This window comes from Pongo pygmaeus, chromosome 18 (genome assembly GCF_028885625.2).
Source record: "Pongo pygmaeus isolate AG05252 chromosome 18, NHGRI_mPonPyg2-v2.0_pri, whole genome shotgun sequence".
NCBI classification, from domain to species: Eukaryota; Metazoa; Chordata; class Mammalia; order Primates; family Hominidae; genus Pongo; species Pongo pygmaeus.
Window position 1 is genome coordinate 52967707 of NC_072391.2, and position 144179 is coordinate 53111885.

Sequence of the window (144179 nt, forward strand, 5' to 3'; positions counted from 1 at the left end):
TTATGCAAATCTGGATGCCATAAATAATATTTAAAAGTAAAAATACTGGGGTGGAGGTTGCAGTGAGCAGATATCGCACCACTACACTCCAGCCTGGGCAAAATAGTGAGACTCTGTCTCTAAACAAAAAAAAAAAAAAAGAAGAAGAAGTCATTCCCAATGTTGCTCATCAAATTATGACCATAAATATCCAGGATCAGACTAATGGCTAAAGAAACTGTGACACATCAACACCAGGCACAGAATAAAGCAGATTTTTTTGTTGTTGTTTTGGAGAGCCTCTAGGAACTTGAAAACTACATATGCCACACTCTTAAGACCCAGTGGTTCTTAATCGGGGTGTTCATTAAAATGCCAGAAAACTGAAAATACTTCTAGGTCCCATCCAAGGAGATTTTGCTTCTGATTGACTGGCTAGTGGCCTGGCCATTGGTATTTTGGAAAAGCCCTCCAAGTGATTATTTTACTTATACTCCAGATAGAAAACTCTAAATTAAAGGGGAAAAAAACAGACACCAAGTGGCATTTAAATAAATGTCAACTTTAACTTCACAAAGCATCTGATTGCATGTGGACAGAAAGAGAAGGAAAGAGGGCCCTATATCTGGATAACTTAGAAATGTGCTCCCCCTAGCAAGATATCTACCAAAATTAGAACCACATTTGAGGATGCTGGCACTGCGAGCAATATATAAATGATGCGTGTAATGTCATTTAATATGATCGTATTTTTAAAAATGAGTTGAGTGGTGTTTTCTAGCTGTTAGTTTTTCCAAATATCAATATAGAAATTAGTCTTCTGCAGCTGCAGAGGCAATTCAGTTTCCAGCTTGCTTTCATGGCCTAGAGCCATAAAGTGGCCCAGAGCATCTCTGATCCACCCCTCCCACAACCACCTAATCCAGAGACAACTGAATGCTTTGGACCATCTGATGAGAGAGGTAGCTGCATGGCAGTAAGAGTCCTGCTCTGAAGTGACAAGAGCCTTAAGGCCTAGTTTTGACTTACTGCTAACTTGCTGACACTGCATACTTGCTGAGTGATCTTGGGTGAATCCTTCCACCTCTCTGAGGTTCACTATGAAATGAGAGGTCAAGGGTCCAAACTTAAACACCTTCAGAGGTTGGGTAATATCAGTAAGTAAAATAGACCAGGCACAGCACAAAGTGGAATGGTGTGGACTGTGGCACATTGAGAACTTATGCTTCTGTAAAGGGGGCAGCCACCACTCAGTTCCTGCAGATTACTCTATCTTTGCTGAGGACAGTTGCACAGGTAGTGCACTGCAGAAGGGTAACACTTTAGAGAAGGTGTCAGTTGCATCATAGATGCAGATATTTATCCATGGCAGTTTCCCGGAAGATGTCTGTAGAAGGTTTTAAGGAAGGGGCACCTTGTAATTCGCATAAAAGGTGTTGTATGGACCGCCAGAAGTGCTGGTTATCATGTGGGAATGCAGCTCTGTAATAGTATCTTCTGGGTTTTCTTGTTATTGTTGTTTCCTGAAGAAGCTGGAAATATGGCATTTAATGAGAAATTTTCCTAATTTAAAATTTGCTGGCAACAAATTCCAAAACATGTTTAACGTTGTGTGGGCCAAACAAAACACTTCAGGAGGTCAGATTCAGGCATTGAGTTGGAGATCTCTCACCCAGATGAGTTACTGGCGTCTCAGAAACCCTCCTATTGTATGCATCTTATGTAATCTTGAAGCAATCATGAAGAAAAACTAATTACCCTGGTGAATTATATGGATATAATATGGATTATGTGGCTATATAAAGTAAGAGTGCATCCTTTGAATGATGGTATTTAACATTCTCCCTGCCCTGTGACCAACTTTGATTTGTCCTTTCTTAATATAAATGCTATTTCTCCAGAGAGGGCCTCCTAAGACTTTAATCTAACTTAGGTTCCCTCTGTTACACTTTCCTGAAAACACCTTATTTTCCTGAGTAACACCTATCAAAGTTACAGTATGAGATATCCACTGGCGTGAATGTTCGCTTAATGTCTGTTTGCTCACTCTTTGGTAACAGCCATGTTTTGTTCACTGCTATATCCCTAGTGGGGATACGCCTGGTATATATCAGACTCAGTGTAGATTTATTTTTTATGTTTTTATTATTATTATCTTATCTTTTTTTTTTTTTTTTCGAGAAGGATTCTCACTCTGTCACCCAGTCTGGAGTGCAGTGGTGCGGCCTCTGCTCCCTGCAACCTCCGCCTCCCAGGTTCAAGTGATTCTCCCACCTCAGCCTCCCGAGTAGCTGGGACTACAGGCACACGCCACCACGGCCGGCTAATTTTTGTATTTTTTTAGTAGTGACGGGGTTTCACCATGTTGGCCAAGCTGGTCTTGAACTCCTGACCTTAAGTGATCCACCCGCCTCAGCCTCTCAAAGTGCTGGGATTATAGCCATGAGCCACCCCGCCCAGCCAGTGTAGATTTATTGAATGATAGATTCATCTCGACCTCACCAGGGAAGCTTCATTTCTTCTTGGCATTGCCAATCTGACCCTTGATGCCTAGAATTTGACTTCTAGGTTTTTTATTCTGGATGATATCAGCTTTCCATGGCTGAGGATACCCCATCACCCACACACCTCTCTGAGCCAGAGAAGAGACCCAGCTCAAACCCATGACATCCAAGACATCCATACTTGGCTTGTGGCTGAAGCCCCAGTGGGTTGGGGTTGGGGGACTTACATTTTGGGTAACATACACAGACACGTTCTCTGATAGAAAGTGGGTACTGGGAGCATGGGGAGTGTTATCAGCACAGAATTAAATTCTGCCCCCTTATACCTATTTTACATTCTGATTTTATTTCATATGAGTTACAACTAATAGGCCAGCCCTCTTCCAAATTTATTGAAGAATCTTGTTGCCTTCCAAGACAAATTGCACTTTTTGATGTTGAAAAGAATTCCGTAAGGATCATTCCTAAGTACATAAAATATCAGCAAAAGCAGCTTGTTCTGCAAAGATCCCCATAGAAAGCAGCTGAGCTTGGAAAGAAGCTAATGATTGCAGGAAAAATTGTAGGAGGAGAAGGGAAACCAAAATCACAGAAAGATAACTTCTCAAGGAGCACAAGAGAAAAAGAAAGGCTGGAGGAGAGAGAGGAAAGTTAAGGAAGAAAGAGGACTGTGAAGCATGTCGGAGGCAGACAGAATCAGGGGGATGGTGCTGGTCCAAAACTCCACCCACGGTTCTTTGAGCCTCTGTCCAAGGCTCATGTTCAAGTCCAGCTGCAGATACTGCTCAGTCAGATTATAGGCTGGCCACAGAGACAGGTGGTCCCCATTAGGATTCCTGGAAGGGAGAGCAGAAACAGGGGTGAGATTTTCCTCCTCATACCCCAGGCCTTGGCATGGGGGAGACCGGGAGGTTTACTTACCTGGTTCGAGCAAAGGTAGCCCAGTATTTCATCATCTTCTGGCTCAGTAACTTCTCCTCCGTGGCTCCTTCTGAAGGAGACAATCACAAAACGCTGCTGCTCTGGGTGAGGCTCGGGAAGCCCCGGGTGCCTTGTATTTGATGAATCCCTTTCACACCCCTCCTCCCACTGGAAACTTACACTGTACCCATTTTATACATGCAGATACTGAGGCTCAGAGCAACGAGGACCTGTCCAAGGAACTGTGGCTTCTGAATGGTGGAAGCTGAACACACATCTTCCCTGTCCACCCTGTGTTCCTGCAGCCAGTCCCATGAGGCTGTAGGTTCCCTGGAGACACAGACCAGCTTGCTCCCTCTCTCTGTCTCTTTCTGTTTTCTCCTCTGTCTCTCTTCCTTCTCTCCATCCTGTCTTCCTTCTCTCTCCCTATCTCTCTCTTCCATCTCTCTTCCCTCTTCTTCTTCTCTCTCTCCCTCTCTCTCCCCTCTCTCTTCCTTCCCTCTCTCTCTTCCTTCTCTCTCCCTCTCTGTCTCCCTTCTCTCTTTCTTCCCTCTCTCTGTTCCTTCTCTCCCTGTCCTCCCTCTCTCTTCCTTCTCTCTCTCTTTCCTCTCTCTTTTCCTTCTCTCTCTCCCTCTGCCTCTCTCCTCCCACACACACATTTTTACAATTAATTTTTGTATTTCTTTATTTAAAAAGTCGAAAATCCAAAATGCAGAAAGAGATCTAATATCCAGTGAAAATGTTTCCCTTTCATCTCTTCCCTGCAGACACCCAGTGATGAGCCTCAGAGGCACTTTCCCAAAGACAGGCTCTGCAGGTACCAGCGTGTAAGCGGACACCTTTCTACACATCTGACAGGAGACTGGACACGTATTCTACATATTGCTCTTTTTATTAAAATTGATCTCATATATAGGACTTGTCACTTATCAAACTGCCATTTGTTGTTCTATGAGCATGTAATATATAAAAACATATTTATATGCAATTATATATAAATATATAATGTATATGTCATATTTCCGATCTTTTGCTGGTAAAAGCAATATTTTAGTGTGCATATATACTTTTGCACATGTGGAAGTATAATTACACAAAAACTCTAGAAGTAGAATTGCCAGGCTAAAAACTACATGCATTTTAATCTATGTTATTTATTTTTATAAAGATGGGGTCTCACTCTGTCATCCAGGCTGGAGTGTAGTGGCATGATCATAGCTCACTGCAGCTTCCAACTCCTGGGCTCAAGCAATTCTTCCTGCCTCAGCCTCCCAAAGTGATGGCATTATAGGCATGAGCCGCAACACCTGGCTAAGACTACACGCATTTTTTTTTTGTTTTATAAAACTAAAAACAATTTTTGAGACAGGAGTCTCACTCTGTTGCCCAGACTGGAGTTCAGGGCCATGATCACAACTCACTGCAGCCTCGAACTCGGGCTCAAGTGATCCTCCCACCTCAGCCTCCTGAGTAGCTGGGACTACAGGTGTGTGCCACCATGCTTGGCTATTTTTGTTTATTATTATTATTATTATTTTTTGTAGAGAAGGGGTCTTACTATGTTGCTCAAACTGGTCTGGAACTCCTGGACTCAAGCAATTCTCCCGCCTCAGACTCCCAAAGTGCTGGGATTATAGGTGTGAGCCACCATGCCCGGCCTTACATGCATTTTAAATGTTGATAGACTTCTCTATGAATGTATAAAATTGTTTCTCACACCTGCTTGAATACATTATTTCAAGTGTTTCATTTTTTTCAACCTTGATTGATGAAAAATAATTCCTTGCTAAGGATGGTCTGTAGTTCTCTTGTTATGAGGGAGGTTGAGTGGATGTTCGTATGTTTGGAAGCCACTTGTATTTTCTTTTCCATGAACTGTCTGTTTCTGTCTGTTACCCAGTTTTCAATTAGGTTATTCTTTTCTTATTAATTTTAGGAGCTCTTTAGACATCAAGGAATTTAACCTTTTGATACATATGTTGTTGACTTTTTCCAGTTTAGGGACTCCATGTACCATTACATAGTATGGGCTCAGGAATGGTTGCTGAGAAATAACAGTGACATTTATTAGGTATTCACTCTTACTTTATGGGGCTTATTTTATTTAATCCTTATGACAACCTAGGAGGAAGTTCTTTATTATCTGTGTTGTGAGGATGAAAAACTGAAATAATGAATAAACCACAGTGCACAAATACACTATATGGAACGTTCTGTCCTCTTTGTCAAGGGGCCAGTGTGAATAAGTTAAGAGCCTGCATTGTATAATGTTTCTAACTCAATATTTTAGTGATGACTCCTGTGTATAATTTTCCCTGTAATTTTTTTCTACTGATAACCTCATCTGATTGGTTTATTTTAGGCACCAAATATGTCATAAACTTAAGAATAAATGAGCTAACATCACAAGTAACAGTTCACAAGCATTTACATGAGCTCATCTGGGTGCAGACCACTTTGAGCTGGAATTATGAAAAACATGGTCCTTGCCTCTTAAAGCTTCAGGTTGTGGCCTCATGGGATTTCTGGGAAGGGGAGGGAGGGTAAGACCAGTGGTCAAAGAAAAGGAAGAAAATGTTTCTAGTATATTTTTTTAAAAAAATAGTTAGATTGCTTGAGTGCCCTGAAGTGGCCACACCTGTAGGTTTCAGTACAAAGAGAAGCCCTCAGCAAGCAACTGTCACAGCACTTTTTCATCTTGGCTTCTAAAAATGGAAGAGAGGGCATTTTCCAGAGAAAGGCTGTGTCCGCCTGTAAACCACAGAGGTGATTAAATGCCAACCCTGAAGTCCTGCAGGCACTTGCATAGTGGTGGGGTAAGCAAGGGGCTTCATGTGAACTGTGGGGGATGGCCAGTCCCTTACCGAACATAACAATGTCACCCTTCAGGAAGGCACCACCGAACACAAAGCGGACTTCATCAGCATGGTCGGCTTTGACAAAAGCTGGCTTCGTGTCTTCAAAGCACTGAGGCCGGTGCCGAAACTCATAGAAGTAGACAGGTGCACCAGCATCTGACAAAAGGTCAGGGAAGTCAGGCATGCATGCAGCACGGAGCAGGGGGCTGGCTCTGTGTCCCCACCTATCAAGTCTTGGATGTATAGACCCAGGGGTGGGACAGCTCAGAGACAGCTCACTTCCCCCTTCCTCATTTGAGGCTGGAATTTCCTGCTACAGCAGTGCTCATATCCCTAGTGATGAAGAGCTCATGTCTGAGAAGGCAGTAGTTCTGCTTCTCAAAAAAAGTCCTCTATATTTAGCCAAGATCTACTTTGTTGGGACTTTCTCTCAAAGTTCAAGTCTTTTGCCCACTATTGGAAAATACTTTCTTTTCATTACTGAACTGTAAGAGTTCTTCTATTCTGGATATGATTATTTTGTCAAATAATTGTACTATGAATTATTTTCTTCCAGTCTGTGGTCTGCCTTCTCATTTTCTTAACAATATTTTTAAGGCAAAATGTACATAAGTGAAATCTGCCATTTTAACCATTTTAAAGTATATAATTCAGTGGTTTTTAGTACATTTAGGATGTTGTGCAACTATCACCACTATTTAGGTCCAGAACATTTTCATCACCCCAAACAGAAACCTCAGACCCACTTAGCAGCCACTTCCCATTGGCCCCACTTCTCAGCTTCTGGAAAACACAATTCTACTTTCTGTGTCTATGGCTTTGCCTAATCTGAACATTTTGTATAAATGGGATCATACAACATGTGGCCCTTTGTGCCTGACTTCTTTCACTTAGCAAAATGTTTACAAGGCTCATCTGTGTTGTAGCATCCATCCGTATTTCATTTCTTTTTATGGCAAAATGATAATCCATTCTTACAATGGATATACTGAATTTTGTTTATCGATTCATCAGTTGATGAACATTTGGGTTTTAACCATTTTGGCCTATAATGAACAAGGGTGCTATGAACATTCATATACAATTTTTGTTTGAACATCAGTTTTCAATTATCTTGAGTATATCCCTAGGACTGGATTTGCTAGGTTATATGGAAACTCTATGTTTAACTTTTTGAGGAACAGCCACAACTTTTTTCCACAGTGGCTGCACTGTTTTATGGCTCCAACAGCAGTGTATGAGAGTTTTGGTTTCTCTATATCCTTCACACTTCTTACTCCTTTTCTGTTTTTTTTTCTTTTATTATTATTATTATTATTATTATTATTATACTTTAGGTTTTATGGTACATGTGCGCAATGTGCAGGTAAGTTACATATGTATACATGTGCCATGCTGGTGCGCTGCACCCACCAACTCGTCATCTAGCATTAGGTATATCTCCCAATGCTATCCCTCCCCCCTCCCCCCACCCCACAACAGTCCCCAGAGTGTGATGTTCCCCTTCCTGTGTCCATGTGTTCTCATTGTTCAATTCCCACCTATGAGTGAGAATATGCGGTGTTTGGTTTTTTGTTCTTGCGATAGTTTACTGAGAATGATGATTTCCAATTTCATCCATGTCCCTACAAAGGACGTGAACTCATCATTTTTTATGGCTGCATAGTATTCCATGGTGTATATGTGCCACATTTTCTTAATCCAGTCTATCATTGTTGGACATTTGGGTTGGTTCCAAGTCTTTGCTATTGTGAATAATGCCGCAATAAACATACGTGTGCATGTGTCTTTATAGCAGCATGATTTATAGTCCTTTGGGTATATACCCAGTAATGGGATGGCTGGGTCGAATGGAATTTCTAGTTCTAGATCCCTGAGGAATCGCCACACTGACTTCCACAAGGGTTGAACTAGTTTACAGTCCCACCAACAGTGTAAAAGTGTTCCTATTTCTCCACATCCTCTCCAGCACCTGTTGTTTCCTGACTTTTTAATGATTAAAAAAAATTATAGCCGCCCTAGTATATGACACATGCAAAAGAATAAAGGTAGATTCTTCCCTCATAGTATATAGAAAAACTAACTCAAAATGGATCAAAGACCTAAATGTAAAACTAAAACTGTAAACCTCTTATAAGAAAATATAGTGGTAAATTTCCATACCCTTGAATTTGGCAGTGGATTCTTATATATGACACCAAAAGCACAATCAACAAAAAAGTGGATGAATTCTATTTCATCAAAATTAAAAACTACTGTGCAACTTTTGTACATTATCAACAGAGTAAGAAGGCAACCCGGCAACCCACAGAATGGGAGAAAATATCTGCAAGTCATATATCTCATAAGGGATTAATTTCCACAATATATAAGGAACTCTTAAAACTCAACAACAAAAAACAACTCAATTCAAAAATGGGCAAGAGTCTTAAATAAACATTTCTCCAAAAACATATATACGAATGTCCAATAAGCACATGAAAAGATGCTCAACATCTCTAATAATTAGGAAAATGGAAATGAAAACCATAATGAGATACTACTTCAAACCCATTAGGATAGTCATTATTACAAAACAACAACAACAGAAAATAACAAGTGTTGGTCAAGGTGTCGAGAAATTGCAACCCTTGTGCATTGCTGGTAGTAATGTAAAATGGTGCAGACACAGTGGAGAACAACATGACAGTTCTTCAAAAAAATTAAACATAGAATTACATATGATCCAGAAATTCTACCTCTGGCATATACCCCAAATAACTGAAAACTGGGACTTGAACAGATATATCTACAACTATGTTCATTGCAGCATTATAGCCAATATGCAATTGTAGCCAATAGCCAATTGTTCCTTGCACAATAGCTGAATGGTGGAAACAACAGAAATGTCCATTAATGAATAAATGGATAAACAAAATGTGATATATACATACAACGGAACTTTATTCAGCCTTAAAAAAGGAGGAAATTCTGATGTATAGTACAGCATATAGGAATCCTGAGACCTTATGCTACGTGAAATAAGCCAGACAAAAGGACAAATATTGAATGATTCAACTTATATTGAGTAACTAAAGTCACTAAAGTAAAAGTCAGTCATAGAGACAGAAAGTAGAATGGTGGTTATTGGGGTCTGGGGGAAGGAGGGGTGGGTAGTTATTTTTAATAGGTACTGATTTTCAGTTTGGGATAATAAAAACGTTCTGAAGATGTATAGCGGTGATGGTTGTACAACAATATGAATGTACTTGATACCATTGAACTATACATTTGAAATGGTTAAAATGGTAAAATTTTTATTAAGCATATTTAACTACAATTTTTAAAATGTAAAAAAGAGTATGCCATTTCATTTATAAATATTTGTGAATTTTCCAGATTTCCTTTTGTTATTGATTTCTAATTTCATTCCCTTGTGGTTGAAGAAGATACTCTGCATGATTTCCATCCTTTTACATTTATTGGGATTTGTTTGGTGACCTAACATATGGTTTATTCTGGAGGATGTTGCATGTGCACTTGAGAAGAATGTGGAATCTAAGGTTACGGGGTGGAGTATTTGGCTGCATTTAAAATAGTTGATTTAAAGTCTATTACTTTAGGAGTTCCATTACTCCTTAAAGCTATAATGTTTGTTCCATTACTACATATGGCTAAGATGTTGGGGAAGACATTTCTAGAAAGAAAAAATCCTTGGGGATGGCGCCCAGAAAATTATAGGGAGATGAGAATTTTCTACATGGTCCTGAAGAAGGGGAAGAAACAGAAACAACTGATCAACATTCCCAAACTCTGAAAGGCAGGTGAATGATGCAGGTCCCCATGGCATGTTTCCATCCAGACACACCTGGGAATGCCCTCTCCATGAGGGAACAGAGGCAGAGAAGGCAGCCGGTCAGTAGACAACGTGGATTTCCGTGGCCACCAGCCTCACTGGGCTGTGGTCCTGGAGCGGGGTGCTCAGATACTTACCTCTGTGATATCGAGCTGTGATCAGTGCAGGGACCACAAAGAACACATCTCCAAGCAAGTCCAGAAGACTGTCTCGGATTTCAGTCAGGGAGTGCTTGTTATGGAAGTATTCATTAGCCACAAGGTGCAAATACTGAGGCGGGATGTGCTATAAAAAAAAATCGTAGTCCTAGGAGATCCAGGTCAACCACAATGGCCAACACGTTAAACACTCACCTGTGCAGGTATGATTCTGAATGCTTTACCCACATGGCTTCATTTAACCCACACAGCAACCCTATGATGCAAGTATCAAAACTAGCCCCGTTTCACAGATTAAGAAACTGAGGCTTAGAGAGGTGAAGTGGTTGGGTCCAACTGGAAGAACCATGATTCTTTCACAAGTCTATTTGCATCCAAATCCCATGCTCCTGACCACAGGCTTCTCTCTCGTGTCTCAGAATGAGTCACTCCTGGGCAGAACTGGCTGCATCATTGTGGAGCTCAGTGCAAAGTAAAAACATAAACTGCTTGTTCAAAAAATCATTAAGAATTTCAAGATGGCAACAGAGGAGCATTAAACCAAATGTAGGACCCTTCTGAGCAACAAGGTCCTCTGTGACTACACAGGCAGAACATCCATGAAACCAGCCCTGCTCCTGGTACCAGTGCTGCCTCCAGCCCTTAGCTATTATCTTACCTAAGCTAGTTGGTCTCTTGGAGCCTCAGTTTCCTCCTCTGTAGAGATGTGGAGGATTATATGAGATGTGAAGAGAAAAGTATGCTGCTTGGCCCAGAGCAGTTCTTTAGTCCTGTTGTTTCCCCCAGGCCCCATTGCTCAGTGCCTTAACAGGACATTCGATGCTTCTCTGACCTGGCACCAGCCTGCCTCCCAGGCTTCTCCCTCTCAACTTTCCCTAGGCACTAATGGCAGAGAGTGCATGGTAAATTCCATGGAGATTCAGGGATCTGGTACTCTAGGAAATGCTGGAAAAGTGTTGCAGCTCAAACCCCTACCACTAAGACAGCAGCCCTTGATGGGTTTCTTTGGAATTTGGAGGCGAGGAAGTGTACACCACATTGGGGAATGCTGCTCAGACTCGTTTATTGGGTCCTCAGGAGGCTGGTGGTTTTTAATCAGGCCAGAGCAAGGGAGGCCTCTGCAGTAGGTCCAGTCTATGGTATAAGGGCCTGGCCTCTTTGGCCATATAGCCAGCAGACTCCATGGTGCTGGAGATGTCCAAGGTGGGTATAGATGCTGTGTGGAGTCTCAGGTGAGTCCCCATAGGACAGTCAGCATGCAAAATCCTAGGGTTCTGGGGTAAGACTATGACTTCTGCATCAGAGAACTACTTACTGTTTAAAAAGCAGCCCCTAGCATGCCACCGTGCCTAGGAGAAACACATGCCCTTCCATTCCTCTTGCACCTTCCCGCACAACCTACTTCCCACTCTACTTGAAATGTCCTTCTGCTCAGTTGTTCCCCTCCCCTAAGACTCAGATCAATGAGCATCTTCTCCATGAGGTCATCTCCAATCCACCTGAGAATTCCACTGTATAACTTATATCATCAATATCTCTCAAACCTTAGTCCCAATTCATCATCAGATAGCTGCAACTCATCAAACACCCCTCCACCAAGGGGGCCTGAGGGATATCTGCCTGTAGTGTTTTCTTTCTGTTTTCTTTCTTTTTTTTTTTTTTTTTTTTTTGAGACAGAGTCTCTCGCTCTGTTGCCCAGGCTAGAGTACAGTGGCGAGATCCTGCAGCTTCAAATTCCCGGGCTCGACAATCCTCCTGCTTGGCCTCCCAAGTAGCTGGCACCACAAATGCACACCACCAGGCCTGGCTAATTTTTTTTATTTTTTGTAGAGACAAGGTCTTCCTGTGTTGCCCAGGCTGTTCTTGAACTTCTGGGCTCAAGCAATCCTGCTGCCTTGGCCTCCCAAAGTGCTGGGATTGCAGATGTGAGCCACCGTGCCCAGTTTCAGAGGGCTTTTTCTAAAATAGAAATCAAATAATGTCCTTCTTCCTTCTGTTCTCAGTCTTTAGGATGAAGCCTATGCTCATTACATAGCTTACAACAGCTGAAAGCATTCTCTCCTGCTGCAGCCAACCCTCAGCTGATCTCTTCACATCCCTCTGCTCCCAGTTGGTCCTCTTGGTTCTTCCCAGTTTCTCCACCCACCCCTTCCATCACCAGACAAGCTCCATTAATCCTCCAAACCCTTCTCCCCAAGACAGCCGCCTGTCCCCTCCTGTGGGCACCACAGGGCCTTGGACATTCCTATGCTTCCTGTGTACTCTTTTGAAGTGTCTTGTCATCTCTGTCCACCCCACATTGCACCCCAGTGCCCAGGGAAGTGCAGGGGCATGTGGACACTCACTAAACATGTGTTCCATGGACAAGTGAACGAAATGAACATCGGCACTCAGTCCACACTGAGTAAACGTTTATGGAAAAAGAGGAAGATGGAAAAAGGAGAAAAGGAAGGAAGGAAAACAATCCATCTCTATATCCTAGTGTCTAGAGTAAGACCAGATACTGCTAAGTTTGTGCAGTGAATGAATGAATTAGTGATGGAACAATAAATGAGTGAATGAACGAGTAAATGACTGGTCTTGCAGAACCTGGCCTGATGCCTGGCTGGTGTGTAGTGAATACAGATCCCCAGTCCCATGTGTGTTTCAGCATTCAGAGCTTTTCAGTCTGTAGGTAGATAATGTAGCACCTATGCTGCATGTTATGACACAGGCTCAGGGTGGGGGAAACACCCCAATACCCACATTAATGCATCCACAGAGAAACATCTGAATAGTGGGATAAATAAAATGAATAAATGTGTGGGATCAAAAATGACTGATAGCCACAAATCAGTCGAGGTCTGGTTCGGCTGCTGGGTGAGTTACAAAAAGCCTCTGGGTTTTTGGAGCTCTTTCAGGTCGGGGATTGTGGATTGGGTTGGTGGGCCTATTGATATAGTTTCGACCTGTGTCCCCCACCAAATCTCATGTTGAATTGTAATCCCTAATGTTGGAGGCGGGGCCTGATGGGAGGTGATTGGATCGTAGGGGCGGTTTCTCATGAATGGTTAGCACCATCCCTTTGGTGCTGTTCTCATGATAGAGTTCTCACGAGATTTGGTTGTTTAAAAGTGGGTGGCACCTCCTCCCTCTCTCTCTTCCTCCTGCTCTGGCCATGTAAGACGTGTCTTCTTCCCCTTCACCTTCCACCATGATTGTAAGTTTCCTGAGGCCTCCCGAGAAGGTAAGCAGGTGCCAGCATCATGCTTCCTGTACAGCCTGCAGCATCATGAGCCAGTTAAGCCTCTTTTCTTTATAAATTACCGAGTCTCAGTTATTTCTTAATAGCAGTGCAAAAGTGGACTAATACAATTATGCTTAGTAAAGTTCTACTGAATGGCTGAGTGAGTGAGGAGTGTCTGTGCCCTTGGCTCCTCCTGCTGAGTGTGACCCAGGGCTATCTGTTAAGTGCATGTGTCTCTGGAGTACTGCAGCCTCCCAAGCTACTCACCAGGATGTTTTGTATCAGATGGAGGGCAAGGGACTTGTTGGAGCCACTGAGGATCTCAGGAGCCTCCTTCTGTGGAGAGAAGCAGTGCCCTCTGTAAGCCATCTGGTCATCAGAAGGTAAATCCATCTCCCCAAGGGCCTGAGTAGCCGACTTTCACAGGGGAAGATGGATAAGGAGCCCTCAAGCCCAAGCAGCCACGTGTGGAAGTGGCCTCAGTGTGCTTGTCAGATAGTTAATTTCTTCTCATTTTTGATAAAAGGCAGAGGTTGCTTGTCATTCCACCTGCAACCTTGTGGGGCACAAGCGGCCACCTTGTGGGAAGGCTCCCATTATGGGCTTAATTGTGGCCCCCTTAAAATTTACACATTGAAGCCTTAACCCCCTGCAATTCAGAATGAGACTGTTTGGAGATAGTACCTTTAAAGGGGTGATTATGTTAAAATGCGGCTGTTAGAGTGGGTCCTAATCCAATCTGGCTGACGTCCTTATGAGAAAAGAAGGTTTAGACACACAAAGCAATATCAGCACCTTGATCTCAGACTTCCAGCCCCTAGAACTGTAAGAACATGAATGTCTGTGGTGTAAGCCTCCCAGTCTATGGTATTTTACTATGGCAGCACTGACTGCCTAAGAGGCCCCAACTTGGCTTTGACACCAAGTTCAAACAGAAGCCAGAAAATTTCCAAACTGGTGTTTGTTGTTCTCCTTCTAAGAGAAGCCACAGTGGGAGGTCAGGCAGTGGTGGTGAGGCTGGTGACTGAAAACACAGGCTCCCTGCGCTGCCCTCACCAGCTGAGAACTTGGCAAGGGACTCTACTCTTCCTGCCTCAGGCTCCTCATCTGTAAGATGGAGTTTGCAATAAGTACCTCCTGTGAGGGTGGTGATGAGAACTGAGCGAGTTGATATTTGTAAAGCTCTTACAATGGTACTTGGTATGTAGTAAGTGCTTCATGTGATTATTTGTTAAATTACCACTTTCTGGCAAAATTACAGCTTTAAAACGTGAGGCAGCAGAAATGCTATCCACTTGACAAATGATTTTTCTTGGTATGTTTTCTGCTGAAAATCTTGGGGTAATGAATACTAGGGCTGCACCTGTCTCCTGGAATCTCAGGGAATCCTCAGAGTCATTTAAATTATCCACAAGCGTATTTTAACTACTAAAAACCTTCTCTGTACATTAAGGAGCTGGGATTTGTTTCTTGGGGATTTCCTGTGGTCTCTAACAGCTAGCAATGGGTTTAACTGCAAATTCACATGGAATTTCAGCACCCACTCAGGCTTTTGAGCTCTGCAAATTCTGTCACTTGAATAACTCCAATATCTAGCATTTACTGAGCACTGACTATACGCCAGGCTGTTTGATGTATACCTGTGAGGCAGGTGCTAAGATTAGCCCTATTTCACAGATGAAGGAATGGAAGTTTAGAGAGGGTGGGCAACTCCCCTAATATCACACAGCAGGTAAGCAGAGAACTTGATATTTAAAGGGAGAACCTAGGCTGGGTCCCAGCCCATGCCTGTAATCCCAGCACTTTGGGAGGCTGAATCAGGTGGATCACTTGAGGTCAGGAGTTGGAAACCAGCCTGGCCAACATGGTGAAACCCTGTCTCCACTAAAAATACAAAAAAAAATTAGCTGGGCATGGTGGTAGGCACCCGTAATCCCAGCTACTCGATAGGCTGAGCCAGGAGAATCACTTGAACCCAGGAGGTGGAGGTTGCAGTGAGCCAAGATCACACCACTGCACTCCAGCCTCGGCAACAGAGAGAGACTCTGACTCAAAAATTAAATTAAATTAAATTAAATTAAATTAAATTAAATTAAATTAAAAAGGCAGAGTCTAAATGCATAAAAATCATACACCCCTGTCTCCTTACTAGCCAGGAGATGTTAGAAAGCCACTTTAGCTGCTCTGAGCCTCAGTGTCTTTAAAATAGGGAAAATCATGCCTGTTTTCAAGTTGTTGCTTTGATGGCCTGTGCTTGGCACTGGGAGGCACTGGGGAACTGGTCATAGTAGTTACAGTGGTGATTGTCATCACTAGCACCTGCCTTCTTCTTTCTAACGCACACCCAGAAATCACTGAAAGGCCTTACTTAAGCCATGAACTAGTGATTCAGTGGGCTTGTCTGCAACATGAGGACAAAAATCCCTAGTCCCACTTCAAAACATTGCCCTAGAGGTCAAATTAATAATGGCAGAACATGCTTTCACAACTCAGTGAACTCGGGACTCTGGTTCTAGACAGCCAACAACTAGCTTTGTAATTTGACAAACTTCTTTATTTCTTAACCCTATTTCCTCCAGCTTAAAATAAGGAGGTCAATCTATATAAATGAGCTTCAACAGTATTAGGAATTTGAAGTCTCCACTCTTCTGAGGACAGATGAAAAGTTTATTTCCAATGAAGAAAGTCTTCCTATGCCACAGAATCAAAAAATCATGGGTCTTTCCCAGCACCTGGGCCTCAGCTCAACACTCTCTCCCTAGAAGTGCCTTTCCTGACCACCTGTTATCCTCCCTAAAGATACCTTCTCTCCCCACTTGTGTCCTTCATAGCGTCTATCACTCTCTGAAATCATCTTCTCAACCTCGTGTCTTATCTGTCCCTCCCCACCAGAGTGTAAGCTCCCAGAAAGCTCGTATGCTCAGTTTTTATAAGCCTCTAATAAATGCTCAGTATATACTTGTTGAAAAAATAAAATGATTTAACAATTTTGCAGCTTATACAACCATCGCATTCTCAGATTTCAAAATGCCAGAACCAAGGCTGGATGTAAAAAATTTAAAGGACTGAAGTTTTTCAAACCTATCTGAATGTCAGCTCTGAAGTGGTAACTGCATTTTTTGGAAACGATAATTTATAATATTGTTTGAACAAAGACCAAATGGACCCATCACCTCTTTCCTTTTTATATAGTTGTTTCTTCCACCCTAAACCTCATCACATGAGAAGCAAGGCAGACACTTGCTGTGACTGGCCCGGTCCTCACTTGCCCTCTTTCAGAGAGAGGAAAGGTGATCACTGTGTGCTTGGCTGGTGGGCTCCAGCACTTACAACACCTGTTGTCTTCTGTGGAAATGCCCAGCTGTTGAAGCCGAGAGCTGCATCGCTGTTTGAGGGAGTGGCAGTATGGACAGCCAGAATTCTTACCATAGGCAGCAGGAAGCCACACTCGTGGTTATTGACTCCGATGATGGAAGGAATTGCTTTAAATGCTTTCTGAGACAATAGATCTAGAGGCTCATTAGGAAAGAAATCACCATCAACCACTCGAGTGAAAGACTGTTTTCTGTAATAAGGAAGAAAAAAAAATCATCAGCTATCATCAGCTATTTCTGTTCACAAAATCTGCTGTCCCAAATCCTGGCCAAGCAAAGCCAATCCAGTCTAGCACTGGCTTAGATGCACTTAAAAAGTAAAAACAAACACTATGGGCCCAGCTCAGTATATCAGTCCCTGGCAGCTATGCCATGTACTTGGGTGAGGGGTAGCTAAACTCGTCTGTGCTTTATTTTCTCATCTGCTAAATGGGAATAATAATAATATCTACCAAGAAAAACAGTGGTCTGTTATATGGTTTGGCTGTGTCCCCACCCAAATCTCAAATTGTAGCTCCCATAATTCCTACATGTTGTGGGAGGGACCTGGTGAGAGGTAATTGAATCATGGGGGCAGGTCTTTCCCAAGCTATTTGCATGATAGTGAATAAATCTCATGAGATCTGATGGTTTTATAAAGGGGAACTCCCCTGCACAAGCTTTTTTTTTTGCCCACCGCCATGTAAGATGTGCCTTTGCTCTTCCTTCACCCTCTACCATGATTGTGAGGCCTCCCCAGCCATGTGGAACTGTGAGTTTATTAAACCTCTTTCCTTTATAAATTACCCAGTCTCAGGTATGTCTTTATTAGCAGCATGAGAAGAGACTCATACAGCCTAGCCCAGAGATTCTCAAAGTGTGGTTCCTAGACCAGCAGCATCAGCATCATCTGGGAACTTGTTAGAAATGCACACCCTCAGGCCCACTTCAGGCTCCTCAGTAAGAAACTCTGGGGTTGGGGTGTAGCCCAGGAACCTTCTTGTAGCCAGTCCTCCAGGTGATCCTGATGCATGTTCAAGTTTGAGAACCACTGGCCAAATGCAGAGGGAAAAATGGTGGTAGATGGAGTGGTCAGGACTATAGAGGTTGTAGGAGACTGCAGGTGTCCCCCTGAGACACAGTGCCTTGGACATGTCTGGATATTTTTTGGGTCTCAGAAAGCAACACTCAGCCCTAATCATGGTTTCTTTAGGTTTCTGTTTTGAGATTTGGGTAGAAAGGAGCACATGAGAGAGTTCGACACATCAGGTCCAGGACTTATTATCCATTTCACTGAGTCTAGCATGGCTCCGAGTGGACATTCAGTACAAACCACATAACTAGCAAATGTTGAAATCTGAAAGATAATGATCTTGTCTGTTCAAAGACTGTCATCAAAGGCTCTCAAGATTGGAAAGGACATAAAAGATCACCCAGTCCAATTAACTGTCACTGATTGAAAGTTTTTCAGCAGTCAGCTAGATTTTGCTTGAATACCTGGAGAGGTGGGCATCTCACCACCTTGTAAAGGAGCCCAGTCCTTTTCCAGACAACTGAGGTCTTGAAAAGTTTTCAGTTACACAAAACTAAAATGACTTCCTAATATAACTTCCAGATCCTGATTTTGACTTCAGCTTCTGGAAGCAAGCATAACAAGTGTGGTCCCTCTCTCCAGTGAGATGCTTTCGGGGACTTAGAGACAAGCCTTGTACTTTGCTGAATCTTCTCCAGGGTAAGTTGCATCCCTGCCCCAACAATTTTCTTAAATTACCTACAGGGGTTCTATACCCCTACTTTTTTTTTTTTTTTTTACAGCTGTTACCAAGTACCCCAATCCTCCTCTTTTCTATGTTCCAAATTCAAATAAATAACAGAGGGGTAGGATTTGTTCATCTCTCCATTCAAAGGGCAAGCCTGCCCCAAAAACTGCCCCCTCTGTCCTCACCTGGCTGAGGGTCAGCAGCTCCTTGGAGGATTTTGTCCTCAGGCACCTCAGCAGGGCCTCAGAGTCTGATGCATTGTTACCACAGAAATGTGCAACCACTTGCAGCTATTTTGTAGAGAAGGACCGGGTTAAAGCATGATATTGAAAGCATCTAGGAGAATGAAAGCTTGAAAATGCCCTCCAATCAGCCACAGGCTGGCCCTCCATATATGAGTCCATCCTGCTACCACTGCCTAGACCCACGCCCCTATAATGGAAGGTGAACATGGTGGACAAGTTTCCCACTGCATCACCCTCAGTCTCTTGCCTGGCTCTTCTTGTCATCTTTAGTAAACACCACAGCTGGAGATGGGAGTTTGTCAGTCTGTGGCTGTAGAATGGAATCAAGATTTCTGGTTACAAAGAGATCAGTCCTGTGAGCTTGGCTGCATTGGTATTTTGCCCCTCCGGAGTCTAGAAGCCCAACCTTGAGGTGCTGAATGAAGGCAAACACCAAGAACGAGGAGCAGCTTTGGAAGCTCCTTCATTGTCAGTAGAGGCAGGACTCCAGATCGGATTCTCAGCTTGTCAGCCCTGCCCAAGCCCCAGGCCCACTCACAGCCTGGAATGTCCTACCTGTCTTTTTCCCTGCCTCTATACCAATCCTTTTCATTCTTTAAGGCCCAACTCCTTCCCTCCACGATGTCCTTTCAGGGCATTGCAGCCCCCAGAAACCCCTTCCTCATCCAATCTCCTATAAGCTCGATGTTCCCCACCTTCCATGCCTGGCCCATTGCTGAACATCTGCTTTCCTTGTCACCGAACCTCCATATGTGTAGAACTCACTCGCTGAAAGTAGTGGTTCTTAATCTTCTGGGAGTCATGGATACTCTGAGAATCCAGTCAAAGTTACAGACCCTCTCCCTGGGAAAACGTGCAAGCATGTGGAGTCTCGTGCAATTGTGGAACACTTCCCAAACCTATCCATGGATTCCAGGATTTAATCCTATCCATGGATAGGTGATAAAAAGATTATATTGCCCTCAAATTAGGATGTGCTTTCTCCACTGATAAATCCCAAAGTTCTAACAGAGCAGGGAAAACAGTGGGCACTCAATGATGTGTGTCAAATGAATAAATATATGCCCAAATTGAAAATAGCTTTATGGAGAATGTTACTAAAATCAATATTTCTGTGTATTGAGGGAAATTTTTTTTTAATTGTATAACTCTATGTTTCTGCTCTTGGTATATACTGTTATTTTCTGTAAGATGTTTAAGAAAATTTACCACAAAAATGATTGATACTCAAGAGATGGCTCCACAGCTCAGTGCTTAATTAATATGCATTGAATGAAACAGCTCATTCATTAACTCATTCATCCAGAACATTTATGGCTGCTTGATATATACCAGGTATTATGCTGGGGGCCTGAAGGACAGAGAGATCCTGGTCTCTAGGGCATCACTATCTAGTAGATAATTAAGACAAGAGACAGATGACAAATATCGTGGGATAGATCCCCCTTATAATCCCATGCCAAACAACATTAATCAGTCACAGCATTATTTCCCACTGAGCTGGAAACAGCCTCTGAATCTTTCTTAACATAGTGCCCTGGGTATTCATTCCCAGTAGAGTAGCGTAGGCACGGAAGAACTGTATAGGATACAAGAGACTGAGTTATCTATCACAAGCAAAGAATAACGGGTAAGACATAAGAACCATAACGCACATACACACACACTTGTGCACACCAGTGTGTGGCATTGTGTAGCTAGACCCATTTCCTGTTGAACCAGACCTTTCATGGAGGAACAAGGTTCACCTTGGGCCAGCATGAGGTTCCTTGGGCATGGTCACTAAGGAAAGCCAAACACATGGTGAGAAGGTGCCTGACCACATTCTCTGCTAACTGAGGAGAGGAAGCTGGCAAGGTGTTAACAGTATACGTACATCCTCACTCTTCTCATAATCATGGGCCTTCAGGTAAGGGATGATGGCCACCCCAGTCTCCATGATGGCTTTGTGGAATAAGCCTTTGGCCATGGGAGACAGTACCTGGAGAGAGAACACAGAAGACCCAGGAAAGGTTACTCCCCACCGACACACATACCATTCATCCCTCTTCAAAGAAACCTTCCCAGGAAGCCTCCTTAAAAGCTCTAAGCTTAGAGGGGAAGAAAGCCCTGGTTTGGGGGTTAAAGGACTAGCTTTGAAGGTTTGGGCAAGTTACTTAACCTCTCTGAGCCCCTGGTTCTTCACAGACTTTGACTTCAAATGTTCAGGCATGTGATTTTTAGCTCCTTCACTTTCTACCTAGGTAACCTCAGACAAGTTGTTTAATATTTCTTTATTTCTTTTTTCTCTCTCTTTTTTTTTTTTTTTTTTTTTTTTTTTGAGATGGAATCTCGCTCTGTGGCCAGGCTGGAGTGCAGTGGCGCGATCTCAGCTCACTGCAACCTCCAACTCCCAGGTTCAAATGATTCTCCTGCCTCAGCCTCCAGAGTAGCTGAGATTACAGGTGCACACCACCATGCCCAGCTAATTTTTGTATTTTTAGTAGAGACGGGGTTTCACCATGCTGGCCAGGATAGTCTCAATCTCCTGACCACTCACCTCGGCCTCCCAAAGTGCTGGGATAACAGGCATGAACCACCGCACCCAGCCAAGTTGCTTAATATTTCTGAGTATCCGTTCACTCCCCTGTAAAACTGGAGTAAAAATTGAGCCCGTATCACAAAACTGTTGTAAGGAGCAGGGGAGGGGGAAGTAATAAACATAGAACTCTTTACAGAGGGTCTGGTCAAATTTTGCTCATGAAATAATGGTTGTTATAATATATGAAAAGTTAGGTTAATATAATCCACCTTAGAAGGTAATTTTGAAGACGTAAAAAGACCACATATATTGTCAAGCGCTATTCAGCAGAAGCTCTCTTAACTCACCACTATGTTACTGATTTCTGCAATTAACCTGCCAACTGATGCCAAGGAAATGCTGACCACTCTGAGCCAGTGGACCATTTTCTAACACCTCTGTACATTTCTCTTCTCACCAGTTTCTTGCCAAGAATCAGGTGTGTTTGCTTCCAAACCTGTTTTGTCAGTTTCACTTGTTATTGTAATTACATAATCAATGAAATATCATGAGAACAAATGAACTGTATGTGTATAAAGAAAATCAAATTATGTCTGGAAAAAAAATTCTTGATAAAGGATGGCTAAAAAATATTGCTGTCAGGCCAGGCATAGTGGCTCATGCCTGTAATCCCAGCAATTTGGGAAGCCAAAGCAAGAGGATCACTTGAGCCCAGAAGTTCAAGACCATCCTGGGCAATATAGCTAGACCCCATCTCTAAAAAAAAAAAAAAAGAATTAGCTGGGCATGGTGGCGCATGCCTGTAGTCCTAGCTCCTTGGGAGGCTGAGGCAGGATGATTGCTTATGACCAGGAGTTTGGGCTGCAATGAACTATGATCACCCCACTGCTTGCCAGCCTGGGCAACAGAGTGAGACCTTGTCTCAAAAAAATATATTGCTGTCACTGGGCACGGTGGCTCATGCCTGTAATCCCAGCACTTTGGGAACCCATGGTGGGCAGATCACCTGAAGTTGGGAGTTTGAGACCAGCTTGACCAACATGGAGAAACCCCATCTCTACTAAAAACACAAAATTAGCTGGGCATGGTGGCACACACCTGTAATCCCAGCTACTCAGGAGGCTGAGGCAGGAGAATTGGTTGAACCCGGGAGGCGGAGGTTCTGGTGAGCCTAGATTGCGCCATTGCACTCCAGCCTGGGCAACAAGAGCGAAACTCCATCTCAAAACAAAACAAAACAAAAAAACCATATATGTGTGTGTATGTATATATATACTATACAGATATATAGATATAGATATAGATATATAGATATACATCTCTCTATATATATTGCTGTCAAATTGTGTGTGGACAAGAAAGAAGTAAAATATTTGCAGGAAAAGTATAAAAATCCCAAATGCGCTAAAGTCAGACTGCTTTGCAGGCATCTTTAAGTTTGTGCCCACTGTAAAGAAACTGAAACTGCGATTTGAGGACAGTGAATTTTGCAGGTGGTTTATGCAAGACAGTCCATGTTGGAACTCCAGTCAGCAGACCAACTCTGCAAACATAAGGCCCTGTATCAAACTGTTGGTGAGGAAATATACATTTTATGGTTTAAATTAAAATAAAATATTTATATGCATCTTTTGGCATTTCATGCCTTAGCTGAGTTTCCTATTAAACAAGTAATAGCCACTCTGGTAATTGAATACTAGGGTTTCTCCTCTACAAATATAAGGGATTTTTCCTCAAATTATTATTCACTATGTGACCTTAGGTGATTTATTTAAACTTTCTCAGTGACAGCTGTCTTGTCCATGAATTGAGACTGAGCCCCTAACTCATAATGTGTTGTCAGGCTTGAAAAAGACAATGTGTATTAAAGTGTTTGTTCAACATGAAGGCACCAATCAAATGTTAGTGACTCATCATCATTTTTGGAACCTCCCGCACTGAGATTCATTCAAATCACAAAGCAGAGAACTCACAAGACTAGAAACACTTATGGCTCCTGCAGACTCGCCAAAGATGGTCACAGAGCTGGGGTCCCCACCGAAGAACTCGATGTTCTTCTGGACCCAGGACAGAGCAGCTACCTGGTCCTTGAAGGCCCAGTTCCCCAGAGCGTGCTGATCCCATGTGCTGAAGACACGAGGCAGGGTGAGAATTCTCAGTCAGCCATGATGTGTTTCCCACAGCCCTGGAAGTTCTCAGCAGAGGCTGTGGGCAGGTGTCAGTGGGGAGGGGACTGAGAGTCAGAGCCCTGGAGGAGCTGGGGAAACCAGACTCAGTTCTCACACTTTGCTGAGATTTGGATTTCTTTGAGGATTTGATGAAAGCTATGCACCCAAGAAAAATGCACATTCAATATTGTAGGTGCAATTTCAAGTATTCACAGGTTCCTCAGAATCCATGAATCCCAATCCATGAATCCTGTGTTGCCCAGGTTTGTCTGGAATCCGTGAATCCATTCCTGAGAGTTGATCTGTACTAGAAAGCAATGGTTTCCTGAGCACAGAATTTTCCATGAAACTAAATTAATAGTAGTCATAAGAACAGTAACAAGCTGGGCACGGTGGCTCATGCCTGTAATCCCAGCACTTTGGGAGGCTGAGGCGGGCAGATCACGAGGTCAGGAGATCGAGACCATCCTGACTAATATGGTGAAGCTCCGTCTCTACTAAAAAAAAAAATACAAAAAAATTAGCTGGACATGGTGGCAGGCACCTGTAGTCCCAGTTATTTGGGAGACTGAGGCAAGAGAATGGAGTGACCCCGGGAGGCGGAGCTTGCAGTGAGCCGAGATCGTGTCACTGCACTCCAGCCTGGGCAACAGAGCAAGACTCTGTCTCAAAAAAAAATAAAAATAAAAAAAATAAACAAACAAACAAAAAACAATAACAGCAGCTGCAGCATGTACCAGACACTGTTTTAAGGGCTTTAAGGCTAATACTCCTACAGCCCTCATGCCTATGAGGTAAGTGGTGCTGGTTTTTCTCTCTTTGCTTCTTTGGGTCTTCCCCACCCTTCTCTGCCGTGCCCCCCAAAAGCTGACCTCTAGGAATGGCATCACCCAGGCCTCAGCTGTGTGCCATGAGGGTGGGCTAGAGAGACTGCAATGTTTATCTCCCCACCCCGTGCTCCTTCTCTGCTGGGAAGTGTTTGCGCAGAGTCTGCTTTTCTCCACAGCAGCACCTCATGCCAACGCCCTTCCACTAAATCTGTGAGCCTGCTGTCAGGAGACCAACAGATACATCAACTCTTTAATTCAGGCAAAGAGAAGTTAAACCCCCTTGCCCAAGAGCTAGAAAGCTGCAGTTTTGGGATCCCACGCCCCCATGCTGCTGCTCCTGCACAATTGCATGTTTCCCGGGATGGAATTAATGGGAGAACAAATGAAACAAGTGGAAATGCCATAGAACCAAAGAAATGTCTAGACCAAAAGCATGCATGCAGTGCACACTATATATGCACGTCATCCTAGGGCACATTCTACTCCCCTCCATTTTCCAGTTCCCCAGACTGCTCCTTCCCCTGGGTCGCCTCCACTGTCTATGACCACTGAGCCGGCTCTGACTCCACCTTCTCTCTCCCAGGCCCCTGCTCAAGGGTCAAGCCCTGCCCATTTTACCTCCATTCTACGGTGGCTCCCACCCTGGTCCCCGTTTCTCCAGCTCTGTTTATCCTGAGAAGCGTATTATACCTCAGTGGTTACTATCTCAGCCTCGAGCACAGGATTCACAGCCTGGCCACTTCTTATCTGGGGGACCTTGGGCAAGTCACTTAACCTGCTTTGCCTCAATGGTTCTCATGTCTAAAATGGGGATAATGATAGTGCCCACTCCACATGGTTGTGAAGATGGACAGTGCCAGGCAGACAATAAGCATGTCATATTCACACGTTATATACATGTTAGCTACTGCTTTTGTGGTTGAATGACCCCATGGCCTGCATCAAGACAGTGCCTCCCCAGTGGGGCTCCCTATCTGCAGCTGGGCACCCCTGGCTCAGCATCTACTCTGCTCCAGAGTGAGGTTCCTGGTACGCTACTCTGAGAAAGGTACTCCTGGTCCCTCAATCTGTATTGGGTAAAGCCCAAACTCCACGTATGGCCTGGCATTCAAGGCCTTTCCCTATCAGGCCTGTCCTTGCCTTCCCTTATCCATCTCCTGCTGTAGCTTCATCTACCTATGATGAAAACCAGATACGATAAGCAATTATTGAAAGCTCTTCTACCAAAGGAATCTTATGCAGAATCCTTATATAGAGAGCAACTAGAAGTGTAATTACTCTGGTCAGAGCACCCCGTCAGCCTCTTCTGCCTGCAAAGCACTCCCAGAGCCACATTCCAGGGCTACAGGCCCAGGGCAGTTTGCAAAAGTATTACTTCATCCCCATGTGTTGCTACCTCCCTCCCAACTTCCTAGTCTTTGCACAGGTAGCACCATTTGCCAAACACATGTTCTCTGAACCCCTTCTCCTCAAACCCATCCACATCCTTCTGGTGCAACTCCAATGCCACCCCTCTCTGAAGCCTCCCTGATCCCTTGCAACTCCTTCCTCTGTTTCCACAGCCCCATGGCCTCTCACTCTTGGAGAATTAACCATGTCCTTCTTGGTAATGTGGATATTTTTGTCCCTGCATTATCTCCCCCATAGTCAGGAGCCTCTGTAAGGCAGGATTCATATTTGAAACATTACTGCCTTTCCCATAGTATGTGACAGTGACCCGCAAGCATAATCCTGGCCCCACCTCTCACTTCTCCTCTTTGTTTACATTGGACCCTCATCAGGACTTCTCCTGCCATGTCTTAGGCAGGATAGTAGAAACGGTCAAGAGACCTAGCTCTGTTTTGTGACCCCTGGGAAGTTGTTTGGCCTCTCTGGGCCTGCATTTTCCAGCTGTGAAAAGAGAATAACAACAGAGAACCTTCCTTGAAGGATTATTTTGATGGTAAGTTGAAATAATGCATGGCAAGTGCACAGCCCCATGGCTGGCTCAGTGAAAGCCCAGTACATGTTAGTCGTGACTGGAGGAGGGAAGCCACTGTGATGGAGTGATGATTCTCAGGTGAGCATTTGAGAAGCCCTGGGGTGAGGCTCAGGTAGACACTACCGACTGCTCACACAAACAGTGTCCTGTTCTTCCAGGGCACACAGTGGGGCTACGTGGCCCCAGCTCACTTACAGCTGGATGTGGCCATGTGACTGAGTTCTGCCAATGGTGAGTGAACAGAAGTGACAAGTGCCACCTGCAGGCTGGTCCAGGAGACCCTCCATTGCATGATCCTCCATGCTCTCTCGGTCCACCCACCAAATGCAGAAGATCGGGGCCCTAGAGAATCCACATCAGAGCTCAAGATGTAAGGAGCCAGATCCCTGGTTGACCGTGGGGAAGAATGTCTGCCAATCAGGGATGCTCAATTAAACTTTACCCAAGTGAGAAAGAGATTTTTATTGTTTTAAGCCACCAAAATTTTGGGATTTATCTGCTACAGCTGCAAAAATTACCTAAGTAATTAGGGCCAGTTTTGTTCAATGTCCCGGAAGGCTCGCTCCTTCTTAGTTTGCTGGGCACTGTCTATGGCTACTGCACTGCTGCCCCTTGGGGATCTGGGATGTGCATCATTTGGAAAGACTCACGTGAAGAAACCAAATATTCCCAGCCAGTACTGGACGACCACAACCAGCACGTCCTCATAGGCAGCCAGGGTGGACCCATCAAAGGTGGAGGCTGAGCCAGTCTTGAAGGCACCCCCTGGGAACCACACCAAGACCTGAGGAGGGGAGAGGAGCGTCCAGTCAGCCCACCAGCCACCACCTCCCCTCCCCATGCAGTTTGAGGCACACGTTCTTAAGGTGAAATATAAATGTCCCATTTGCTAAGCAGGGTACAAGGTTTTGTCTTTTGAAGAAGGCCCAGGGTTAAGCATGTGGCCTCTGGCACCTGAGTGCCTTGGTTTGACTCCCAGCTCTGCCGCTGACTAGCTGTGCGACCTTGGGAAGATTACTTAGCCTAAGGCTCATTTTTCTCATCTGTAAAATGTGAAGAAGGAAAGTATCTCACTTATGAAGTTATCATGAGGTTTAAACAAAATTCTGCATCTAAAGCTCATAGAAAAATGAGCAATAGCACATTTCAAGTTTCAAGTGCTCAGAAATTGTTCACTAAATACCTGTGAACCTGTGACCCACAGGAAGATGGAAACCATTGTAAGCCATGTATAAGAGCAAAAGCAGCCCAAGGTGTTTCAGAGAAAAGCTCTCTACCTTCAGAGAGAGGAGAGGAGGGGAGGGGAGAAAAGAGGAATGGAGGAGGTGAGAGGAGGAGAGGGGGAGAAAAAGAGGAGAAGGAGAAGAAGAAAGAGGAAGAGGAAAGAAGAAGGAGGGAGGAGGAAGAGGAGGAGGAGAAAGGATGAAAAATGAAGAAAGAAACAAGGAAGAGAAAGAAGAAGGGTCAGGTACAGTGGCTCACGCCTGTAATCCCAACACTTTGGGAGGTTGACACGGGTGGATTGCCTGAGCTCAGGAGTTCAACACCACCCTGGGCAATATGGTGAAACCCAGTCTCCACTAAACAAAAAATTAGCCAGGTATGGTGGCAGGCACCTGTAATCCCAGCTACTTGGGAGGCTGAGGTACAAGAATCCCTTGATCCCGGGTGGCTAAGGTTGCAGTGAGCCGAGTTTACACAACTGCACTCCAGCCTGGGCAACGGAGCAAGACTCTGTCCCAAAAAAAAAAAAAAAAAGGAGGGAAGGGTAAAATTTTTATTGATTAGAAAAATTGGGATCAGGGAACATAAAACATTATTCAAATGGCATTATCTCTATTTATATATTTAATAACAAATCCCTTCCGTTCTCTTTCTTAAGGTCATATTAGAGATTACAGCCTTTGGGGCAGGTAAAGAGAAGAAAACCACTCAGGAAAGGGGAGGTGGACAAACCTCTAGCTTTGGTGCCAGAATCTAGCACCTACTGTGTATACAACATGGAGCAAGTCATTTATGCCCTTCCTGTGCCTCATCTTCTCCATCTGTGGAATGGGTCCAAATCGTCCTTACCCACTGGGTTAGCGTGGGAGTTAAATCAGATGATGTACTGTGTCTGGCACACAGCAAGCATTTAATAGACGTTACTGTTATGATACAAGACAGCCAGTTTCCCCTGGCAGAGGCATGGGGAAGAGAAGAGGATGCGAGGGTGTGGCTAAAAAATAGAACATGCCTTTCCCCCACTTACTGACACAGGGATATTTTATATTCTTAAATGAAACACTTAACATGATTACCTGACTGTCTTCATTATAAACAGAAAAGTTGGAGGATAAAATTATTCTTTTTGAAAAAAGATACCTCAAATTTAAGAAAAAAGTCAGATTCCTTTTAAGCAGTCTTTTCTGAAAGCTTACAGGTCACTAAATACGCAACAGAGGGGAAAAACAAAACAAAATAAAAATTAAAAGTTAAGGCACTGCCAATAAAGAATCAATCAGAAAAACTGATCACGTGAATCTATCATTCAAATGATTTTTAAAAATTGTTGATGTGATTACATTTCCCTTTTACCCAACAGGGGGTAGTTCCAGTTCCAGACATGTAGCTGCACTGCCTGGATCCCAGGCCAAGGTCCTGCTAGCTGGAGCCCGAAGCACACAGCAGGCAGCCTTACGGGGAGCTTGGAGCCTGCATTGGCGTGGGCAGGGGCATAGATGTTCAGGTAGAGGCAGTCTTCTGACACTCCGAATTTGGGGTAATGCACCTTGAGCATGTGTTGATCTAAAAGCAGCCACTCTGAGTTCTGGAGGCACCTTGGAGAAGGAGAGGAGAAAACCCTCAGGAAAAGTTATCAGCAAACTTGCCTGGGAAGGGCCAGTTCTTCTGACAGTGGGGAGGCCTGGCCGTCTCCTCTGCCTGAGCAGAAGAGGCAGCTACCAGTACAAAGTCCAATCATGCCCAAACCCCCATGGTTTCCAAAAGAAACAAGCAAGCAAATTATAATTCTCATTGATCTGGTTGCTGGGTAGGAAAGCACATGGTGTAGAATAATTGCACCGTTACCCCCACCACCCTGCCATGCCTACACCACCCTCCTATGCCACCACCATAATATAGACACACATAACGACCCAAGCTGGCCCAACAATTCCCCAAACTTTAGAGGGCAGGATACAGTCGAATAACAAGGGCTTTGCCCCTGCGGCTCCCTATTCTGTCCCCAGACGAGCAAAGGAACATTTCCAGGCCTCTCTACCTGGAACCACCCAGGACAGACTGGCAGAGAGACTCCTGCACCCAGGCTTTGCTCAAGCCGGGCCCTTGCCTCGACTGCTCTCTCCCCATATCTGCGTGCTCACATTCTTCCCTTTGTTTCAGATTCACTCCAAATTGCCACCTCCTCCCAGAAGCCTTCTGAGATTTCTCCAGTTCTACCATACCTCTTCTTCAGAAACACCCACCTACTTTGCGTACTTTTTCAGAATTTGTCCTAAGCTTGGGCATGTGCATTATCATCATCCCCAGCTCAACTGTGAGCAGCTAAAAGCCTAAGACTGTTTTAGTCACCTCTGTACCTCAGAGCACCAGCACAGAGCATGATACACCGTAAGATTAAGCAAGGATGTAAATGTGAACGCTTCTACCATACTGCGTACACAATCAATTCTTAATAGAATAGTGTGCAATATTGCTGAACGTCTTCTCCTGCAGGTGTTTATGCCTCCTTGCCCCTTTGTATGTTGTTGATCAGGTCTCAGCACTTTCAGCAAAGCCGTCTCTGACCTCCCATCAAAGCTAGGCCAGGTGGGTCTTTGTTTCCCCTCAGTACCCTTCCCTGACACCCTAATGGTTGCTCTTCCCATCTTATATTTTAGCTGTCGATTACTCTTTACGTTGCTGCCACCATCACCCCTCTGCATGCTCCCTGACGACAGCTGTGACTCAACCCCTGCGGTGTCCCCAAGCCTAATGGAGAGCCAGTTATCAAGTTGGTTCGCAATGAATATTAGTTGGATGAATGAATGAACGCACAAACAAATGAGTTTCAGCTTGATGTCCTCAGTCCTTGGACCACATGGGGTCATCTTCTGTGGCACCAGAATTTCTTCTGCCAGGAACCCATGTGGCCCAACCTGAGAGCTTGACAGAATCTAAAGAGTTGGAAGATTCTAGGGGATTTTCAAGTCTCACTGCCCACCCAGTAAGTCTCACCTCACCCCTCCACAATTAACCTGGTAACTGGTTACCTACCCGAGCTTGAAAATCTGCAGTGACCAGGAGCTCCTTACCTCCCGGAGTCCCTGTGTCACAGAGATTCATCCACATGTTCATTCCATGGGTATTTATGGAGTTCACCATGGACCAGGTATTGCATCAGGCACCATTTTGACAGCTGGAGCTAACACCCTTCTAGTGTGGTTCTTCTCAATAAAACCCTCACCCAGTCTGACCATAGAGGCCAGGCTTGGGTGAGAGGTCACAAGAAGATACCTAGACAGTCCCTTTTGACCAAAGGACTCAGTACGCCCATTTCAGCACTTCTAAAAAACCTGGCTGGTGATCAGAGTCTCTAAAGAGCGTTCAGACAACAGTTTCCTGGGCTCAGCTTGGGATATTCTGATTCAGAAAGTTCAGAAAGGAGCTTGGAGAATCTGCATATTTTTAAAGATGCCTCCAGCGACCTGGCCATCAGCCAGTTTAGGAGTCAGGGGATTACCAAACCACTCGCCCGAGTCTCAAGCCCTCTCTCCCTCCTCCCCCATCCACGCCAATCCCTCTTCTTTCCCACTGGGCTGCATGACCTGAATTCCTGCCACTCCCAGAGTCACAAACCACCCGTGGGCCCGAACCTGGTCTTACAAATTAGGGTAGGAGGTGGCTTCTCGCAAGTTATCCCAGGGCGATGCAGGCTGCGGGTTCGTAAATCGCAGGGATCCCAGCGGGGGAGCAGCAAAGGGGACTCCGAGGAACACATTCACAGGCACAGGGCTTCCCAGCACCGTGACTTGCTTGCCCTGAATCCATCCCAGACTGGTGTTCCTCTGTGGCCCTTCAGCAGAAGGCCCTGTGGGAACACATGGGAGGAATCAGGAGCAGGCTGGGGACAGGCAGGGCAATGGCCCACCCAGTCTGGAGCTCCCCAGTGGGGACGTGATTCCTTCACCCAGAGGCTGTGCAGCTGGCGGTATCCAGGTTCCCCCTCCGTGAATCCAGGTCCATGGCTTCTTCCAAGATTGCTGTAGAAGTCACCCCCATGAGACCACTGAATTAGTTTCTCCTAGGAGCCCACCAGTACCTAGCCACAAAATTTTCCCCCATTCACTCAGGAACTCATCTCCCTTCTGCTGAGAGCTCTTTCTTTCTACAGGATTGACACATACTGAACTCTGTAGATCTGGGATGCCACAAACGCATCTTCCCAGGGGTTCCTACACTTCTGTCACTCCACACCCTCCAGCACCACTGCTGGCACATCTGTGCGGCACCTGCATGATTGCTGGCTTTTCTTTTTTTTTTTCTTAAAATTTAATTCCAATGAACTCCTTTTAAAAATTTTACCTAGAAGAATTCCAAGTAATGACATTTATGGAATTGTGGTTTTGGTGAGTTAGGTATATGCTTTTGAATACACATGAATATTCATGGGTGAAAATTTAAAATTCATGTAGATACTTCCTGAAATCAACCCATCTACTTCCAGGAGCATAAAGATGGCACTTTGGGAGACTGGGCATGCAGGGGTCTCAGTCACCACACAGAACGTGGAGCCTTGGGAAGGAAACTGCCCAGCTACTTACTTAGCAAGACCCGGGTGTCTTAGCACTGTTTCTAAGGTCATTTCATTACTGAAAGTCCTGTCGCTGCAGCCAGGAGTGCAGAAGCACAGGTTCTGCTCCTCACATTTCCCCAGTGCTCAGGATAGAGCCCCTCTAAACCCCTTGCAGAGTGTGAGCAACCCAAGGGCAGAACCAGGGTCTTCTGTGCGCTACCCACTCCCAAGAACGAAACTCTGGTCCTAGGTTCTCGGCAACAGCAGAACATTGATGACATCAAAGTACTACATAGTTCTCCACGGACCCTCAGAGACCTCTGAAAAATAACTTCATTTCTACCAGTGGAAAATCCTCACCCACTCTATCTTCTGAGAGCCCTCCTCTCCCATTGGGTATCTCACCTTTAGTGGGGGCTGCAAGGACCCAGATAGCCCAAATTAGGATCTGGCCTGGGTGCACCCAATTCCCGCTCACTTGGCTGCCTGCCTGTACTCTGTGAACATTGACGGCGGCTGCTGGCCTCAGAGAGCTTCGGTTGGGAACCAGAAGGAGCTTCCTGTTAACAGGCTAATGCTGAATAGGTAGGCAGAGGGAGCAGAGTTACTGAAGAACAGCATCAGAACAATATTCTCAAAGGAATTGACCAAGCAAGACTTTCCTGTTCTGATTTACTTAAGAAGCTGATGAGTAACTCTTGAGCTGAGGAAAGATAATTTGATAGGCTTTGGACTTCCGGGATGGGGGAAACAAAAAAGACATCCCAGACCAGGCAAGACATTTTAGGATTATGAGTTCCAGAGACCCAAGGATGAATGAGGTTTCCAGACCTGCCTGTGATGACAGAAGGACACAGTGCAGGCTGGAGAAACCGAGAAGTTTCTGAGAAGAGGAAGAAGGTTGCTGCTGGGATAAACAAGTGGCTCTGAAGGCACAAACACTGCCAGCTCAGACTAGCAGCCTGGCTGGCCCTGCCAACAAGAGTCTTCAATGGCCATTTGGTCTACAGCCACCTTGGCAACCTTGAGGCTTCTTCGATTATATTATTTCCCCTCTGGCCCTTCATAGTTGCCACCAAAAAGATTCTCCCTGGCCTTCAAATCTGTCCCTTCATCTGACCAGAAATATCATCAATTCTGTACACCACTGCCCACTCAACTGTTTTAAAGCACTTCACACAAACTATCTTGTTGCCAACACCGCCACCCCCATTTTGGATGTCTTTCTTCTCCAGCTTCTTCTTTAAAATCCAATTTAACTTCCACCTCTTCCAAGAACCTTCCCCTGATTCTCCTGAACTTCTTAGTGCTTTGTTTTTCCAACCTCTCCTATTTTCTAATAAATTGTAGCCATGACTCTCTTCTTCCTTGGAGTACACCTAGGACTTTTCCATGTACATATTCATCACAGCTTCTTACATGTGCCCTGTGGCTTCCCAAAGCTCAGCCCTAGACCTTCTGTCTTCACAATTTGTACCATTCCCACTGCCAAATTGACTATCAATTTACTTGATTTTTTTTTCTTTAAATTGACATTTTTTAAAAACTGTTATTAAAGAAAATTGTATCTACCTAGTGCAATAAGGAAGAGCTTTTGGGAAGAGCAAGCCAATATATCTTGCATTTCTATACCACAAAACCATTCCCTTTACCTCTAGCAACCATTACAACAAAGGGGTGGTGTATGGTGGAGAAGATCCCCAAAATAAGACAAACAAGAAAATCCAGCCTTTGTGTACAGTGGATTTTGGAAAGGAGAAGGGAACAGAGGTAGGGAAAGCACGTGTGATGCAAAGTGCCCTGACTCCCCCTCTTAGACGTAGGTCCTAAAGGGGTAGAGCGATGAGGTAAAGTGATGGGGTGCAGTGATGGGCTGAAATGTGTGCTAAGTAGTGAAGGGTTCTCCAGGAGGATACTGACAGAAGGGTTCCACATCTCAACCAACCTGGGGCAGCCACAGCAGAGCAGAAGTGGTTGGGCTAAGAGAGATCTCAGGGGGTGCTCCTATTTCCCTTGGATCCCTAATTCCTTGAAATTGATCCAGACATCACTGTGTGGCTTTGAAGAAAACTTGGAGGTGACTACCAACCCGGCTGGGAGCTAGAGGAGGAGGAAGGCAGGGGGCTACAGAGGTGCTTCATGGACTCGAGAACAGAGTGAAACCACAACCTGGCCTGTGCTGGAGCACAGTGTTGAACACTGGGCGGGGTGAGGTAGGGCACTGAGTCAGTCAGGGAGAATCAGTGGGCTTTGATCAAGATGAGAGGACAGACCATGAGCTCACCGCTTGAGAATTCATCCTCCTCCCAGGAGCCCCGGCAGTGGGACACACAACAACGCAAGGACTTCTGCAAGTGGGTCCAAGCTCCCTCTGCCCTCCCACTCATGTGGTCCTATTAGCACCCCATAACTCACACAGCCAGACACCATCTTGGCAAGGAGTGCGGGTGGGGTGGGGAGCGGAGCAAATATGAGAGGCTATGGATTTATTTGAAGTGATTATGCTATCTAAACAAAGTGTTTAAATTACTGAATGGGACTTTACCAGATTGACTTAGATGTAATTATCTATCATTAACCAGAGAGACGAAGAATTCTCCTTGCTAAAAATGGAAATTAACAAGCATTATATGTATACATATATATATGTGTGTGTGTATATATATGTGTGTGTGTGTGTGTATGTATATATATATATATGACATGCTGTAATACCACCAAACTGAGTCTTTCTCTTCCACAAAATCAAAATGCAAAGAGAACTATAGAGGAAATGGTTTCCTAATGAAATGTCTTCTATTTGCTGTTCTCTCTAGGTACCACTTCTGTCGCAGGCATCCCCTAATGCACAGGACCTACTCTGTGAGGAACACTGATAATGTAAGTCATCAATGCCACTAACCTTCATTTATAGAATGCCTTACAGGTACCAGACCCTGGGCTAAATGCTTTATTTGCATCTATTACCTAATTTAATGTGATGAATCTCATTTTGTAGATGAGGAAGCTGATATTTTGCAAGGTAGGATTACTGGTCCAATATCACAAAGCTGAGAAGCGGCACAGCTGGGACTAGAGCCCAGGTTTCCTGCCCTCAAGCTGCAGGCTTTGCAATTTGGGGAGGAGGGAGTAGGAAAGGAGCTGCAATAGAAAGATCTGGGAGGATGGGCTGGCTTCTGCAGTTCTTGGGCCATGAAAAATTACTCAATCTTCCAGAAAGCTGAATAACCACTTGACATCACCTCCTTGGACCTTGATGTCCCCATTAGTAGCACAGGCCAGTGGCCTGGATGGCCCCTGGGAGACACAGACCTTTGATAGGCTCTCCCTGTTCTCCCAGATTGCTCTGCTGAAACCCTGAGGGAGAAAACCAAGATGAGGGCTAAGGGCTTGTTCTTTAAGCAGCTTTGCTTAAAACATAGGTTAATCTACCCCTGCTGATAGGTGGTAAAGATCAAAGCCCACTTTTGAATTCTCATGAAGGGAAGCTAAAGGAACCTTGAAGGTACAAGAGCAATGGCAGCTGCCTCAGGGTGGAAACCAGCCTATAGGTGGACAAAACAAAGGAGTGGTGCTCTGGTGCTAGAATCAGGTCACTGGGCAATGCCCCACACACCACACATGGACCTACAGCTGGGAAGCCTTAGAGCTTCCATCTCATAACCTGTTTCTCCAAACGCCTCACACATTCACATTAAACCCAAACATTTTAACTTGACCTTCAAATCTTTTCTCATCTGGCTCCATTCTACGATTCCAAACTAATGCCTCACTGCAATCCCACTGCTACCCCATCACTGCACCCCCACCACTACCCCCACCACTGCACCCCATCACTGCACTCTACCACTGCACCCCATCACTGTGCCCCATCACTGTGTCCCATCACTGCACCCCCACACTGCATTCACCACTACCCCCACCACTGCACCCCATCACTGCACCCCACCACTGCACCCCATTGCTGCACCTCATCTCTGCATCCCACCACTGCACCCCATCACTACACCCCATTGCAGCACCCCGTGATGGCACCCCCACCACTGCACACCACCACTGCATCCCACCACTGTACCCCATCACTGCACCTCCACCATTAGCCCATCGCTGTACCCTACCACTGCACCCCACCACTGCACTCCATCACTACACCCATCACTGCATCCCCACCACTACCTCCACCACTGCACCCACACCATTTAACCACCATCACTGCACCCTACCACTGCACCCCTCCACTTCACCATCACTGCACCCTACCACTGCACCCCATCACTGCACCTCATCACTGCACCCCATTTCTACAGCCCATTGCTGCACCCCATCACTGCATCCCACCACTTCAACCCATCACTGCACCCCATTGCTGCACCCCATCACTGCACCCACACCACTGCACCCCACCACAGTACTCCACCAATGCTCCCCATTTCTATAGTCCATTGCTGCACTTCGTCACTGCACCCCATCACTGCACCCTACCACTGTACCCCTAACAGTGTACCCCACCACTGCACCTCCACCACTGCACCCCACCACTGCACCCCACCACTGCACTGCATCACTGCACTCCATCACTGCAACCCCACCATTGTACTACATCACTGTACCCCCATTACTGTGCCCTGCCACTGAACTCTCACCAATATACTTCATTATTGTACCCCACCTCTGCAGGCCACTACCTCCCATCCCTGCAAGCCCATGACTGCGCCCTATCACTGCATCCCATTTCTATACCTCATCACTGCACCCCATCACTGTACCTCCACTCCTGCATCTCATCACTGCACCCCCATCACTATATCCAGTGTTTGTTATATTTTCCTCCCCTGGAGTGTTTTGCCTTGAATTTCTTTTTTCTTTTTGAGACAGTGTCTCTCTGTCACCCAGGCTTGAGTGCAGTGGCATGACAAACTCCTAGGCTCAAGTGATCCTCCCACCTCGGTCTCCCAAGTAGCTAGGACTACAGGTGCACACCACCACACTTGGCTAATTTTTTTAATTGTTTTGTAGAGATGGAGTCTCACTATGTTTCCCAGGCTCATCTCCAACTCCTCGTCTCAAGTGATCCACCAGCTTCTGCCTCCCAAAGCTCTGGGATTACAGGGGTGTGGCCAGGCATGGGCCACCACACTTAGGTGACTTCTTTACCCAATGAAATCCTAAAGATTGTCTTAAAGATTCCATGAAAAACCACTTCCTTCATGCAGACCTTCCCTCTAGAATCATTCTCCTCTTCCCACCCATGCACTTTTTATGACTCTATTATTTACAATACCCTGCCCTTGTTCTATAGTTGGTATACCCAATGATAGTGATGATGATGACTAAGACAAGGACCATGTGATCTCTCATGCAGGTCACAAAACTTCAGCCCACCTCGGATTTAAGCCACAGCTGCAGTGGACAGTAGTGTGCAGGCCCAGCCTCCCCTTGCACTGACAGCATACCACCTGAAGCATGGGTGGGCCCTGGCTTTCTATTTTCTGCCCCAGGGCAGAAACGTCCCTTCTGTCTTTGCTCAAGTGAGACCAGAATTACAGGACAGATGGAGTCCCCCAGGAGGAACCCTCAACAGAAGGGTCATGAGAGCTGAGGGAGCTCTGAGGTATTCTGTGTGCTGCATGAAAGTCCTAGGAAGTGGGGCTCCCATTGCTCACAGCATCAGTCTCAGGAACACCCCCTCGTCTCACCTTCCCTCCTCCCCTCCACCCTTGCTCCTAAGTAATCTACCTTTTTACCCAAATCCCTGCCTCAGGCTCTGCTTTCAGGCACACAAACCCGGCAGTCGGTATGAGAAGGAGACCTAGAGAGCAGACCCTCAGTGAGATTCTGAAACTGGATCTCACCCCTAGTCAGATAGCATCCTATTACTAAGATTGTCAGTGGTGGACTGGGATGTGGTTCAGAGGAGTGAGCTGCACTGAGGCATGCATTAACACTAGCACCTCTAGGTATAGAGGCAAGGGTAATTACAAGTATTGTGGTGTTGGCTGCCTTTTGTTAACTGCCTTAGAAAGCCTGAAAAAAATGGCAGTCTCCATTAATCAGCTATCAACACAGAGTACACTGTGAAAATCAGAAGGTCTCCTAGCAGCTTTTAAAGATAGCTGTGTCTCCTGGAACCAGTTAGACTATGATGAAAATTAGACCAGAGTCTAAGGGTCTCTGAGACTAAAAGAGTAAGGGTAAGGTTGAGCCTATAGCCTTGAAAAATCTCCTAAGTTAAAGTTAGGACACCAACAGGGAATGATTGAGAGCCTGAGATGTGGAATGGGGACATCTGGATGGATGCATTTGAGGACTATGAATACCTGGCTTCTCCTAAACTCTGCAGCCTGGCAGAAGCAGCCTCTCCTTACTAGGAGACACCAGACACTTGTACTCTGGTAACAATGCATAGACTTGCCCTGTGATAGATACTTCCCAAGATAAAGCTTTTCCTCATCAGTATCACCCAGTCCACTCATTGTTCCAGGCCAGTAACCAGGGCCAGGCTTAAGCATAGCTTAAATAAGAACATAAGTTCCTTCCCCAGGAGAAAAGGGATTTCCTACTGAATGAATCGCATGATGTGGCTATTATGTCCTGATAGGAACAGAGAAAAACATGCGTGGAGGCTGGTCTTGAGGGTGGTAAGCCTGAGGGGTGGAACAGAAGGTAATACTGGATAAGAGAGAATTTATTAGCACAAGAGCACATTCTCATGATGCAGGACTTACTGTACTCAAGAATGCCTCGGGCAGATGCTAATAAGCTATGAGAGTGGACCCATGAAGCAGGGACATGATGACAGCCTACAGCAAATGCAATGGAGATGTTAGAATTAGCCAATTAGAATGGCCAAGTATTGATGAAGAGATGAGAAGGTTCAAGGATGTGGAACTGTTAAAATAAATACATCTCCTAGAATGAGGGACCCACTACCTGATAATGTTTCCTGAGAATGACAGAGGATCCCTTCACTAAGACAGTAAGGAATTTGCTAGGCAGGAAGGAATTATTTGAGAAGCTCAGTGGTGATAATCCTTGTTAGCTACCATAGAAATGGGATCCCTAGTATCAGTGTGAATGAGTCTGGAATAGCAGAGGCCAGGTTGTGCCGCATAACCAGAGGTAAGGTGGAAATAATTACCTTAATGGGCAATGGGCAAAAAAACCAGAGTGGCAACCAGGATGCCTTGTTCCACAGAGATCTATGACAATGGCTAATAGGTCATGGTATTCCTAGAAGTAAAGTAGACAGGCAGCCAACTTGAATGTTGTTTAACTTGTAAAATCAGAGAAAGTCAAGAGATGATGATTAGAAGTTTATGTCGGCCATAACAATGAAAAATCACAATCCCTTACTATATCTTTCCAGATCTGAACCACTTGTCAAACCTACTGAGCTCATTGTTTTAAGGAGTCCGGGTCCTTCAAGAGAGGACTATGCAATGTCACTATAAATATATAACTATAAACATACCCCCAGTCCTTCCTAAGAGAGATTTATAGCCAGGACTTATCTCCTAATGGAAAGTTCTGGATGCATGATCACTTGGTGTCCATGGTCCAGCATTTTTTTGATACCAGGACCCACTAATGCACAGAGGCGATTCTCAAAGGGGTTTAATTCCCTACTGTAGTAGGCATGGCCTTACACCAGAATTGCAGGGACCACACCATGATCCTCCCACTGGAGCTTGCCATGAGCTCCACCTGCACCTTCTCCTAACCCTGACATTTCCACTGTCACAGGCCTGCCAAATCATATCACCCAGGCAACAGGACTGATTGATCCACAGCCTAGACTTGCCAGTGCCATTTCTTCTTCAGACCCTACCCCACTCAAACCTGGTGGTCTTTCATGTGATCTGGAATTTGGGCTAGAGCCATATGTCTAGGTGTGGAATGTGCTGCCTTCACATACCAAGGAGACTTTGCCTCCTTCTTCTTAGCAAGAGTTGCAAGACAGTTAGATTTTTCTTCTACTTTAGTGGAGAAATCCTAGCATGTTCTGCCCATGGGATTCCTAAAACCTTCACTGAAATGTCCCTTCCTTGAGTTTCCAAAGGGCTTATCTCCCACCCTCTGGAGCACAAAGCCTCCAGAGGGCTGGCCACCTCTTGCTCATCCTGCCCATTGAACATGAAGTTGTAAATGTAACATGTGAGCGTGATGTTCTTGGGACATCCAGGCAGTGAAATGGACTATATTGTGACAGGCAGCTATCCCTGTAACTGAATACTTTTCATCCCATGTAGATGTGAATTGTTCTAGTCGGAATGGATAAGATTGAGTTCACCAAATCTGTAGCTGCAGCATACGTTATAGCAGAAGCCTTATTCACCTGCTCAAGCAGGCATGCCACACCTAGCACAGCAGCTATGATCAGAGTTACTGCTTGGTTGAGTGTGTGGTAGTCTACAGTCATTCTCCAGGGGCTATTCAACTTCTGCAGCAGCCAGACTGTTGAATTGAATGGAATTGTGAAAGGCACCACCACCATTGCATCTTTTTTTTTTTTTTAGATGGAGTCTCGCTCTGTCACCAGGCTGAGTGCAGTGGCACGATGGCTCACTGCAACCTCCACCTCCTGGGTTCAAGTGATTCTCCTGCCTCAGCCTCCCAAGTAACTGGGATTACAGGCATGCACCACCACACCCAGCTAATTTTTGTGTTTTTTTTTTAATAGAGATGAGGTTTCACCATGTTGGCCAGGATGGTCTCAATGTCTTGACCTCATGATCCTCCCATCTCGGCCTCACAGAGTGCTGGGTTACAGGTGTGAGCCACCGCACCCAGCCCACCATTGCATCTTTTAGGTCTTTAACAGTGGTGCTAATCTCTGCTATATCCCTCTCTGAGGACACAATATTGTTTTTTCTTTACTAACTTGGCCATGAAGTGGGGGCCTATTGGCTTCTGGCAATTTCAGAGGTTTCTATTTGCGCTTCCCCACTGTGATAGCTCTTACCTCACAGACCATGGATTCCTTATTCATTCTCCAGGGAATCCTAGGAATCCTTGGAGGATTACTCCAAATATATCACTCCCAACTGATGCACCTGGGCACTAGAGAAATGACCACTAGGTGGGGTCTATTGACACAGTGAGCCCACTGTAAGCCGGTCTTTAGCTAAAGTTGCATTCACTACCTGGCTGTCGTAGGTCCACTCTAACAGGGGGGTCATGGTGACACTTTAGGTCTCTACATAGCAATGTCACTTCAGACTCTGTGTCCATTAGTCCTGGAAATATTTGCTCAGTACACAGTCACCCAGATAAACAACCACACGTCCCTTCAGAAAAGAACTAGGAAAATTATCATGGTATATACTTGCCGCAATTGTGCAGAGTCCTTCTTTCCAAGGATCTGGCCACCTTTTCATTCAGCGGTTTCAAGATCTGACAATTGACGCAGATCTGGGAACTGAACAAAGATTTGTGGCATTTTACTGGGGCAGCCTCCCTCAGCCTTGCACTACTCCTCCATGCTTGCTTTATCCTTTATCATGCATGCGAAGCAGCACCTCTGTCGACAGTCTGTCTATGTTCCCCTATAGATATCACACTCCCTTAACCATCTCCACCACTCCTTACAGCTCAAGCCCTCTTGTCTGATCCTCTGGCCTTGGTGATCATTAAAGTAATTGCAGCCTCCTGCCTTCTGGCACTTAAGTGCCACTACCCAGCCTCAGGATGAGTGACTTTGAGACTCCCTCTTCTCCATCAATGTTAATGAACCAAGCTCTATGGCCACCTCTCCTGCCATGTCCCCTGGCCTGCAGAAGAGGGCCACCCCACCGCCACCACTAAACTTCTTCCTTTTTTTTTGAGACAGGGTCTCACTCTGTTGCCCAGACTGGAGTGCAATAGCATGATCACAGTTCACATCAGCCTCAACCTCCTGTGCTCAAGTGATTCTCCTTCTTCAGCCTCCCAAGTAGCTTTGACTACAGGCATGTGCCACCATGCCTGTCTAATTTTTAAATTTTGCGTAGAGACTGTGCCTCCTTATGTTGCCCAGGTTGGTCTTGAACTCCTTGGCTTAAGTGATCCGCCCACCTAGGCCTTCCAAAGTGCTGGGATTACAGGAGGGAGCCACTGTGCCCGGCCTTACCACTAAACTTCTTAGTGATACTGGTGCTCCTTTCACCAGCACATTTGTGGTGAAGTCTTCAGACTATAGTCCAACTGTGTCTGCCCTCCCACTACTGCTGATAAGAGCCTTTTCTTAATCTTTCCCCAAGGCTGCCTTGATCTCACACTTAGCCATTATCTGCTCATTAACAGCTCTCTGTCTCTCATTATCCTTCTGCAGTGTGCAGCTTACCCATACCTGGCCTACTCTACTGCCTTTGTAGGCTTTGTTCTCCAAGTATTTTTCAAATACTTACATCATTGCACCTCCTACAGCATTCTCCCTAATGTGGGACATTTTTTTCAGCTCACCACCAGCAAAATCTAGCAATTGAGCCATCACCTTGTGCCTCGTCAATCACGCAAGATGATATCCTCCACTCCTGCTAGGTGATCCAGTCCCAGACCCACATCTTACCACCTATCTTCCGAGACCACTTTCGTTGGTCTGAGAAGGATTAAACATGCAAAGGAGCGACACTAAGACAGGATTAAACATGCAAAGATTTTATTAGGGGAGATGCCTATGGATGGGAATTGGGGAGGGAGCCGGGAAAGTCCAGGAGAGTTGCCAGACTGTGATAGAATCTGCAAAGGAAAGATAACAAGAAGGTTGTGTAAAAGCATCCTAGGCTACCATGAAGACTAAAGAAGGTCCAACAAGTGTGTCAGGGAGCCGGGAAGCCTATGTCAATCACCAGAGGAGTCTTGAGTCTCCCAGAAATGGGTCTGCCCTTGTATCCCTGCTACACTCGTTTGTTAGCTAGGAGCAGCCTGTGGGAAGCATGGCCTTGATGTAAATGTTGTGAGAGACTTCAGCAGCAAGTAGCTGGTGCCCTGGTTCAATGATTGGAAGCCATAGTTGGAAGCCCACAAGGTTCATTCTCATGGCCACTACCTACCATGGGATATCAAGTGAATAGGCAACCAGAGCCGCCCATTATGAGCTGAGTATTTTCAGATCCAGCAACAAGATGAGGCAAGCACATTTGGTACATTAGAAATTGTGACTGAGCAAGTCTGGCTAGCACAAGAAAGTTACATACACATGGCTGACCCCACGTTGTCTCCCTCTACTGCACCAATGCTTCCCCTCAATCACATCCATCCACTGCCTCATGGCAGGTTTCCTACAGCTAGCTGGTGGAAGAGGCAAACAGGCCTGGTTTACATATGGGCTGCCCTAAGAAAATGAGCTAAAATTCAACTGTTACACAGCAGCCACTCTCAGGAATGACCTCAAAAGATAGTGATGAGAAAAACATCCTCCTGGTGTCCAGTTTTAAGCAATATACTTGGTTGCCACTTTAAATAGTCACAAAAGTGAGCTGAGATAAAGACATACACGATGACTTCTGAACAGTGGTGAATGGCTTGGCCAATTGCTCAGGGGCCTGGGAAGTGACAGATAGGATCCTAAATCAGTGACAAAGAAATGTGAGAAAGAATCATGAGGATTCATCTATGGGAGTGGGACAGTGTGTAGATCTTTGTGTTTCATGTTAATGCCCAGTAAGGAACTCTACAAACAGAGGGACAAAACTCATCCAAGTCATGTCAACCACACTCCCTCCTCGGCCATGCAGTGCTTGCACAACAAACCCATGAACAGAATAGCTATGGTGGCTAAGCATGGGCTCTCATTCACCAAGGCTGATCTTGGCAATACTGCTCCTGAACGCCCACTGGCCAGCAGCAGAAACTAATATGAGCCCTCACCATAGCACTATCCTAAGTGGGAATCAAACTCTCTTTGGTAACAAGTTGGTTATGTCAGACTCCTAACTCTGGGACATGGGGAGACATGGTGGCATATCCTTACCAGAATTGACACCTACTCAGGACATGGATTTATGGGTTTGCCTTCCCTGCTCACAGCATCCTTTGTCAACACTACCACCTGAGGGCTCTTGCCTAATCTGTATCATGGGATCCTATGTAATCCCGTGATTACATAGGATGTAATCACATAAACAAAAGGGAGCTATTTTGTGGTTAAGGATGGGTCTGTGAACAAATGGCCCCAGAACCTGCTGGTCCTACCATATGCTGCATCCACTGGAAACAGCATAATAGAACAATGGAAGGTCTATTAGATCTGCTAAGGAATAAACTTGGTATCAACATGCTGCAGGGTTGGAATGCTATACTACAGGATGCAGTATATGCTCTATAATACTTGAAATGTGATGCTGTGCCTCAAAGGCTAGAACAGACCAGTCTGAGAATCAAGAGGTGAAAGAAATATTGACCCCTGTCACCATCGCTCTGCATCACCTGCAGAATTTGTGTTTCATGTTCCCCAGAGCCTAGGCTCTGTGGAATATCAGGTCATTTTCTAGGGGTGGAGGGATGCTTCCACGGGCCAACAGTTGACCGGTTGACCCAGCAAAGAGTCCACTGAACTTGAAACTAGAACTGCTGCCTGATGACTTCAGACTCTTGTTACCAGTGGACCAGAGGCAAAAAAAAAAAGTTACTACACTGATTATCATTAAAAACTAGGGCTGCTGCTATATATAAGGGTGCTTCTATGTTCAGTTAAAGAAAATTCAATGTGGCAAGCCAGGTCATCCAAGGTCTCAGATCCATCAGGGATAAGAGTCTGGAGCATTTCACCAGGTAGACTTGGACTCAGGCCCTGTTGCAGCAATGGATGCTGAACTTGTTCTTCTAACTCTACTGCCTAAGGTCTTTTATGGAGTTTGAAGCTGCAACCAGCACGAAGACTATGTGACAGTGTAAACTTAATGTGGGTATGAGCAGATCTAAGTGGAGCAAGGAGTGGACTGTAAAAGATATTGTCATGGGTGAAAGGTGACTATCTGAGGCAGTGACTATCTGAGGCCGAATGTACCAGTTGTGAGTTAAAAAAGGCAGATTTATTAGAGAAAGTATGAAAATATGTTGCAAGGGAGCAATGGGCAGAATCAGCAAGAAAGGAGCTGACTCCAAGGAAACAAAGGCTTGCTGGAAATTTTATAGGATGGTTCTTGAGCTGCAGAGTACTGCACGCAGTACTGATTATGGCAAGGTTACAGGGCGCTAACTTGCAATTTTTCTATCAAGCAAGGGTCTGGTGATAGGACATAGGAATATTGTGAGTTATTTGCACAGAAGGGCTGTGTACTGGACCATGAAGAAAGACAAACTTGTAGCTTATCTGCTTTTTCTTTTTGCTTTCTTTCAGTCCTGCCATCCCGACTCCTTTTTTCTAATTAGGACTCCACAGGTATCTCTGGTGTTCCACATCTCATCCTCTCTGCCCACCACTGATTTCAGCTGCAGTTGTTGTAGACTGTACCATGGGAATACAGATTTCCTTCATGTTGACAAATTTCACCTCAATCACGGGCCGTGCAGCTTTCCTTTTACTGTCCCCAGGCTCCTTCTGATGTTGGAAAGTCTACCTGGCCCATGCACAAGTTAGCACAGAAGGAGCAACCTTTAACCAATGGGGCAAGAACCAGTGGATAAAGGCTCCAGCTTCCTGTTATTCAAGTGAACAATTCTAGTAGATATTCTGTTAATTGTCTAATATGTCTCTGGAACCAAAACCCAAGCTGACAATAGCAAAAATCTCAACAAAAGACCCTTACATTCACTTTTCATTCACTACCCTGTCTCATGTTCCCTTATTCCCTTATTCCTGGGATTGTCTGCTAAATAAACTACCTGAACCTTAGTCTTTGTCTCAGGCTCTGCTTTTCAGGGAACCCAGACTAAGATTTCCATTTTCATTTATTGGTTGTGTCAGTCACTGTGATAAGCACTTTGCAAGCATGTCACATTGAATCTTCACAAAATGCCATGGAGTTGATTCTATTGTTATTCTAATTATAGATAAGGAGGCTAAGACACAGAAAGGTTAAGTGAAGGTCACAGAGCTGGTCTTCAAATCTAGATCTCTGTCTGACTCTAGCTTTAACCATCATGCTATTCAGCCTCTCCCACCAAGGTAGGAACTGCATGAGGGCAGGGACATTTTGGATTCACTTTTCACCCTCAGTGACCAGCTCAGAACCTGAGAGCAGCACTTTAATGAATGTTACATTTAAAATTATGAAGGTGTTTCTCTCTCTAATTTGATAGTTAAAGGGGAGCTTTACTCAAAAGTAGCCTAGAATGACCTAAACCCAGGAAAATATTCAACCCTGAAACCTGCTAGGACTCAAAAGGGGCCAAACTGGATATGGGCCTAAGACATAGAAAAAAAAAAAAAAGGTACTTTTTTTCCTCTCTATTCTCATACACCATTCAACACAATGATTCTGACACCAAATGTGTGTATTTCCCCATACACCAAGACATTCTCCAAGAAATGCCAGCTGGGTATCTTCTAATGCAATTCAGTTCTGACACTATCCACCTGGAGACAGCAGCAAATCCCACAGGTTGGGGGCTCAGTCCCATAAGCCTGCTCCCCACTTCAGATGCCAGTTGCAAGTAGTAGGTTGTGACTCTTACCAGCTATAAATTGGGGTTCCCATGACCCCTCCTTAGATTCAATTAATTTGCTAGAATGGCTCACAGAACTCAAGTAAACACTTTACTCACTTATTGGAAAGGATATTACAAAGGATACAAGTGAACAGACACATGGAAGAGATGCAGAGAGCAAGGCATCTGGGAAGGCGCATGGAGCATCTATGCCCTCTCTGGTAGGCCACCTGCCCCACCCCTCACCCTAAACCTCCACATGTTCAGCTATCCAGAAGTTCTCCCAACCCAGTCCTTTTTTTTTTATGGAGGCTTTATTTTGTAGGCACGATTGATTACATCATTGGCCATTGATAATTAACCCAACTTTCAATGTCTCTCCCTTACCCTCTAATCACATGGTTGGTTCCCTTGGTGACCAGCTCCCATCCTCTGGCTATCTGGGAGCCCCCAGCTGTCAGTCATCTCATTAGAATACAAAAGACACTCTTATTGCTCTAGGAATTTGAGAGGTTTTAGGAGCTTTATGTTAGGAAATGAAGGATGAAGATCACTTATATATTTCACAATATCACAGTGGGCTAGTCTTAAAATAGAAGCTTCTTAGAGACTCTCACTCAATTGGATTTCAGAACCAAGTCATAGTGACCTTCCAGCCAGGAAAGGATCAGAGTCACACTCACTAAAAGAAATTTTGAGTGCCCTTGATAGTAGCATAAGCTGAGACTGTAGGGGTCTTGCAAGCACCCAAGAAGGATGGACTCCATATTTTCCATCAGGCTGAGAAGGGAGAAAATGTATGCGAAGGTAGAGAAAGGCAAAAGAAAGGCAGACAGCTTAAGAAGCATTCCAAGACAACTTGAAAAAAAAAACAAAAATGAAAGAACCTGAAATTTTTGAGTGTAAGAAATACCCAGTTAAGAAAAAGAAAATCACATTACTTAATCTCAAATTTCAATGAATATTCAGATATGATTGAGGGAGCTTAATGTTCCAGATGTGGGCTTGAATTTTTTTTTTTTAATTTTACTGTTTTGTTTGTGAATTTGTGGAGGTAAATATAGAAGAGAATTCTGTGCAAGCATTTTAGGTTCAATCAATGAAAATCTTGCAGGAACTCTTCCAGAGAATAAAAAAGTAGGGAATACTTCCAAACTACTTTAATGAGACCTGCATAACCTTGATTCCAAAACCCACAAAGGACCTTATGAAAAAATAAAAATTAAATAGTGATATATCTTATAAACTTATGTGAAAAAAAATCCTTTAAAATACTAGCAATTCAAATCTAGTGATATATAAAAACACGTATCACTGAGGCTTATTCCTGGTGAGGACTAAGCTCTGTTTTTTTCTTATGTTGCCCAAATATCCAAGGGGTCTGGGGAGTCATGCCCTTGTGAACTCCAAAAATCTGAGACAAGTCTCAGTTAATTTAGAGAGTTTATTTTGCCAAGGTTGAGGATGGACACCTGTGACACAGCCTCAGGAGGTCATTGTTAGATATGAGTTCAAAATTTCTCTTCAAAGAATCAATATGTCAGTATGTTCAATTCTTTGCCTTCTACTTTTAAACTTAACTTCCTCCTAAAGCAACCTTTTTCAATCACCTGCTCCACCCTGACTCATTCCGATTACCTGCTCCACCCTGACTCATTCTGATTATCTGCTCCACCCTGACTCATTCCAATTACCTGCTCATTCTCCACCCTGACTCATTCCAATTTCCTGCTCTGCCATAACCATTTTTCCCACCAAACCACTCACCTCGTCACTCTCTTTAAATTAGCCAATCGGAATTGGTTTAGCCTGTGTGGTCTAACCCTAGCCAATAGGGGAACGACACAGCAGCAGGAGCCACATGTCAGGAATAAGAACCCCTTCCCCTCCCTTGTCCAGGTGTGTGCTCAGCATTGCTCCATCTGTGAGGGCGCACCCTTCTATAGAAGTAAATTGCCTTGCTGAGAAGAAATAAGAAAGAAAATCTTACATTTGAGTGCTATTTCTTTTGCAGCACCAAAACTTTATTTATAACATCCTGGTGACATGTGCCCAAGGTGGTTAGAACACAGCTTGGTTTTATACATTTTAGAGAGACATGAGATGTCAATTAACATATATAAAATGAACATTGGTTCAGTCCAGAAAGGCAGAACAACTCGAAGCAAAAGCAGGACAACTCAAAGTGGGGAGGGGGCTTCCAGGTCACAGGCAGGTGACAGACAAACAGTTGCATTCTTTTGAGTTTCTGATTAGCCTTTCCAAAGAAGGCAATCATATATGCATTTATCTCAGTGAGCAGAGGGATGACTTTGAATAGAATGGGAGGCAGATTTGCCTAAACAGTTCCCAGCTTGAATTTCTCTTTAGCTTAGTGATTTTGGGGGCCCTTGATATTTCCCTTTCACACCCTACAAACCATAAATTCTCATCAGATGGGTTTTATTTAACCCTCTATATCATGACTTCCTTTCTAATCTGACTCTAGCGTAACATACATGACAAAGAAGAAAATAAAATATTTTACCCCAAAACATGTTTCTTTGCCATATTTTGAAATGGCCCTGCAAAGCCATCCTTTGTGGGGGGAAATTTACATCTGTAAAGAATGTCTATTAATATAGCTAGATCTTTTTCTTCCAGGAACTCCCCATCCTGAAGAGATTAACTGAAAGTCTAGCACCTTTTAAAGGCCTGAATAGAAAACATTTGCCATCTATTGTCTCTAAGGGCAGCCACTATGAGACTTCAAAAGAAACTTGGTCTCCACAATCTTTTATCTTAACCTGAGCATTTCCATTCTATTAATCCCAGGTCTTTAGACAAATTCAACCTCAACCAATTGTCAACCAGAAAATGTTTAAATTTACCTATAGCCTGGAAGCCCCCACATACCCCCACACACCCCCACACCACCATCCCTGCTTTAAATTGTCCCACCTTTCTGGACCAAACCAATCTATTTCTCAAATGTGTTTGATCAGTGTCTCATGCCTCCCTAAAATGCATAAAACCAAGCTGCACCCCAACCACCTTGGGCACATGTTCTCTTGACCCCCTGAGGGCTGTGTCACAGGCCATGGTCACTCATTTTTGGCTCAAAATAAATCTCTTTGAATATTTTACAGAGTTTGACTCTTTTTGTCAACACTGGTATGCAAGGTTTGTTTAATATTTGAAAATCAATCAGTGTGGTTTGCCACATAAAAAATGCCTAGCTTAATACAAAAAACTTAAGCAATTATAAGTTTGGCTTTTTTTAATTAAATTTTTTTCAAAATATAAGTGCTTATAAGAGCACTAATGAAATTTTGCTTCCAGTTAGGACATAGAAGCTTTTAAAAGCTCACACTCTAACAACAACAACAACAAAAAATAGTGGGTAGATTTCTAAAAATTTTATATATGTAAAGCTATCAAAGAACTGTGGACACAGAGAAACCTAACTGAGCTAAATTCCACAGAGGGAACAAGTTATTCCTAAATGAGTACAGATAAATATATATGAGTACAGTTATATCTTTGAGAGAAGTTGCCAAGTTAAGGTCAAAAGTAGGTAAAAGGATTAGCCTATCAGAGGCAGAGGAGTTGTTCAGGGACAAGGAAAAATCACCTAAACTTCTAAAGTCAAATGTGGTTTAGCCTGGCAGGTTGAAATCCGGAAAAATGCCAAATACAGCCTTCTGGTCCCTGCCTGCCAATTCTCTTCCACAGTTTTTCTGAGTAAGCAGTAGCACTGAGAAGCTGAGGGAAGGGCTGGAAAACAGAAAGAAATTTTGTATATTCACAATGCTCATCTATCAAAGCCCCAGAGAAGTGAGGGACTTGTTTCTACACCTTTGAGACATTTGAAACCAGAGGTCAATCATAACTAACCAAAGGCTCAACCCTTACTCAGCTTAATTTCTGCTTAAATTCATCAGATCAGACCTGTTTTCAATATCGGTATGAAATAGAAAAAAAAAATTGGAATCATAAAGAAACAAGAAAATGTGACCCATAATCAAAAGACAAGGTCGATAGAATCAGTTCCCATAAATGACAAAAATATTGGTATAACAGACAAGAACTTTAAGGTGATTACTACGAGCACATTTAAAAATTTAGAGGGGAAATTGGACAAAATAAATGGAAATATGAAGAATTTCAGTAGAGAAATGAAAATTCTACAAGAAACCAAATAAAAATTCTAAAGCTAAAAAATACAACACATGAAATAAAAAATTATTTAAATGTGCTTAACAGCAAACTAGACAAAGTTGAAAATAATTATTAGTGAACTTGAAAACAAGGTAATATCAAATAGTCAAACAGAAGCACAAAGTAAAAAGAAGAAAATAAGAAAACTAAAAGCATCAATAACCTAAAGTATAATATAAAATGATCTAATAAATGTATAACTGAAATCCAAAAGAGCAGAGAAAGACAACAATGTTGCACAACTATTTGAGGAGGTGTTGGCTGAAAAACTGATAAAAGACATCAAACTGCATATCTGAGAATCTCAACATATCTCAAGCAAGATGAATACAAATTTAAATACAAATTTAAAAATCACTCCTTTGTATATTATAATCAAATGCTAAAACTAAGGCTTAAAAAAGTTTTGCCAAAAGCCAAAGAATAAAAGACACACTGGATTGTAGAAAAAAAGTAACAAGAATGGTGGCTATTTTTGTTAGAAATAATAGAAACCAAAAGATGAAAAACTGATGAAAGAAAAATAAATGTTTTTCAAAATGTTAGAGAATGAATATTTTTAGAAAATATTCTTCAAAAATGAAGACAAAAATAATAAAATATGCAGAGAAAAGAAAGCTGGAAGAATGTTTTACCAGCAGACCCACACTGTAAGGAATAATAGGCTGGGCGTGGTGGCTCACACCTGTAATCCCAGCACTTTAGGAGGCCAAGGCAGGCAGATCATGAGGTCAAGAGTTCAAGACCAGCCTGGCCAACATAGTGAAACCCCATCTCTACTAAAAGTACAAAAAATTAGCCAGGCGTGGTGGCAGGTGCCTGTAGTCCCAGCTACTCAGGAGGCTGAGACCTGAGAATCACTTGAACCTGAGAAGCAGTGGTTGCAGATTCCACTATTGCACTCCAGCCTGGGTGACAGTGCAAAACTCTGTCTCAAAAAAAAAAAAAAAAAGAAAAGAAAAGAAATAATAAATGATGTTTTTAGAGGATGTGGGTGACATCAAAGAAAATGATGGAGTAGGGAACCCCAAGGCCCCATTTCTCCACAAAAACAGTAAATATACTGGCAAAAATGTCAGAATAAACTTTATCTGAACACTGGAAAGTAATAAAATCTTTACAATAATCAAACAAACATTTACTGCAGAAAAAAGTTGCTGAACCTCAACAGAAGAGTTTTGTGGTATTTTTGGCACCCTCTTCCACTCTTTAGTTCCATGGCAGTTTTGAAGGTGGTAGCCTACAATGGAAGACAAATGCATTAGCTACTGTCTCCTGGGACAAAGAATAGATCCCAGTGGAAAACAAGAGTCCCTTGTTGTGAATCCTTGGGGGAAACAATAAACATACCAAAACGCTTGGGAGGAAAGATGGGAAGTGAGTTACTTTAAGGGATAAGGGCTTTGAAAGCTCTCACATATTCCTGGGAATCTAGAAGACCATGTGCTTGCCAAAAGTAGAGAGCACACTCAGAAAAAAACTGTAAGAGCCCTAAGCTCTCACATCTGGCTGACCTTCAGACTCTGCCCAAACAGAAAATTAAGGCTAAGGCAGAGATGTAAATTGTCCAGCTCAGTGTTGAAGGCTTGCCTTAAGACACACACAGAGTACATTTGCAAAGATTGGAAGAATTTGGTTGTTTTTTTTTTCCCCCAGGAATTCAAAGAAATCTCTGTCAAATTACTACCTGACTACTAAGCTAACCAAAGACTTAAATGTCCACAATAACAAATAACAAAGTTTCCAAAAGTGTGTTTATGAACTCCAACCTATAAGAGGAGCTGCATGGGCTGTGTCCAGCAAATCCATGGGGGGCAATACTGCCCAAAGCATGGGAGCCCAGCCCTCACACCAGTGTGTTTTGGATGTGGCACATGGAGTCAAAGGAGATTATTCCAGAGCTTTCAGATGTAACATCTCTCCTGCCAGACTTTTGACTTGTATGGAGCCTGTTGCTACTTTATTTTCTCAGTCTTTTGCAGTGAAAATGTCTACCATTATATCTTGGAAGTGCCTGTTCTACCATTGTTATCTTGGAAGCAAATAACATGTTGCTTTTTTTGTTTGTTTGTTATTTTACAAGCTCATAGCTGGATTTTGGATTTCAAAATTTGTGCTAGAACAAGTTAAGACATTTAGGACTATTTGGATAGAATGATCGTATTTTACATGTGAGAAGAACATGAGTTTGGGGGATCCAGAAGTGGAATGCTATGGTTTGGATGTAGTTTGTTTCCACCAAAACTCATGTTGAAATTTGATCCCCAATATGGCAGCACTTGAAGGGGGGCCTGGTGGGAGATGTTTAGGTCATGGATCCCTTATGAACAAATTAATGCCGTCCTGAGAGGATGAGTGAGACCTCACTCTCATGGGAATGGATTAGTTCCTGAGAGAAAGGAGAACCTGATGTTCAAGAAGAGTTTAGCTTCCTCAGTTTCTGTATTAGTCTGTTCTCATGCTGCTAATAAAGACATACCTGAGACTAGGTAATTTATAAAGGAAAGAGGTTTAATTGACTCACAGCTCCACATAACTTGGGAGGCCTCACAATCATGGTAAAAGGTGAATGAGGAGCAAAGTCACGTCTTACATGGTGGCAGGCAAGAGAGAGAGCATGTGCAGGGGAACTCTCCTTTATATAACCATCAGCTCTCATGAGACTTGTTCACTATCATGAGAACAGCCTGGGAAAGACCCACCCTCATGATTCAATTACCTCCCACTGGGTCTTTCCCATGACATGTGGGTAGTATGGGAGCTACAATTCAAGAGTTGGGTAGGGACACAGCCAAACCATATCAGTTTCTCTCTCTTACTTCCTCTTGCCATGTCATCTCTTTGTACATGCCTGCTCCTTTTCCACCTTCTCCATCACTGGAAGCAGCCAGAGGTCCTCATCAGATGCAGCTGCTCAGTGTTGAACCTTCAAGCCACCAGAATCATGAGCCAAATAAACTTCTTTTCTTTATAAATTGTGCAGTATTAAGTATTCTGTTACAGCAACACTAAATGGACTAAGACATCATCAGAGGGATGGGGACACTGAGTGTTAGGGTGGGGTAAGGCTGGGGCCAGAACCCAGGTTCCTGACTCTTGGCCAGTGTCTTTCTCCATATCGATGGTAGAGGTTTCTCACTTTCCTCTGCCAGGGTGGAGGGCTTCACAATCTGACAGGCACTGTAGACTAACGGGTACATCCATTATCTCATTTAATCGTCATGACAACACTGGAAGGAGGGTTTAGCCTCATTTTAAATATCACAAAACTGCTTTAGAAAAGTTATTATCTTGCGTAAGGCCCTGAATACTGAATGGCAGAGTCAGCATTTCAAAGTAAAACTTTATAAGGAAGTCTATGCCTTTAACTCCTACTTTACCTACCTGAGGAGAGTAGTGCTTGTCCTAAGGAATGGATTCACAAATGTAGATTTTCTGTCATTTGGGAACCACAGGAGTATTTCTGCACCCCTAAACTGATCCTCATTCCCCCATCCCCCCATCTCCCCATCCTCTACCTCAGGGCCTGCTCACTGCTGTGGAAAGAGCTCGCCTTCTGCTCCTCTCCAGCTTGTGTCTCCAGGGACGGCTAAGTATTCTACTTGCTACATCCAAGCCAAGAGCATCCAACCCCAGGGTACCACTCCCTGCTGTCCTGCCAGAGAACCATTCCCTGCTGTCCTATGTAGGAAACAAAGCACTTTGCCTAGGGTTAGTGGAAGAGCCAGCAGGAAGCCAGGGGCAGGGGGAGTGATCTATTCATTAGTCTCACCAAAATGCCAAGGGGCTCCCAGGGGTAGAAGATAAGAGTTCTTAGAGAAGGGGAAAAAATTGTTCTAGGGCCTTCTAAGTGGCCCAGGTTCCTGGAAGGGGACCAAGATGATGGTTTGCCTTGCTTTTCTTGAGGAATACTTGGCCTTTCTTGTCAGTCAACACCCAACCCAAAAGGATTAGTCCTATGGAAGCCAGCTTTGGACTACAGATGACCAGGCAAGAGCCTGGATGCAGAGATGCACCCCCAGAATACCCAAATTTTCTGGATGGAAGGACTCTGAGACAGCATCTCCTCCAAAGCTCTCAGTGTACAGTGGGGAAACTAAGATCCCACATGGGACAGATAGTTTCATGTTTCCATTTTCCTTAAGAAATACTGACAGTTGACACATGTCTTTACCATCAGATTTTAAAAGTTAATTTGCCATCCATAACACATTATTTGTAATAGTAAAAAACTGGAGCCAACTCAAATGTCCAGGATTGGTAGAATAAAGAAATGTAGTAGTAGGATAAATAAATTGTGGTATATACATATAGTGGAACATTATACAGCAATGAAAAAGAATGAATTGCTACTTTATGCCATGAAATGAATGAATTTCCCAGATAAAGTCAAGCTAAAAAAGCCAAGCATGAAAGCATATATACTGAATAAGTCCCAGAATGTAAAGTTGAAAAACAGTCAAGCTAATCTACAGGGATAGAAGTCAGAATAGTGCTTGCCCTGGTGATATGGACAATGACCATGAGGATCAGGAATGCTCTCAATTTTGATCTGTGTCATGTGGCTACAAGAGTAAAAATTGGTAAAAATTGGTTTATGCAATAAGGATTTGTGTGCTTTCCTATATGCATGCTACACATTATACTTCAATTAAAAAGTAAAAGCAATAGTGGGTAATTCTCTAGTTCATACATGTAAAATCACATGTAGATGCATCAAGAAACTCTGAAACGTTGCCATGAGGTGTCTAGGGTGGGTAGATCTGCAAGACAGGAGTTTGAGTGATTTTTATTTTTTTCATAATTTTCTGCATTGTTTGAAACTTTGCTTACAAGAAGTAAGCACTATTTTTAAAATCAGGAAAAAAAGCTAGTTCTGCTTATTTTCAGGAAAAACATAATTGAAGTAAAATAAAAGCAAATAACCCCTGAAGAGATCTTTAAAAAGGAAGACTCCAAGTGAAGTATAATGGCACATCATAGACAATCAATAAATATCTGTGGAATGAATGAACACCCCCATGAAGTCATTCTGACAGACCAGGAAACTTAGACTCAGGGAGAAATGCTTTAAAGTCTCATCTCCAATTACGGAAAAAAGGTTTCATCCTCATAAAGGGATGCATCCCTAGGAGGCATATGGGGCCCAGGGGCCACTGCCTTAGTCAATCCAGGTCTCCAGCACCATGGGAGAGGCTGAGGGCCTTCTTGGAAGATCATCTGACCAGGAAGACCAGGGCATGGTGGTCCCAACCCTGAGATCATCACAGGCATGGTCACCCTCATGACCACTTTCCCAGAGACCACTGTGTGTCTGGCACTGGGTTGGCAGCCAAATTTACTCTTCTCAACCACCTCATAATGGAAGTCTTGGTGGTTACATTCTGTAGATGAGGAAGGAGAGGTTTTCTTAAGTTCCTACAGCTGGTGTAGCAGTACCTGGGGGAGGCTGAGACAGAGGTGCTAAGGTAAGCATTAAAAACCCCATACAACATAACTCAGAATGAATCCAAATACACCACAGGTTTGTTTACCACCAGCAAAGCATGCACCTGGCCTACCTATCTGGAGACCTTTCTGTTTAAGTGCCTGCCCTAGGTCCTGATGCTAGCATCTCAAAGGTCCTGAATGCCTGAGCCTACAGAGGAAGAGGGAGAGTAGCTCTGATTGGTAGCACAGAACGGACAGGTCACTTTCAGGATAGATACAGGAGTCAAGAGCTTGCACTCTCATTGCCATTATAATGGAAGGCTTCCTGGACAAGGTTTCCAAATGAGAATGGCTAGAAAAGCACCTTGCCCTGATGCATATCCTTCTGAGCTGGGAGCCAGCAACACTGAGGAAGCTGCTGAAATTCCCTCCAGAGGCCCCATGAAAAATTTGATTTGGAAAGAGGATCCTGGATTCACATGGTAGTGTTGAGCTGATAAGCTTCAGGATTCTGGGTCTATCTGTTTTCAAACTGTCTCCTGCAACACTGGTTCATCAGAAGAGCCTCTGGTGCCACAGAGCATGGATCTAGGTAACATTCCTTCCATGGACCTTCAAAGGAGAATCTCACCTTCTAAGTTTTACTAGGTTAAAGCAGTGGTTCCCAACAAAGGTGCTTTTGTCCCCTAGGGGACATTTGGCAATGTCTGAAGATATTCGGTAGTCACACCTAGTGGAGAGGTACTGATATCTACTGGGTGGAGGCCAGGAATGCCACCAAACATCCTACAGGGCAGCCTCCCACTATTGTCTGGCCCACCAGCTCAATAGTGCTAAGGCTGAGAAACCCTTGGCTAAACATATGATATTGTCTATATTTGAAAATTTTGACCTACAAAAACACCCAGTGATTTCCCATGACTCATACTGAGTTTCAATAGATTTCAACTGAAGAGAGGGTTCTGAAGTATTTTTAAAATTTGCAAGCTATTAATCAAATCCAAACCCCTCCTTGCACAGATGGCAGCCATGTGGCCTGGAGAGGGTAAGGGGATTTCCCAAGGTCACAGGGCAGCAAGTGCAGATCCAGACCTGAATGCAAACCCCTCTTCATCTCTAGTGACCCTCTCTGTCAACACAGAAGCCTGACCTCCATCGCAGGCTCATTTCTCCAACCATGGGAAATGGCTTCTTTCCCACTTACTGCTCTCATGCCCTGCCCCAGGAGAAGTTTCCCAGAGAGTTGTTTCCCATCACAAACTTGGGATGATATTCATTCATACTCAAAAGAAAATCTGTTTGCTTAAAAAGAAAGAAAATGGGAACAAAAGAACCTTATCTTCAAACAGCCATGCAAAGTAAGGCCAGTTGTAGCGAACTAAGACACACAACGTTGATCAAGACAGAAGAGGCATGTGAGGAGTACACTGGGAATGACAAGGCATTCCTCTCAAGGAATAATAGCTTTTCCCCAATGGATAAGGAGCCTTTCACTCTAAAAGAATGAGCCCAGGGAATCCCATAATAAAGCTTGTGCAGGGACCTGAAAGAAAGGAGGGGAACTTGTCTTCCAGGAAAAATGAAATTGCAATGCCACAGCCACTTTCAGGGGCTGAAGACCCACAGCCTGCAGCAAAGTTCTGCTTGTCAGGGCTGAGAAGGCCCCTGGTGATTGTCCAGAGGGAAAAAAGCAAGTGTGCCAAGCAGATTCGGGGTGAGGAACAAGAGTCGCTCTCACTCTGCAGCCAAAAGCCAGGGAACGGTAGGCAGTTGGACCTGCCAACTTATACAGTATTCAACTCACTCACACTCCTTTTAGTATCAGGACACTTAAATCTCATCCACTCAGTACCTTGCCCAAGTTTTGTTCAAACACTTGTCTTTAAAGTGCACATGGGAAGTGCTTATCCCATCCCGCATCCTCACTGTGTGGTAGGGAAACTGAAGCACAAAGACAAAGGGGTTTGCGTGAGTCAGGGGGAGAGCTGCCCACCTCTCTCATACCTAGGCCAGGGCCCACCCAAATCTCATCTTGAATTGTAGCCTCCCATAATTCCCACGTGTCATGGGGAGGGGCCTGGGGGAAGGTAATTGAATCATGTGGGTGGGTCTTTCCCATGCTGTTCTCATGATAGTGACTAAGTCTCACAAGATCTGATGGTTTTATAAATGGGGGTTCCCCTGCACACTCTCTCTTGCCTGCTGCCATGTAAAACATGACTTTGCCATTCATTCGCCTTCTACCATGATTGTGAGGCCTCCCCAGCCATGCAGAACTGTGAGTCAATTAAACCTCTTTCCTTTATAAATTACCCAGGCTTGGGTATGTCTTTATCAGCAGTGTGAAAACAGACTAATACAGGCCCTTTCCCAGAAAGGAAGGGAAATAAAGCCAGCAAGCACATACCTTGGAGGCATCTTATTAAAAGATGTTTGTTTTGTTTTTAAAGCTTCACACTATAAAGTTAAAATAAAGCCACTCAGCAAAAAATACACAAAGCTGCCCAACCATACAGTTCAGGAAGCAAATTCCCCATCCTGGTAAGAAAGCCTTCCTCTTACAAAATGCATCCAATCCTTGGCTCGGGCCTCTCCAGAATTTCTGTTTATCGAGGGCAGCATTTATATTCCCTGGTGCACTGAGCACCAGCCATAGTGGAGGACTGGAATCACCTGCCAAGTCCTGAATTTCCCCAGCTTCCCCCTGACGGTTTCCATGGCAAACACTTACACCTCTCATTTTATATGTAGGATTTAGGCCAACCCAAGGGCTCTTGCAAATGTTTTTTCTGACCCCACTGGTGTTGTTCCTCTTTTCCTCTTATATATCAATGGGTTTTATTTTAATTTCAAGGCTTACAATTACATTGCAGCTGTGCTGGGATTGTCTGTCTGTTAGCACGTGGTTTAGCAGCCAGCAGCAGCCAAAATTCCTCATCCTTGTTCCTTTCAACAGGGAAGGATGGCAGCCTTGGTGAGGACTGTAATGAGGAACAGGAGAATTTACCCTCAAACCAAATCCTTCCTCTTTGATCTCAGCCTTTTTGACTGTGCATTTGGCTGCTGAATACTGCCTTGATCCTTCCGTCGAAAGCCACCAAAGATTTTCCACGTACTCTGCTCTGTTTATAGAATGAAACAGAAACTTCATCCTCTGGCAGGCCAGGGCAGCCGGCAGCAGGGGATGAGAAATGCGAACATTTACTCTAATGATGACTGCATTTGAGGAGGCTGTGATCCATGGAGCACGGAACGGGTAGCAGAAATTTTCTTATGTGACAACTTCTGTCCAGTTTGGTCAAGTCCCAAGGATGGCCATCCCCACTCTCCAGTGGGAAGAGATGGTGCAGTGTCCTCACTGTTTACCACTTCCTAACCATCAGGACTGACATCCAAAGACCTGCCTGTGGGAGGGATGTGGGAGAGGAGACCACTTTGGATTCTTCTCCATGTCCTGACCTACATCCTGTGAAATCATTGTTTGTTTAAATTCTTCCCAAGAAGATATTCAGGATGGAGTAGTTATTCGAGGCATCATTCGCAGCTGTCAGAGTCCTGAACCCAGGGAATTTTGAAGGAAACTCAGAAGACACAAAAGTGCAGTCCCTGTCAGATATAATCTTATGCCTCTTGATTTATATACAGGAAGACATGGAGGGCATCATCCGAATTTCTGTCTCACAGCTGTTGCCTGAGATGCCACCATTGGTGACTCCTTCCTTATAACACACGTGCCTGGAGAAGGATGTGGGGTAGTGAAGCTCAAGACACTTAGATGAGGGGATGAGTTTGCCAGACTGGAGAAGCCAGGTCAATATGGAAATAGCAGAGATCAGAAGAAAGATAGGAGAGAGAGAGGAAAGAAAGACAGACAGTATAAGGAAGAGGGGCAACAAAAACAAACCGCACACTTTATAATTCTGACGAGAGAATGGCCATTTCACCTCTACTAGGCATCAGTCTGAACAGAGATCCTTTTGGTCACAGAGTTCTAGACCAGGACTCATTACTCTAAAGGGATGCAGAGAGAAAAAAAAAAAGACACAGCTCCTACATCCAAAGATACTGCCTTTGAGTTGGGGAGAAACAGGGCACTCCTGGTGTGATGCTCACCAGTGCACCTGTGTGCAGGTGTCAACATGCTTTCTACACCAGACTATGAGATCCAAGGGGGCAGGAGCCATAACTGCCTCATAAAAGGACATGCCTAGCACGTGCATGAAACCAGAAAGAGGTTCAATCAATATTTGTTTTTAACAAACTAGTTAACGAAGAAAAAAAGAAACAAAGGAATTGAGTATAGAAAATTGTCTCTGTGCAGTGATTTGGGGCAAGATATATGAGTTCTGGTCTTGTTTCTGCCATTATGAGTGTTTTTGAGTGAGGAGACCTAGGCAAGTCACACCAACGTCTCTGGTCTTCAGTTTTCTCACTTATAAAAAGGGGATTATTATTTTTCCGATGATATGGCAGTCCAACTGCTTAGTAAGCTCTCAGAGACTAATAAGGAAGAAATAAGAGAAATGGTAAAAATAAAGACAGTGAGGAAGAAGCACTGCTGAGCGGAGTTATCAGGTGGGCTTCTCTGCAATTTTACTCTCTCAGCAGTTTGAGATCTTACTGGGGTCTTTCTAGCTCAGATCCTCTTTACAGACCTTTTACATCAGAAATTGCAAGACCTGGAAAATTAACTGGCTTAAAGCCATCAAAGAAATTGTCTAGTTGAGAGGGATTTAGATTGCAACTTTTCCCCTATGGTACAAAGCCCTGTGTTGTAAGGGGGGAAAAGGGAAATATTTACAACCAGATGGGGAAAACATTGCAAGAAGTTATTACAATAATTAACTTGTAGGCACCTAATAACATAGCTTCAAAATACATAAAGCAAAGACTAACAGAAAAATAAGGAGAAACAGAAAACCCTATACTCACAGTGAGATGATTTTAACAACACAGCCCCTGCTAAATAGGGAAATCAGACTATACTTGGATGCTCCAGAGAAAGATTTTTCATGTCTGGGACTGAGGAAAATAAAAATAAAATGAGGAAAAGGAGATTCCTGGAATTTAATTTCTCTGTAGAGATGAAGAATTGGCATGATCATGAAAGAGATCCAGTTCAACTCACTGTGGTTTCACTGGGATTTGGGGCCAAAGCCAAGGCTAGAAATGAAATATAACTGTGCTTGTGTTCATTCTCTGTGAATCTCTTTCTGCCTGCCCCTGTCAGGGAGGAATACCAGGATGGGGGCAGAACTGAACTTAAGCGTAGAAATAGCCAGGATTTGATGGCAGAGGGAAAGAGAATTTGTGACTTCATAGAAAGTCTGAGAAGGCCAAAGGAAGGCAGATCATAAGGCACCAACTATAGATTCACTCTGAGATTCTAATTCCTCCACTCCTGGACCCCTCAAGGTCAAATCTCTACTGCTATTACCACCACCTGCCCAGTGATTACACAGGCACTGCATAAATATGTTATACTCATTGTCTCTCTTAATCTTCATAAAACCTATTTCAAATGGGAAGTTTTTAACACTAGTTCCATTATACAAAAAAGGAAACAAGCTCAGAAAAATTCAGTGATTTACCTACAGTACCACAGCTAATAAGTGACAAAGTAAATAATAAGTGGAGGAAATAGACCCACCTGGCACAGCATAATGGCACCAGACACTCTCATCTTTCTAGTCTCAGGTCGGGCCTCCCCTTACCACCAGCAAGGGGTCAGCACCCCATGTTTCTAATCCATACTTCCCCCTACATCAGTCTAGAAGACTGCAAGCAACACAGAGTGTCAACTTCTCTTGTTCTCTCCTGGATGCCTAACTCCTAGCGCTATGTCTTACCCAAAGAGAGTATCAGGACATTTTTATTAAATTGAATTGAATAGATTGACAAAAATCATCCAAAATCCACCATACCTAAGCTCGATCCATGCAAATGGAGGCACATGGCTACTTGAGTCTCAAGTTTTATAAATTTTCTTTCCAAACAGGTTGCTAAATGTGCCACTGGCCCAGGGCAAGTTCTTCTCCCCAGACTTCTTACAGCAGCAAAGTCCTGCTCTCCCCATCCATGATGTTTCCCAGGCTCTGCACCTAGGCTTTATCACACAGACAACTTCCTATGCAGACTAAGCATGGATGGTTTCCACAGTGGGGGGAGTTTCATGGCTAGGGGTCCTCTACTTCCCAATTGCTTTTCTCCTTTTATCCAGGTTATCCTGGCATTCCCCAGAATATCTTTAAATCTGTTTTTTTTTTTTTTTTTTGAGACAGAGTTTCGCTCTGTCACCCAGGCTGGAGTTCAGTGGCACAATCTCGGCTCACTGCAACCTCCGCCTCCCAAGTTCAAGCAATTCTCCTGCCTCAGCCTCCTGAGTAGCTGGGATTATAGGCACGTGCCACCATGCCCGGCTAACTTTTGTATTTTTAGTAGAAATGGGGTTTTACCATGTTGATCAGGCTCGAACTCCTGACCTCGTGATCCGCCCACCTCAGCTTCCCAAAGTGCTGGGATTACAGGCATGAGCCACCATGCCTGGCCCTAAATCTGATTTTTAACGTGATTCTTCCTCCCACACCCAGAGCAAGCCCCAATTTCTCCAGGAAAACTCTGTCCTGGTTCCTCTGAGCTCTGCAAAGCACATAGATAAAGTTGGGCCTTAGCATCAAGCTGCTGACGCAAAGTCCTTGTGATTACAAAACTATAACCCCAATGGAGAACAAAGGATACAATGATTAATTGAGAAGTGGGAGGAAAAGGATGCTTTTATTTTTTTAATCACCTAGGAAATCTTTGGACACTTTAGACAAGCCATGTCATTTAATCATCACAACAACACTCCCAGGAAGTGTTACTGTCCCCACATCACCTATAAGAACAATAAGACTCAGAGAAGTTAAGCTCCTTGTGCAAATCCACAGAGAGAGAAAGTGACAGACAGGATTTGAATTCAGGTCTGTCCATCTCCAGGGACCTGCAGCCTCAAACTGGACGAGCAGTACGTCCTACGGACTCTGTTACAGATGATCAACACTGGTGTCCCTCCAAGGTGCACACATTCCCTGGTCACCAGAAAGACACTTAGGCTTAAACAAGACAACGTCTGACTGAGATCGTCCCTGCTTCCTGGTGAGAGCATTTGAGGAGACGGATGTTGATTGATGCGGTTTGTAATAATACTCATTTTTCTGTAATTACTCCTTGAATTCCAGCCAAAGTGGGCCACACAGAGCTGCAGCTGTACGAGATGTCTGGATTCTCCCAGTCAGCAAAGAGTTGGGAACAGGGTGGTCACAGCAGAGCCAAGCCAGGGCAGAAAGATGTCTCCATTCAGTGAACACTTATTGAATCCTTGCTCTGCACCAGACCTTGGAGGCAGGGAGAAAAAACCTTGAAGCTGACAATGTAGTTCCTTCACGTCAATTAAATGTTTATTTAAAAGAGTGCAAAAATAGAAAAAGGGTGGTTTCTTCCTTTGAGGGAAGCCACGGGCACGTGAATGAACACCAGCAGTATGATGTGCTGGATACCAGAATTGGAGTGTGCTGGGGAGTCCCAAGAGAGGGGCTTCCCAGGGGAGCTGGAGAAGACTTTTCAGAAGAGGTATTTTTAAGAGAGACCTTGCAGGCAGGTCTTATGCAGCTGCTCAGAAGGTAGGTAAGAAGCTGAGAGGTAGACAGGAGGACCACCTTGGCTAAAAGCTGCGAGTCCTGAGCCAGCATGGTGTGCTTGAGGCACAGCAAGAAGTTCTGGGTCAGATGAATCGACTGTCCCACCACGTGCTAGCTGAGAGACCTCAGGCAAGTTTGTTTCTCTGTGCCTCATTTTCCTCTTTCATGAAATGGAGAGAAATAGTCTCTGCCCATAGGGTTGTTTTAAAGATTAAAAAGTTATTACACATCTAATGCTCAAAACAGTTCCTGGCATAGATAGGTGCTCAATTAAGCTAGTTAATTTTATTTGGTGATGATGATGATGACGATGACAAGATACTAATGAGAAATAAGAACAGGACTTTAGGCCAAGGCCAAGTGATTGAGAGCTTCAAGAACTATGGGAAGGAATGAGAAACTTCATCCCATGGGCAATAAGGGACTCTCTGTTTCTGAACAAAACTCCAGCAGACAGAAGAGCACTGGACTTGATGCAAAGGAGACAGCTCCTCAGCATCAGCCATGTTTTGTCAGAAAGGGACAAAGGATCAAGCTCCTGCAGCATCAGCCATGCTTTGTCAGAAAGAGAAATGGACTTCCACGTTCATGAAGCCGCTGTATATTGAGGATTCTCTGCAGCTTAGCTTTCCCCCTAATTAATTTAATTGCCAAGTGCTATGCATATGAAAGGTTTTGGGTTTATTCAGTGCCTCCAAGCTCCCAGACTCCGTGTGATACTCATAGAGGTTATGTTGTGGTTGAGGAGACAAAGTTAATGCTAAGAAACAGAAGTGTCTCAAAAAAGCATGCAATCAAATGGTTTGTCATGGTTCTGGCGCTCAGGGAGCACATGACATAGGCCGTCAGGGAACGGGCAGGTAAGTGTGGACCAGAATAGTCAGAGAGGGCACCCTCATTATTCTCAGGTGAGCCCTCCACAGCAGGTGGCAAGGCCAACTCATTCATCCCAGGCTTCTTGGGGGAGGGTGCGGAGAGATGAGCTCGACCTGAGAGGACAAGTCTCCTCACCACCAAGCCCCTGTCACTGTCCCTTCTTGTGACTGATGAGCGGGTCTGTGGAATTAATGAGGAAATCTCCAGGGCTCCTGGGAATTGAGATGCACAGCAGATCCACTCCACAGGAAATTGCCCAGCTTCCCTCTTTCTGTCCCACTCACTGGATCCCTCCATTCCTACTCATCCCTCTCAAAACTGTTAGAAAATGGATATGGGCCGGGCGCAGTGGCTCATGCCTGTAATCCCAGCACCTTGGGAGGCCGAGGCGGGCGGATTACCTAAGGTCAGGGGTTTGAGAAAATGGATATGAACATGCCACTGCCCCAGAAGCCCTCCTAGGCTATCAGGGTATGTGCTGACTTACTATTCTCTTGTCTGGCCTTGGTATTGAAGAACCATCTCCTCCTTCCCCTGCCCTGTCTGATTCTTTATCAATTTGCTCCTCCCCTAGCCCCCATCCATGCAGCTCTTAAATCAGCCTAACTCTCCAGCTTCATTTCTACTCCTTCACATCTTGGGGCCTCTGATTTCTTCACTCTTCCCCCTTGAACACCGGAGCCTCTGCTTCCTGTTCCTCTTATCCTGCCCAATCCCATCTGTCAGCATCCCACCGCAGGCTTCTTGTCCTATAGTGTCTTCTCAGTTTTTTGTTGTTGTTGTTGTTGTTTGTTTGTTTGTTTGTTTTTGAGATGGAGTTTCGCTCTTGTTGCCCAGGCTGGAGTGCAATGGTGCAATCTTGGCTCACTGCAACCTCCCCCTCCTGGGTTCAAGGGATTCTCCTACTTCAGCCTCCCAAGTAGCTGGGATTACAGGCATGCGCCACCATGCCCGGCTAATTTTGTATTTTTAGTAGAGACAGGGTTTCTCCATGTTGGTCAAACTGGTCTCGAACTCCTGACCTCAGGTGATCTGCCCACCTTGGCCTCCCTAAGTGCTGGGATTACAAGCATGAGCCACCACGCCTGGCCTCCATAGTTCTTCTCTAATTGTGATAGTCCACTCTAATCTCTCCCTTCTTGCTACCTGTATGTTTGAGGTGACCTGCAATTCCAGCAGTTCAGTTCATCTTATGTCTTGTATTGGCCATAAGTACCTTGACTTGTAGGCCTGATTCCCCAGATAGATTGGGTGCCCCGTGGAGGCCTCTCTACTTTTCCACCTGCAGTGGACACGGTCACTTAGTACCAGCTCCAGAGTGGCTCCCCTTCTCAGGGTTTGAGGGCTGAACCCGTCTTCCTCCTTTCTCTCCGTTCCAGACAAAAATTCCCCAAAAAGAACAAAGGAAGTTGTTCATATTTTCTCAAAAAGAAAAAAAATGCAGAGAGAATCTACAACAGGGAACGAATGCTCCACACTTGTAGATGTGAGGAGTGGAGAGAAGTGATGGGATTTATAACAAGCCCACAAAAGGTCGGTTTTCATTTGCCTTAGTTTAGGTCAAGGCTGTACAGCCTCCTTACTTCTAAGAGACACTGCCCTCCACTTTCCCTCCAGAGCTGGGAGGACTGGGAACTTGGGAAGCCTGGGTGAATTTTCTCATTCCTTTCCACTTGTCCTCAATTTATTGTTGAGGAAATGGAGAGCTAGAGTCTTTCCTGCACCCTCATTCCCACTGAAATTGGACACAGAATGAGGAAAAAGTTAATCTGCTAACTTCAACCCACTCCTCACATTCATCAGCAAAACCAGACTGTGCCTAGATGTTAAAACAAATCAAACCAAAAGCAAAGCAGGAATGACTGCAGTTAGACACCGAGGAGAACTGTGTTCTACATTGAGGTAGAACACAGAAAGGTGGCAAAGAGGAGCCATGGATATTTGAAGGAAAGGGAAAGGCTTTAATTACCATGGGTTGAGCATGTGTGTGTGCACACGTGCACACGCACACACACACACACGTCTGGAGGCAGAGGAACCTGATCTCACCCTCTCTTGAGTTCTGAGCTACCATGAATAAGAAAAAGGGGCCAGTGGCTAAAGTGAATGGTCCACAGGTGAACGGCAGAAGATCTGAGGTCTGTGGCCCCACCTGGCTCTATGTCCGCTGCATTGGCTGCCTGGGAAAGTTAGGAAATCTGAATTTTGGTTACCTCTGCTGGCCTTGGACAAGTTCATTCCCTTCTCTGGGCTCCATGCCTCCATCCTCAAAATGAGGGATCTGGACCAGATGGTCCCTAAGGAGCCCCCAGCCCTGCCTTCTAAGACGGTGTGAGTGCTTACTGTCTGCTGAGCCTGTTAGACACACTGCCTGCATGAGTGCCCAGCCTGAGTTGGTCATCCAGCCCCAGAATTCACTCCAGGACATTCACCTCTGCTCCCTGAGTGCTGGGCAGGCCTCAGCCTCAGTGAGCCTGACATATCTGGACACTGGCAATATCAGATGTGTGACAAGGGGCACCTGCCATTAGACTGCCTATCTCAGGACACAGAGAGCAATGGTGATGTGCCCTGTGGCCACACCCCCTCCTCCAGGTCACTTCCAGCTAAGAGGCATCCTGCAGCCCACTCCTCTAAATGCACCATGCAGCCACCTCCAACAGCCACTGGCCTGAGTCCATTCTGCCATCAAAGAAGCCAAGGTATCTGCTTACCCTACACCTGACAGAAGGAGATATTCCATGGCTCAGCAAGGATGCCCTTCACCCCAGCACTCCCAGTCCTCTCCAGCAGATAAAGAACAGCTTCAGTCCACCTCTTCCAGGAAGCCTTCTCTGATTATGCTGGCCCACACTCATCTACCCCTTTCCTGAGGGCCTATGCCACTTGCTCCCTGAGCCCCAGAAACACCATTAACCATTTGATTGCACACTCTTGAGACACTGCTGCTTCTTAGCATTAACCTTGTCTCCTCAATCACAACGTAAACTCCGTGAGTACCACATAGAGCCCAGGATCTTGGAGGGACTGAATAAAACCAAAACCTTCCATATGCATGCACTTGGCAATTAAATTAATTAGGGGGAAAGCTAAGCTGCAGAAAATCCTCAATGTACAGTGGTTCAAGAGCACGGAAGTCTATTTCTCTTTCTGGCAAAGCATGGCTGATGCTGCAGGAGCTATGCCTACATCCCCTCGGTGCCCCATACTATTTCTTTACCCTCTGGCCCAGCTGCCCATGGCCAGCACTTGCATCTTTGCCCTTGGGCTGCCAACATTCACTCTGCTCACAGCACATGGAAGACTGGAGGTACCAAGGTCTGATGGGTGTCAGGATAAAACTGCCCCTGCTTCCTCACTCCCTGGCCTGCCCTAAAGGCTGTCTCACACGATTTCCCAGATCCTTCCTGTGGGATTAAGCTCTTGTCATCCACACTGTGGCTGCTTTTCCTTCTCTTTGTCCCCTCCCCACTCATCTGCCAGTGCTCCTGCCTCCCAAGCAAACTAATTCACTCAGTCCTCTTTTTAGTGCATGAACTGTACTAAGACAAGAGTGGCCCCAGGTCCCTTCCATCTTGTTGCTCTGCCCCAGCACCCACATGTCCCCCTGCTCTGCATGGTGAAACTGTGTCCCAGGTATATCTATGCTCCAGCTTACAGACAGGAAGAGAGAAGATACTCAGGGAAGCAATTTTCCTGTAAGTGAGTGAAGTAGAAGCTGCCCCCATCCCTTCCTTTCACATGCCTTTGGTGAGAATTTAGCTACAAGGGAGGCTGGAAACACGCCCAGCTTGAAGTCTATTAATAAGGACAAGGAGAAACGATCGTGGTGGACAACATACAGTCTCTGCTACAGAACTTGAATAATACTCACCCATTTATTGTGCTCCAAAATATGCCAAAACAAAGGTGCATGTCTTTCGTGTGCTGCTTTGTTTAATTCTCACATCACAACGGAAGTGTTACTACTATTGTTTGCAGATAAAGAGACAAAGGCACTGAGAATTTCAGTATCCTACCTGAAGTATCATATGAGCAAACCCAGATCTGGCTTATGGGTTTTCTATTCTGTGCTTATTCTGTTTTTTATTCCCATAAATGTATTTTATCTGGTGCAGTATCCCTACTTGGAAGGTGACAGAAAGGAGGGGCCAGGAAAGGGAAGAGACTAACCCAACTCACATAGAGAGCAAAACGCAGAACTGGGCCAGAATCCAGGGTCCTGGCCACTGACCTGCTGCTTTGTCTATGAAGCCTCCTCTGAGCCAGCTACCTCCAAACAGCTCCTGCCCAGACCGAGACCAGTACCTATGGGGCTGCCAGGGAGAGGGATGTATATTCTTTGGTCTAGTTGAATTCAGAGCCCCCATCTTAGACCACAGTTGCATCTGAAGTTTCTAAATAGAAAATCTACCAATCAAGGTGACAGTGATGGCCCAGTGTCCCTTGTTACCTGTGCAGCATCCAATGCTGTCAGCTCACAGGCCTTGAATCAACTCCCCGCCCCTCCCAGAAGGAGAGGAACGTGTATTCTCATGGGCCTGACTGTTGGCATGCAGGCATTAGACAGGGAAGCAGGATTGGGCCACCAGGGTCCCCAGATCCTCCATGAAGTCATCTTCTCGCTGTCGTCAGTGTCAGTTGCCTAGCAACTGCCTTTGGCAGATGGTGGCACTGAGTGCATGCCAGTCTCTCCCATGGCTAAAAATACATTCCGACGACAACAGGTCTATTTTAAAAGATACAATGCGCTCCCAACGTCTTTCCTTGTCTGTGAGGAACTGTGCTGTGCCGGGTCTCTCTGGGCTTCTGATTTTGTCTGCTAGGGTGGAAGGAAGCATTCGAGGAAAAAAACAAAGGCCAGGCACCAAGGGGGTGCTCAGAACGTTCTCATGGAGGAGAAGGAGGAGGAGGAGGAGGAATAGGAAAAGGAGGCAGAGGAGGAAGAGAAAGAAGAGAAGGAGAATGAGATGGATGAGGACATGGAGGAGGAGGAGAAGGAGGAAGAAAGGAGGAGGAGGAAGAGGAGGAAGAGAAGGAGCAGGGGAAAGACCAGGAGGAGGGAGAAGAAATAGCGACCTGGGAAGTAAATGTGTAGTGTTCAGCAGCAAATCCTCTACTTTGGCCATATTCTTTACCTACTGGAGTGTGGGGTTAAGGAAGAAAAAGCATAGACTCACTGAAGCCTAGAACTGGAAGAGACACAATCCCATTTCACCATTGAGAAAACAGAGGCCCTGAGAGGTGAAGACAAAAAGGGCTCTTTGCCATTGTTCAGTGTGCAAGAACTGAGCCTCCAGGTGTGGGCACGAGGCCACAGACCTCCAGCTCCTCTTGCCTACCTACAGGCAGTTTTATCACCCAGCACCTTGTAACTGCCCTGGGTTCACCTTGCCCGCTGCCTAGACAGAGCAGATTTATCAAGGCAGGGGAATTGCAATGGAGAAAGAGTAATTCATGCAGAGCGGTTGTGCAGGAGACCGGAATTTTATTATTACTCAAATCAGTTTCCCCGAGCATTCAGGGATCAGAGTTTTTAAGATAATTTGGCGGGTAGAAGCTTGGGAAGTGGGGAGTGCTGATTGGTCAGGCTGGAAATGGAATCATAGGGGGTCGAAGTGAGTTTTTCTTGCTGTCTTCTGTTCCTGGGTGCAATGGCAGAACTGGTTGAGCCAGATTACCGGTCTGGGTGGTGTCAGCTGATCCAGAGGGCAGGGTCTGCAAAATATCTCAAGCACTGATCTTAGGGCTTACAGTAGTGATGTTATCCCCAGGAGCAATTTGGGGAGGTTCAGACTCTTGGAGCCAGAGGCTGCATGACCCATAAACTATAATTTGTAATCTGTAGCTGATCTGTTAGTCCTGCAAAGGCAGACTGGACCCCAGGCAAGAAGAGGGTCTTTTCGGGAAAGGGCTGTTATCTATTTTGTTTCATAGTCAAACCATGAACTGAATCCCTTCCCAAAGTTAGTTCAGCCTATGCCCAGGAATGAACAAGGACAGCTTAAAGGTTAGAAGCAAGATGGAGTCGGTTAGATCTGATTTCTTTCACTGTTATAATTTCCTCAGTTATAATTTTGCAAAGGCAGTTTCAACCTCGCCAACTCAGCCTTTCTGTTTAATCACCATCATCTGCAGCCTTCCCTGGTACAAAAAGAGTATCGAGTCCCTTCATGAATGCATTTAGTCATTCGTTTATTTAACAAATATTTATTAAGCATCTACTGCCATATGGTGCCAGGCCTTGAAGATACAGCAGGAAACAAATCCACACTGTTCCCACGTCATGTTGCCTGCAGCTCACTAGGTGAGGCAGGCAGTGAGCTGGCGAGCACAGGGTGCCCTGTGCTGCAGAAATCAGAGTCAGATCCACATCCGGGCCTACTTACTAGCTCTGCAGCCACAGACTTACCACTTAATCAGGGCTGCAAGATAAAATACAGGAGGTCCAGTTAAATGTGAATTTCTAGTAAATGACAATATTTAAAAATATAAGTATGTCTCCAGTATTGTATTATCTAAAGTTCAACTTTTACGGGGCCTCCTATATTTTTATTTGCAAAATCTGGCAACCCTACCCTTAATATCACTTTTGTTCAGTTTCCTCACCTATAAAATGGGGGAAATACTATCTACTTGCAGATAATCTCTTTGGATTAAATGAAAATACGTATATATCTGTGACTGGCAGGTAAATGTCACTTTCTCCCCTCTTCAAGAAGGACTTAGCCAGGAGGATTGGCCTGGCAAATGATGTGTCTGACCCAGTGGTTCAAAAATCAGGATTTTGTGTTAGCCCAGCTGTCTCCCCAGGGTCTGGTAGTAGGTGGTGGGTGGGGGTAACTCTGCTGTTTCCTGAGGCTAAGCCAGGTGGTGAAGGAAATCTACAAGTTGACAAGTGACTTACAAAGAAACCGGGAACCAACCAGTTCTCTGGGAGTATGTGTCTGGCTGGGGATGCTTGCTAAGGATATGCCAGGGTTCTAAGACTCGTTGCATCAGAATGTCTAGGGAAGGACATGCCCTTTAAACGAAATCCCTGATAACTTTCTGGACTCTAAAGTTTGAGAATTGCTGGTCTGGGGAGCAGGGAGGAATTGCTGTCCCTGGAGAGGCATGATCCCAAAGGGCTGTTTTAGAATGTGGGATCCTGGCCTGGATCCTGGAACAGAAAAAGGACACTAGTGGGAAACTGGGTGAAATCGGAAAAACGTCAGCAGTTTAGTTAATGGTATCGTACCCTTGTTAATTTCTTGGTTTTGACCCTTGTGCCGTGGTTACATAAGATGTTAACATTAGGGAAAGCTCAGTGACGGGCATATGGGAACTCTGTGCTATTATCACTACTCTTGTGTAAATCTCAAATTAGTTTTAAATAAAAAGTTGGTTTTTTTTTCTTTTAAGCTTCCTTTGGCTCAAAGCCTGCATTGGGCCTTTCCCCAGTCCCATTGTGCATCAGAGCCCAGTCTGTGTGTTGATATTACTCCAGGCTGGAATTAGTTAAGAAAGTGCAGGTAGCCTCCCCCACCCCCAAACACACACCAGGTACCGGCAGAGCATTTGCTTCTCCTCATTGCCATTCACACTGGGGCTTAAATGTCAGCCCCAATGAATTACATTTTAATCTGTCTAAGTGATCAACCTGGCCGAGGCCCTAATTGGATGCCAGGCACACCCGCTGAATGACATGCATAATTCATCAGCTGGGAGGTTGCAGAAGGGCTTTCATCCTGGGCCAGGGAAGGGGGGAGGAAAAGAAGGAGGGAAAGGGGAGAAAAGAGCAGTGGAAGGGGGTGGAGAAGGGAGGAGGGAGAAAAGAAAGGGGGAGGGCAAGGGAGATAACTGGAAGGAGAAAGTAGAGATGTTTGGGGAGGGGAAAAGCTGGACAGTGGGAAACTTGGAAGTGAAGAGTTGGAGGAGAAATAGCAGGTGGGGTTGGAAAAGAGGGCAGGAAGAGGCCTGGAATATCTGATCATTGTGCTAACAACAAGGTCTTTAAGCTCCGCTAGAGGCCACCTCCTCCAGGAAGTCTTCATTCACTCCCCCAGGCGACCTTGGGCCCTCCTTCTCTCTATCCCTTAATGCCAGGATGTACCTCTGTTTCACTTTGACTACTCACAGGTCCTATAATGTTTGTGAAACCATCTGTCCCTCTCCAGACCCTGGATTCTCTCCCGTTTGCATGATGTCTGACTTGATGATGGATCACCATGGCCTGGCAGAGTCCCTGTGCAGAGTGTTGAATGGCTGAAGGATAGATCTCTAGTTTAGACAATACTATCTTAACATCACTGTCCAATGGGTTCTTCTTGCTCACCACACAGACAAAACCAGACAGTGGCGTTGCAATAAAGAAGCAGTTTAATAGACACAAGACCAGCCATGCCATATGGCAGACAGAAGTATTACTCAAATCGACCTCCGAAAACTCAGAGGCTAGGGTTTTTCAATGGTTGTTTGGCAAGCCAGGGATTCTACTTCCGGGTGGGGGCCACAGGACCAGTTGGGTCAGGGCAGGTCCAGGTAGAGCCATTGGTACTCAGAAATGCAAACACCTGGAAAGACATCTCAAATGGCCAATCTTAGGATCTAAGATAGCGATGTTATCTGCAGGAGTAATTGGGAAAGCCACGTATCTCGTGACTTCTGGAATAATGACTGGTAATTGTTTATGTCTACACCTTAGCAGAATTCAGCCTCCTCACATCCTCTTAACCTGGTGGCCTTTCATTAGCTTTACAAAGGTGGTTGAGTTTGGGGGAAGGCCTATTATCATTTATACTATAAACTAACTATTTCCCAAAGTTAGCTTGGACTAAGCCCAGGAATGAGTGAAGACAGCCAGCCTATGAGGCTAAAAGCAAGATGGAGTCAGCCATGTCAGATTTATCTTATTATCATAATTTTGCAAAAGCGATTTCATTAACTAATTAACCCAAATAGGATTTAAACCACATGAGCCCCCTGGCTCTGCCATCAAACTTGCTTCCGCTATGTCAGTCAAGTTCCCTAACACCACCCTCTACTCAGCCCTAACCTCTGTCTTCCTCTACTGCCTCCCATCTCCAGAGACCAAGAACCACACAGGAAAGTAAACACAGCTTTAGTGGAAATGAAAGGGAAAGTCCATATTTCTTTGGACACACCTCCTGCTGCCTAGTCAGGAACACAATCACTTCCCTGCTCCCTGCTTTCCCCAGTCCTCTCCAACAGGGCTTCTCTTCCACTCCAGCTGCTGGTCCAGGTTGTCAATCAACTCCCTGTGGTCAAACTCAGTGACCTCTTTTCAGAGGTATTCACCTTAACTGAACTCACAGCAGCATAGACTTCTCTCCCTGACACAATTTTCTCCTGACTCCTGACACCACACCCTTCTGCTCTTCCTCCTTCCATCTTGGCATCTTTATGCCCATTCACTCTGCTAAATTTCCCTTGTTTGGCCAAACCTTGAAGGCTGGCAACCCCCAAGGCTCACTCCTCAGAGCTCTGCTCTCCTCTGATCACTGTTCTTACTTTAATCATCTTATCCAGTTCCATGGTTTTAAGTGCCATCAAATACTAATGGTTCCTAAACACTTACTCCACCTTTGACCTGTCCCTTAAGCTCCAAGCACAAATATTCATTTGAATGTCTGTACTAGTTACCTATTGCTGCATCACAAATTACCCCCTAAATTTAGTGGTTTAAAACAATGAATACTTTTTATGTCACATTTTCTGTAAGTGAGAAATCTAGTGCCACTTATCTGGGTGCTTCTAACTGAGGTTCTGTCATAAGATTATGGTCAAGCTGTTGGCTGGAGCTGCAGTCTCATCTGAAGGTGTAACCAAGGGAAACTTTGCTTCCAAACTCACCCATGTGGTTGTTGGCAGGGTTCTGTTCCTGGTAGGTCATTGGACCAGGGGTCTCAGTTCCTCACTGGCCATTGGCCAAATGCCTTCTACAGATCCTTGCCATGTAGGTATCTCAGGCAGCTAACAGAGGGGCAACTGGCTTGCTTCGGGGAAAGAGAATGAGAGAACAAGAAAGAGTACCCAAAACAGAAGCCATGGTTGTAAGCCAATCTCAGATTCCATCACCTCTGCCAAATTCTGCTTGCTAGAAGTGAGTCATTAAATCCAGCCCACACTCAAGGATAGCGAATTACAGAGGGCATGAACAGCAGGACACAGGGGTCACTGAGGCCATCTTAAACATACATATAAAATGAAATATGTCCATAACAGAATTGATTTTCCCCATCCCAGACTTCTCCCTCAAGTTTTTCCTATCTTAAGAAATAATGTAGCAGCATTGTCATAATTGTGCTGTCAACTGGACAAGTTGAAACTGTAGCTCTCGGAATCCCCCTATTGCATCGTTCTGGGAGAGAATTGGCCAAAATAGGAACTTGCACAAGATTTGGAAAGTAGGAAGTGAAGCAGCAGTCAGCATTCTTGAAAGATCATCATAGTCAGATATGCTGATGGGCAGGCACAGAGGTACCTGGAGCATCTCTGCTTGACCCCATGCTCTTCTATTTTGTGTCCAGTTTGTCTTTCTAATGGTAGGTCTTGCTGACCAACATCTACTCAAGGCCCACCTCCAGAGGCGTGGCTGCAGACCCAGAGAGGTACAAACTGCGCAGAGGCAGCAGCATCCCATCACCCTCCACATGAGCTCTTCTCATGGCCTCCCCTTGGTGGCTGGATGTGCTGGGTTTCTTGAATATGTCCAACTACTGTTCCAACTATAATAAATCCCTCATTCCATAATAATCATAATGCTGACTCCCTCTTATCTCAATTGAAATATCTCTTCCCCAGAGAGGCCTTTCCTGGATTTACTTCCCTGTCTATGTTCTATTTCTCCCATACCATTAGATTCTGAAAGAAATAGTCATCAGTAATCCTTACCAACTTCTTACCATTTCCAACATATGGCACTATATACTTTAACCATGCCATTGCAGATCATTGTAACATCATTCTTGTAATAAAGGGTGTGACTATTCCTATTTTCAATGGTGAAATGAAGGCAAAAAGAGGTGAAGTTATTTGCCCAGGAGCTTACAGATAAGTAAGCAAATCAATGGTAAGAAGGGGATCTGAAACCAGTTCTGCCTGACTTCTAACACATTCTCTCCATCACATTATAATGCTTCCCCATGTCTGAAGCTGGAGTTGGGAGTTTCTTAGCCTCTCAATCTCAAGGTCTTCATTTGTAAACCACAGGCACCTCATAGAATGATCATGAGCATTCATGGTTCTTAGCAAATATTTATCCCTTCCCACTTCCCCACCCCTACAAATCTCAAAATCCAGGGTGAGTATCTCTACCAAGGTGGGTCTTCAGAGTGTAATCAAGGTCTGAGCAGAGGATCTATGGGCCTATCCCATCTTATGGGGCAGATTTCATCCTGGAGCCTTGGAAGCATCCTACAGGACCCCCTACCTACCCCATTCCATCTCTCTAATCGGCTGAGACCCAACTCTCAACCACATAGAGTCAGTCACAGAAGGCTGAGGGCTGGGCACCAAGCCTTCTGCTGGGCAATGATTCCCTGAACAGGCTGAGACACCCCAGGGCACAGGCCTCCCTTCCTTCATGGCCTTCGCCAGCTTTTTGTGTCAGGCCCTCAAGGCCTACGTGAAACCCTTCTGAGCTTTGTGCAACATGTGAAGACATATAGTCAGAGAAACAGACTCATAATTTGTCAGGTCAAAGGGCTATGGAGAAGCTAGAGTCACTTGGGTGTCACTGTGATTAGTTTCATGTCCATTGCCTGCTGGTTAAAGCCTGAGATCTTCGCCTACCACCCAGGGCCCTCTGGAATCTGTCTTTAGCCAGGATTCCCTACCCAAATGATTTTATCTGCTCTTTCCTCAGAAAGTATGGACTCTTTTGCTCCTATGACTCTCAGCTCAGAACCCTGCACCCTCCTGGTGACCTCTCTTTGTCTCTTTACCTGCTTTCTACCCTTGTTCAAAGGTACGTGTCAAAGCCACTAGCCACATACAGATGAAACAACCTTTGTGAATGATTTTCTTTTAAGATTTAGAAAAATCTAGAAAAATCACTACTTTTAAAAAATCAATTTATACATTCCAAAAATGTTTTCCCATCTGTTGTCTCATTTTATCTACCAAAAATTATTAGGTGAGTTGGACATAAACCAACCCATCTGTAGAATTGTGGAAATCATAGCTGGCATATTTGAGCTCCTTCTCTTTGCCCGGCAGTGTGCCAGGCACTTTCCATGAGTTAAATACAGTGTGTCCTTCCAGGAGTCCTGAAAGGCAGCTATAGTTATTATCCCCATTCTCCAGAAGAGAAAACTGAGGTTCAGAAATATTTAAGAATGCCTGAGTCTTCCAGTTCTCAAATGGTAGCATAGAAGCAAGCTAGTTTCACATACTTCCACCACCCTTCCCCCACCAACAGGATACAAAAAACAAATATAAGTGCCAAGATTATCATCAGAAATAACCCAGCACTCAAAGATGAGGATAAGATAGTTTTGGGGGCTGCAGAGACATGAAAAAACTCCGAGAAGGCAGTAGAAGAATTGGACTCTCACATCCATGATGCCCCTCCCCTCATTCTGCCCAGCACCAAGTATGCAGAAAATTGTTCTCCAACTCCCTGTTTCTACACTGCAAAAGGTGAGATTGAGAAGAGCAACCAACTTCTCCAGCATCTTGGGTTCTCTGACAGGAGACTTCTCCTTACCTTAACTCACGGAAAGCACCACAAGTGCCTGAAAGGAGAACCATCCCTGATGTGAGGCAAACAAAAAGGGGAGGCAGGACCTACAGCAGCATCACACTGCAGGAGGTTTGTCCCACAGGTCTTCTGGGAATGAATCCCTGGCCAGCCTTCCCGCACTGCTGAGATAACCCCTTTGAGACCCCCCCCCCCATTCAGAAACGGCAGTGCTTAGATCATTTATTAGAATGACGGCGAACCTGGGCTTAAGGCGCTATGTAGAGTTGAAAATGAGTCAATGACCCAGTGGTGAAGAACCTCTAAACAAATATATCCAATAAAAAACAAAGGAAGCCAGCCAGGGAAGACAGAAACAAATAATCCTTCAATGCAAAGACATAAACATACATCCATAAGAAGCAACTGCAAACAGGGAACCATGATCTCCTCAAATGGACAAAGCAAGGAACCAGTGACTGACCCTAACGAGATGGTGGTATGTTATCTCTTTCACCAAGAATTCAAAATAGTAGTTTTAAGGAAACTCAGTGATCTCCAAGATAAAAGAGAAAAGCAATTCAGAAATTTATCAGAGAAACTTAACAAAGAGACTGAAATAATTTTAAAAATCAAACCAAAATCTTGGAACTGAGAAATATGTTTACTGAACAGAAAAATTCATTAGAAGCCCTTCTCAACAACAGAACGGATCAAGCAAAGGAAAGATCAGTGAGCTTGAAGATAGGCTTTTGAAAATACACACTCAGGGGAGAAAAAAAGAATGAAAAGCAATGAAGATTATCTACAAGATGTAAAAAGTTACCTCAAAAGGCCAAATCTGAGAATTATTGGTGTTCAAAGAGAGTTCAACAATAATGAGAGATGAAAAGCTTTACTCAAAGAGAAAAAACTTCCCCAAATTTGAGAAAGAGATAAATATCTAGGTATAGGAAGGTCAGAGAATTCTAAAAAGATCTGACCCAAGTAAGACTAGTCCAAGGCATATAATAATCAAACTCTCAAAGGTCAAGGACAAAGAAAAGATCCTAAAAGCAACAAGAGAAAAGAAGAAAATATTATACAAAGGAGCCTCAATTTGTGTAGCAACAGACTTCTCAATGGAAATCATACAGGCCAGGAGGAAATGGAATTATACTTTCAAAGTGCTGAAAGAAAAAAAACTGTCACTCAAAATTACTGCATTCAGGAAAGCTGTTCTTCAAATATGAAGGAGAGATAAAGTCTTTCCCAGACAACCAAAAGCTGAGAGAATTCACTACCATCAGACTCATCAGACAGGAAGTGCTAAGAGAAGTTCTTCAATCTGAAAGAAAAAAAAAAAACCATTAAAGTGCAAAAAAAAAAAATTGAAGGCATAAAACTTACTGGTAAAATTAAGTATACAAACCCAGGATACTCTAATACTGTAATTATGGTGTGCAATCCACACATAACTCTAGCATGGAGGCCAAAAGACAAATACATCAAAACAATAATAGCTACAGCAAACTGTTAAGAAATGGGTAATATAAAAATATGTAAGTTGAGACAAATAAAAGTCAAAATGGGAGGGGGAGTGGAGTTAAAGTGTAGGTTTTTAAAACTATTTTTGTTTCTATTCTTTTCTTTGTGATCTAAGATAAATTGTTATGTCCTTATAATAACTTGTTATATCTATAAGATATTTTTTGTAAGCCTCATGGTAACCACAATGTAAAAACTTATAATAGATTCACTAAAAATAAAAAGCAATTAATTAAAACATACTACCAGAGAAAATCACTTAACCACAAAGAAAGACAGGAAGAAAGGAAGAGAAGAGTTACAAAGCAACCAGAAAACAAGCAACAAAATGTCAATAGTAAGCCCTTACTTAATAATAACACTGAATGTTATCACTGAATGTAAGTGAACTCAGTTCCCCAATTAAAAGACATAGTACCTGAATGAATAAAGAAACAAGACCCAACTATTTGCTGCCTATAAGAAACCCACCTCACCTACAAAGACACAGAGACTGAAAGTGAAAGGGTGGAAAATGATATTCCATGCAAACAGAAACCAAAAAGGAGCAGAAGTAGCTATACTTACATGAGAAAAAATAGACTACAAATCAAAGGCTGTGAAAAGAGACATAAAACGCCACTACGTAATGATAAAGGGGTTAATTCAGCAAAAGGATATAACAATTATAAATACTTATGTATCCAGTACCAGAGCTCCCAAAGTATACAAAGCAAACATTAATAGATCTAAGGAAGAAGTAGACTGCAATACAATAATAGTAGGAAATTTTAACACCCCACTCTTGGTAATGAGACAGATCATGCAGACAGAAAATCAACAAAGAAACACTGGAGTTAAACTACACACTACATAATAAGCCTAACTGACATTTATAAAACATTTCACTTCACTGCTGCAGAATACACATTCTTTTCACCAGCATATAGAATATTCTCCAGAATAGACCATATATCAGGTTATGAAACAAGTCTCAATACATTTTAAAAAGTAGAAATGATATCAAGTATCTTTTTTGATGACATGGAGTAAAATTAGAAATGAATAACAAGAAGAACATTGGAAACTTTACAAACATGTGAAAATTAAACAACATGCTCCTGAATTACCAATAGGTCAATGAAGAAGTTAAGAAGGAATTTAAAAATTTGTTGAAAAAAATGAAAATGGAAATACAACATAACTATATATAGGATACAGCAAAAGCAGTAATAAGAGAGGAGTTTATAGCAGTAAACACTTTTATTTAAAAAGTAGATAGACTTTAAAGAAACAACCTAATGCACTTCAAGGAATTAGAAAAGCAAGAAAAAAAATAGAATTAATAGAAGAAAGAAATAATAAAGATTAGAGCAGAAATAAATGAAATTCAGACTAAATAAAATTACAGATTAACAAAATGAAAAGTTGCTTTTTTAAGAAGATAAAATAACAGATCTTTAGCTAAACTAAGAAAAAAAGAGAGACAACTCACATAAATAAAATCAGAAATGAAAAAGGAGACATAACAACCAAGACTACAGAAATACAAAAAGATTATAAGAAACTAGTATGAACAACTATACTCCAACAAATTGGAAAACCTAGAAGAAATGGATAAATGTCTGGACACATACAACCTATCAAGATTGAACTATGAAGAAATACAGAACCTCAATAAACCAATAATAAATAATGAGATCAAAGCCATAATAAAATGTCTCCCAACAAAGTAAAGCCCAGGACCTGATAGCTTCACTGATGAATTCTATCAAACATTTAAAGAAGTAATAACAATTTTTCTCAAACTCTTCAAAAAATTGAAGAGGACAGGACACTTCCAAACTCATTCTATGAGGCCAGCATTACCCAGATACGAAAATCAAATATGGACACAATGGAAAAAGAAAACTACAGGCCATATCACTGAAGAACTTAGATGCACAAATCCTCAACAAAATACTAGCACAAAATACATCACATCAACAGAAACAAGAACTAAAACCACTTGCTTATCTCAATAGATGTCAAAAAAGCATTTGATAAAATTCAACATCCCTTTATGATAAAAACCCTCATCAAACTGGGTATAGAAGGAACATGCTCAAAATAATACATTCCATATATGACAAACTCACACTTAATATCATACAGAATGGGAAACAATTGAAGGCCTTTTCCCTAAGATCTGGAATAAGACAAGTATGCCCACTTTCACCACTTTTATTCAGTACAGTACTGAAAGCCCTGGCCAGAGTAATTAGGCAAGAGAAAGAAATAAAGTGCATTCCAATTGGAAAGAAAGAAGTCAAATTATCCTTATTCACAGATGACATGGTCTTATACTTAGGAAAACCTAAAGAATACACACAAAAAAACTGTTAGAATTGATAAACAAATTCAATAAATTTGCAGGATACAAAATCAACATACAAAAATCAGTAGCAATTAAATATGCCAATAGCAAACAATATGAAAAAGAGATTAAGAAAGCAATCCCGTTTACATTAGCTACAAAGAATACAAAATACCTAGTAATCAATTTAACCAAATAAGTGAAAAATCTATACAGAAAACTATAAAACACTAATGAAAGAAATTGAAGCAGACACACACACAAAAAGAAATATATTTCATGCTCATGGATTTAAAAAATTAATATTGTTAAAATGACCGTACTACCCAAAGCAATTTATAGATTCAATGCAATCTCTATCAAAATACCAATGATATTCTTTACAGAAATAGAAAAAAAATTCTAAAATATATATGGAATCACAAAATACCCTTAATAGCCAAAGCAATCCTGAGCAAAAAGAACAAAGCTGGAGGCATCATACTACCTGACTTCAAAATTTATTTGAAAGCGATTGTAACTAAATCAGTGTGCTGCTGGCGTAAGAATAGACACATAGACCAATGGAACAGAGTAGAGAACACAGATATAAATTAAACACATTCAAAGGACAATAAATGATGCTGGGAAAACTGGATATCTACATGCAGAAGAATGAAACTAGACCCCTATCTCTTACCATACACAAAAATCTAATCAAAATGGATTAAAGACTTAAATCTAAGACCTGAAACTTTGAAACTACTAGAAGAAAACATTGGAGAAACACCACAGGACATTGGTCTGGGCAAAGACTTTTTGTGTAAGACCTCAAAAGCACAGGCAACCAAAGCAAAGACAGACAAATAGGATTACATTAAGTTAAAAAGCTTCTGCACAGCAAAAGAAATGATCAACAAAGTGAAGAGACAACCCACAGAATGAGAAAATATTTGTAAACTCTCAACCAACAACAGATTAATAATCAGAATACATAAGGAACTCAAACAACTCAATAGCAAATAAACAATCCAAATAAAAAATGGGCAAATGATCTGAGTAGACATTTCCAAAAGAAGACATACAAATGGCCAACAAGTATATGAAAAACAATGTTCAACATCACTAATCATCAGAGAAATGCAAATCAAAACAACAATGAGATACCATCTCACCCCAGTTAAAGTGGTTTTTATCAAAAAGACAGGAAAAAACGGATGCTGGCAAGAACGCAGAAAACAGAGAACCCTCGTACACTGTTGATGGAAATGTAAATTAGCACAGCCATTATGGAGAACAGTTTGGAGTTTCCTCAAAAAACTAAAAATAGAAGCACCATATGATTCAGCAATTCAACTACTGGGTATATATCCAAAACAAACCAAATCAATATGTCAAAAAAAATCTCTGCATTCCCATATTTATTGCAGCACTACTCACAATAGTCAAAATAGGGAATCAACCTAACTGCTCATCAGTGGATAAATGGATAAAGAAAATGTGATATATACACACAATGAAATATTTTTCAGCCATAAGAATGAAATCTTCTCATTTGCAGCAACAGGGACAGAACTGGAGGTCATGATGTCAAGTGAAATAATCCAAGCATGGAAAGACAAATATCACATGTTAAATGGGACTTAATCAAACTAAAAACCTTCTGCACAGCAAAAGAAATAATCAACAGAGTAAATAGACAACCTACAGAATAGGAGAAAATATTTCCAAACTATACACCTGACAAGGGACTAATATCTAGAACCTGTAAGGAACTTAAGCAAATAACTCTTATGTGGGAGATAAAAAAGGTAGGTAAGGGTAGAGAGGAGGGGAAGAATGAAGAAAAGTTGATTAATGAGTACAAATATATGGTTTCATGGAAGAAATAAGACCTAGCGTTAGCTAGATCTGTAGAGTGACTATAGTTTATAACATTCTATCATACATTTTTAAATAGCAAGAAGAGATGAATTAAAATGGTTCTAGAATGAAGAAAAAATATTTAAGGTTATGGACATGCCAAGTACAATGATTTGATCCTTACAAATTATATGAATATATTAAATTATCACAAGTACCCCAAAACTATGTACATCTATTATGTATAAATTTTTTTAAAAAGAATAGAAAAAATGCAATAAATCTGTTCATTGTCCTTCAACTAATAACTATGAAGGGACTTCAACAAAAGTTGTGGAAATGGAATTAAAAGATAAAAATTAAGAATATAAATTTTATCAGCATAAGCTGCATCAAGTTCAAGATACTTTGGAAGCATTAATGTCAGCCATTTAGTCCATCCCTAAAGAACTGAGGGTTCTTGCAATTTAACCATGTCAATGAAGTCATTTTTGTATTTTTAACTGAAGAAAAATGAGTGCCCTTTACAAATTTTTTAAGATTAGGAAATAAAAATAAGTCAGAAGAGGCCAAATCAGAACTTTAAGGTGAATGCCTAATGGTTTCTCACCAAAACTCTGGCAAAATTACCGTTGTTTAATGAGAGAAACGAGCAGGAACATTGTCATGCTGGAGAAGGACTCTCTGGTGAAGCTTTTCTGAGCATTTTTGCTAAAGCTGTAGCTTTCTCTAAATATTATCATAATAAGTAGACGTTATTATTCTTTGGCTTTCAAGAACGTCAACATGCAAACTTTTGTGAGCAGCCCAAAAAACTGTTGCTAAGACCTTTGCTCTTGCCCAGTCTGCTTTTGCTTTGAATGAACCACATCCACCTCTTAGTAGCCATTGCTTTGATTGTGCTTTGTCTTTAGAATTGTACTGGTAAAGCCATGTTTCCTCTTCTGTTACAATTCTTCAAAGAAATGCTTCAGGATCTTGATCTCACTTGTTTAAAATTTCCATTGATGCTGGGAAAACTAGATCGCCACATGTAGAAGAATGAAACTGAATCCCTGTCTCTCACCACATACAAAAATTAACTCAAGATGAATTAAATACTTAAATAGAAAAAAAATAAAGACTTAAATATAAGACTTGAAACCAGAAAAATTTGAGAAGAAAACCTAGGAAAAACACTTCTGGACATTGACCCAGGCAAAGAATTTATGACTAAGACTCCAAAAGCAAATGCAATATAATCAAAAATAATAAATGGAGCTTAATTAAATGAAAAGGCTTCTGCACAGCAGAAGAAATAATCAACAAAGTAAATAGACAACCTACAGAATGGGAGAAAATATTCACAAACTATACATCTGACAAAGGACTAAGATCTAGAATCTACAAGGAACTCAACAAATCAGCAAGGAAAAAAACAAGTAATCCCATTAAAAAGTGGGCAAACTACATGAATAGACATTTCTCAAAAGAGGATATACAAATGGCCAACAATACTATGAAAACAAATTCTTAACACCACTAATCATCAGGAAAATGCAAATTAAAACCACAGTAAGATATCACCTTGCCCCGGTCAAAATGGCCATTTTTTACAAGTCAAAAATCAATAGACGTTGGTGTGGATGCAGTACAAAGGGGATGCTTATACACTGTTGATAGGAATGATGTAAATTAGTACAACCTTTATGGAAAACAGCATGGAGCTTTCTTAAAGAACTAGAAGTATATCTACCATTTGATCCAGCAATCCCACTACCGGATATTTACCCAAAGGAAAAGAGGTTACTATATTTTAAAAAGTTACCTGCATTCATATGTTTACCACAGCACAATTCACAATTGCAAAGATATGGAATCAACCTAAGTTCCCATCAACTGAAAGTGGATACAAAAATATGGTATACATATACCATGGAATACTACTCAGCCATAAAAAGAAGAATAATCTTTGAGGCCGGGCGCGGTGGCTCATGCCTGTAATCCCAGCATTTTGGGAGGCCGAGGTGGATGGATCACGAGGTCAGGAGATCGAGACCATCCTGGCTAGCATGGTGAAACCCCATCTCTACTAAAAATAGAAAAAATTAGCCGGGCCTGGTGGCAGACGCCTATAGTCCCAGCTACTCGGGAGGCTGAGGCAGGAGAATGGCATGAACCCAGGAGGTGGAGCTTGCAGTGAGCCAAGATCGAGCCACTGCACTCCAGCCTGGGCAACAGAGCGAGACTCTGTCTCAAAAAAAAAAAAAAAAATCATCTTTTCCAGCAATTTGGCTGGAACTGAAGGCCATTATCCTACGTGAAGTAACTCAGGAATGGAAAACCAAATACTGCATGTTCTCACTTATAAGTGGGAGCTAAGCTATGGCTTTGCAAAGGCATACAAAGTGGTATAATGGACAATGGAGACTCAGAAGGTAGAAGGGTGGGAGGGGGATAAGGGACAAAAAATCCCCTATTTTGTACAATGTACACAGTTCAGGTGACAGGTACACTAAAAACCCAGATTTCATCACTATACAGTTCATTTGTGTAACCAAAACCCACTTGTACCCTAAAGCTATTGGAATTTGTTTAAAAGATACTCAACCTTAATCTTAATAAGAAGTAAATGTCATTTTTAAGAAATAAAATTTCCACTGAGACTGTGCTCTTGTCTATAGCTGATCTGGGTGCAATAGTTTTGACACCCATCAAATGTAAAGTTTGCTCAACTTTTTCAGTCAGAATTTGGTAAGCTAAACCAACTGAGATGTCTATGGTGTTGGCTGTTGATTCTGCCGTTGTTAGTCCTCTTCAATGACTTTCCCCCATTCCCTGCTGTCCCACATGCTCCTGACCTGACCTTTTCTTGACAATCCTACCTGTGTCCCCAGGACTCAGAGGTCCCAGGTGACTCTGACCTCACATCATGGGAAGGTCTTCTAGCATGCGTCCAAGGCCCTAGATGGATGTCGCTTGCTTCCCAGCCACAGTCTGCAGGACCATAGAAGCAGGTTAAGTTCAGGGGTGGAGCACAATCTGCAACATTAAAGACACAGGCTGGTCCACAGACCCAGAAGGTTTAGGAACACATGGCCAGTGGGCTCTAAGACTCCACAAGCTGGAACCAGGGCTCACCTGGAGGTGAGCGGGTCACGTGGGCAATAGAAGGGAACAGATTAGGGTTTACCGAGGGAGCACATCAGAGTAGCCCCAAGGCATGGCCCAGTCAGACCATGAGATGCTTCCCACTCTCCTGGTAAAATGGCTTCCCAACAGCCTCGCCAAGGGAGGTGGGCGCTTGGCTCGCAAGCCTGGCTGGCAGTCACATAGTGCAGATGGGCTGCTGACAGCATCCCCCTCATACCCCCTCCTCAGAATCCCCAGAAGAGGGGGCGAGCAGCATCCCTGCCCATACATCCCCTCCTGTCGCATTCAGACAATCTGGCTGCCTCTCTCATGTGCACCCCACCCCCATGACTCCCCACATCCACACTGGCCCCTCTGCGCCTCCACATCCACAGAACCAAGTCATCACTTCAAAATCAGAGTGCTTCAAAATTAGGGCCAGGCCCAACATTTATGGAGACACCCTAAATACTCAGCAATCAAGATAAATACTATTTTCATGCAATATTTTTAAATGAGTGCAAAATATGTCCATGGTGAACAAACTAGCAAAAATTTACATGAAGACAGCATCCGATAAGGCATAGATTGTATTGAAGAAAGTGAGGTCGAATCATGAAAGTGCAGGATTAAATGCTGTCTTTATTGAAAATGTTGATATTTTGCTCACGATGGAGTGTTTTTTGCATTACTTTGAAATTTTTAAAAATATTTTTAAATATTGCAGAAATCTATCTTAAGTACTGATTTTTCACCCCCACTTCAGTTCTGAGGCTGAAGTGAGAACCTTGCTCTCCTCAGCTTAATCTCAGTTCTGTAAAACCCAATTGTGGCCCCCTCACCACCTTCCTTGGCCCCAGCAGTGGCTCCCCAATATTGTCAGGGCAAACTCCATGTCCTCCAGGCCCTCATGGTTGATTGGATCCCTGCCCACCTCTTTGTCCCAATCACTAATGGTCAGATGGAACACACCCACGTAGCCATAAAGATTGTTAGAATATTGAAAATACTTCCCTATCCCAAGCACACCTACACCAAATGTCCCCTGACATCCTCCCTCCTCCCCCAGCACCCTATCAGAACCCCCACAATTCAGCAACCAAAGGACCAATGTCTCTGGATTGGACATTGTCTCTGGATTGGATCCCCTAGGCTCTGCATATGCAATATTTTAAATAGTCCCCTGTCCAGTGTCATCCTTTGCCAGGCTCCTCTCCCTGCTCCAGCCACACCAGCCTTTGCCCTGTCTCTCTGAATATGCTGTTCCCTCTGCCTGGTACTTGATACCTTCCCCTCCCTGCCCAGTTATCTGACTCATCCTTCAGATCTCCCCCATGTGTCACTACTACAAGGAGTTATCCTAAGAGAGGGTCTATTATAAAAGCCAGTTTGGTTCTGGTTTTTGCACCCCTTAGCCATGTGATGCCTTGTGCCACCTTGGGACTCTGCAGAGAGTCCCCACCAGCTAGAAGGCCCTTGCCAGATGCAGACCCTCGATTTTGGACTTCCCAGTCTTCAGAACTGTCCCAGGCTTTTCTGACTCCCTTTTGAATGGTTCTCTTCATGCTATGTGTTACTTCTGTGGTTCTAATCACGGTTGTAATTTTACATTGTTTGTGTGATTTTTTAAAAATCAGTTTTCCAGTGCTAAACTGTAGGCTTCATGAAAACAGAGAGATTGGGCCTGTCTGTTTTATCTCCAATGCCTATCAAAGTACTGACACATAGACACATAGTATGTCTGCTCCCTTGAGAAGGGGAATGGAGGAGATGCATAAGAGCCATTTATAGGTTATGTCTTAAGTCATAGACAAAAAAAAACAAAAAAAATTACATCCTACTTCAAGATCATGGTGCCTGAAATCCCACCACCAGTATGATTCTGTAAGGTTGGACATTTTTGGTGAATTACCAATTAAGCCCAAAACCCCATTTTCCATATGGAGAAATCAAGGCCCAGGTAGATAAAATGAGTTTTCCAAGGCCATACAGTAATTAGTGACAGAACCAGGGTTCTTGACTCCTAGTCCAGTGCTTTTTCCACTCCATCCTCTGCTATTCTTTCTTCATCCCAGGAGTTACTTCCAATGTCCAAACTTCTCTACTGTAAATATTCTTCCTTCTCATTCCCTTCCTGCAGTTTATTTTCTACACCACATGTATTAGACAGAATGGAGTTGGGAGCCACGGAGAAGAGAAATCTATGCAGCCAATGAAGAACAGAGGCAAGATCCTTTAACCAAAGGTCCTCCACCTCACCATGATGCCCAAAAGGAATTAGCCCAAGTTTGTTCTGCCACAAAACATGTGGAATCAGTCAATGACAGCCTACTGATGCAAGGTCAAGTGCAATCTTCTTAGCCTGACATGCCAGGCCTTAGATGATCTGGTCCTTGCTCTGTCTCCACCCTATCTCTTGCTATTGCAACTCATATCCCACATTGCAGCCATTCTGGACTGGCCTCAACCCTATTCTCACCCCTCTGATCCTTTATGCACGCCGCTTCTACTTTCTAAAAGTCCCTTCTCTTAATCTATCAGGCCAACTAATAGCCCTCAGTCCTTTGGGGCCTGCCTCAGGAATCCCCTTTTCCAGGAAGCTCTTCCGACCTTCCCCCAAATTAGGTTAGATTGGGTTGCAAACCCACTGCACTCTGACTCCTGGCCTCTCACTACTTAACCATGAGATTTCTGAGGACAGGGACCTTGCCTTGGGCATGCTGTGTCTCTGATGCTGAATCATGTGATGCTTATGAAGCATCTACCACATGTTAAATGCACATCAGACATGGGCTGCCATGGAGTCAATGTTTGGCCCCTCTGAAACTCATGTTGAAACCCAATCACCAATGTCACATTATAAAGAGGTGGGATTTTTAAGAGGTGATTGGGTCATGAGGGCTATGCCTTCATAAATGGATTAATTCACTCAAGGATTAATGGATAAATGGATTGATGGGTTATCACAGGATTGTGTTGGTTATCACAAGAGTGTGTCTATTGTAAAAGCCAGTTTTGTTCTCTCTCATGCAATTGCTATCCATGTGATGCCCTGTGCCACCTCAGGACTCTGCAGAGAGTCTCCACCAGCAAGAAGGCCCTCACCAGATGCAATCCCTTGATTTTGAACTTCCCAACCTCCAAAACTGAAAGAAATTATATTTGCTTTCTTTATAAATTGCCCAGTCTCAGGTATTCAGCTGTAGCAACAGAAAACAGACTAAGACACTGCTGGTACAATGATGAATACAGGTCTCTGTTCTTGTGGAGTTTACTTTCAGTGGATGAGACAAAGAGTAAATATGTTAGTTAATTAGCTGCTTAGTTCATTTGTTCATTCATTAAATGATAGATTGTTATTAGTGTTTAAAATAAATGGAGTGTGATGACAGAAAATAATGGGGGAGGGGAGGGTGGGCAACTCTGGATAGAGTCATCAGGGAGGCCTCTCTGAGCAGGGTGAGATCTAACCTGAGACCTGAAGGATAGGAAGGAGCCAGCCATGAGACCAACCAGGCAGAGGAAATGCACAGGCAAAGACCCTGCAAAAAGAAAGAGCTTGTTGAGTCTGAGGCAGAGTAAGCAGCTCAGTGAGCTAGGGGCTGATGAGATGAGGTTCAAGAGGGATGCAGGAGCCAGATTACACAGCAACTCAGTGATAAGTGCAACAGGAAGCCATTGAAGAACTCTGATCTGACTGCTGTGTAAAGAATGAATTTGGGGGATACAAAGGTAGGAGTAGGGACATTAATTAGGTGACTATTCCACAAAATTTGGCAATGATGATGGAAGCTCAGACTGGGGTAGCAGGAGGGAGAAGAAAAATTGTATGAGGATAAATCTGATATCTCAGTAGTTAAGTAACACTCAATACATACAGAGTTTATTTTTTGCCCACATGAGAGTCCAGTGTGAGTTGGGAAGTCCTTCATCTTGCAGCTCCACCATTTGGAATACATGGCCTTCAAGGCCTATCAGGGAAAGAGAGAGATGAAGGAGGCACGTCATGGGTTCTTAACTGTTTTGACCGGGAAGTGCCATGTGTCACTTCTCTTCACAGCTCATTGGCCAGAACCAGTCACATGACTCCATTCTAACTGCAAAAGAGAATGGGAAATGGAGGGGAGGACACGGGCTATCTCATAAGCACTTTCTGATGGAAATGGACTTACTCAAGATACCTTTTGGAGGTAGAAGTGACCTGACTTGTTGATAGATCAGATGTAGGGATTTGGGATAGTAGTGATAAAGAAATGGGAAGAGTAAGGGATAATTCCCAGATTTCCCTCATTAGCAATTGGGTGTAGATTTAACATATCCCAAACTAAACTATTGCCCTTCCCTTCCCATGAATCTGCTCTCTTCCTGCATCTTAGTTGGTGAAAATTCCATGTTTCTGGTTTCTCAGTTCAAAAGCCTTAGAGTCTTACCTGAATTGTATACTTTAAGTGGGTGAATTATATCTCACTAAAGCTGTTACTATATGTATATACATATACATGACACATATGTATATACATATATACACATATCTAGAATCTGTTCACTTCTTTTACCTCCACTGCTACTACCCTGGTTCCAGCCACCACCGTCTCTCACCTGGACCACTGAAACACAGCAGCCAGAGTGATTCTGTTATAATGTAAAACAGAATAGGTCATCATCTGCAAAATACACAGTAAAGACTAAAACCACATTCTTTGCAATGGTCTACAAAAGCCTACATACTATGGCCTTTCTTTTTTAACCCTTGACCCCACCTCCTCCTTCTATCATCTCCTCTTATTCATTCTTATCCACCCACACCAGCCTTCTTGCTGTTCCTCCAATGTACCAAGGGTTCTTGTCTCGGGGCCCTTGCACTTGTTGTTCCTGCTCTCTGATTTGCTCACTCATACATCTCCTTCTCGATACTTTGCTCAAATTTTATCTTTATAGTGGGGTTTCCTTGACTGTCCTATTTAAAATTGCAATCCAACCCCAACATCAACGTGTTTAATCCCCTTTACTCTATCAACACTTTTAGAGTATTTATCACCTTCTAATGTATTGTATAATTAATTATTTGTTATAGCTAGCATTATTGTTCTGCCTTTCCTCACTAAAATGTAAATTTCAAGAGAATGTATATTAATGTTTTGTTCACTGATGCATTCCAAGCATTCAGTAGACATTCAGTTAGTATTTGTTGATTAAATAAATAAATAAATATGTGAAATGTGTCATCGCGTGGAATAGAGAAGTCTCTGGCCCATAGTAGCTGCTCAGTAAATATCTATTAATTTAATATCAGTACAATTTTGATCCACAGACTGGACTTAGAAATGTTTCCCACTGCATGAGGATAGGGATTAAATGAGATTATGCATAAAGTGCTTGACCCATAGTAGATTCTCAGTAAGTGTTAATTTACTACGACTTTGCCTCAAAAGTTATGATCTTCATTCTATTAGTCAGGATTATCCAGAGAAATAGAACCAATAGAAACCAAGAGATTGTGTGTGTGTGTGTGTGTGTGTGCGTGCATGCACACATGCATGCATGTGTGTCAAGAGAGGAAGAGAAAGAGACTATAAGACACTGCCTTGTGTGACTATGGAAGCTGTGAAGTCCCAGGGTCTGCAGTCAGCAATCTGGAGGCCCCAGAGAGCCCATGTGTAGCTCCAGTCTAAGTTCAGGGCCTGAGACAGGAGAGTTACTGGTGTAAGTTTCAGTTTGAAAGTTGGCAGCCTAGAGACCCAAGAAGAACCCGTGTTTTTTGTTTTGAGTTTTTTTGTTTTGTTTTGTTTTGTTTTTGAGACAGAGTCTCACTCTGTCACTCAAGCTAGAGTACAGTGGTGTGATCTCGGCTCACTGCAACCTCCACCTCCTGAGTTCAAGCCATTCTTGTGCCTCAGGCACCTGAGTAGCTGGGATTACAGGTGTGCACCACCATGCTTGGCTAATTTTTGTATTTTTAGTAGAGATAGAGTTTCACGGTGTTGGCCAGGCTGGTGTTGAACTCCCAACCTTAGGTGATCCACCCACCTTGGCCTCCCAATGTGCTCGGATTACAGGCATGAGCCACTGCACCTGGTCTAATGTTTCAATTTGAGTCCAAAAGATGGAATAAAAAAAGATATCCCAGCTCAAAACAGGCAGGAAGAGTTTCTTCTTATCTGTGGGAGAGTCAGCCTTTCTGTTCTATTTCAGCTTTCAACTGATTGGATGAGGGCCACCCACATTAGGAAGGGCAATCTGCTTTACTCAGGCTATTGATTCAAGCGTTAATCTCATCTAAAAACAGCCTCACTGACACAGCCAGAATAATATTTGGCCAAATATCTGGGCACCCCATGGCCCAGTCAAGTTGACACGTAAAATTAATCATCACATCCATCTTAGAATATGATTTCTTCTCCTTCCATATATCCAAAGTCCAACAAACCTTCAAGGCCCAGTAAAGAACCACCTCTTCCTACAAGTCTTCCACCACACTCCTTTTCACTCTGAGTTCTATACCATTTTTAAACTTTATTTATAGTCAACCTCAGATTCTCTCTGGGTAGATGTCTGTGTGTAACTTCTTTGCCAGTGCATTCTTCCATGAACTCTCCTGGTGATGTTTCATTCACTAATTCTTTTTTTTTTTTGGCATATTCTTTCTTCCATACACACTCCACCTAGTCCTCCTGGCAATGTATACAATATGAGAGACAGGCATGCCTTCCAACTGTCTCATCACAAAGTTATAAGAAATAGAAGTTAATAAACAGGAAGCAACATATAAAAACATTGAGTCAAAGAGATGATACACAAAAGCTGAAATTTCCATTGCTGCCAATATTCCAATCTGTAGATGGGTCTTTAACAGTCACCAAAGTAGGGAGCCCATGAGCCCATGTTCTCAGGCCTTCCTTCCTCCTGACTTCAGTTCGGCATTCTCTGATGTGGTGCTTCAACTCTCACTCCTCCTTGGATCCTCTGTCACCTCCAGTCTTCCCAGCACTCCAGTAGCCATGCTGTTATTTCTGGACCATCCTCAGCAGCATGCCTAACTTCCCATGATACTTGGAAATCTACTTTCCATGCCTCAAAGAATTAATGGAAGAGAAAGAATTCATGGAGGGACCTGGGGTTTGCCTTGCACAATGCCATCTTTGCAGCTCTGCAATCCCACGTCTTCGCCTCCCGTGTGTGTTCGTATGGAGCACTTACTGGAAAATCCATTTGAGAATCCTCTAAGATCTCTGCCCAGTCAGATAATTCTCCTCCCACGCCCTTCTGGCCATGATGCTCTTTATATCAAAGCATCTACAAGCTGCAAAGCGGTATCATCCGATGGTGTAACTTTTCTATTGGACCCAAGCATACACTGGGTTTCTCCAGCTGGCCACTAAGTCTGAGGGCCAGTTCTTAGTCCTATCTTTTTTTGTGTCTCCCTGACTTTTAGTAGTAGGCGCTCCTCTAATCCCTGCTAATCACTGAGTGATACCAACACAGATCAGAGGATTAGCTAATTCAGTGGAGGGATGCTTTTTGAGAGTAGGCATTATGCTGCTAGTAGCTTCCAGCAGCCAAAATAGTTTTTATTTTAGGTGACAGGGGTCACATGAAGTTGAGGAGCACTTTAATGAGGAAAACATTTTTTAAGTATCTATTAAATATAAAGTACTGTAGCATTTACCGAGTGTTTACCATGTGTAAGGCATCATCTCATATGCTTCATATATATCCATACACCTTAAACAATTTAATCCTGAAAACAACTCTAGTGAGGGAGCATTATAATTATACTCCCTTGACAGACGAGGAAACTGAGGCACACAGATGTTAAGTACAACAGCAACTGGGCTACAAGAGACCAGGCAGATACATGATACTATCACAAAGAGCAGAGTAAGACAAATACCACAAGAAAAGAAAGCAGAGAGGGTAGTTCTCTCACCTGGGATTTCCGTATGTGTTTTGCCTACCTGGAGAACTTAACATGTCCTTCAATACCCACCTCAAGATCTGTGCATTTTAGTGAAGTCTTCTCTAACCCCTTCCCCCAGCAGAGCTGTCTCCACCCTTTGTTGGTCCCTCCTGCTGAGACATAGCATTGGCCCAGCCCCAATCACCTTGCATGATGACTGCTTCCATATCTGCCTCCCTCGCTGGGCCACGAGCTCTCCTGGAGGGCAGAGAGAGATTGTGTTTCAAGGCCTTCTCAGCACCAACCCTTGTTGATGATACAGCAGTGAGGCAGGCTTACCTAAAGGCCTCCATCCTGAAGTGACATGTGACTTCCACTCACATTCCATTGCCTGCAGCAAGTGGCATGCTTCTGGTTGCGTTCCACACCTCAGACTTTGCCTGGTGAAATTCAGCTACGCCAAAAAAAAAAAAAAAAAAAAAACATGGGGATGGGGACTGCCAGTTGGCTGAGTGACAAACAGGTGGCAGATGGCCAAGCCAAGTGGGCATATCATACTCACACCTGGGACGCCTGCAAAGAGGTACTTCTGGAAATGGAAATGTAGGAAAGTTGTGAGTCTGGATGGTGTGGGCTATGGTGGAAGCCTTTGGGACACAGAAGGAGCCCATGCTCCTTCTTCACAATTCTTCTTTTTATGTTAATTATCTTCCTGACCTTGAACAAGGCCCTTTCCCGCAATGGTCCTCTTTCTCTCCATTGGCAAAATATTGGGCTACAAGCTTACTGTCTTGTGGTTGTAAGATTCCATGCTCTTGACAACCATGCCAGGCACCTGCCTCATCTATGTGCCAAAAATGTTATCTACCCCCTAGTTTGGGATCCTGAGAAATTTTAGCAAAATTTGCCAAATACTATAGAGAAATAGATACTTTTCCTTTCCCATTTTTAAAAATCATCTTTTCTTCTAACCACAACAATTTTCTCCTCCTTGAATATTGAGTTCCATGAGTGAATAAGCTATGTCATCTCTACGTTTCCAGAAATGTAGATTCCATGGAGCGAGGGAAAGAAGGGATGAACCATCTTTTCTCTTTTGTCACAGGAAGCTGCAGCACATTTCCAAAGTAAGATGGGCTTCTAATTATTAAAAATAAACTCTGGCCCACAGCCTGATTTGCACATTAATGTAGCCAGCAGATGCAGACTTGCAAACATGCTCTCTGGCTCCATACTGAGACCCAGCTTCTCTGCCCATTTTTCATGCTGATATTCTCTAAGGACAACCATTTCTGTTTGGAGAACCATGAAATCAGCTAATTGCCCTCTCAAGGAAGGGGATGCTACCCTAGGGCTTAAGGGGCAATGGGTCCCTAGAATCTCACTGAGGAACTTAAGGAAGATGAAAGGAAACTTAAGATATGTAGATATGTTGGGAGGCTGATGTGGGTGGATCACAAGGTCAGGAGATCAAGACCGTCCTGGCTAACACGGTGAAACCCCATCTCTACTAAAAATACAAAAAATTAGCTGGGCATGGTGGCGGGCACCTATAGTCCCAGCTACTCGGGAGGATGAGGCAAGAGAATGGTGTGAACCCGGGAGGCAGAACTTGCAGTGAGCTGAGACCACGCCACTGCACTCCAGCCTGAGGGACAGAGAGAGACTCCGTCTCAAAAAAAAAAAAAAAAAAAATATATATATATATATATATATATATATACACGTAGATATATATATATGTAGATATACATATATATGTAGAGATATATATATATATATGTAGAGAGATATATATATATATGTATATATTAAGACTCTTTTAATATTAAGTGGCAGAAACACCAACTGATACTGGCTAATGCAGAGGAAGTGGGGTGGGGGGTTGTTGCTAATTTGTTTTGTTTTGTTTTGTTCATGTACCTGAAAAGTCTAGAATGTGGGAGATGATTACTAGCTTCAGGAATGGCTGGATCTATGCACTTAAGCAAGCTCATTGGGAGTTTGTCTTTCTCTTTTCTAGCTCAATTTCCTCAATATGCCCTTTTACTCTCAAGCAAACTCTTCTCAAGCTGTGACAAGATTTCATCCCCATAGGTAAATAACCCCAGTGAAGAGAAATTCTGTTTCCTACTAGTTCCCACAAAAGTATCAGAGATGACCTTTGTACAATTTGAATCACATGCTCAGTCCTCAACCAATCATTGCAGCTTTGGGATAGAATACGTTAACTGATCAGATCAGAGCACATGGAAGTAGGGTTGAGGTCCACCCCACTCACATCTCATGAACTAAGAGTACAAAGGGGTAGTTCCCCAAAGAAAAATCAACTTTAAAACCTGGACTAAATATGTGCACCATTCTGAGGACTCTGTATGGTAAATACTAACAGGTAGATAGGGAAGTAAGACCAGAACTCAAAGTACTATTGAAGTTATGAATTTTTTTTTCCCTCTGTTATTCTAGGACCAGAACATGACATGGCCCCCTGATACTCTGATGTGGTCATTAACATGAATAGAGAGCTCTAGGAGACACTCTATAGTTCTGGGTCAAGAAGTAGGAAAGGGAACTCCTACTCTGAGATAGGAATGAACTGAAAAACACCATCAACAAATAAGACCTTACTGACATTTATGGAATACCCTCATCCAACAAAAGCAACATTCAGTTTTTTTCAAGTGCATATTAAATATTCACCAAGATAGACCATGATCCTGGATCATAAAACAAGCTTTAACCAATTTAAAATAATGGAAATTATATACAAAGTATGTTCTCAAACTATAATGGAATTAAACTGGAAATCAGTAAGAGAAAAACATGAGGAAAATATGTAAATGCTAACATATTAAACAATACACTTCTAAATAATTCATAGGTCAAAAAAGAAGTCCCAAGAAATATGAGAAAATATTTGAACTGAATGAAAATAAAAATACAGCCTATCAAAATTTGTGAAGTGCCTTTAAAATAGTGCTTAGATGAAAATTTATAGTATTGGTTAAAAAAGAAAGAAAAACAAAACTGAAAAAAAGAAAAAATAAAGATCTCAAATCAGCCATCTAGGCTTCCACCACAAGAAACTAGAAAAAGAAGAGTAAAACAAAACCAAAGTAACCAGGAGAAAGAAAGCAGTAAAAGTAATGCAGAATCAATGAAATTGAACCCGAAAGGCTATGAAGAAAGTTAATCGAGTCAAAGGTGTTTTTCCAATAATTGGAAAAATCAAAATGTGTCTAGCAAGACTGACAGAGAAAGAAGAGATAAGATACAAATGATTAATATCAGGAATGAAAGAGAAGATATCACTACAGGTCCTGTGGCCATTAAAAATAATAAGGAAATACTACAAACATAATACATACAAATTCAAAAACTTAGATAAAATTGAACAATTCTTGGAAAACCACAAAAAACAAAACTCATCCAAGATGAAATGAATAACCTAAACAGTCCTATACTTATTTTAAAAATTGAATCTATCTTTTAAAACCTTTCAAAAAAGTCATTTCCAGGCCTGATACCTTTACTAGAAATTCTACAAAATATTTAAAGAAGAAAAAAATAATTCTACACAATTTCTTTCAGAAAATAGAAGTGAAGGAAACATATACCCACTCATTTCATGAAGCCAGTATACCAAAAACATACAAAAATAGTGACAAATAGAAAACTGCAGACTAATATCCTTCATAAATATGGAAGCAAAATTTCTCAGCAAAATAATAGCAACCAAATTTAAAAAACACATATACAACCAAGTGGAATTTATAGCAGGAATATAAGGCTGATTCAATATTTAAAAATCAATCAATGTAATCTACTATATTAAAATTTTAAAAGGCAAAATACATCATCATACATAACCCAGAAAATGCATTTGACAAAGTGCAACAATTCATGATAAAAAAAAAAAAAACCTCTCCATAAACTTGAAATAGAAGAAAACATCCTCAATTTGATAAAGAACAAACGTAAAAAGCCTACAGCTAACATTCTACTTCATGGCAAATTATGAATGTTTTCCTTATCAGATTGGGAGAAAGGCATGGATGAATTCTCACTGCTCCTTTTTAATATTGTATAGGAAGTCCTAGCTATTTGTAATAAGCAGAGAAAAGAATCAAAAGGCATACAGACTAGAAAAGAAGAAATAAAACCTTCAATTTGTAGATGACATAGTGTTCTATACAGAAAATCCCAAGGAATCTATAAAAGCTTCTAAAACTAATACCCGAGTTTAGCAAGATTGCAAGGCAACACACAAAATCAATCATATTGCTATATATTAGCAATGTATAATTGGAAAACAAAATTTTAAAACAATGCCATTCACAATACCCCTCCAAAAAATGAAATACATATGTAAGATCTGTATGCTGAAAACTATAAAAAATGCTTATGAAAGAGGTTAAAGAAGACCTCAATAAATGGAGAGATACACCATGTTCATGGATTGCAAAACTCAGCAGAGTTACAATGTCAGTTCTTCCCAAAATGATCTACATATTTAACACAATTCCAATAAAAATCCCAGGAGGATTTTTTTTTAAATATTGACAAGTGGACTTTCAAATTTATATGAACATGGGAAAGAACTAGAATAGCCAAAACAATTTTGAAAAAAGAATTACAAAGTTGGAGCACTTACACTACCTGACTGTATGATTTCCTATAAAGCTTCGGTAGTCCAGATAGTGTGGTGTCAGCAAAAGGACAGGCACATAGATAGTATGAGAGAGTTTCTTGGGGTGATCAAATCGTTCTATATTCTGATTGTGGCAGTGGCTGCACAAACCTATACCTGAGTTAAAAGTCATAGAACAGTACATCCTTCCAAAGGTCAATGGTACTATCTTATACTTTTAAAATAAAATTTCTTTTTAGACCTTTTAATTGAAAAATAAACTTCTAAGGTGTTGAGTCAGTTCACTGGTGAAAAGAAAATGTTTTTAACAGAACCGCTGAAACAATCCATATGGAAATGAATGAACTTCAACTTTATCTTCATTCCATACACAAACATAAATTAAGACAGATCATAGACCTAAGCATAAAAGTGAAAACCATAAAGCTTCTAGAATAAAACACAAAAGAATGCTTTTGCATTCTCAGATTAGACAAAGATTTCTTGGGACATTAAAATCACGAAGCATAATGAAAACAATAGGTAACTTGAACTTAAATTTTAAAATCCTTGCTTATGAAAAGACATCATTAAGAAAATGAATAGTAAAAAAACAAATAGAGGAGAGGTTTTTGCCACATTTATATCTGACAAATGACTTGTGTATAACACGTAAAGAATTCCTACAAATCAACAATAAAATGGCAAGCTACCTTTTTTAAACTGGGCAAATAACTTAAAAGATACTTCACAGGGGAAGATACACATATAGCTAATAAGAAATGGTATTTAACATCAATGCAAATTTTAACTACAGTGAGACACCATTTTATGCTCACCAGAATGGCTATTTTAACAATACAAAATGTGGAACCTATGAACCATCTGCAACTCTTGTGTGTCACTGTTGGGAATGTAAAATGGTAAAACCATTTGGATATCTGTTCAGCAGCTTCTACTAAAGTTACTCATGTATCTATTGTATGCTTCAACATTCCACTCCTATTTCAACAGAAATGGGTTCATATGTGCACTTAAAACGTGGAAGAGGATGCTCATTGCAGTCTTAATCATAATATCCAAAATTGGAAATAACTCAACTGTTTTCAATAGTAAAATAGATAAACAAATGGTGGTATGTCCATACAACAAAATACTATTCCGCAGCAGTAAAGGAAAAAACAACCTGGATGAATCTCAAAAACATTGCAGTGGGCAAAGGAAGCCAGGCACATAATAGCACATACTGGGCGATTTTGTCCATGTCAAGTTCTAGAACACACAAAACTAAGCTAAGGTGATAGGAATCAGAACAGTGGTTGCCTGCGGGCTCGGAAGGTTGGCTACAAATGAGTCCAAGAGAACTTCCTGGAGGGATGTAAATACTTTGTAGCTTGTTTTGGATAATGGTTTCACAGCTGATTACAATTTTCCAAACTCATGAAATTGAACATTTTAGAGTTGCGCATTTCTATTGTATATAAATTTTACCTCAATTTAGTTAAAAAAAGAAACCATTTATAAATGTAGCACTTTACTTTCTACAAACCATTTTCACACCCATTCCTCTATTCCCTCCATATAATCTTCTCATCAGCCCTAGGCAGTAGGAAGATCAGGATTATTGTATGAATGAGTAAACTTCGAGAGATCAGAATGAGGGAGCAACTCCCAAGGTCACACACAGAGCAAGCTCTTGCCAGAGCAGGGACTAAAGCCCAGGTGTTAGGACTCCACAGCCAGTGCTCCTTATGCAATGCCTTGTTTTTCAACTTCTTCTCCATTTCTCTCAGGCATTACAGAGATCCCCAGGGGCACAGTAAATGTCAGCTTCCTCATTTCTCACCACATTAATCTCTTTTGCATATTCAAATTCTGCCTAAGATTTCATTGAAAAGTTTGTGGATTACTGATGTTACAGATGCTAAAACAAACATACATATCCAGGGGCTTCTCTTTTCCTTTGCATAGCTTTGTGGTATAATTTGGGAGACATTAGAGTCCAATTTTCACTCTGGGCCAAAAACAGTTATATCTGTTTGAAACAGTGCAGGCTCCAGGCACCAGCTATTATACCAGAGTACATAGAACAGAAAGACAGGCTGGAGAGGAAGGGCTTTAACCACACTGTGATGTCAGCCTAAGTCATTCTCCGTCTCTGAGACTCAGTTTCCCCATCTTTCATACAAGGGGCCTGGACCAGATAAGCTTTAACTGAGTATCCAGTAAGAGAGTCTAGAGCTGAAGGGGCAGTATTCATCTTCTTCTGAAACCTCCCATGTGAGTATTATCAGCCCAGGTATCCCACCTGAGGATTCTCTTTCCAGGGAAAAATCGCAAGTCATTGAGGTGAAGGGGACTCACCTCCATGCAGAGAAGTGACCAAGACCTCCAGGATAAATCGTCTTTCATTTCCTGTCCAAGGAGACTTCAAGGGATCTGACAACCTCTCTGTATTACTTATGGGCTAAGAAATTGTATTGTGAAGACTTGGGTCCCAGTCCTGGTTCCATCAATAGCTGACAGTACGACTCTGAGCAAGACCCCTCTACTCCAGGGACTTGTTGCCTCACCCATAAAATGGAGTTAATGGCGCCTGATGACCTCCTGGATTGTTGAGAAGATCTAATGAAGTAAAAGGTAAGAACATGCCTTGAACAGAATAAACTCTCTACCACCATTGGGGTCTCTCATTTTTTGGGAGAGGGAAGCCAGGGGCATCTTCTAGTCCCTGCGGTGCAGACCAACCTTTTTTCCCCATCCCTGTGCAGTGCCACTCAGACCACTAGATGGCGGTAGCTGTCACTTGCCAATTCTGGAAAAAAGGGTGTGGGAGAGCCAGGGGGCCGCCTGCTTTAGGAAAACTAGGCCAAAGCCAGCCCGTTACATCACTTCTGATCCAAGCAGCCAGTTCAGTCTGGATTTTTCCTTATTGCAGGCGACAATGCAAAAAACTTCCAGGCTCTTGCGCATTTCAATTCTAACTGTTCGGCCTGAAAACAGTCTTTAACTCCCAGGGATTGGTCCTGCAGGCTCTGCCCCATCTTCCCTGGGTACAGCTTCTCTACTTAGGGCCTCCTACTGCCCTCTCCAGATACCCCATGCTAATACCCCACCCTCAGCCATACTTGAAGTGAATTTCTCGTCCTGCCTTTAAATCTCAATCTCATTCGTCAGGCACTTATTGATATCTACTTGTGTGCAAAGGCCTGCACCAGGGCCCATGCTGGGGTAAGTGGGATCCAGACCCTATGCTCAAGGGAAAGAAGGGGAGCTACAAACTACGTGAGTTCAAATCCGCCTCTGCTTCTCACTTGCTATATGCGTGATTTGAACCAGTCACTCAAGTTTTCTCTTCTTCAACTTTCTTCATTTTAAAATGGGGTTAATAATAGGTTTGTTTTATTTGTTAAATGAGCTCATACTGGCCAGTTCTTTGGCTTGGAATGGGGTCTAGCACTTCATAAGCAATAGTCATTTATTGAGCACCTATTAGGGGTAGGTACATTATCTGATTTAATGCCCATATTAATGGCTTGGAAAAGTTAAGCAATTTGCACAAGGTTGTTCAGTGAATCAGAAGCAAAGTTAGAATTTGAACCTGGTCTGTCTGACTCCAGGAGCACTGCCTTCAGCTGTTCTTACAGAAAGTGAGCAGCTAAACAAATGTACCAAGGGACCAGCAGACCTGCAGACTACACTGCCAGTCCCAGCAGCACAGATGCAAATCGGGCATCCTAAATCTGCCATTTGGGTCTCAGTGATCCTGTTCTGGATTTAGCTCTAGCACTAACTGGGGACTAACACTAACCTCTAGCACTAACCCCTCCTTGGGACTCAATTTATTCACCTATAAACAAGGCAGCTTGATAGATCAGTATTTTCCACACGTCTAGTTGTCAAAATCACCTGGGGTCTTTCTTGAAAGTATGGAATTTTGGACTCCACGTCAGGTCTGCCAAAATAGAATCTCCAGGGGAAGGGTCTGCAGATCTATTTTTAACAAGTGATTCAGAAAACTCTTAGGACCAGGAAAGATAGGAAAGCATCCTAGGCCCAGATGATCTTAGCAATTCTCCCAGCTCCTACTATCACTCAGTCGGGCTCTTGATCTGCCTCCCTACGGACCCATCATGAACACTACAGTCCCTCTCCCTATGCCCCAGGATTTGACCCTCCTGAGCAATTCCCCACCCTGCATGGATTTGATAGCTCCTTCCTTCCTGTAAGGCACTTAGGCTCTTAAGGGAGCTAAAGCTATTTAAATAATGAATGGAATTTACAGTAGCATTCGGAATTCACTTAAGCAATAGAAACATGATTGCAGTAAAGTCTCCTTAAAAATCTTTTCATCGGGTTAGAAAGAAGATAAAGTAACTTCTCCCTTGACTCTCCTAATATGCAAACCAGGATGTGTTGACAAGACTCAATTCTAAATTTCTGCAATGTCCATTTGGAAGGTGTAATGTTCACTGTCAGAATAACAGTGCCCTGCTGCCCCAGTCTGATATACCCAGAAGCTGTAGGTCAAACCACATTTCAGGCCAAGGGCAGGGTTACCAGCTCCTGTGTCCTGGTGGGGAGCCTTGTGAAAAAAAAATGGGAAAGAAGCCGCAAGGCACAAAGCCAACCCCAGCTCCATTCTATCAGCTTGTACTATAAATCCTGTCGATCCTTGTTCTTCCTGTTTGCAGAGTCATCAAATGGCACAACTGAGCAATATTGGCTGCCCATTTTTCCTTCTTTCTGTTGCAGTCTCTCAGTTCCTACGAGCAGTTGACCTCACTAACCTGAAACAGACCTGAAATTCTCACTGTTAGGCCATGCCCTTGGGCTTAGGGAATGTTTTCTGGAAGAGTGTGTACCTTGGGTTGAGTTTTGGAAGACTGGTGTATCAGTCAGCTATTGCCATAAGAATGCCACATAACAAAGCACCCCAGTACTCAGTGCTTACAGCATTCAGTTATTCTCACTCATACATATGTGGGTTAACTGGGGCAGCTCTGCTGATCTCACCTGGGCTCAGCTGAGTTTCGCTCTGGCCTTCAGTTTGATCCAGGTACTCCAGGCATCCCTCAGTTCTTCTTGGACCACCGGGTTAGCCAAGACATGTTTCTCTTATTGTGATGGAAGAAGTCCAAGAGGACAAGCTCACCCCTCAAGTCTATTTCAAGCTGCTGCTGACTTCACATCTGCTCACATCCCATCGACCAGAGCAAAGGGCAATGACATACAATCTGCCCAATGTGAGGCCAAAGCAAGTCACAGAACACAGGAGGGGCATGGAGAGGTTAAAATGGAAAGAGAGCCAAGTATTTGGGACCACTCCCTGCAGGTGGGATGACACCTGGGAGGGATCCCGGGGAAGTTAGAGCTGGGCTTCATTTAGAATTCACTTAAGCAATAGAAAAACAGTTGCAGTAATGTCACACCAGGTTGTTTGCATCAAACAAATCACAATTTCAGCAAAAGATCAGATGGAGAAGAGACACTGAGTGATCATCTTGTCCCACCCCTCAGCTTGCTGAAAGCCTGATAGGAAAAGGGGCTTATGGAAGGTCATTAGGCAAGTAAGAAGCAGAACGAAGAATATTATCTGTCCTTAGGCAATTTTCCCATCTGAGACGCTCCTAAACAGTCCAGGGAATTAAAATTTCATTTATTGACAAACATTTATTTAGCACTCACTCTGTGCTAAGCACTGTTCTGGATGTTAGGAATAAAGTGAACAAAACACTTCTCATAAAGCTTCCATTCTGCTTGGGGGAGGAATAGACTAAATAAACAAGGAAATCCATTGCGTGGTGTTAAGTGTTATGAGAAAAAATAAACATGGTGAGGGAGATGGTTAGTGCCAAAATTGGGGTTGTAGGGAAAGGAGGTTAGTCTCATTGATTGGGTAGTGAAGGAAGGTCTCAGATAAGAGGCCATTTGAAATGGAAGTTGAAGGAAGTGAGGTGAGGAGCCATGAAGATATCTGGGCATTTTCAGCAGGGAGAACTTCAAGTAGGTCAGGAACAAGCTTGGCATGGACCGGAGTGAGCAAGGGGGACGCAGTGGTAGGAAAGGTCAGCAGGACAGCAGGGGAGGGCCAGGTCATAAAGAGCCTTGGGGGCCATGGAAGGGCTGGGAGTTTTGATTAAAATGAGATGGAAAATATTGGAGAGCGCTGAGCCAAGGAGACACATGAATGGACTTTGGTTTTAAAAGATCCTTTTGACTGCTGTGTTGAGAATAGATTGCAGGGTCTAAGAGTTTGGAACCTGAGAGCCTGATTAGGCGGTATAAACCAAAAAAAAAAAAGAAAAAGGAAAAGTGATGTCGATCAATTTAGAGATTGATTTTGCCCAGGTTGAGGACGTGCCTGGGATAAAGAGACACAAGCCACAGTAGGATCTGTGGCTCATACTTTTTCCAAGGATGATTTTAAGGGCTTCAATATTCAACAGGGAAAAGACGGGCAGGCCAGGAAAGGAGGGAAAAAAAAGAGGGAGGATATGGTCACATTTTTCTGAGGCTTTGATTAGCACTCACTGAATCCACATGTTGCATGTGAAAAGGAGGGGGCAGAGGAACAGTCAATTATGCATCCGTCTCGTGCTCAGTTAATCTGTACTTTACATAAGATAAAGTAAACACAGTACAGGAAGAAGTCGAATATAAATTCATCTTGGGGTAGGGGGTGGAAAGGGGGTACAATTTCTAGTCTCCTCTTGTCCTGTACCATAAAGATAAGCTGTTAATTTACATTGTCAGGGTGAGGGAGGCCCCCTGGGGAGATTTGTCGCCTTCTATCTTGTAGCTATCTATTTAGGAACAAAAGGAAAGGCAAGTTTTTTGCATGACTTGGTTTCCAAGCTTAACTTTTCCCTTGAAATGCTGAGTTGAGGGTCCCAAGATTTTATTTTCCTTTCACAGTGGCAATTGCTGTAATCCAAGCTAGGGATGGTGATGGTGGCTGGGACCTAGGGGTTGGCATTCCAGGTGGTGAGAAAGGGTCAAATTTAGGATCAATTTGGATGGTAAAGCTGAGCAGATTCCTTGATGAATTAGATTAATGTGGTGTTAGAGTTTGAGGTCAGAAATGACTCCAAGAGTTTTGTCTTGACTGACTGAATAGATGGAGTTGCTATTTTCTGAGTTGGGGACAGTTGCAGAAGGAGGGGATTTGGGTGGGCAAATCAAAATACATGTGTAAGGGGCCGTTGCCTCCCCATACTTTCTGGCTGGCCATATGCAGCTCCTTTCCCCAATCACGGGGCAGATTTAAGGGTTTCTGTAGCCAAATATAGCCACAATAGTGCTTTGCTCTGATATATGTAGTAATTTTCAGTAAATGCTTGATCATAGGTTGGGATCCACAGGAAGCAGACCCTGAGATGAAGTTTAGCAGGCATGAGGTTTATTAGGGTGTTGATCTTGGGGTCACTGCCAGCGTAATGAAGGGGAGGAGGCAGACTGGGAAGAGGGAGACGGTGAGCTGCAATGCAGTGCCAGAGAAGCATGGGGAGTTCTGAAGATGAGGTGATCCTTCAGAACTGCCTGAGGTGGGGCAGAAGGCTGAGAAAGTGGGCTGCTGGCCACCAGGGGCAAAACCATTCTTTTATCTGAGGCAATCCCCAAAGGGGAGATAGCTGCAAGCTGTACCACTGCCAGCAGTTGGGGAAATATGTCCTTCATGCCTAGAAACAGATCTAGGTGGCACATCACAATGCCCACCACATCCCCTCATGCCAGACACAAAGAAGCAGGCTGATTTCTTTATGTCCATCTTTTCTCCTGCACTAATAATTCAAGACTGGTCAGCAAATGGCAAATCCATCTGAGTTCACAAGCTTTCCAACCAGAGGTGAGGCAGGATAAGAACATCTTGACAATGAAAATAAACACAAAGGGAATTCCTGGTGGAAGTATGCCACCAATGGAACCATGGACTGTGAGTCAGCTGTTGGCCAGACTCAAGGGGCAGACCCAACCCTGGTAAATTCTAGTCAAACAACTCACCCTCATCTTTGGAACTGTAATTTAAGACATCAATCCTCAATACATACAAAGTTGAGGAGGCTAGATAAAAATAGTGAACCAGGCACAATCTCCACATTCCCCTTCTTATCCTAAACTCCTGGAAAAAAATAATAATAATAATAAACATTGATGATAACAATAATATAAATAAAATATAATATAACCAGTACAGCATATAAGTAAGAATATAACAACATATAATAATAAAAATCCATAACAGTGTAGGAAAAAAGAAGGGGTACCCACAGTGGATGAAAAAGTTAGGAATGCCTGAAAGGGGAAAGGCAGATGGAGAAGACTGAAGAAAGAAACCACATCCCAATAGCACAAAGGAGAGACCTGCTACAAGAAATGGAGGAGCACCAACATCTAAGGCAGCAGGAGCACACAAAGATGATTGACAGGATGATTGGTTGGGGTTCTGAAGAAAATCAACCTCATGAAATAAAAGTCCTAAATTTAACCATCTGAAGACTAAATTGGACATGAAGAACTAAATTTAACAAACTGAAGAACTAAATCTCCATGGAAAGAATTAATAGAATCAATAAGAAAATACTTTATAAAAGTCTAATTAGTATTCTCATGCAAGCGAATGTAGCACACATACAAAATTATCAGATGAAGATCTTGGAAATTACAAACTTGAGTACTGAAATTTTAAAAAATCAATATATGAGCTGAATATCAGAATAAATAAAAACTAAGAGAAAATGACTGAACTGGAAGATTCAACCAAGGACCTTTCCCAGAAACAGAACACAGAAGGAAACACAGATGGAAGTTAAGAAAAAAGGAAAGAGAAATGGAGAATGAATCCAACAGCATGAAAATCCCTTTAATAGGAATTCCAGAAACTGGAAATAAGAGGAATGAAGGAGAAGAAATAATTAAGAGGCAAAGAAAAAAAAAACCCAAAAAAAGATGGAAGTCTTGAGATTGAAAAAAAAGAGAAGTCTTTAGATTGAATGGATCTATCAACTGCTGAGTAAGTTAAATAAAAAGACCCACACTTGGCCGGGAACGGGTGGCTCATGCCTGTAATCCCAGCACTTTGGGAGGATGAGGCAGATGGATCACGAGGACAGGAGATCGAGACCACACTGGCTAACACGGTGAAACCCCATCTCTACTAAAAATACAAAAAATTAGCCAGGCGTGGTGGCGGGCGCCTGTAGTCCCAGCTACTCAGGAGGCTGAGGCAGGAGAATGGCATGAACCCGGGAGGCAGAGTTTGCAGTGAGCCGGGATTGCGCCACTACACTCCAGCCTGGGAGACAGCAAGACTCCATCTCAAAAAAAAAAAAAAAAAAAAAAAAGACCCACACTTAAGCTTTTTTTGGAAACATTTACAAGGAAGAAGAGAAAATTCTTCCAATGAACAAAACAGATTAATCTACTTTGGCTGCCATAGCAAAATACCACAGACTGGGGAGTTTAAACATGGAAATTTATGTCCTCACAGTTCTGGAGGCTGGGGAAGAAAGAAAGTAATAGGAGAAAGTAAGCAGTAAAGATATAAAAGTTTTTAATATTTTTTGCTGGGAGGATTTAGGAAGTGATTGACTCTAAATACCAATATGTCTCTTAAAATGCATCAATGCATCAATCTGTGCATTAGCAATAAAAAATAAGATGAATAATTTCAAACTATTATAGAAGAAAAAATGAAATGAAAAGTTATTGAAATGGAAAATCTTAGATTTAGAAACTAACACCCAGATACATGCTGCTTGTAAGATATACCCAAAGCAAAATGAGACAGAGAGGTTAAAAATAAAATAATGGAAATAGCTATGTTGTGCGAATTCTAAGAAAAAGAAAGCCAAGTTGTAATAATATCAAACAAAATAGAACTCAAGGCAAAGAACAATGAAAGAAAGTAGGGGGACGGAGTATCCATGATGATAAAATATAACATCAATAGAGAAGATATCTCAGCCATGAACTTTTATGCACCCAATAACTTAGCTTCAATACAGAAAGCAAAAACTAAAGGATATACACAGAGAAAGTGTTAATCTACAATCATGGTAAGAGACCTTGTTATTCACCTCTCAGAAATCACCTGATCAAGTAGCTGTGGATCAGGGACAGTTAGAGAGAGTCTGAAGAACATACATATTAAAATTTTACAGTGTGATCTAATAGACATAGATGTTAAGAAAAGGAGACTTCTTATTTTCAGTCACACATGGAACATTAAAAAAAAATTACTTACGTAGTAGGCCACAAAGGAAACCTCAACAAACTGCATTAGAAAGAAGTCAGACAGGTTACCTTCTGGGACAAAATGTAATAAAATTAGAAATTAATAACAAAAAATGGCCAAATAATTCTATGCACCTGAGCATTAGAAAGAAGTCAGACAGGTTACCTTCTGGGACAAAATGTAATAAAATTAGAAATTAATAACAAAAAATGGCCAAATACTTCTATGCACCTGAGCATGCTAAATACTTTAAAAATAACTCTTAGGTTAGCAAAGAAAAAAGTATTACTATTTAGAAATGAATAACAAGGAAAGGCCATATATCAAAAACCTGAGATATATACCTAATTCATGAAAATTTATAGTCTCAAATAAAGTTCTTAGAAATGAGGAAAAAAGTGAAAGCAAAGTCAATACGCTCTTTAATTCAAGAAGTTAGAAAGAGAAAAACAAAATAAGCTCAGTGAAATTAGAGGAAGATATTAATAAAGATAAAATGCAAAAATTAATTAACTAGAGCACACAAAAAATCAATAGTATAGATCAATAAAACTAAAAGCTGTTTCTTTGACAATATCAATCAATTAGAACAGCCTGTGGCAAGACCAAGTGTGAGAATAGAGTGAGTAATGGTCACAAAAATAAACAACATTAAGACATAATAGGGACATAATATACAAAGCACATTTTAAATTAAAGAGAATTTAGACCAAAACATTTTAAAATCTAAATGAATGAATAATTTCCTGGGAAACAATAAATCACAATAAACAATAAATAATAAATCACAAAAACTAGTTCAAGAAGAAAATCATGGAAGACCAATAATCATATAAAAATTAAAATAGTAATTTAAGATCTACCCCCACTACTTTAGTGCACCAAAGTAAGAAAGTTTATGGTCAAGTTCTAGCAAACACTCAAAAACTCCATAATCCCATGTGATATACTATGCAGGGCATGGAAGAAGATAAAAACTACTCTAACTCATTCCAAGTGGCTACCATAACCAAATACCAAAAGTGGGCAAGGAAAACATGGATGAAAGGAACAAGCCAAAATTATTTATGAGCAAAGATGCAAAAATTCTATCTAAAGTATTAGAAAGTCAAAACTAGTAAGGTATTAAGAGCAAGAAACGTAAGAATAGTCCAACATTAGAAAGCAATTGATGTTCCTCACTAGAGTAAAATCATCTCAATAGATACTGTCAACTGATGCTAAAATTTAATATAATTTAACAAAAATTTCTGATTAAAACAACAAATTCAACTTGTAATGTTTTTATACCATAGACCCACAGTGTACATCGTAGTTATGGTAAAATATCGGAAACAATCCTTTTAAAATCAGAAACCAGGTAAAGATGTCTATAATCACTATTACTTTTCAATATTGCTCTGAAAGCTTACATAAAGACAAGAGAAGAAAATAAGAAATGTAACTCTGAAGAGAAAGAGACAAAACTGTTAGTATATGCAGTCAGTATAACCATCTGTCAGAAAAATCCACAAGAACCAAATGTGAGTTAAACAAGTTGACTAGAAATAAAATCAACACACAAAATTAATAATTTTAATGTACCACAGCAATGACTATGCAGAATATATATTTTTATGACCCTATTCACAAAAGGAAAAAAAACCCTGAAAAATACCTCAGACAAATTTCATAAGAAATGTCAGCAGAAGTGGTATAAAGAGTTAGGTTGTGAAGGGAAACCTGGTTGTGATGTTTCTAGGTGGAGTAGAGCTTAAATACCTGGTTTTGTTTGTTTTGCTTTTTAGTTTTTCTTATTATTTTGCTTCAAATGGTATTTTATTTTAAAATTTTTAATTATTATGGGACATAGTAGATGTATATATTTATGGGGTACATGTAATGTTTTGATGTAGGCACGCAATGTGTAATAATCACATCGGGGTAATTGGGGTGTCCATCATCTCAAGCATCTGTCAGTTATTTGTGTTAGAAACATTCCAATTCCACTCTTTTAGTTATTTCTAAATACAGAATAAATTATCGTTGACTAGAGTCAGCCTGTTGTGCTATCAAATACTAGCACAAATTCATTCTATCTAACTATATTTTTGCACCCATTAATCATCCCCACTTTTTCCCCTGCTCCCCACTGCCCAAGCCAGCCTCTGGTAACCATCATTCTACTCTCTATCTCCATGAGTTCAATTGTTTTAATTTTTAGCTCCCACATGTGAGTGAGAACGTTCAAAATGTGTCTTTCAATACCTGCTTTTTAGGTTCTATTTCCATTCCAATAGAACCAAGCTCAGACAGCAAAGGCCGAAATCAAACTCCTGCCTGTTGATCCAAATGTGCCAGGCTTTGCAGGTTCAGTATTTCATTAGCAATTAAGAAAATATCTTTTCCAGAAGAAGAATGCATTGCATGCATTGGAAGCAAAGGGAAGGGAGCAGAAAGAAAATTTGAGGAACATGGAAAACAAAGCCTGGAGACACGCTAAAGCTTCTCATAGTCAGTCCTGACCGAGGTGAAGCTCAGGAGTGGGAGAGGAGAGGTCTCTCCCCCTACACATGCCCCAAAAAACCAGGTTGGCCAAACAGATGGTGAAGAACATTTTTAAACCACTTTTAACACAGTAACTTTTTTTTGCCTGCTTGCTCTTTATTCCTTTAGTCAAAAGTCTTACCAGCTGTCACCATCTCAAGGAAAATGTCAGAGGCTTGTGGCTGCCTGTGCCTCCCCTCAGCTTGGTGCGGGAGAGAGGTGTGGAACCTCAGCCAGCTACAGTCCTGGCTGCAGAACTGCTGAAGTGGCCAAGGATAGGGGGAAGGCCCCTCACAAAAATGAACCCACCATGGAGGCTCGCAGCCAATCTCTTCTACATACAATCCCTTCCAGGGACTAAGCATGTATACTTTCCAAAGTACTTTCCCTAGGTTCTTGTCTCCTCCAGACACCCCTGAGATAAATATTATTCCCATTGCATGGAGAGAGCAATGGCAAAGCCTGGCTTCTAGCTTTGCAATCTACCACCTGTGGATTCTTGGAAAAGTTCCTTTTCTTCTCTGGACCTTAGCTTCTCCGCATGCACAAGGAAATTGTCCAAATGTCCTCCAAAGTTGCTTCCAACTCTAAAGCTCTGATGCATTGTCTAACACCAGTTAGACATCCCTGATCCTCCTCTCTGAATGACAGTTCTGGCTGCTGCTTCCCTGACCCCTTCCTTCTGCCCCAGGGAGAGCTCAGTATACACCAAAGAAATCAGAACATGAGAACCACAAGAGGCTACCAAAGTCACTTCCTTAACTTTTTTTTTCCTTTCTTTTTCGAACACCAATAAGTAACTTCTTTAAACCGAAGCCAAGTAGGGCTGTTGGTTTCCTGTTGAGTCAAAAAAAAAATGTTTTTGATAAGTAATTTGCTGAAACTAATCCCCCCATCTTTTAAAAATCACACAGTTAAACTGATTTAAAGAAACCTTTAAAGATGCATTTAAATTTTCTTTCTTCCTTGTTTAACTATATAATTGTTTTCACTCACAGTAATATTCTCTTGGAGGCGTATGCTTGACTTATTTAATAAATCTTTCTCCACATTTGAAATCATCCATTAGCAATAAGGAGCTTGACACTCCATTACCCACAATAAATTTCACTGCCATTAAATCACCACATGCCGCATGGAGGAAAGGAGATACCAGGATGGCCTCTCTAAGACAGGGCAGAGTCAGAGCTCAGCATGGAGCATGCTCTGAGCCTGCCTCTCAGTTCCTTAGCCCAGCCCTGTGTTCTCCTGGCAGTCAAGGTATCCATCTAGCCTACCGTGGGGGCTGACCCAGAAAGACAAAGTTGGGTGGGTAAATTTGCATCTAATCTAAGGCTCATCTTTCTCATTCCAGTGGGTCTGGGGGTGGGGTCCAGACAGTAGCACCCTGTGCCTAATACTCACCTTTAGGCCATGGCATGGAGGAGGGCAAATCAGAACAGCCATCAGACTCGCCCTTGGTCCTAACAGAAAACCTCAGCATCCCAGCTGGCCTTGACACAGAGCCCCAGTCCTCTTGCACATCATGTACATGGTACAGCTGATAAAGAAAAGTCAAATGAGTTCACCACTTTCCTCTACCGTTGCCAGCTGGCTGCATTCTCAGGGGACATTGAAGCTCAGCTTGCAAGCTGATGACGTCTCTGCTTACCACCAACGGGCAGCTCCAGCGTGGAGAGAAAGAAAGAAATCATTGACTGGGAGGACCTCAGAATCAGAGCTGAAAGAGACCTCAGAGGCCATTGATTCCAGTTCTGAAGCTTTGGTATGTCAGCATCACCTTGGGAGCTTGTTAAACGTACTCATGTCCAGCCCCACCACACACCAAGGAAATTCTAACTCAGAAGATCTGGGTGGGCCTGGGTGTCTGAAGCCTCAAGAGCAGCAAATGCGGACACATCCAGATTTTTAAAAAACAGTGATTTGGCTTCCAGTTTCTCAACACCGGTTGTACAATGTAATGAGCTGGGGCCAGGCGTGGTGGCTCATGCCTGTAATCCCAGCACTTTGGGAGGCCAAGGGGGTCAGATCACTTGAGGTCAGGAGTTCGAGACCAGCCTGGCCAACATGGTGAAACCTTGTCTCTACTAAAAATACAAAAATAAGCCGGGCATGGCGGCGCACACTTGTAGTCCCAACTACTCAGGAGGCTGAGGCAGGAGAATCGCTTGAACCCAGGAGGCGGAGCTTGCAGTGAACCGAGATTGCACAACTGCACTCCAGCCTGGGCAACAGAGTCTTGCTCTGTCTCAAAAAACAAACAAACAAACAACCCAAAACCAATGTAACGAGCTGAGGAAGGTTTAAAAATACCAATTCTGGGGCTTCATGCCACCCTGACTAATCAGGATTTCTGGCTATAAGCCCCAGGCATCAGAATTATTTAAAAGCTCCCCAAAAGATAACAATAGGCCATGAGGATTGAAAACGACTATCTGGGCAGTTTTTTTCCCTTACAGAAGGCAACTAAGGCCCAGAGAGGGGTCGGAACTTGCCCCAAGTCACACAGCAAGTGAGAAGGATTGCTGCATAGAACCCAGGTCTCCAGCAGTCTGATGTGAGCTCCTTGTGTGTGCCAAGGTACATGTGGGGAAGGAAAAAGTTGGGCTCAGGTTGGTTACTGGTGCCCAAGGAAGAGTGCCATGCCCTGGAAATAACTATCACTCTTCAGGGAATCAAGCACCTAGGTTGGGTCAATGTTGCTGGTCTGGGACCACACTTCAAGTAGCAAGAGTCCAAATCCCTTTTATTTACCTCCTCCTCCCTTCGGAATCCCAGTGTCCAACCGTCAAGCAACAATTCCCAGTTTTCCACAGTCTCCGCACATAGTGAGTTCATCTGGACCTTAAGGAGGGATGCTAAGTGTTGTGAATGAATGGCATGTTGGGTAGATCCTGCCCAGATTGTAAGTGTTCTGAGGGCAGTTCTGAGCCCCCTTCTCTTGTCTCTCTTGGATTGGGCTGAACAGTCAAAATGTGAAGCATGCCCAAGGCCCTGCATGGCCTTGGGCAAGTCACTTCCTTGCAAGAATCCTATCTGTAAAACTGGGATAACTAATACTCACCTCCTAGGGTGTCATTTGGATTAAATGAGACATTGGAAGGAAAGGGTTCAGCACAGGAGGGATGTGTAAAACATAGCTGACTGTCTCAATTTCCTTACAGAGATGCTACAAACAGGCAGAGACACTGAACTTAGGCTGCCTGGGTCCAATCTGGCTGTTTCACTTCTTAGACCTGGGGCAAGTGGTTAACCTTTCTGGCCTTGATTTTCTCTTCTGTATGATAACAGCACATGCCACAAAGGGTGCTGTGAAGTTTAAATTAGAAAGTGCATTTAACGTGCTTAGCACAGTGCCAGGCACACAACACCGTAAGCACACCATAAACATCAGCTAGTATTTTGGCTACTGCTGTTGTTACTATTGGTGCTCCAGATCCCTGGCCTCCTTTGCAATCAGCAAGGCAAATGTTGGGAGTCCTATTCCTGGTAATGGTGGGGACTTGCATGGGACTTTCCACCGTAGGAAACAGACACATCATCATTGCAGTGAGGATTGCAAAGTACAGCCGTAAGCCAGAGGGAGCTGGCTGGATTTTCAGCACCCCTAGCCTGGGACTCCAGTCCCCAGGGCAACTAGACAATGGTGCCCTTCACATGGCAGGAGAGTATCCCCTGTTGGTGCCTTATGGAGTCTTGTTTATGCCTCTATCAGGGTACTTGTAACATCCGAGTCCAATCATTGTCTTGCCCCCCAACCAAGACCCCAGAATCCAGGGCCAGGCCTTTTTCATCTGTGTGTCCCTTTTGAAGCCTGGGAAGCAGTAGGTTCTCTAGAATGTTCACTGGATAAATGAATGAGTGAGCTAATGAATTCATATTGGAAATTTTTATTGAATTTAATAATCCTAAAAATCTTATTACCCTTTTTGGAGTTGAGCAGTGTGGTGGAGCCCCACTAACAAAGAGCAGGATCTACTACTTATCTCAGGACAGCCAGCCCCATCCAGGATGGGGACAGTTTGGGAAGAAAATGGAGCCCACAGGATAGAGGTTTTCTGCTGGCAAAATTCTCTAATTCCATGTCTGGACCAGGGAAATTTCTCTGATGCTCTTGGAAGTACAGTATGGAAACTGTGGAGGGGGTTCCTGGAAGGAAAGTCAGGAGGAAGCCTAGAAGGGTAGACTCTGTCCTAGACTGATGTCCTGAATCTAGAGCCTCCAGACCACAGAACATTGGTCTTATGAATCGGAGTGAATGCTACCATTTGACTTTGCTTCACCATCACATAAAAGCTTGAATTTCCACTAACACTGCAATTTAATACTTTAACATAGGGACTCTTCTACCCTAGCAGTGGTGCTGAGTTCCAACCCATTTGTTTCCCCAAAATGGGTAACATAAGCTCCTTAGAACCATTTCAGATGCTCCCAGCACCACACAGATGGGGAAAGCAACCAAGAGGAGCTTTGCATTGCCTGGAGTATTGATGGTTGGAATGCAATTGCTTTTGCAGTGATTCAGGAGCACGCTATGTTGCAAATGAACAGAAACCTGTAACTCTTGCATGATTAGGTCACTTAACTTAGTAAAAGATAGTGTTGTCTACCTCCTTGTCTTCTCCTTTAGAAGAACAGAAGGTCACAGGACCTAAAATAGACCCATAAAAGCCAAAGGTAAGTAGATAATCAAAAGAAATGTGGTAAAGTTGGTTTTCTATTGCACTGTGCACTGAGCATGAGGCAAGAGCAAAATTAATGGGCTCAAGCAAAGTTTAAATGGAGGTAGACATCTCTCCAACTTTAAGGGCTGTGGGGATTTGTGAAGGTGAGAGATGTCTTTGAAACTAGTTCCACCTCTGCCCAGGCTCCTTGGAGCAGGGACCACGTCACTGTCAGATTCATGTTACCATCACCTGATACAGTATTGCTCCCCTGGCCCATAATGGGTGTTCGACATGTGTTTGATGAGTCTCCAGGATGGTGTAGAAATTACTCATAATTGAAAGAAGACTGTGTTGAAAAAGAGAGAGAAGCTTTGCTAGAGGTCAACAAACTACAGCCTGTGGGCCAAATCAGCCTGAAACCATTTTTGTGCAGCTCACAAGCTAAGAATGGTTTTGACATTTTCAAATAGTTGGAAAAAATCAAAAAGAGAATATTTTGTGACAGGCAAAAATCATCAGTGTTCATAAGGTTTTATCAGAACACAGCATATTATTGATAGCTGCTTTTGTGTGTTACAATGTGAGAGTTGAATAGTTGATAGAGAGACTATATGGCCCACAAGGCCCCAAAAAATTTACTGCAGGGTCTAATCCTTCACAGCCTTAATCCTCCTGTTCTAAACCTTTAAAATTGGTGAAGAGTTGGGGGAGAGTGAGAAACACATACACACACACACAGAGAGAGAGAGAGAGAGAGAGGAAGGGAGAGAGAGAGAGAGTAACTTGATAGCAGCAAAAACTGCTTAACAACCAGAATGCGTTAGTCAGCTTGGGCTACAACAACAAATTGCCATAGACTTGGTGGCTTAAACAACAGACATTTATATTCTCATGATTCTGGAAGCTGTGAAGCCCAAGATCAAGGCAACAGCAAATTCAGCATGTGGTAACGGCTTACTTCTTGGCTTACCGATGGCCATCTTGTCCAGATCTTCCTCAGATGTCAAACGAGAGAGAGAGAGCACAAACACAAACCCACTCTGGTGCCTTTTTATGTAAGGACACCAACCCTATCATGAGGGCTCTACCCTGATGATCTCATCTAAACCTAATTACCTTTCAAAGCCTCCATCTCCAAATACCATCACATTGGAGATTACGGTTTCAACATATGGATTTGGTGGGGGTGGGGGGATACATTCAGTCCACAGCACAGAGTTATTAAAAAATGATATATGTAGCCTTGAAAAGAAGTGTTTTCTCTCACTGGAAGTGTCTGCAGATAGACATGCCCTTCTCAGAGATGCTTTTAGAAGTTTCAAGAATTAGGACAGGGAGCAGGCAGATGATCTTTAAACCCCTTCCAGCCCTGAGGTGTCCAGAGTTTGTGACTCAGACACAATTGAGGCCAGAAGGTGCCAAGGTGACTCTCTGGTCTAGGGGTCTCTTATGCCTTTGGGTTTTCACATCACATTCTCCCTGCTCTGCCTGTCCTATGGGAAGCTTTTCTAATTACAATAAGCTGGAGGATCCACTGAAGATCATTCATCTATCCATCAGGTAGGCATAGCAAGAGATACTGGACTGTAAATTCTGAATGTATTTGTTAAACCTAAGTGATAGCAGTTGCTGACAAGGGGAAAGTTATTTCTTTATTCACCAAGTCTCAAAGCTTTTGATATGAGTCAGTCTTCAAACATAAAGGTGACTTTGCAGTTGCAGATGGTTTTCTGTGGCTTTTTCTCTATGGGACCACTATTTCTCATTTGAAGCCAGAAGAGACTGATGTACTTGCAGTTCTGGCCTTCCATCTCAAAGGGCTCTATAAGCCATCTCAACTTAAAAATTTTCCTTTTGGTATCAACACAGGCTGGATTTGGGGTTAGGCATTGTAGTGGGGATAGGCATGGAAGCTGTTCTTTTGTTTGTTTGTTTTTGGTTTGCGACAGCATCTCACTGTTGCCCAGGCTGGAGTGCAGTGGCATGATCTTGGCTCACTGAAACCTCTGTGTCCTGGGTTCAAGTGATTCTCCTGCCTCAGGCTCCCAAGTAGCTGGGATTATGGGCCTGTGCCACTACACTCAGCTAATTTTTTTGTATTTTTAGTAGAGATGGGGTTTCACCATACTGGCCAGGCTGGTCTTAAACTCCTGACCTCAAATGATCCACCTGCCTTGGAGTCCCAAAATCCTGGAATTATAGGCATGATCCACCACACCTGATGAGGCTGTTCTTTAATCCTATTCTACCTAATGAATAGTCATTGGTGTGGGCAAATGAGGGAAAGCCACAGAAGAGAGCAAAGAGCAGGCTGAGCAGCTCCCCAGATAGCTCAGAGTAACCCTGGGGAATCAAAGTGGCTGGAGAAGAGGCTGATGTGGTTTAAAGTTTTTCTGTCATTTCAGATGGTGTAAGAGTCAAGTTTTACTGTAATAATGCTGTGTAACAAATAATCCCAAAATCCTAATGGTTCACAATACTAAGCATTCATTTCATACTCATGGGTCAACTGTAGTTTGGCTGTTCTCAGCTAGGTTTAGCAGAGCTCCACAAACTAGACTAGACCCATGCTTTGGGATGTTTCAGATCTCTTCTCTGTGTCTTCCCTCAGGATGGCACATGTTCTCATAATGCAGAGCAGAAGCTACAAGGGAGAGGGAAGAAACTCACTTAAGGTCTCAGCTTGGAATTTGCACTATGTCACTTTTGCCCACATCCCATTGGCCAAAGCAAACCATATGACCAAGCCCAAAATCAATGATGCAGGGAGGTATACTAGAGCTATGGATAATCCATGGCTAGGACACAGAGGAAAGAAAGAATTATGGAGAAATAATACATCTAACACAGGGGGTGACCTCATGTCCCTTTACTTCACAAACTTTACTGAAATGCTACAAGAAAATCAAGATCCTTTTCCAGACTCATTTAATAGAGCTTAGGGATTATAAAGAAATTTTGGTCTGAGATGGAAAGCATGAGGGTACAGACCATTATTCTGAATACCACTGGTGTCATGGATCCCAGGAGATACAGAAGTTTATGGGAGTTGGGGCTGAATCCTCTAGAACTTAAAAAACACCAAGCCTACATGAATGCAGTTTCTCCTATCTCCACATCCTTTAAAGACTCTATTTAACCAGTTAGTCTGCTTGCAGTTCACCAAGATTGTATCTTGTAAGTGTTTTCACCATCAGTTAACATGTGATAGATTATTTCTGAATACCCAGGATAATGATAAAATAAACAAAAAAGTATGGTCCTTTTTATGCGCTTGCTTCTTAACAGTTTACAAAATGTTTTTACCTACGTGATCTCCTTAACACTAACAACCATCCTTCCAGATAAACAAAAGGAACACAACAGAAGGAAGATAACTCCATTTTAAGGAGGTTTTAAAAAGATAAGTGATGTGCCCAAGTTCACAGGCAGGTATTAAAGGTCTGGGACTGGAGATGAGATTTCCTAACCCCTGGCCCTCTCTCCCTGCTCCTCTCCAGCCACACCCACCTCTGTGATTTTCCTTGGGTGCCACAATCGTGCTTCCCTCTCAAGGTATTTGTACCTTAAGCTCCCTCTGTCTAGAATGCCGTTCCTCCAAATAGACCAGGGTTTACTTTCTCACTGTGTTCTGTTCTCTGCTCGATTGTGCCAACTTCAGAGGTGTCTGAGCACCCTGTATACAATTATACATCTCATTACCCTCTATGCTTTTACTGTCCTTTGCTTTTCTGCATAAGGTTCATCACTCTGTGATGATACATTCTACACGGAGATGTCTGTTTGTGTATTATCTGTCTCTCTTCCGAAATGGGAGCTTCACAAGGGCAGGAAGCTTGTCTATTCACTGCAGTATCTAGCAGCACCCTGAAATAGGAGTGGTATATGGCAAATGCTCAGTAAATATTTTTTGAGTGAATGAATCAATGAATGGAATAAATGAGTAAATTAGCTTTAGTACTTTCTCTCTCCAGACATAACCTTCTCTGACGCCTCAACTGTGGTAGGTGCCAAACTTTGCCAGAACTGTCTATGAGCTTCACTCAACCTTTAAGAAGAACTGAGCCCCAAGACACTATCAACGATGTTCCAACCCCACTTCAGGCCCTTCCAGTGGCTGTTCTGGCAACACTGTATGATCAGCAGCCTGGATCAGAGGTTTGAGGAGCCAAACCAGAGTTCAGGAGGACCAGCATCTTGCGTCCCTGGAGCAGAGGTCTTGAGACAAAGTCCTGGCAACTGGCATCTGCACCAGAAGCATGTGATAGGCTGGATTGATGCTCTAGGATCTCTTCATAAGCATGGCTTCCTTAAACCAGTTTGCTACTTGGCTTTAGTCCCCAAAAGGCTCCTGCTAAGAGACCCCACGAACCCTGAGGATTTCCTTAAGCACAGGAAGTACATAATCTTGCTTTGTCCCAGGCCCGTCCTGTTGAAAGCAAATGAAGACCCACCTTGACCACCCCATGCAGTGGGAAGAAGACACCCTCTTCCCTGCCAGTGTCAGCCTTGGTCCATTAAGGGTTGTTACGCCACTACTCATCAACAGAAACCCAATCCCCACCATAGGACTTTAAAGTAGAAAAGAAACACGTGTTAAATAGTCTCTATCACTATGCAAACATCAAGATACATAACTCACATTACAAGCACAGTACATCTCACATATATGGAACCACCAGGCATGTGACCTTGGCCAGACATCAAAAGCTTTCACTTCTCAAGAGCTTCAGTATCCTTCAATATCCACAAAATGGGAATCTGTCTCAACACATTGCTAGAAAGATGCCGAGAGATGGTGTTTGATTCTCTAATGTATCTCTAGTGATTTATTTAACGGGTTAATTTAACCCTTTCTATTTCAGTTTCCTCTGTCATAAAAATGGGAAAGCTAAATAAATACTAAAGTTCCTGCCAGCTCTAAATGTCTATAAAATGTCATCAGATTGTTCAATGAATTTGGTAAGCTTGCCAAAGATTTTATTTCTGATACAATAAAATACATAGTACATTGTAAACATTTTAATTAGTAGAACAGATTGTATAATTTACATGATGTACATTGCATTCTGTCAAATACATGTGTGATAATACACCTCAAAATTATGACAATGTGTGACCCACATAATAAAAACAACTATTCCTTCCAGTTCACACGCCCAACGCTTAATTTGATTTGGAGATAAATAAAGCATGGAAATTACCAATTGTCTCATGGTTATAGTGTTTTAAAATACCGATTGCCTTGTAAAATGGATCTGGGGACAATTTACAGCAACCCAGGCTCATCGGAGGGCAGGAAGATGCCATTTCAACAGTCTTATCCTTTCCTGATACCTGAATCAGTCTAGATATGAGAGCAGGATGTGTCCAGCTTCCAAGGGAATGGTGTAGGATTTAGTACCACAATCTCCACCGACTTAGACCAAGAACAGCCTTGAATTTCATGGGTGGCCCATCACAGGGCCAACAGAGGAAGAGCTTTCCAGCATCAAATTTCCATCAAAACGTGAGCTTTGCAAGGGCAGGGACTGAGTCTATTTGCTTACCACATAATGCTTGGCACACAACAGGTAGTCAACACTTATTTTTGGAAGAGAAGGAGCAACAAGACATTACAAAGATCCCAGAGGAGCCCAAGCCATAGGCAAGATGACCTCTTGGTGGGGATATCGCCAAGAGAAGCCTGGCATTCCTGGGGACCGGGGATCTAGGTCTTTATGAATCCTGAGTTTCTACCAAGACCTGCAAAGATGAACACAAACTGGGGAGCCGAGGAGAGAAAAGACCGTCTCTCTTTCTCATTTAGGTCCAAAGAGTGATGAATGGATATAGTATTGGCTGAGTTGTACTCAGCTGGGTGATTTCTTTTCTGGAACAGGGACTTTCGGAAGCAAATTTACATCTGAAGCTGGGCTGCTGGTGAAATGAATAATAGAGTTCAGCCCAGGCTGGGAAAAGCATGGGCTAAACTATAAGCATGGTCTCAAGAAGAATCAAAGTTTGGCCTCTATATTAGCTTCCTAAGGCTGCCTTAACAAAGCACCACACCCTGGGTGGCTTAAAACAACAGAACTGTATTCCCTCACAGTTCTGGAAGCCAGAAGTCTGAAATCAAAGTGACAGCTGGGCCTTGTTCCCTCTGAAAGGTCTAGGTAAGAATCCTTCCTTGCCTCTTTCAAGCTTCTGGTGGTTTTCATGGCTCCTTGGCTTGCAGCTGCGTCACTCCGATCTCTGCCTCTGTCTTCATAAGGCCTTCCTCTCTGTGTGTCTGTGTTACTCTGTCCAAATTTCCCTCTCTTATACGGACAGCAGCCTTGGATTAAGATCTACCTTAACCCAGTATGACCTCATCTTAACTAAACTAGTTATATGTGCAAAGATCCTATTTTCAAATAAAGCCATATGCTAAGGATTCAGTGAACATGAAGCTTTGGGAGACAATATTCAACTCAGCACAGCCTCCAAGGGTTATAATGGGACACTCTCCCTGTGGGAGCTTGGCTGGATCTCAGAGCCTAGGCACTCCAATGGCAATGTTTGCCCTTCTGGGGCTCTCAAACCCCTTCTGCCACTAATGTGCTGGCCTCAGGGGAGGGTGGCAGTGTGTCTTCTTTAAACACACACAAACACACACACACACACACACACACACATACACACAGAGTTAGATAGTAGACAATCTGATGGTTCTTTTAAGTTCAGAGGGAAAGCCCTGCCATCTCCACAGGGCAGAGACCCTACAAGATCCTCATCTCCTAAAGTGACCACAAGGGTGTGGATATGGCTGAAGTCATATGAATCCAAGACAGGGAGACCACTGAAGCCAGCATCCCTGCTCCTGACCTCCCTGGATGCTCTAGCAGTCTCTGCAAGAGAGTCCTGGCCCCAGCTCCTCCCCACAGGGCTGTGGCTTGGTTCTTGTCTCCACAGACAAACCAGTAAGCCTCAGAAGGGATGCACGAGATGTGTGTGTGTGTGTATGTGTGTGTGTGTACTCAGTGCTCTCCTGGAACTGCTTAGCCCTGAGATAGCAAGGGGTTAAGGGAAAAGAGTGAGTAGAATCAGAACACAAGAGGACCTCTCCCTCCTTTCAGTAACCAGTGGAGTGCTGCTCTGCCAGTTCCATGTGATTAACCTGAATTGCCTCTTCACTGAGGGATGAACAGACCTTTAAAAGCCAGCTAATGTGGCGGGTGCCTGTAGTTCCAGCTACTCGGGAGGCCGAGGCAGGAGAATCTCTTGAACCCGGGAGGCAGAGATTGCAGTGAGCCAAGATCATGCCACTGCACTCCAGCCTGGTGACACAGAGAGACTCCGTCTCAAAAAATAATAATAATAAATAAATTAAAAAGCCAGCTAATGTAAGATAATTGTTCCAACAAAATACAGCCTATGAAAGAGATTGGAAAAGAAAGTGGGGTTAACGGTTAATAATTATGCTGCTGAAAATCTAGGCAGCAGCTCCCAACCCCAAACATTTAGCACTGAGGAAAACTCCCAAGCGCCCACTGCTGCCTGATCCCCATGCATCTCCCAGCAAGCCTGGAGGATGAAACTTCGGGAATCACCCTCCCCACTTTATAGATGGGGATATGGATCCTTGGAGATCATAATATGGATAGCAGGAAGTGGCTCCTTCAAGGACATCCAAAGAACCCCTTTCATTTACAGAAAATGAGGTACAGAGAAGGTGATGCATTGGAACAAGGTCATACAGCTGCTAAGATGCCGAGTCAGAATTGAACCCAAGTTTGCCTGGCTCGAAATCCAGGACTCTTTCCACAATACCCCATGATGATGTGGTTTTGTGGCTTGCTCAGTTTCCCATGGCTAGTGGGTAACATCACGGGGTCTTAACTGAAATGAGGGTCTTCCCCCTTCTTGTCCAGCCTCCTATCTCACTTCATACTTCTAAGACTCAAAGAGAGGATCACCTGATCACCAGCTCAGCCTTCCCCTTCTTGTTTCACTCTCACTGATGGCCACTCCAGGACCCTCCCCAAGGAGACCTGGCAGGTCCATGTGGGAAGAATGGGAGACCCCATGACTAAGCATTTATTGGAAGGACAAGTCTTTGCCTTTACTACATCACCAGGCTGTGTTCTCAAACTGGGCCAGACATTTGTTATTTTGCATCAGCTGTAAATGCTGAATAGCAGAGAAAAAGTGGGACACTTTGGAACTGGCTTTCCTCAGTGCCAACAAAGTGCCATTATTTTAACTTCATTTGTGCGGTACAAATGAGAAGGAGATAAATGTCGTGTTCCAGCCAGAGTCTATTAGTGGGTATCAACTGTAACATGGAAAGATTGTACAATCTGGCCATGTTAGAGAAGCGGAAGGAAAACTGCACCCAAGATCTTAGCTCTTACATTCCTTCTACCTGGGATTTCTGAAATGTGAAGCAAGATAAAAATGCAGACAGTGAATTACATACCTACAGCCAGTTGCCTATACTTTTTCCTCAAATTAAATACTAATTCTAGCTGGGTGACCTTGGATATGTCCCAGGTAACCTCTTGAGGTTGCTCAAGGTTACCCAGTTAGAATTAGTATTTAATTTGAAGAAAAAGTATAGACAACTGGCTGGAGGTATGTAATTAACTGTGAGCATTTAATTTTAAATTTTCTCATCTGTAAATTTAAGACAATATCTGACCTGCCTGCTACACTATTTTTGTATGAGAATTAAAGAAGCAAATGCAAGGAAAATTGCAACTATTCCATAAATGTTATTAATTATGCACTACATATAATATACACACAAAATAATTATGCAGCTAAGCAATTTGGAAGCATATTATAAGTGTGTAATTCAAAATATATTATATTGATGTTTTACATTCCTGACGTTACTTGTTTGTATAATAATCCTGTGAGATCCAATAGAAGAGAGGAAGGAATGTTTAAACCTCTATTCTTTTTGCTTCGTTTTAATACATTTTCGTTCAAATATAGAGCATGTCATATAGAGAAGTACTTGATGAATTTTTCCAAAGTGAATACATTCCTATCACCAGCAGCCAGAGTCATAATTAGGATATTATCAGCTCCTCAGAAGCTCCACACCCAACTGTTAAATTAAACTAAATTTGACCTGAGGATATCTCCATACTTCAGTCTTTATATAATGAACTGCAACCTATCTTAGCAGGTAAGCTCACTGAAAGCCTGACTCAGGAGTATACTTTTGTAACAAAGAGCTGAATCTCAGCCAATCACAGCAGCCAAGCTTCAGTCAATCACAGGCGCCCCATTGATCAGGCTACCTTCAAATAAGGCAAATGCTGAGCTGTAACCAATGGAACTGCCTCTGTACCTCACTTTCCTATTCTGTCCATAAATGCTGCCTGACCCCATTGCAGGCTGGAAATCTCTGAATCTGTTCTGGTTTTGAGGGCTGTCTGATCATTATTTTGTGTGCAAATTGTTCTTTGCTCAACTAAACTCTGTTAAGTTTTAACCCACTCCCTTCAGGCTGGACTGTTTCCCCACCAGAGGAAGCCCCCAAAGTCTTCACTCCCAGGACAATAATCTATTAATCTCCACCCCCTCACAACCAAATAATAATAATAATAATAATAATATTTCTTCATTAGGGATTTCAAACCAAGTCTGAAAGATCTCCATGTACAGACCTGTTTAATTGACACTTTTAGTTTGTCTAAAGTTTTTCTTTTAACAAATTGATGTTAGAGTGGTGTCCAGAGTAGAACTCCAATGACCCCCCAGGAGCCCTGAGTGAAGGCAAAGGTACCCACCTGGGCCCATTGTGCCCTTTGACTTCTCACAGCAACTAGGATCATGAGTAAGTTCTCTCCCAGATTCCGAGCTCCATGAACTTGTATTTTGAGCTCTCCAAGTTTGAGTGTTTTTGATCTAGACTGGGTTAGGAAGTCACAAAAGAAACAGGACTGGGTTCTCAAGAAGGCCTCAAGTATCTGACTAGGTCAGACAGAAACCAGAGTGGGTTCAGTAGGTAAAGTTCCCAGAAGACGGGGAATCATGAGTTCATCTGTATCCAAGGAATCTAGAACGCCTCCATCTGGAACTCCAGCCAATTTCATGTGTAAAAACTACAGGCCTGGAACCTGTGCTTTTCTAGAGAAATGGATGAACCTTACCAAAGGTATAATAGAGTTACAGTGGTCGCAGTAGGAAGTTTTAACCTAGGTAAAATTGTTCACTTTTGAGATGCATTAGAAAAGAAGGAATCAAAAATGCCTCAAAAGCAAAGAGATGTATTTTTTATTGGTACACAGAGACTTCCAAAAAACTAAATGAATCAAAAATTGCATCTCTAAAAGACTCCTTACAAAAGGCAAACAGGTGCCCATCTTCACAGCTACAACAATTACAGGGACCACACACACACACACACACACACACACACACACACACACACACAAGGCAAAGGTACATATATATATATATATATATATATATATTATTTTTTTTGAGACAGTCTCACTCTGTCACCCAGGCTGGAGTGCAGTGGTACAGTCTCATCTCACTGCAACCTCCACCTCCCGGGTTCAAGCAATTTTCCCACTTCAGCCTCCTGAGTAGCAGGGATTACAGGCACCCGCCACCACACCTGGCTAGTTTTTGTATTTTTAGTAGAGACAGGGTTTCGCCATGTTGGCCAGGCTGGTCTCGAACTCCTGACCTCAAGTGATCTGCCCGCCTCAGCCTCCCAATGTACTGGGATTATAGGTGTGAGCCACTGCACTAGGCCCTTTTTTGTATATGTTTTAAATCAAAAACAAGGGGTCCCAAACTGGAGAGTTCTGTGTCCCCAGATGTCTGCCTTTATTATAAACAGCCAGCCCCCTGGAAAATATATTGTCCATTTTTACACCAGCAATCTGATGGACCCACTCCCTTTGGGGTGCACTGCTTCCCCACCAGAGGAAGCCCCCAAAGTCTTTGCTCCCAGGACAATAATCTACTAATCTCCCAGAATAAAAAATAATATATTTTCATTAGGGATTTCAAATGAAGTCTGAAAGGTCTCCATGTCCAAACCTGTCTAATTGACACTTTGACCCTTTTTTGGAAAATGTTTGTAAGAATTAGTCCTCTTCATTTTTCTATTTGATACCACTTCTCCCATGGGAACCTCTCAGTCAGCTAATGCCCCTCCTCTAACCCACTGCTGACAAAGTGTTCTAAAACAACTGTTCCCTTTTTTTTCTTGTCATGATCTTTGGTATGCCTCAGAACTCTTTCCTGGGGGGGAAAAAAAGACAATCAACTGGTCTATCATTCAGTCTTAAAAACAGGTAGAAAAGAATGGAAGCAGTCTCTGACTATAAGGCAAGATTAGAAGTATCCATGCTGAGTCCAGGCATGCAAAATGCTTGGTCTAGTCTTCAGTGGGAACCACTCACTTAGTATTTTAGTTAAAAGACACAGGCTGAGCTGGGAAACCGCCGATTTAGTCAAATTAGTCTACAAAATATGCCTTTCTGGCATAAGGACTATTTTCAGCTGGTTATTTTGAGACCCTTTTGTAAGAAAGTTTTACATCTATACAGAAAATTGTCATTTGAAAGAGTGTCTCCCTCCCTGCACTGGGAAGAGAGGGAGGACTAAGTCACTAGAAACCCTTACAATGGAGAAGGCATTGGCTTAGATTTACATAAGGAGACTTACCTTTGTTTAAGATGCTTTTTCTGGCCATCTTGTCTTAACTGGGCCTTAACCTATGGGCTTCTTTCTTGGTTTAGGCAAGTAACAGTATTTAGGCCTGAAACCTAAATGCTATGCTTTTGAGATGTAAAATTCCTACCTTGTTTTACCTAAAAGCCATCCATTAGGAAATACAAATTTATAGATGATTATTACAAACAAGGTGAGTAAAATGGACAGTTGTGGAGTTAAAAGAAAGGTTTTAGTACAACACTATTGAAGGTTGGTTTGACCAAAGGGAGTCCCTGCTGGTTCCCTAACATAAGGTCCCAAATCAGCCTGATCCATTTATCCAAGTTTGGAGAAAGTTAAAAAGCCAAAAAGTAGAGATGACAATGAACAACGTTGCTAACAATGGCTTAGAGAAGTAACCAGGCAGATCAGTTTAGAAAAGGGCACAGGTTCTTTGCCTCAATCTCCTCACTGGAATGGGTAAAATGGTCAGGAGATTGTCAGTCAAGAAAAATGTTGCTACAGGTCTCAATCATTTTAGGAGCTTTATTTGCCAAAGTTAAGGACATGCACCCAGGAGACAGGTCAATGCCTTTCTCTGAAGATGACTTTGAGGGCTCCAAATTTAAAGGGGAAAGGGCAAGATATTAAGATGTACACAATTTTCATGTAAGAGGCAGGTGGGAAAAATAATTGTTCATGCCTTTGTCTGGCTCAATGAATCTGCATTTTTTTACATAAGATGACATAGACAAAGGGGGCAGAGGAAAAATGCAGGGAATCTGCATTTTTACATAAGCGAACATAGACAAAATGGGGCAGGGAAACAATCAGATATGCATTTGTGCCAGGTGGGCGAGGGGAGCGGGGGGCGGTGACTGCACCTGTAAAGATAAGCTATCAATTTACATTGCCATGGTGAATTTTAACAGAAACACCTTAGGGTAAAGATCTTGGAGCTTGCTAGGAAATTCTTTATGGGCAAAATATGGGGAAGGCATGTAGCTTTTCATTTTGTAGCCAACTTATTTAGGAACCAAAAGGAGGAGGCAGGTTTGCATGACCCAGTTCCCAGCTTAACTTTTCCCTTTGGCTTAATAAGTTTGGGGTCACAAGATTTATTTTGCTTTCACAAGTTAAAGAAGAGAGACATCCTCACAATAAGTGACTTTTGGGAAGGATGAAAGGGGTCTTGGAGGAAGAGATGATGGTTTGTGGCAAGGTCTGTCTGGATGGGATGAAGTCTCCTCTCCTCTGATAAAAGTTAACCTTCCCTGGTTGCTGAGACTCCCTGTGGGGAGAACTGATAACAACTAAGTTCCTCTAGGAGAATCTGTCCTTAGGCAGATAAAATGAATTCAGAAAGCCTCACCCTGCTTACCTATTGGTGATTAATACAGCAAAGCAACTTATTTTGGGGTTGTCTGAGCCCATTTTATGTTACTGTAACAGAATATCTGAGACTGGGTAATTTATAAAGAAAAGAGGTTTACTTACCTCACAGTTCTGCAGGATGGAAGTACAAGAAGCATGGCACCAGCATTCGTTCAGCTTCTGATGAGGGCCATGTGCTTGGTCAAAACACGGCAGAAAAAGTCAAAGGGAAAGCTGACACGTGTGAAAAGGTAAAACCCAAGGGGTGTCCTTGCTTTATAACAACCTGCTCTCAAGAAACTAGTCTGTTCCTATGACAGCAAGAACTCACTGACCCCTACAGGAACGCATTAATTTATTCATGAGGGATCTGCCCCCATGACCCAAACACCTTCCACCAGGCCCCATCTCCCAACACTGCCACATTGGGGATCCAATTTCAATATAATTTTGCCAGGGATAAACCATAGCATTCCACCCCTGGTCCCCCAAAACTTACGTCATTCTCACATACCAGGTAGAATCACTTCACTCCAATAGTCCCAAAAGTCTTAATTCATTTCAGCATCAACTCGAAAGTCCAAAGTCTCATCTGAGACTCAAGGCAAGTTCCAACTTGAACCTATACAATCAAAAAGAAGTTATTTACTTCCAACATACAATGGTGGAATGACATTGGGTACACATTTCCATTGCAAAAGGGAGAAATTGGCCAAAAGAAGAAAGGAGTAACAGGCCCCATGCAATTTTGAAATCTAGCAGGGCAGACATTAAATCTTGAAGCTCCAGAATAATCTTTTTTCACTCCACGTCTCCTTCAACTCCATCCTGGGTACATTGGTGCAAGAGGTGAGCTCCCAAGGCCTAAGACAGCTGACCCTCATGGCTTTGCTGAGTGCAGACCACATACTTACTCACTCTCACAGGTTGGAGTCAAATGCCTGCAGCTTTTCCAGGCCAAAGTTGCATGTTGCCAGTGGCTCTATAATTCTGGAGTCCCAGTGGTGGCCCCACCCCTGCAGTACCGTTAGGCATTGCCCAGGTCGGGGCTTTCTGGGATGGCTGTGTCCCTACAGCAGGTTTCTGCCTGGTCTCCCAGGCTTTCCAATACATCCTCCAAAATCTAGGTGGAAGCAGCTAAGCCTCCACAGCTCTTGCATTCTGGGCACTTGCAGACTTAACAACACATAGAAGCCCTCAGGCTAATCCCTTGTATCCTCCAGAGCAGTGACACAAGCTGCATATGGGGCTGCTTGAGCCACAGCTGGAATAACTGCTGAACACTGTGCTGGAATTTGGGGAGCAGAATCCTGAGGCACTGCAGGACAGCAGTACCCCAAACCTGTGCCCCCAAATCATTCTGCCCTCTCAGGCCTCTGGGATTGTGATGGAAGAGGCAGCCCGAAAGACTTCTGAAATGCCATTAGGATGTCTTTTCCATTGTCTTGACAATTAGGAACTGGCTTCCTTCCATCACTACTAACCTGTTTAGCAACCAGTTACTTAGCCACACCCTTGGATTCCACTCCTGAAAATATTCTTTCATTCTCTACCACATGGCCAGGCAACAAATTTTCCAAATTTTTATACTCTGCTTCCTATTTAATTATAAGCTCCTCCATTAGGTCATTCTTTTGTTGCCATAACTGAACATAAGCTGTTAAAAGTAATCACATCTCTTCTTTAGCACTTTGCTGCGTAGAAATTTCTTCCACCAAATATGCTATTCCATTGCTTTTAAGTTTGGCCTTCCACAAAACCCCAGGACATGAACACAATGAAGTCAAGTTCTTTGCCATAGTGTAACAAGAATGGCTTTTTCTCCAGTTCCCAATGCCTTGTTACTCATTTTCATCTGTGGCCTTCTCAAAATGGCCTTTACTATCTACATTCCTATCAGCATTTTCATCGCAACCAGTTAACCAATCTCTAAAGAATTTCAAACTTTCCCTCCTCTTTTTGTCTTCTTCTGTGCCCTCACCAGAATTGTCCTTAATGCTCTATTCACTGCAATAGAGTGTGTTTCTATCTTGCTCCTCCAAACACTTCCAACCTGTGCCCACTACCCAGCTCCAAAGCTGCTTGTGCATTTTCAGGTGTCTGTACAATAACACTCCACTCCTTGCTATCAATTTGCTATCTTAGTCCAGTTTTTATTGGTGTAACAAAATATCTGAGACTGGATAATTTATAAAGAAAAAAGGATTTATTTAGCTCATAGTTCTGCAAGATGAAAGTACAAAAACATGGTTCCAGCATCTTCTTGGCTTCGGGTGAGGGCCATGTGCTGGGTCAAAACATGGCAGAAGGAGTCAAAGAGGAGGTGGACACACGCAAAGAGGCAAAACCCAGGGGGCGTCCTCACTTTATAGCAACCTGCTCTCATGGAAACCAATCCATTTCTGCATTAGTGAAAACTCACCCCTGAGGGAGGGCATTAATCTATGCATGAGAGATTTGCTCCCATGGCCCAAACAGTCCCGTGTCTCCACCTCCCATCACTGCTACATTGGGGATCAATGTTTTTTAAGAGACAGGGTCTCACTTTTTTGCCCAGGCTGTTCTTGAACTCCCAGCTTCAAGCAATCCTCCTGTCTTGGTCTCCCAAAGTGCTGGGATTATGGGCATGAACTCCTACACCCCTCCTGGGGATAAAATTTTAACATGAGCTTTGATGGGGATAAACCACATTCAAACCAGTGTAGACGGCATTTCCTGAACTCCTTCAATGGCTATCTTTGCCTAATGGGAAATTCAAACATAACTGTTATAAGTGAATAAACCAGGTGAATGTAGATGAGATAAAAGTCTATAAATAAATTTGTCATAGTTTCAAAAATCCTTCTCAGTAATTTGAAATTTTAAAGTTATGTTATGTTAAATTAAATAGCTGATATTTATGAAATATCTGAGTCATTTCTAAGTTAAAATACTGAAACATTAATTTCTAAACATAAGTTTAAAGTACATATACTTCAGCTTCTTGTTTTTATGTGATATAGAGAAGCTAAATATATTTGGATCTGTTAGTGAACATAAGAAAATTGCTCTCTGAGGAAGCACATGTTTCTAGAAATTATGAACTATACATTCATAAAATGTCAGTACATGACAGTTAAAAATTGCTTGTTGGGTTTTCATTAGAATTAAGGTTACAAAGAGCTAAAATTCTAATCAATATATGGTCATTAAAAATGGAAATAACAAGGGAAACAACACCATCATGTAAGGAAAGTAAAATATGCCTTTGGTAAGGAAAATAGACAAGTATAAGGAAGTTTTGTTTTATTAAGAAAAAAATGATAGACTGGATAAAGAAAATGGCACATATATACCATAGAATACTATGCAGCCATAAAAACTGATGAGTTCATGTCCATTGAAGGGACGTGGATGAAGCTGGAAACCATCATTCTCAGCAAGCTAACACAAGAATAGAAAACCAAACACTGCATGTTCTCACTCATAAGTGGGAGTTGAACAATGAGAACACATGGACACAGGGAAGGGAACATCACACACCAGGGGGTGGGGGGCTAGGGGAGGGATAGCATTAGGAGAAATACCTAATGTAGATGGCGGGTTGTTGGGTGCAGCAAACCACCATGGCACGTGTATACCTATGTAACAAACCTGCAAGTTCTGCACATGTACCCCAGAACTTAAAGTATAATAATAAAATAAATAAATAAATAAATAAATGGTTGGAAAATTTAAAAAAAGAAAAAAGAGAGTAGTTTTGTTCTAAAGTAGAATGACTGGTTGTTCCAAAATGAGAAGAGAAGTGTAGGACAAAAACTGAATGGACAAGAAAATTGTAGAAAGTTTGTGAAAGATGAATCTTGTGAAAGAAATTTTATGTGTAATCAAACTAGCTAATATGAGAAAGAAATTATTTGTAAGCTTCTCTAAAAGTTGAGCAATAATATACTGGGGCAAAACTAGAATTTAGTCCTTTCTGTTAAAACAACAAGGTTTTCTTAGAGTATTGGCCTCTGTTTTTAATAGGAAATTATGAACGGTTTTTCTTTACTTTTTAGGGTAACTGGCCTAGAAAATAAAGATTCTATGTTTTAATAAGATAATTTTCTGTGCTCCATGTTGTCTTTCTTAGGGTTTTGATCAGTTGTTGTTAACATAATGGCACTATCATTGTCCCTGTCATCTGCAGTCTTCTGGGAAGGCTGAAAGAACACATGGGAACTTAAAAACTGAAATTGGCAAAGTTAACTAAATTGATTAGATTGCCTTGGCTAAAGTTATTACCATTGGCCTTAATGGCAACCAGATCCAGCCCCAGTGGAAAAACATAAGTTGATCCCTTATGAAATAGTCACCTAAAGGCCTGTTTCTAATAATAAAACCTCATGTATCTCCTGCTCTCCTGAACTGACATGATTACATGCTGCAAGGCTTTAATGCATTATGCCAAAGTATATTTTCAACAGGTAAAGGAAGCTTTTCATTGGATATTTTGGAATCATCAGAGAATGACTGCCCTTGAACTCTGTTGGAAGGGACCATGCCAAATTCTTCTCTGCAGCCACTTCAGGGTCTCAAGTCTTAGATCCACATCTTTCAACTCAAAAGGGTCCCTCCAGACCCTGGGAACTACATACTTTTGAAAAACATTACAGTAAAGCTGGCCAGAGAAGGTTTTTCCCCAGAGGCAGACAGCGTCTTTGATATGGACAGCTTTCCCAAGATCATGGATCAAGACTTCTCTGTCATAAAACTCTTATCTTTTTCCTTTTCCCCCTATTTCCTGATGTCCAAATCTCTTCTCTCTTTTTTTTTTTTACAAAAAAAAATCCATGGAACATAATTTGTAGATAGATTTATGGTGTTTGTTAAGGCTTATGTTCTAGCAAAAAACAAAAACAAAAAACAGAGTGACAGTTGGGTTTATGAAGATAAGCTAGTTATCACTGAGGAAAGATTCCAGTGGTATTCCTGGGAACTCACTCTCGGTGGTAGTGGGGTACCAGTAATATGAAATTTGAAGCTAATCCACACATTGAAAAAACAACCTTGGACTTTGTGGCCAACCAGACCTCTTAAGGGTTCAAATGGGTAGAAGTCACTCTCCAAAAGGTGGATAATGACATCTAGGTTCAACAAAATTACTTAATGAGACATCATGATTTCTGTCCCCTTTTTCCTCAAGCTGGGAGCTTGTGTATGGTACTGAACAAAATTGAATGTTGTACCTGCCTCTCACCTGATTTTGCTACCACAGAAAGCTGAACTATAAAGGTGACTGATACTGCTGTTTCTTTAGACACTGCTACCAAATGCATTAAGGGAATTTGTCAAGGGAAAGGAACACATGATGTATTTATAGGAGCAACTAACAGTTGGTTGGCAGACATCCTAAGTGGGGATGGCAAACTTGACTTTTCCAAGGTTTTCAAATCTTGATGTTCTTCTAGTAAGTCTCCAGTTTACTATGATTTGTATTAAAGGCTAGGAAAAAAAGTGGATACCTCATAAATCAGACCATTCTACAGAGAAATATGGCCCCGAATTGCCATCATACAATTTGACTATAGCCAAGCGAACTCAAATAATATTGAACTAACTATATTGGCCTGAACTTTGACTTGTGTGATTTAGATCAGTTCAGTTTGTAAGGACTCCTGTTAAGGTATACACTTCGGTCCTTTGGTATTTCCCTCCTGATAGTCATTATAATAGTCCCCCTGGTGTTCTCTATCCTGTAAAGTCTTAAGTGTTTGGATACAGCCATCCATCAAGCACTGAGTGATTTTACTTCAACTAAACCAGCAAGAACATAAATAATTATTTAACGATGTGATGTCTGACTTGTGAATTCTTACATAGAAACCAAAAGAATCCTTTTATAGTGGTTACAGAGTGACATCAATGCCCAAAGTTTTGGACAATCTCTCAGCATTGAGAATCTGACCAAAGGGGAGAATTGTTAAATGAAACTAAGTGGCCTGAGGATGCTTCTGTACTTGAGTCCTTATGCAACTTACATTAGTTACATAAATTAAAGTAGGCTACCTTATGTAACTGAACTGCAACCTACTTTAGTAGGTAAACTAACTAAACATTCTGCATAGCAGTAGCTCATTTATTCTTATCAGGATCCCATTGTATGAAAATACCTTTATTTATTTATTCTACTGTTAATGGACATGTGGGTTGTTCTCAGTTTGGAGACTAATACAAATAAGCTGCTTATAGCACCCCTGTATATGTTCTTAAGGACATATATGTAGACTTTTTTGAATACATAACTGAAAAAGGAATGCCGAGTCATACCTAGAGTGGTGAATGTTCAGCTTTATCAGATATGGGCAAATTATTTTCCAAAGTGATTCTTTTAATTTATGCTTAAACCAGAAGTGTATGAAAATTGCTATTGGTCTATGTCCTCACCAGCACTTGACTTTGTAAGTCTTTTTAAAATATTCAACCATGTTGATGGGTGACAATAGTATCTCATTATTATTATTACTTTTTTTTTTTTGAGACGAGTCTCGGTCTGTCACCCAGGTTGAAGTGCAGTGGTGTGATCTTGGCTCATTGCAACCTCCACCTCCCGGGTTCAAGAAATTCTCCTGCCTCAGCCTCCTGAGTAGCTGAGATTACAGACGTGCACCACCATGCCCAGCTAATTTTTTGTATTTTTAGTAGAGCAGGGCTTTCACCATGCTGGCCAGGCTGGTTTTGAACTCCTGACCTCGTGATCCACGCACCTCGGCCTCCCAAAGTGCTGGGATTACAGGCGTGAGTCACCAAGCCGGTTCTCATTATATTTTAATTGCCCTTTCTTGATAACTGATGAAGCTGAGCACCTTGTCATGTGATTTTTTGTTTGTTTGTTTTGTTTTGTTTTGTTTGACAGAGTCTCACTCTGTCGCCCAAGGTGGAGTGCAGTGGCACGATCTTGGCTCACTGCAACCTCCACTTCCTGGGTTCAAGCGATTCTCCTGCCTCAGCCTCCCGAGCAGCTGGGACTACAGGCACGCACCACTGCGCCCAGCTAATTTTTGTGTTTTTAGAGATAGGGTTTCACCATGTTGGCCAGGCTGGTCTCAAACTGCTGACCTCGTGATCCTCCCGCCTCAGCCTCCAAAAGTGCTGGGATTACAGGTGTGAGCCACCGCACCTGGCCTTGTCATGTGCTTATTGGCCATTTGGATATCCTCTTTCATGATGTGCCCCTTCAAGTCTTTCCCACTTATTTCTATTGTGTTGCTTGCCTATTTTTAATCTGTAGGAGTTCTTTATATATCCTGGATATTGTATTATAAACATTTTCCCCCTGTGTTCTGCCTTTTCACTCTTTCAATCTTTTGCCTTTTTAAGAGGAGAGCTATAAAGCCCATAGGGAGGCAACTTGACCAAGATGTCCCAAAAAGTCAGTGGTACAAAATGGGAGGAAAAGCTCGTATGATTCAGGTCCCAAGATACAGCTCTGTGCAATAAGAAATGATTTTCAAAGAAAACTTGAAAGAATTAGTGGTAATCAACTTATAATTTTCTTCAGAAAATAATAAAAAATAGTAAAATTGTGTTATGAAAAGTGAAATGCTCATACAAAGAGAAGTGAACTAAGTATTGGGACAATCGTGTAAATTATTCAAGCCAAAGCCCTTCAATTACTTATTTTTTAATGCTTCAATTTCTTTTAATTTTTTCCAAGTTTCTATTTTGAAAAATGTCAAAACTACAGAAAGATGAAAGAATATCATAGTGAACACACGACTTTTGCTTTATACACGTGTGTGTGTGTGTGTGTGTATGTAGCTAAACCACTTTAAAATAAGTGTCAGACACCATGACACTTTGTTCTCTAATGTTTAAGTGTATTTCTATTAACAACAAGGGCATTCTCCTATATATCACTAATACCATTATCATATGTAAGGAGTTTAACAGATAATATTACACAACATTCAGTCGTTTTCAAATTTCCTCAGTTTTTCCAAATATATCATTATGGCTTCTTCTTTTTTTCCTTTATCTAGGATCCACTAAAGATCATACATTTAATTTAGTTGTCACATCTATTTTATCTCTTTTAATCCAGAGCAGTAACCTTGCCTTTTTGTGGTCACTGATGACATTGATGTTTCTGAAGAATCCAGGCCTGTTGTCTCATAGAATGCCCCATGTTCTGGATTTCTCTGATTGCATCATCATGATTAGATGAAGTTTAAACTGTTTTTCTAGGAATAACCCATGCTACTTTTACTTGAGTCATCAGTGTTTTTCAGACTTGGAATGCACATTACTGGTGATATGTGGGATGGTTTAAGTAGCACCAGGATGATTTTAAGTGATACCATGGATAAGACTTTTTTTAAATTTGGTAACATAACAGTTTTATTTTTTATATAACAGTTTTATTTAGATATAACTCACAACCATATAATTCACCCATGTAAAATACACAATTCCATGATTTTTAGTATATTCAGAGTTGTACAATCATAACCACAATTGATTTTAGAATATTTTCATCCCAAAGAGAAACCTTGTGTACTTTGGCCATCACCTCCTAACTACCCTTCATTCCCCTAAAAACATCCCCCCATCCATCCCTTCCCCCACCTTCACTCCCCACCTCTTCATCCAACCTCACTCCCCATTTCCCACTCCCAACCCTAGGCAGCCATTAAGCTACTGTGTCTGGACATTTGCCTTTTGGGGACGGTTCGTATAAACAGACTATACCATATGCAATCTTTTGTGACTAGCTTCTTTTTTTTTCTTTATACCACCTGTGGGAGTGACGGGCTTCTTTAACTTAGCATAATGTTTTCAAGGCTCATTCATGGGTAGCGTGTATTAGTACTTCATATCCTTTTATTGTTGAATAATGCTGCATTGTATGAATATACCACATTTTATTTGTCTGTTTATCAGTTGATGGGCATTTCGGTTGTTTCACCTTTTGCCTATCATAAATAATACTGCTATAAACACTTGCATAGAAATTTTTTGCATAGAAGTATGTTTTCAATTTTCTTGGATATTTACCCAGGAGAAGAATTTCTGAGTCATACAGTACTCTGTGTTTAACATTTTGAGGAACCACCAGGCTATTTTCCAAAGTGGCTAAGACATTTTACATTGCCATTAGCACAGTATGAAGGTTCACATTTTTCCACAACCTCACAAACACTTGTTATTGTCTACCTTTTTTATTATAGTCATCCTAGTTGACATAAGATGGTATCTCATTGCGGTTTTCCTTTGCATTTCCCTGATAGCCAATAATGTTGAGCATCTTTTCATGTGCTGATTGACCACTTCTAAGTCTTCTTTGGAGAAATGTCTACTCAGATTCTTTGTCCCTATTTTAATTGTGTTATTTGTCTTTTTATTATTGAGTTGTAAGAAGGGTACTTTTTTTAAATAACAAAACTTACTGCTGTTTCTTTGTTAAGAGTTGCAAATACTTCTTCCCAGTTGGTTGTTTCGCAGAATTTTTATGAGGTTTTTCTTTTCTTTTTTTTTTTGGTCTTTATTTTTTAGAGTGGTTTTAGGTTCACAGCAAAATTGAGAGGAAGATACAGGATTTCCCATATACCCTCTGCCCCCACACATGCATAGTCTCCCCATTACCAACATTCCCCAAGGTAGTGGTATATTTCTTAAAATTTATGAATCTATATTGACACATCTTTATCACTCAAAGTCCACAGTTTACCTAGAGTTTACTCTTGGTGTTGCACATTCTATTGGTTTGTACAAATGTTTTATAACATATATCCACCACGATGGTAGCATACTGGTTATTTTCATTGCGTTAAAAATCTTCTGTGCTTTGTCTATTCATCCCTTTCCCCAACCCCTAGCAACCAATGATCTTTTCAGTGATCTAGCAACCACTGTCTTATAGTTTTGCCTTTCGAAATATCATATAGTTGGAGTCATACAGTATAAAAGCTTTCCACATTGTCTTCTTTCACTCAGTGATATGCATTTACGTTTCTTCTATGATTTTTCATAGTTTGATAGCTCATTTCCTTTTTCATTTGTTTGTTTGGCCCACTTTTATAAAAACGGAAACCAACTTTTTTAGCATTGATTAATATTTATTGTCTGGATGTACTACAGCTTATTTATCCACTCACCTACAGAAAGACATCTTGGTTGCTTTCAAGTTTTGGCAATTATGATGCTATAAACATTCATGTGCAGGCTTTGATGTGAGCATAAGTTTTTAACTGCTTTTGGTAAATACCAAGGGGTGCAATAGCTGGATTATATTGTTAGAGTATGTTTAGTTTTATAAGAAATCACCAAACTGTCTTCCAAAGTGGCTGCATCATTTTGAAATTCCACCAGCAATGAATAAAAGTTCTTTTTCTTTCTAACTTTTATTTTAAGTTCAGGAGTACATGTGCAGGTCTGTTATGTAGGTAAACTTGGATCATGGGGATTTGTTTACAGATTATTTCATCACCCAGGTATTATGCCTAGTATCCATTAATTGTTTTTCCTCATCCTCTCCCTCCTCCTACCCTCCACCGTCTGATAGGCCCAGTGTCTGTTGTTCCTTTTTATGTGTCCATGTGTTCTCATCACTTAGCTCCCATTTATAAGTAAGAACATGCAGTATTTGGTTTTCTGTTCCTGCATTAGTTTGCTAAGGATAACGGCTTCCAGCTTCATTTGTGTTCCTGTAAAGGACATTATCTTGTTCTTTTCTATGGTGCAGAGTATTCCATGGTATACATGTACCACATTTTCCTTATCTAGTCTAACATTGATGGTCATTTAGGTTGATTTCATGTCTTTGCTATTGTGAACAGTGCTGCAATGAACATACGCATGTATATGTCTTTATCATAGAACGATTTATATTACTTTGGGTATATACCCAGGAACAGAATTTCTGAGTTTAATGACATTTCTGTCTTTAGGTCTTTGAGGAATTGCACACTATCTTCCAAAATAGTTGAACTAATTTACACTCCCACCAACAGTGTATAAGCTTTCCTTTTTCTCCAGAACCTTGCTAGCATCTGTTTTGGTTTTTTTGTTTTTTGGGGGTTTTGTTTGCTTGTTTTGTTTTGTTTTGTTTTTTGAGACGGAGTCTTGCTTTGTTGCCCAGGCTGGAGTGCAGTGGCATAATCTTGGCTCACTGCAACATCTGCCTCCCAGGTTCAAGCGATTCTCCTGCTTCAGCCTCATTAGTAGCTAGGACCATAGGCACACACCACCACTCCTAGCTAATTTTTGTATTTTTAGTACAGATGGGGTTTCGCCATATTGGCCAGGATAGTTTCGATCTCCTGACCTCGTAATCCACCCACCTCAGCCTCCCAAAGTGTTGGGATTACAGGCGTGAGCCACCGTGCCCAGCCACATCTGTTATTTTTTGACTTATTAATACCATTCTGATTGGTGTGAGATGGTATCTCATTGTGGTTTTGATTTGCATTTCTGTAATGATCAGTGATGTTGAGCTTTTTTTTTCATATGCTTGTTGGCCACATGTATGTCTCCTTTTGAGAAGTGTCTGTTCATGTCTTTTGCCCCCTTTTTAATGGAGTTGTTTGGTTTTTTCTTGTAAATTTAAGTTCCTTATAGGTGCTGGATAGTAGACCTTTGCCAGATGCATAGTTTGCAAAAATTTTCTCTCATTCTGTAGGTTACCTGTTCACTCTGTTGATAGTTTATTTTGATGTGCAGAAGCTCTTTACTTAATTAGATCTCATCTGTCAATTTTTGTTTCGTTGCAATTGCTTTTGGCATCTTTGTCATAAAATCTTTGCCTGTTCCTATGTCTTGAATGGTGTTGTCTAGATTGTCTTCCAGGGTTTTTATAGTTTTGGGTTTTACATTTAAGTCTTTAATCTGTCTTTGGTTGATTATTGTGTAGGGTGTGAAGAGAGGGGTCCAGTTTCAATCTTCTGCATATGGCTAGCCATTTATCCCAGCACCATTTATTGAATAGGGAGTCCTTTCCCCATTGCTTATTTTTGTCAGCTTTGTTGAAGATCAGATAGTTGTAGGTATGCAGCCTTATTTCTGGGCCCGCTATTTTGCTGCATTGGTCTAGGTGTGTGTTTTTGTACCAATACTACGCTGTTTTGCTTATGTAGCCCTGTAGTATAGTTTGAAGCTATGTAGCATGATGCTTCCACATACCAGCATTTGGTGTTGTCTGTGATCTGGATTTTGGCCATTCTAATAGATACGTAGTGGTATCTCATTGTTGTTTTAATTTTCATTTCCTGATAACATATGATATGAAACATTTTTTATAAGCTTATTTGCTATCTATATATCTTCTTTGAAGGGGTGTTTCCTAAGACGTGTGGCCCATTTTTAAATTGGATTTTTGTTTTCTTATTGTTGAAGTTGAGAGGTTTTTGCATCTCTTATAACAGTTTTTTATCTGATACATCTTTTGCAAATATTTAATCTCAGTCTGGCTTGTCTATTTATTCTCTTGATCATGATTTTTGCATAGGTAAAATTTTAGATTTTATTGGTCCAGCTTGTCAATTCCTTCTTTCATGGATCATGCCTTTGGTATGACGTCTAAAAAGTCATTGCCAAAACCAAGGTCATCTCTTGTTATCTTCCAGGAATTTTATAGTTTTGTACTTTACATTTAGGTCTGTGATCAGTTTTGAGGGTTCTTTTGGTGTGTGAAAGATGTAAGGTCTGTGTCTACATTCATTTCTTTGCATGTGACATCCAGTTGTTCCAGAACCACTTGTTGAAAAGACTATTTTCTCCATTGCATTGCCTTTGCTCATATGTATTGCAATGCCTTTCCTACATTGTATTACCTTTGCTCAATGACCAATTGACCAAATTTATGTGGATCTGTTTCTGGGCTGTCTATTCTGTCCCACTGATCTATTTGTCTGCTCTTTCACCACATTGCTTAATCACTGTAGCTTTACATTAAGTCTTTAAGTTGGGTAACGTCAGTCATCTGATGTTGTTCTTCTCTTTAATATTGTGTTGACTATTCTGGGTCTTTGCCTTTCCATATAAAAACTCACATTACAATCAGTTTCTTCCTAACTACAAAATAACTTGCTCAGATTTTGATTGGAATTGCATTGAATTCATAGATCCAGTTGGGAAGAACTGATAGCTTAAAAATGCTGTCTTCCTATGTATGAACACTAAATATTCTGCCATATTTCCATTGTATACTTTTATGGTTTCATATTTCGCATTTAAATGTTTGACACTTTTGAAATGTTTCCAAATGGCTATGCAGTTATTCCAACATCATTTACTGAATTGTCCTATAATTTGGGTTATCTTCTTTATCATATTCTGAATTACCATAGTAGTTGGACCTATTTCTGGATTTTCTATTTTGTTTCATGGGCAGCGCTATTCATTCACCACAACTACCTTGCTTTAGTTATTGAGGCTTTATAGTATGTTTTTATACCTGGTTAGGCTAGCCATTTCTTTTATTTGCAAGTGTCCTTCTTACCATTCTAGTTTATTTTTTCAAGTGAACTTTGGAATAAGCTTATCTAATTAAAAACAAAACCCTGTGTATACTATTATAATTATATTAATTGTAAAAATAAGTTAGTAAGAACTGACATTTTATTATTATGAGTTTTTCTCTCCAAGTGCATAGTTATTCCATTTTCTCAAGTCTTCTTTTGTATCTTTTGGGACTTAAAAGTTTTTGTTCCTATATGTATTGCACATTTTTTATTAAGTTTATTCCTAGATGTTATGTCTTTATATATGCGTGGCCACTGTAATAGGGTGACTTCTCCCATTAGATTTTCTAATCGGCTGTTATTTGCATACATAAAAGTATTGATTTCTATAGTTTTAAATCCTGCCACCATACTAAATTATATTATTGTTTGTAATTTTTTTTAGTTAATTCTCTTGAGTTTTCCAGATACACAGTCATAAGATCTGCAAATAGTAATAGTTTTACTCCCCGCTGTTCGATTTTTTTACTGTCAATTTCCTTTTCTCATCTGTTTAAATCGGATAATTCCTCCAGTACAATTTTCAACAACAGTGAGCATTTTTGCCTTGCTCTTGTTTCTAATTAGAATGTTACAAATTCCTGAGTAATGATGATTTTGGCTTTTAGGCTGAGAGAGATATATTTTATCATGTTAAGAAAGTAACCATCTATATCCATTTTATTGGGTGTCATTTTTAAATCAAAGCTAGAACTATCTGCTCTTTGAAAGATTTATAGAGTTTTTCCTTGTTCCCTTCAAAACTCATGTTAAAATGTATGACCCAGTGTAACACTACTAAGTGATGGGGTCTTTAAGAGGTGAGTGGGTCATGAGGGCTCTGCCCTCACAAATAGATTAATCTACTCATGGATTAATGGGTTAATGAATTAATGGATTATTTCTGGAATGCATTAGTCATCATGAGGGTGGGTCTGTTATAAAAGCCAGTTTGGCTTTTGTGTCCCTCTCATCCTGTGATGCCTTCTGCCATGTTATGACACAGCATGAGGCCCTCCTCAGAAGCTGATCAGGAGCAGCCTCCCAGTCTTGGACTTCCCAGACTCCAGAACAGTAAGAAATAAACCTGTTCTCTTACTCAATTGCCCGGCCTCAGGTATTCAGTTATAGCAACAAAAAATAAAGTATGACATCATCAATACATGGTGCTTTTTTGGAAAGTAGCTCTTTGATTATTTTTTTCAATTCAGTTTATTTAGGTAATTTGCCTCTTCTATAGTTAGTATTGATAGATTATATTTTTCTGGAAAAATATCTATGTCATCTAGATTTTTACATGCATCTGCTTAAAGTAGAACCAAGTGGTTTCTTTTAATTTTTTAAAAATTTTCTCTATTTCTTTGTTATTTC

At 42.4% G+C, this 144179-nt stretch overlaps 1 protein-coding gene across 1 annotated transcript; it reads right to left on the reverse strand.

The window, feature by feature from the left end:
• Nucleotides 1-3018: 3018 nt before the first annotated feature.
• Nucleotides 3019-113104, reverse strand: CES5A (carboxylesterase 5A). Its single transcript, XM_054452757.1, has 15 exons — nt 113063-113104; nt 106900-107017; nt 31206-31410; nt 29020-29158; nt 26990-27123; nt 23334-23487; nt 20716-20820; nt 18780-18884; nt 17782-17885; nt 16908-17046; nt 13749-13817; nt 10235-10382; nt 6269-6418; nt 3405-3474; nt 3019-3319 (listed from the first exon to the last, which is right to left on the reverse strand). Exons 1-15 carry the CDS (start codon nt 113102-113104, stop codon nt 3088-3090), a joined length of 1914 nt encoding a protein of 637 aa, XP_054308732.1. The 3' UTR covers nt 3019-3087.
• Between the last annotated feature and the right edge of the window lie 31075 nt (nt 113105-144179).

Coding starts and splice junctions, on each gene's coding strand:
- CES5A (XM_054452757.1), bottom strand. CDS start 113,104: ATGGCTGTTCTGATTTGCCCTCCTCCATGCCATGGCCTAAAG. Junction 107,018..113,062: donor CTCCATGCCATGGCCTAAAG/GTGAGTATTAGG, acceptor ATTTTTTTCCAG/GAGTTTAGGATAAGAAGGGG. Junction 17,047..17,781: donor TTCTTACTGAGGAGCCTGAA/GTGGGCCTGAGG, acceptor TCCTTATTACAG/AAAACAGTCTTTCACTCGAG.